The sequence below is a fragment of the Nomascus leucogenys genome, chromosome 1a (genome assembly GCF_006542625.1).
Source record: "Nomascus leucogenys isolate Asia chromosome 1a, Asia_NLE_v1, whole genome shotgun sequence".
NCBI lineage: Eukaryota > Metazoa > Chordata > Mammalia > Primates > Hylobatidae > Nomascus > Nomascus leucogenys.
The window spans coordinates 51,495,970-51,640,148 of NC_044381.1; the positions used below are offsets into that span (position 1 = coordinate 51,495,970).

Consider the following 144,179-nt stretch of genomic DNA (forward strand, 5'->3'; position numbering starts at 1 on the left):
CAGTTAAGCAGGTTCACAAGGGCACTGCTGTCTACTGCTCTATGTTTTGGAATTCCCTCTCTTTCCATTGGTTATCTCAACTACAGACATGACACATGGACAGAGTACAGGTACCATTATCACTCCTTGTATTAAGTGATAATTTCTGAATTCTTTAGAACCATTTGTATGTGCACATGTGTGTTTCCTAATGTCTCTCCTATAACCTATCTTGTCCTCTTGTGCATTCTCATTGGAGGGCATTGTTATGGGTGATGGATGGAGCACCATGGAAGACTTTATGATTTAAAGGATAAAAGGGTCACTGATGTCCACCTTAAAGAAGGACTTCCAATACTGGAGGTAGGGAAACCAGCTAGGTAGCTGTGGCAAAGGTCAAACCGAGAAATGATTAGGCTGGGGATGAATAAGATAGTGAGAGCAAAAATGAAAAGAAAAAGATGCATTATGGAAACATTGAGAAAGGGAAGATGGCAGGTCTTATGAATTTGGGTGTGAGAGAAAAAGGAAAAAAAAATCAACTGTGGCTCCAAGTTCTCTTCCATAAAGGATCAAGTTATCAAATAAACAGTGACAGCAACACTGGCAAAGGTATTTGTAACTGACTGTGTGGTTAACACAGCAACTTTCAAAGCTTTCAAGGCTTTTACATTCCCTCTCCTTTTTTAGAATTCATCCATTTATTATCTCTGATAACAAAGTCAATGCAAACTCAGAGAAGCTTATTCCTTACATTTACATGAGAAGCAGACCAAAACCCCCTCTTTGCACCATCAATCAGAGCAAACTAGCTTTTTCCACCCCACCCCGACCCTTTAGAGAGATTTAAACCATGAGACACAATCAAATGAACAGATGAGCTTCTCAATCAGTATCAGTATCTTAACTGCCACAGACACAACCAGCCATGGTGATGCATTATACATTTTTCGTGTTGTGTGTGTCTGCCTGGTTTGTCAGAACTCAAATTTCTTTTGCACTTAAACTGCTGTCATCCCAATAATGTTATTCATTGTTAGCAATGACTCCCTGTGCTATATCACAAACACAGGACATGATGCATACAGTTCCAGGAAGAAACTGGCAGGATAATATCTTCTTCTATCCTGTGAGCAATTACCTACTTTCCCTTTATTTTCTTTCATTTCTTTCCCTGTGAAACACAATGTGCACAGTTAACACACAGTTGTGCTGAGTTATGACACTTTGGATATTTTCATCTTAGGAATGTTAAATGCTGATACTCAACCTCATAAATCCAGTTCTGCTATCTCAAAGTGAGAAGAGAATGGGGAAGCAGTATATTTGTTTAGGAGTTATTATATTAAATTATATCATATTTTATAGCATAATTAATATTATATTTTCAATAAAGAATTATATTAATTGCTAAATGGAAACAAGATGTAACACCTCTCGCCTTAAATGAGGCATAAAACTACTAGGATTGACACAGTCCTAGACAAGAGTTCCCCTGACAAGGGGGAACAATGCTGTTCTCCCTCTCCAATAATTTTGCAACCACATAAAATATGACTTTCACTCTCTTAGAAGTACGAAGAAACAGTCTTTTATTTTCTTCACCTCTAGCTGTGAAGTCCAGTGATTCATCTAAATTATTGAGATAACACAAATGTGACATTTATTTGTGGCACATTTGTATCTATTGCACATATGTATCTATTGGGCAGAGTTTAAAAATTAAGATTTGCATATGCCTGTGACCTCCTATTCCTATGTTTTCCATACTTGATATGAAGCCTCAGGGCACCAGCTGGGGCAGTGCTCTGTTCTGTAATTTTCCACACATGCTCTCCTAGAAGTCCACTCTTGAAGTGGGATAGAAGTATCCAGAAGCCCATTTTGGCCTGTGGTCCAGTAAAGAAGGCTGCTACCTTGGATTATTATCATCCTGACACCCCCAATAGAAGGGTCAGGTAATGAATGATGGCAAAATAAGAGATGACAAGGCAACATAAGAATGATGCTACCAGAAACATTGTGGCAAAGATTTGATCCATACCAGTGTTTTTCAAACTTTACTGAGCATTAGACTCACCCAGAAAACTTTTCATAATGCAGATTCCTGGACCCCATCCCCAGAGTTTCTGATTCAATAGGTCTGATATGGGGTCCAAGAATTTGTTCTGACAATCTCTGAAGTATTGCTGATTCTGCCAGCCCTTGAACAGCACTTTGAATAGCACTGATCTGTACAATCCTGGATACCTGATTAGCAAGAAAAATGAGTCCCAAGGAAGGTAGACCCAGATCTTCCATTCTTTAAGGACAGGTATCAGGTGCAGAAAATCTTTTCCTGAGATCAACCAGTGCAAATGTGTGTGGGTGGTGATACATGCAGCTTCACGTTTCCAAAAGGAGAATGGTATCTAGTAGATTGCATCAATGGCCCAATTCTTCAGCCCTCTCTTTATCTACCTGTTTTACCATGTGATTTAGCAACTCCTCCTCCTAAAAGGATGAAGCACATTTCCCTACCCTTTGGCTTTGGGTTTGACCATGTGGCTTACCTTTACCAAACAAATGTTAGCAAGTGCATTGTGACCAAAGACTTGAAAAGCCCTGCATGACTGGCCTTCTCTCTTGTGCCTCTGCTACAACATGACCCTCTGACCCACTGGATCCAGCAAGAGGATGAGAGACTTGGGCAACAGGATCTAACTGCCCATGCTGAGCCCAGCTTATGTCAGCCAGTCTCCACCAGAATCCTAGACATCTGAATGAGTTTGGCCAAGAGCAACAGAGCCACCCAGCCAAGCTCAGCTTCATTGTCAACCCTCAATTGGACCTGCATATCTATAACAATAAATACTTGTGGTTTGAGGTACTGAGTTTGACATGGTTCTCATGCAGCATATTTCATGACAACAGCAAATCTATATGTAGTGTCCATCTGGTTGCCCTTGGTGGCTAGAATTTGGAGAATAGCTAGAGGCATCTACAGCCATGCGGAAGTGAATCTGAAGAGACTTGTGAGGCTGATAGGCTCCGTTCTTGTAGTTACACATCAGGAGGCTTTAGGAATTGAAAATCAGTTTGGGGGCAGTCCTAGGCCTGCTTCTGTGACTTTTAGATTGTAAAACTGAGGTTCACAGAAAATGAGTGGTCTTATCTATGGTAAAACAGTATTAACAACAGGCTGGAATCAGGTTTCCAGCTTTGAAACTTGAGCTTCACTTGCAGACTTTGTGGCTTTTCCTTTGCAGTTTGAAGTAAAATTTAAGCCTTTAAAAGAAAAAAACTGCCCAAGTAGCTACTGTGTGTGTTCCCACTCCCCTTACTTTCCTCAAAACCAAGAAACAATCACTATTAGGATTATCAACAGCTGAGGCCCATACTTTTAGGATACTAAATTATACATACAGTTGGTAGTAATTGTGATCAACAAGAACAAAAATAATTCCTTTCAAAGAAAACAAATAAATTATACCATCAGGTGAGTTGATTTGTTTATAAGCGATGAAACCATATGCAATATGTTTTGTTAATTTCTTTTTCTTTTCTTTTCTTTTATTTCTTTTTAACCAGCTTAATTCACTTCATTTTTCTTTTATAAAAACCCTGTGTTGTAGCCACAGCTGGAGCCTGGATCTTCTGCACCGAGACTCTGGTGTGGGTCTTGATAAGGTGGTCAGTGAATTCCTGATAGGGAGACTTGGTGAATACAGTCTCCTTCCAGAGGTCGGGCGTTAGGTAGCTGTAGGTCTTAGAGATGGTATCAAAGGTGGCCTTGGCAAAGTTGCCCAGGGCGGAGGTGCAGCCCCTGGCTGAGGGGTAGCAGTCATCGATACCAGCCATCAGCAGCAGCTTCTTGGGCACGGGGGCCAAGACGATGCCAGTGACCCTGGGCACACCAGCACAGAGCCACAGTGGCCTGTCACCTTGCAAGGGACAGCATGGGGCTTGCCGATCTTATTCCTCCAGTAGCCTCTGCGCACAGGAACAATGGAGAGCTTGGTTAGGTTGATGGCCCAGTGGATGGCCGGGGCCACCACCTTGGAGCACTTAACACCCAGACCAACGTGGCCATCGTAGTCCCCGATGGCAACAAACGCCTTGAACCTGGTGTGCTGGCCTGGGCAGATCTGCTTCTGCACCGGCATAATCTTCAAAACCTCATCCTTGAGAGAGGCCCCCAGGAAAACGTCAATGATCTCAGACTCTTTGATGGGCAGGGAGAAGAGACAAATCTCCTCCAGGGACTTGATCTTCATGTCCCAGTGAACAGGCAGCCCAGCTTGGTGATGGGCATCCACTCCTTGTCTCAGCCTTGCCTCCGCGAGCTCCGCGGCCCCGGCCCCAGCCCTGACCACGGCCACAACCCTGGCCCCGGATGCCACAAAGCATCTGCGGAAGCCACCGCGGTTCCCCATCCTAGGGCCCCCGGGGCACCTGCCCCGCCCACCCGCTGCACCTGCATCATCTGCCATTTTCTGTTTCTCAGAGAAAAAGCATTAACTTCTTTCTTATTTGCACTCTCTGTTTTTCCAAAACAATTTAAAATAAACTACTGTGTATTATTTTTATAAGAACAATTTTTTTAAAAACTGGGGGTTGGTTGGTTGGTTTTTGTTTCTGTTTTCCTTGAGAAGTGTGGAATAAAATGCTCCAGTTCTTTTAGGCTGACCTACGACCCATTTTCACGCCATTCAATAGCTGACTAATACAGCCTTCTCAGAAGGTCCTTAAACACGCAGGACTTAGTTGGCCATTAATTGACAATTTTTAGACACATTAATCTCCAAACATTAATGTAACTGAGATCATAAAAATGTCTGTTACCAATAGATGCAAGGTATAGTAGAAAGATCATGAATATAGAATTAGAAGGCCAAAAGCCTTCACTTAATAATAAGTAATTGTAGCTATCATTTTTAAGAATATACTCCAGAGGTGATACTGGGCAAAGCACTTTTTTTTTTTTTTTTTGAGACAGGGTCTCACTCTGTGATCCAGGCTGGAGTGCAGTGGCACAATCATAGCTTACTTCAGCCTCGAACACCTCAGCATCCTGAGTAGCTGGCACTAGAGGCATGTACCACCATGCCTTGCTAATTTTATTGTTTTATGGATGGTGGGGGGGCTCACTCTGTTGCCCAGGCTGGCCTTGACCTCCTGGCCTCAAGCAATCTTCCCAGTTTGGCCTCCCAAAGCACTGGGACTACAGGCATGAGCCACCACTCACAGCCAGCATTTTTCATGTATTATATAAAAACATATGTTTGCCCTCCCATTCACATTATATTTACACATTCCTTTGAGTATTATTATCTCCTTTCTACAAAGGCAAAAACAGAGATTAAACAATGCCCAAGATCACAAAAAGAATAAATGGCAGTTGATTCAAACCCAGGTCATTTCAACTCCTAAGCCTATACTACCGGGCTATGACTGCCTTGGATGATTCTGTATGGTGTGGATAAGCACATTTTGTGTCTCTACAGATATTTCCTCACCTGTAAACTCTGGACAATAACAGTTCCCATCTCAGGGAATTCTCGAGATGATCATATATGCAGAAGTGCTTTTTTTTTTTTTTTTTTTTTTTGAGATGGAGTCTGGCTCTGTCTCCCAGGCTGGAGTGCAGTGGCGCAATCTCAGCTCACTGCAAGCTCCGCCTCCCGGGTTCATGCCATTCTCCTGCCTCAGCCTCCCGAGTAGCTGGAACTACAGGCACCCGCCACCGTGCCCGGCTAATTCTTTTGTATTTTTAATAGAGACGGGGTTTCACTGTGTTAGCCAAGATGGTCTCGATCTCCTGACCTCGTGATCCACCCACCTCAGCCTCCCAAAGTGCTGGGATTAAAAGTGTGAGCCACCGCGCCCGGCCCAGAAGTGCTTTTTAAACTACAAAGTGTTAGACCATGTAAGGTTGGAGAATCAGTACTCTCCTATGATCTGTTCATCCTGTAGTGCAGGGCAGACAGTGTCAGTGCCACTGTGGACCCCTCACTAGGCTGACAAAAAAGTCTGGGGAAGACTGTTCAAAGGAGGACATCCAAAGCTGACCCCTGGCATCCCAGGTTATTTTCACAAAACTCTAAAAAGGTACAACAAGGAGGAACCTTGGTGACCACAGGCTAAGTCAACCTTCTTCTCTTCTCAGATTTTACACAGGAGGCAACAGACACCCTATAATTTAAGTGCTCAGCATCAGTTTATAACCCTAATTAGTAGTAAAACTAGAGGCAGCACCCCGGTGTCCAGCTACTACTACGCTTTCCATGACACAAGACCATCTCTTAACTCACTTCCACACAATTCTTGTTCAATTACCAGTTAGCATTGATTCGTGAGGTACCATATCCTGCTCTTACTCCATGGGGAAAAAAAAAAAAAAAAAAACCACTAACGTAGAAAGTAGAGCATCAAAGTGGAGTTCAATCTTCCAGAACTTCCTAGCATTTTTGAACCAAATAAAATAGGATTAGAATTAGAATTTGTTTTCTCTTTACATTTGTCTCTGTAGAGAAGAGTCTGCTTTTTATGTAGTCTGAATATAATACTTTTTTTCTCAATCATTAATACTTCTGGCTATTTCAAATCAACCCTCACAGTTATACTAGAGAACCAGGAAGAGAGTAATGCTTCAGGAGAAAACATAAGAAGTCTCAGGCAATTACCATTTTCTAATGCTCTGAGGCAATCTCAGCCAAGTACCCAGCCCACCTGCCCCCAGGGGGCTGTGAACAGCCCTAACATCCAGCTCAATTTATACTGTGCCAAACAGCTTTGGCACATCTGCGCTGAGAATGAGATCCAAGAGTCTCAGACAATATGCTCTCTTGAGCTCCACCGTATCCCACATTTTATTTTATTTATAAATGGACAAACGATTTATGGCTGTAGCGTGAAATTCAAAGGAGCTGTGCACTTGGCATTTATAGTAGGTCAGGCAGCGGCACACCGCCACAAACAATAACGCAGACAGGAAACAAAGGGTCAAGGTTGGGTAGAGGTTTTCAGGGTTTTTTCTATTATATACAGGATTAATAATAAACTCAGTGGGGCCTTCCCATAATGTATGCCCTGTTCAAAGTCAGCATGGACTGGTAATAATCTGCCCACCCTCAACTGTGGGAGGAAAAGAGCCATTAACAATAGATTTCAAATGAGGAAGTTTAACATAGTGAGGTTTCTAAAGTTAAAAAAAAAAAATTAAGGTGTATAACCTTCTTCTTCTTGCTTAAGGGTATTTTTTTCCTTAGTACCTTCTTCTGACATCTGCCCAAAGTTGTATAAGACTGAAAAATAAATGAAGTGATTCGTAGATTCAAGCCTACCTAGAGCTCTACTAAATAAAAAGTTACCCATACCCCAATGTGGGTTTAAAAAAAAAAATGCTGAACCTGGGGCCAGTTGATTGCTACACTAACCTTCTTGATAAATCTTAGCAAAAGAGCTAACAGTATTTTTAAGCAGACCTAATTTTTAGAGAAGTTCAGGTCACAGAAAAAATGAGTGGAAAGTACAGAAAGTTCCCATATATCACTTTCCCCCACACAAACACAACCTTCCTCTCTATCAACATCCCACACAAGAATGGTACATTTGTTACAACTGATGAACCTACATTGACCCATCATTATCATCTAAAGCCCGTAGTTCACATTAAGGCTCATTCTTGATATTGCACATTCTGTAAGTTTTGACAAATGTATAATGACATGTTTCCACCATTATAGTATCATACAGAATAGTTTCACTGCCCTAAAAATTCTCTGTGCTTCTCCTATTCATCTTTCTGTCCTGCCTATGCCCTGGAAACTACTGATCTTTTAAATAGTTTTAGCTTTTCCAGAATAGTTGGAACCATAGAGTATGTAGCCTTTTCAGATTGGCCTCTTTAACTTAGTGATATGCATTTAAGGTTCTTTTATGTCTTTTCATAGCTTGATAGCTCATATATTTTTAGCCCTGAATAATATTCCATTGTCTAGATGTATCACAGTGTATTTATCCATTCACCTATTGAAGGATATCTACTTTTCCTCTAAGTTTTGGCAATGATGAATAAAGCCGATAGAAACAACCATATGTAAGTTTTTCTGAGAACATAACTTTTCAGCTTATTTGGACAAATATCAAAAAGCAAGATTGCTGGTTCATATAGTAAGAAAATATTTAGTTTTGTCAGAAACTGCCAAACTATTTTCCAAAGTGGCTATATCATTTTGCATTTTTACCAGCAACGAATGAGAGTTCCTTTTGTTCCACATCCTCACCAGCATTTGGCATTGACATTGTTTGCGATTTGGGCCATTTTAACAGGCATAGTATTATCTAATTGTTTTAATTTATAGTTCCCTAATGACAGATGATGTGGAGCATCTTTTTATATACTTATTTGCCATCTATGTAACTATTTTAGTAAGATGTCTGTTCAGGTCTTTTGCTCATTTTTAATTTGGGTTGTTCATTTTCCTATTGTTGAGTTTTAAGAGTACTTTGCGTATTCTGGATAACCATTCTTTATCAGATATGTCTTTTGTAAGTATTTTCTCCTAGTCTGTGGCTTGTCTTCTCATTCTCTTGACAGTATTTTCTTGTATTTGAAGCAGTCATATCCCTTCACATTAGCAGGTTGAACAAAAGAACGGTTTCAGACAAGCTGCTTACTTTCCTTAGCCTCAGTTTACTTAGTCATAAAATGGGGCCAATAATAGTAGCTATATTAAAGGGGTTTGTGAAGAATAAAATAATCAAGCATATAAATGTTGGCTAATGATTGCAGAAGCAGCTGCAGCAGCAGGACCCTAGAAGCTGAAAGGAAGTGATGAAATCACTTTAGGAAAATCTATCCCACTCTTAGTACTCTGTACTGAAATCTCTCTTCAAGTGTCTGCTGTCACACAATACAATCAGTTCCATGGGAACGGGGACCATGTATATTTTGCTGTCTTTCCAGAGTCAAGGATAATATTTGGCTAAATAGTAAGCATTTAATAAGTGAGAGATGAGCTGGCACTCACTTGGCCTACGGGCTCAGAGAATGTCTTGCACCTCAGTGGGACTCATACAGCAGATAAAGATTGTTGACTACAGGTCCTCAAGGGTTCCTACCGTCATTCATTTAATGAATGGATCTATCTCACATCCCAGATTGCATATAAGAGATATCTGTAAAATATATTACCTCCTATGGGCACTCAAACTCCACTTCGAAAGTTATTCCTTGAGATTTTGATAAAGGACTTCATAGTCTGGACTAATGCTTGGGCTATTCCTAAACTTACAAGTGCCTGTTGCCATACATGAAGTCAGTGTGTGATCTCTGTTCGGAATATTTCAAACTTCAATGTCCGCATGCATCTGATACCTGCTCTCTCTGCTGGTATGGACCTGCTCCTTCTTTATTAAAACAAATAAGGGCCATAGAATAGAACTAAAATGAGGGACCACAGAAGCTTAAAATTTCAACTGAAGAGAAAGCCAGAGGAGAGGAATGTTCACTTCTGGGATTTTTTTCCAGAGCTACCAAAAATGGATTCATGCTGGGTAAAAAAAATGTAGGTGCTTCTCCTAGAAAGAGCTGACCAGGTAAGGATCTTTATACAGGATTTGTGTTAATATTCAATATAATCAGCCTAGATCATTTTTGGACCACTAACCCCAGTAATGTATACAACTTTTTACAACATACATACACACACACACACAAACACACACACACATACACACACACGCACACACACACACACACACTTTGCTCCAACGTCTACAAGATCTGAACATGAAGAGTGATCCCCTGTCTGTCAAGTCAGAACAAGCAGGTGTGAGTGAGCCACCTTTTTACCCTGGCCACAAAAGAAAGAACATAAACTAATAGCTTTAGGAGCAAAACCATGAAAGCTTGGGGCAATGTTTTTGATAGATGCCACATAGACTTAAGTATTTGTAACTATCAAAGCCTATGAGGCTTGATAGAGGGACTACAAGGTATTTCAAACTGTTCAGCAGTGTTTTGTGGGTCATTTGGTTCAAATAGATTTTCAAGCATATTTTAACATTTTAAACTGTGTTTAGAAAAAGGAGCTACTGATTTTAATATGTAATTATCAGATTACGTGACACTGAAAATCACTAAAATTTAACTTATGCTGCCAGTTTAATCCTTTTTTCTTATTTTTTACACGTATCAGAAGAAAGTCTCCTTTACTTGCTTTATACATTTTATGAACTTCTTATAAATGTGTAATTAATTGGAAAAGTTACAGGTCTAAACTCATCTTTTGAAAATTTGCTCAGGTAAATATCTAGTGCATCATGGGATACTCTGCTCAGTCGTGGACCGGAAACACTCATACATGTTCACTTGGCTCAAACACTTGGCATAGCTCAGTATTCACGTATTCAGTTATAACTGAACCAGTGACACACAGCATACTACAGACAACTTTGATGTTTACTATAAGTTGGGGGCTGAACTTCCTATTTTAAGTTAAGAAATACAAGCACTTGGCCTGGCACAGTGGCTCACGCCTATAATGCCAGCACTTTGGGAGGCCAAGACAGGCGGATCACCTGAGGTCAGGAGTTCGAGACCAGCCGGGCCAACATGGAGAAACCCCCATCTCTACTAAAAATACAAAAATTAGCCGGGCTTGGTGGCAGGCACCTGTAATCCCAGCTACTCGGGAGGCTGAGGCAAGAGAATCGCTTGAACCCAGGAGGGGGGGGTTGCACTGAGCTGAGATCGTGCTATTGCACTCCAGCCTGGGGGACAAGAGTGAGACTTTGTCTCAAAAAAAAAAGAAAGAAAGAAATGCAAGCACTTATTAGATGTGCTAATAAAACTAATAAGTGCAAGCACTTATTAGATGATTCAAATTTAAAACAAAACTTTCTCTATTACTCCCCTTTAAGTTTCTGAATCAGTTTAATTGAGGAATGTCCTGAGCAGAGAGACCATTACAACTATTTATCTGCATGAGTCATGAACTCCATGCCAAGGCAAACCAAACCAGATAGAAGTAGGCTCGATGCTGAGTAATGTTAAGGCTGTAATTGTCAGTCACAACCTCTGATTTCAAATTATGGTATTAATTAAAGTCGCTTTATTATTCTCGCGGGGTTGCTTTTTTTTTTTTTTTTTAGATGGAGTCTTGCCCTGTCACCTAGGCTGGAGTGTAGTGGCGTGATCTTGGCTCACTGCAGCCTCTGCCTCCAGGGTTCAAGTGATTCTCCTGCCTCAGCCCCCCGAGTAGCTGGGTTTACAGGCCCACACCACCATGCTTGGCTAATTTTTCATATTTTTATTAGAGACGGGGTTTCACCATGTTGGCCAGGCTGGTCTAGAACTCCTGACCTCAGGTGATCTACCCGCCTCGGCCTCCCAAAGTTCTGGGATTACAGGTGTGAGCCACCTCACCTGGCCATGGATTGGCTTTTTAATTGTTAATGTTTAAAACCTGACATTTAAAATATATTTATTGGCTGGGTGCAGTGGCTCACGCCTGTAATCCCAACACTTTGGGGGGCTGAGACAATGGGTTGCTTGAGCCCAGGAAGTTCGAGACCAGCTTGGGCAACATGGCAAGGTCCTGTTTCTACAAAAAATAAGAAAATTAGCCAAGCAGCATGGTGGCACACATCTATAGTCCCAGCTACTTGGGAGGCTGAGGTCGGAGGATTGCTTGAGCCAGAGAGGCAGAGGTTGCAGTAAGCCAAGATCATGTCACTGCTCTCCAGCCTGGGAGACAGAGCAAGACTCTGTCTTGAAAAAATAAAATAAAATAAATTTATAGAATTTAAGACAATTGTAAATAGTTTTTTAAAAAATTATATTTTAGAATTCTACACAGGAACTTATTTTTAGGGAAATATTTTTTGCTGCTAAAAAAAATTAAATCTATAGGGTGGTAGAAAAAGCAGTAACAGACTAGTTGGATCAAATCCTACTTCTACCATTTACTGTCTATGTAATATTAGACAAATTATTTAACCTCTCTTAAGTTTCTCTTTTGTGAAACTGAAATATCAACTACCTTGCAAATATAATAACCTTCCCATGTTGACACACCCATGTGGACATGCAGCCATGTTATTAGTACTGTTTGGTAAATGTGTAAAACAGCTCAAAATATCATGGATCATGCCTGTTTTAACAGATGTAGGCAGCCTCCTCTCCTTGCCCACCCCAGCTTCAGAATCTTTCAAAACGTAAAAAAAAAAAAAAAAAAAAAAAAAGTCAAATAAGGAAGAAAAACTCAGAATAGCCTCCAAACTTTTTACAGCAACACTCAATGCCTACAAAATGTTAGTGGAAACAATGACCCAATATACTGTATCTTTGATATAAACATATAAAAGCTTTGAAGATATGCCAAAGCATTAAAGACAGACAGAACTGTTGGTCACCATACTACCACTGTTAGTATGGTAGTGGTAGCCACTAGCTATATGTGGTCATTTAAAGTTTAATTAACTAGTTATTTAAAATCAAATTAATTTTACAATTCAGTTCCTTAGTCACACTAGGCACACTTAAAGTGTTTGAAAGCCACATATGGCTAGTAGTTACTGTACTGAACAGCACAGGTACAGAACACTTCTGTCATCACAAAAAGTTCTATTAAACAGTGCTCCACTACAGCATGAAAGAGCTCAAGTACAAAAAACACTTGAGAGCCCTTTATCCAGTTAGCCTGGAGATGAACCTAAAGAAAGAACTCAGGACTACAAAAATTATGGTTACAGAAGATAATGCAAATACAACTTGATGATATTAGAATAATAATATAATAATACAAAGATTAAAATGGGTGGGAGAAAGAAGAAGTCTAATTTTCTCTTTTTTTTTCTTTTTTTTCTTTTTTTTTTTGAGACAGAGTCTCACTCTGTTGCCCAGACTGGAGTGCAATGGCACAATCTTGGCTCACTGCAAGCTCCACCTCCTGGGTTCAAGCAATTCCCCTGCCTCAGCCTCCTGAGTAGCTGGGACTACAGGCGACCATCACCACGCCCAGCTAATTTTTTTGTATTTTTAGTAGAGACGGGGTTTCACCATGTTAGCCAGGATGGTCTCGATCTCTTGACCTCGTGATCTGCCCACTTGGCCTCCCAAAGTGCTGGGATTACAGGCGTGGGATTACATGTCGGCCTAATTTTCTTTCTTAAAGGCTGAATCAAAGTTGAAACACATAGCTAGAAAACCAAATTAAACCAAAGAAACCACTACCATCTCTTATAGGCTATCTATACTACTTTGATGAGTAACTTTAAAGGGATACTTCAGGAAGCCCTATATTTTGTTGAACAGAGATTTATCTAAATTCAGCAATTACCTCAATTTTATTTTATCTGCCTTTCTCACTGAAACACAATGCCAGTATGTCTAGAATTATATATAATAAATGTTAATGATAGTTATTTTGAGATACAGAATTTTGAGGGTTTTTTTTTAACTTTCTCTTGTAGTTTTGAGTTTTGACTGACATTTTTACAATGATTTTTTACAAAACAATCAAATTAGTATTTTAAAATAGATCCTTCAATAAAAATTTAAAAGAATATGGAGAAACAAAAAGTAAGATACATCAATAAATAAAATTACAAAATTGTAATCACTCATGGTAAGAAAAAAATATGTATGCATCTGGCTAAGGATTAGAATGCAACATTTAAAAAATGAAAAGAAGTCATTAATTTTTTTCTTCAAGTTCTTGGTATATTTTCAACAATATAATTTCATATGATTTGAATTGTTTTACCAGGAGCAGAGCTTTAATGAAATCAATCATTCATACTCTCACTGACATGAGAACTAAACTAATCACCTTGGCCTTATATTACAGATAGCCACCTAAGCATTTACGAGAGCTTGCTTAGGTTAAAGGAGTACAGTGTTTTTAAGTTTGGGGGTTAAACGGACAGATTCTGGAGTGTAGTTGCTCCTGGAATAGGTAGTCTTCTATGGAGGGGAGTTTTCAATGTCCTCCTTTTGCTAGTTGATACCACAACTGTAACAGCTCCAGATGTGGTGAAAGTGATGAGAAATCTCAAGGGAGCTGTCCACAGACCACCAGGCAGTTCCATGACATTTCGAACTATTTTCTAGATTCACCAACCAAGAGCATAAGGGTGTATGTGAACATGGAAAGGTAATTATCAGGATTCTGAAGATACGTTTGTGTGTATATGTATACTACATATATATGTTTATATATATTATATATATATATATATATAGTTTATTACTGAGAGAAGTTTTAGATATTTTGTTTCTTATCTGGCCAAACTTTTGTAGACTTTATGACCATCTATATAGTGTTTCAACACTATTCCCCCATTAAATCCCCTCCTTATGTTGTTTCCTAAGCCTAGAGTAAAGTGGCACTTCCTCCTTCTTAACATTCTCCAAGCCTACCCTAAATTCAAGGTCCAGGTCAATGCCACTTCATCCAGGAAGCCTTCCTTGTATCCCAGCTAGAGATAATCTTTAATCTCCCATATCACTGTAATTTCTTATATGTACATTATGACTGTTTCACACATGCCTCATCTTCCCTACTGGATCATAAGCAACCTAAAGGCAAGATTTAAGCCAGATTTACCTCTACATCTCTCTAATTCCATCTGGGGCCTAGGAGCGTGTTTTGAACATAAAGACACTGCATAAATGCAGGAAATGAGATATTTACAAACTATTTTCTAGGCACCATTAGCCTTGTGAAATATTCCTTCAAAAATGTGTTCCTTAGTCAAGTAAGTTTGATAAAAGCTATGTAATCTGTTCTTGATGATATTAAAATTACTGATAAGTCTAATAAGGACATTTATTTTATTCCATTGAACTATGCATTGGCCACAGAATCCTACTCTTTGTTTCTTTCTTTATCTTTTTATATACACCATGCAAAACTCTGTTGATGCTTCACTCATATTCCCTCAGCCCTCTTGGAGATCACCCGTGGATGCTTCCCTTACAAGCCAGTGGCTTCCTGTATCTCTCTGCCTGAAAGCATTATCTGGCCACTGGAGCATATTCCACCAGGAAGTCCCAGGAAGTTGATACCCTCTGGAGTAACCCATGAAAGGGAGTAACAACTCCCTCATGTCTCAGGACAATTCTGAGTTATGTTCTGCACAGTATCTCAAAGGATGTCAGTAGGATTGAGCAAAACAAAATAAAGTAAATAAGGCTAAAGATAACTTGTGTGTTAGAATGTTAAATAATGATGCTGCTAATAAAATTTAAGTAGCTGAAGATTGAACAGGAGTGTGGCTGGAAACGACCTAATTATATTTTCCTGAGGGTAAACGGACAATTCAGATTATATCAAAAAAAAATTTCTTATGCCAATACCTATCCATATATTACTTTTATCCCTTATCATTGCAAGTCTCTTATTTGTTTTAACCTACCTCTCTCCTAAAGGTAACAAGAATAGCTAGCATAAAACACAAGCAAATCAAATGAAATTATAATCAAACTTAATTTTATTAAGATTCTTTGAAAATTTTTCAACCCATCTAAATTTTTACAATTCTCGGGACTTTTAAAACCATGGAACACATTTCTAATCCCAGTTACTAGTTGTGTCATCTATCGAGACCCATCTTTTTTTTGGGTCAGAGTCTCGCTCTGTCGCCCAGGCTAGAGTGCAGTGGCACGATCTCGGCTCCTTGCAAGCTCCACCTCCGGGGTTCACACCATTCTCCTGCCTCGGCCTCCCGAGTAGCTGGGACTACAAGCGCCCACCACCATGCCTAGCTAATTTTTTGTATTTTTCAGTAGAGACAGGGTTTCACCATGTTAGCCAGGATGGTCTCGATCTCCTGACCTAAATACAGCACCTTCATCAGAAAACTTTCCTTGATCCACCCCCCACTTCAACCATATGTGATCTCCACCTTCTTTAAATCCTTATAACTCTTTATGCTGATGTGAATATGCTTAGCTTACTTTATGTCTCTTACTTAAATGTCTGCCAGTTGAGGTTAGGAACTTTGACATTTGCCATTGCATATGTTCTACAACGTCTGTTAGATAAGAGCTACCCAACAAGTATTTGTTGAAATTCTAAATCTTGGAAAGACCAATTAGCCTTTATAGAAGTTGAATAAGAAAAAAAAAGTTTTAATATATTCCTGCAGGCCTTTTCCTACTAATCTGGAGACAGAAATAATTGGAAATTTTAAATGAATATTTGTTTCTGTAATTAAGATAGCCCTATGAAAAATTCTAAAATGTGGCAAGCTTTTCTCCCTCTTTTCTGTATCTTCTCAACCCAGGTCCTCAATACCCCCAGATTTTCTTTGCTGTGTAAGATACCACATTATGCATCTTCCTTGGCTAAACAGGCCCTTAAGCTTCTAATATTTTCCTATTTCACTATTAAAACTGATCTGTCCTATATTCATTTCTTTTAGCATCCTGATTTATAATAGTGACAATGTCTCTTTTGCCAAGAAAAGTACGGGGAGGTTAATGTGTTAGCTAACTACAGTATCATTCTTCACTGATAATGTCCCTTATATAAAATATTTAAATCTTGTCCCTTATAAAGGTACTTAGACAAGATAATCAGGTACTGTGATTGTCCATATGGGAATATCTATACAGATAAATCTGTCCATGTACCTTAAAATCACACCAATTCAGGTATAACTATGGGTGGTCATACACATTATACACTGTCTAACTACAAACTGAATAGCACTCCCTGAGTTGTGCAGTGTACAACTTGCATAACCAAACTCAGTAGCCCTTCACCAATTGAGTAGCTGCTCCATTTTCCTGTGTGTTAAGAGGCCCTCCCCATACCGTTTTTCTCCAATCCCTGATTTCCAGTTCACTTAACTTCAACTCTAGAGAATTTAGTATGTATAAGTGCTTATATATACTAAATACTTGGTCAATTTGCATTTTTTCTGAAAGTAAGTGAATTCAAGAAGCCCATATTTGATATTCTGTAGAAAAAATAAAAGTGCAAAATTTTCCAACCCCAGATGCAATGGTATAATATGGATAAAAGACAGGTTTTCTGAAACTTCCTTTGAATAAAATTATTTTATTTATCTTAACTTAGCTAAAATCCTCTCATTTTTCTTCATGTATATACAGTTTACAAAGAAATGTTGATCTCTGAAATTTCTCCAAGGCCTTCTTTAGACCTTAATATCGTTTATTAGTATTTTCTAGAATAGTTACAACTATACCATTTGAAATCCTATTAGTGAGGGTGTCAGCAGTGCACTTGGCCTTTAAGAAGAACTTAATATTCAGCCTGATGAATGTGAATTTAGGAACTGAACTCATTTCTTGCGCACACAGGGTCTAAAACGTCTCACCACTATAGCTGTGCCCAGCTCGTCTTTAAGTAGGCAAAAAACTCCAACTAAAAATCTGCCTTCTCCTATTTCTCTCCCACCTAGATTTAATTCTCTACAACCTATCCGAGTTACAAATGAAAGTTTTAAATTCTAAGCACTGAAAGGTATTTGGATTCCAGCATGCTCTTTTCCAATGCATTGCGACCAAGGAATCCCATTTAATTCCAAGCCAGTGAAATAAAAAGCTACATTGATTAAAACTCTTGAGGTTCAGATCAACTTTTAAGGAGGCACTGAATCTTTTTAACATCTGCTTCCTTACCAGCAAAGGTAATACATCTTTAAATAATTTGTAAGTGTGTTAGAGCTGCCACACAGTTATTGAGAGCTCTCCTTTGGTAAATAGGGGCTGCAGGCTTCATATTTCAGACAGCTGTCACCCATTAAATATTTTAATATTGAGGGGAATTAACTTTCATATCAATAGCTATGATGAAAAAAATTATCTTTGTAGCCAGGACAGACGACGTCAGTGCATAGCTTGTCATTTTCTAATTCAGCTGCTTCCATTTGATTTGGAATTAGAACTAGACCTCAGAAACCGGAGCCACGGCATCCTCACACAAAAGCTGTTTCAAATTATGTGCAGCAAGTTTTTAAGCACATTAGCAACTAGAACAAGCTGTCCTCATGCTAACTGGCCTTGCTTTGTTCTTGATGGTGGAAAATCTCGCTTTAACTGCCCTCTAATTTGTTGCAGAACGCTACTGCACCAGCAGCTGCCTTGGCACAGGATTAAACACACAAAAAAACATTATTTTTCCACACAAATTATTAACAGTGCCAAAAGCCACAAAATCCTTTTTTGAAAAAAAAAAAATTCTTTTTTTCTCCTCAACCCCTTTATTTTCCCTCCCTTACAACACAACCTGCAATGAATTACACCTCAGTGGGGTCTTTTGAGATACCCCCTCCCCAACTTTCAATGTAAACATACAGAGAGGGTACCTCATTCTGTTTTTGATAAAACACAAAAGATTCAAAAATAGGGCAGAGGAAAACTTTCAACCACACATATAACTATGTCAATGAATGAGGACTCCTGAGGGGCTATACACAGAACTGTTGGGAAACCTACTTGCCTAGTACCTCGTACACTTGTTCACAAACTACAGGAGGAAATATGTAAAGTAAGCCTCCCTCTGTTCTAATCTTGGTCTGATTACAGCTATTTCTGTGAAGCAGTTAAACATCTTGCCAAAGGGAAGAATCTGCTTGATTGCTGCTTCAGAGGAGAATTTATTAATGAAGTCTGAAAATAATTGTTGAGAAGACAACTATGCCTTTCCTCATTGTCTTTCTCATTCAGCGGGCTTGCCACAGCTTTTTATTTACATTTGTTAGAGAATACCATGAGGACCTTTGAGGTCAATGCATACCTGTATTCTGACTCTGAGGAAGGCTTAAAAACAATACTTATTATTTTCAAACAAAAAAAATGGAAGAAAGTGGCTGTTTCCCCTTCTTTCAAACAAGACCACTGCCTTTTTTACTGAGAGGTAAGAGTAGTTTGGGGATCTAGGTATCACCGGATATCTCTTCATTGAGACCCCTGCTGTCTTCTCATTATCCCTTTTGAGAAGGAGTCTGACATCTGACTAGCAGAAATGAAATACATCAGGTGCCTTCAGTGCCATCTGGAAGAGAGGCTCTCCATGGAGTGAAGAGCAAAAACAGCCTGAGAGAGAAGTGAAGTTGATGACTTAGCACTCAAGAAGCACCTACACACAGCTTACTTCCTCACTAATTCTCAGTTCCCATCTCTCTCTTGGCAAAGATCGGCCTTGTAGTATTCTTGCACAAAGTTTGCTTCCTCTCACTAAGGAAATGTTAGGAATAGAATGGGGGAGGTGGTAGAGGTGGTCTGTACAAAGTTCTGCGCAGTTTTACTTTAAGGTTAAGAAACTGAAAGATAGGAATCCGAAAAAGTCTCCAAAAGAACTGGCCACCATGAAAATTTCCCGATCCAGGTTCAAAGCTACTTTCTGGCCTTCTCCTGCTCCCAGATGTTCCTCTCTCTTTAATTGTGCTGTCTTTTTGCATTCTTAATACTCACTCTCTTGATCAGTTATGTCGACTCTCAAAAATGGTCGGATGCAATGATTTGAAAAAAGCATGCATTCAAAGCTTCTTTTATTAAAAATTTCATTAAGGGATTTGCAACCTTCTCCTTTGCTTTCTGCTCCAGCTTCTCTCTGAGCTGCAAGTCAGAACATTCCCCCCAGAGGCATTCACTGAAAATTCATCACACATCATCAGTTATTAAGCACACGACTCTCTGGGATTCAGGAAATAAACAGCCAAGAATTCTGAGCCACCCGTTTGTACCTTAAATTCATGAGGTCAACAAAGTGTCTGAAATTTTGAATCAAATCAAAGTCTTCTAAATGTAAAGGATATAAAGAGAAAATTCACCATTTTACACAAATGCATTATAATGAGGATCTGTTTTCTGATTTTCTAGTCAACCACATATGCCAGGAAAAGGAAGAAACTGGGATTTTTCCTATTAATAAATGACCGTTTCAGTTCTATCCAGGTATATGTATGTTGCTTCTGAGTTACTTCTAATACATGTATTAAATAACAATTCTATATTTTTGTGTTTTCTAAATTTACATTCATGGAAGATAGTGTTTAGTGTTTATTAACTGTGTTTTTCTTATAAATTTTTTAGCTATGCTGTTTACCCACTAAAAAATGAGAGATAATATAAAATAGCTGGTGTTCATGTAAAGAAAGTCTTAAATTCCTACTGGCTTCTTCTTCCCCTATCTATGTCTTCCCCCATCACATTTTGTATATAATAGACATCACTTTATACCATAAATGTAAAAGACACCATAGTGCTGGGCATTTCTCTCCTTCCAGATACCATTTCACCTCACGATTCTCAGTCAGACTATAGAACCATGATTCTCAGAGTGTGGTCCCTAAACCAGCAACCTTAGTATCACTGGGGAACTTGCTAGAACTGCAGATTCTCAGACCCCAAGCTAGACCTTATGAATCAGAAACTCTGGGAGTGGGGCCCAGTGATCTGTGTTTTAAGAGGCTCTCCAGACGATCTTTGTGTTTGAGAATCTCTAATCCAACCAACATGCCCTCAGCATGCCCCACTGGCAGAGTAAGGCACTTTCACACTTTCCATTGCCATGTCTTCTGCTGGTCACTGGTTTCCTCAGCTCCCCACTGGGGAAACCCCACTTGGGTAAGTCTTCCAAAAGTTAGACCTCATATTCCAAAAAGATCCCTTCCTCTGTGCTCTCCATCAAAGTCTGTATCTCCATAGTAAGCTTTTCCAACCAGACGGAGAAATAATGTATCCCAAAGAAATAAATGCCCAATGGTAGCATTATGATTCCTACAACAGGCATATGGGAAGGGGGAAAATGTTATAAGGGACACCTCAGTGACTAACAAATCATATAAATAATCACAATATGGCTACATGGGAGGCCTCAGCAATTGTGATGGACCCAAGCGTACTAACTTTTGATGACAGACCACTTATACTTACTTAAACTCTCTGAAGATCAGTTTCCTCATCAACAAAACGGTGCTGAGAACATTTTCTTCATGGAATATTTGTGAGAATTAATGATTACTTCCCCCAAAAGCATCTAGAATTGTGCCTCGCACAGCAGAGTTGCTCGATAAGCAGAAAACCTATCAGTATAATGGAAAAAAGGCAACTTTGGAGTCAAGGTGACATGAGCTCTAGTTCCTGGGATGATTCTAGGGAAATTAAATGCCTTTCTGAGCCACAGTTTCCTACTCTGTTAAGTGGGGATAATACCAATTTCTACCATAATACTTATTGTACAAGGTTATCAAAAGGCTTGGATTAAACAACCCTAGACTATATAAATTATGTGACACGAAAATAGAAGCTCATCTTTTTCATTCCTATGCATGTAGGATGGGGAGGGAAAGTGATGAAGAGTAAAGACTATATATTTGGAACAAAACTGACCTGCATTATGACCTGGTTAGATTTTACTAGCTGTGAAGCCTTGGACAAGTTCTTTAATTACACTGAGCTCCAGCTTCAGTATTTAATGACACTGAAAAGTTATTCCTACCTTTCAAGGCTGTTGCAAGGTTTAAATGCAGTAATGAATGTGGGCAAAGAGATTAACATGGTGATTGGCTTAGAGTAGGCCTCCATATTAGTGGCTTTTGTTACTACTACCACTAATTATTATTATTATCATTGTTGTTATTAAATGGTGGCTATTTGTTGATGGGGCTGATCTATCAAAACCTAGAGGTAGTAGCTAGGTAGACAGTTATAAAAGACAGTTATAAAACCTTCTTTGTTCCCTATTCAGTTTCCATTTGAGAGAGCAAATTTTGTTGTCTGTATAAAGTACACATATAACGTTTAATAACTTTTATTCAAAACTCATAATTTTGCAGTGGCCTTCTCAAGGAACTTTCTCTTACCCTTTATAATACATAGAGGAACTAAAAGGTCAGAGAAGTTAAGCCACTTGCTTCTCTTTGTACCCACAAGCCCTGGCACAACAGACTAAGTTACCCTCTTTGGCCCTCTGCCTTTTAGAAATAAACCTTGTAGAAAAGGAGGAAAAAACTACACATGCTCCACTCGTAGGCCTACCTCTGCCCACCTCCAACTCACCTACCCCAAGTACACAAAAGGATCCAATTTAATAAATATTTTTTAAGTACCTGCTATGTGACCAATACTATTCTAGGCACTGATTAGAACAAGTATATGTGTTGGTTCAAATCTGAATTCTTATACCTGCCAGTCATCTTTCCTCACACTCAGAATATCCTGAAGTTGGTCAGCTGACACTGCCAAGTCTTTGTCAGTTGCCTCAGGTCGTGAATAACACTTAGGAACTTGATCTTAATTGTTCTTGTAGTGACCAGGTGACCAGGTCAGTGTCATCCGTCTGGGAGTTAGGTTAGTTTTCTTACCTATGGAGTTCTCCTATTCCTCAAAGATTAAGTCTGACTCTCAATTCTCCCACAAAGAATAATGTTTTTCTCTTAGGACCAAGAATCAGAATTTTCAGCATTATGAGTTTTTGTTACCAACTGAACGTCCAACCAAGACATCCAATTCTGCCACTGCATCCTCATTCAGTGGGTATACACGTATTTTATATCAACTCCCTCATTCTCGTCTTCGTTCCCAGACTCTATGTCTCCAGTTGCTATGGGAGGTTGGGAATAATTCAAGAATTAAAGTTTGGAATGAGGACAGCCCCAGAGACTGTTCTTCTCAAATAAAATTTAAGTCTGAGGTTTAAAACTCCATGGTTTACAGAGATCAGGCAGATAATGTAAATAGATAAATCAATTTATGTGTAACACAGTAGGGAGAGATGAGATCTGTGGTTAAATGGAGAAATCATGCAAATTCCAATTTAAAAAGAGAAACCTGGGCAGGCTACCAAGTCAGAGCCTCTGCATCCCTTTCAGGACAGGACGGAGGTTTCTCAGGCTTTGTAGGCCCAGCACTTAGCATAGTACCTGTACTTAGTAGGTGCCTGAATCAAGGAACGGATGAAATAGCAAAGAAGTGAGTGAATAAATGAACCAAAGTGGAAGAGCTGAAATACTCACCTTAGATTGTACCTTCACAATATAAGAGGCAGTAAACCTCACTCATTTGAACTTTCTCTGTTCCCCAAACTATCTCTGAGATCTTTCACACTTATAATAATCCTCAAATTCATTTGCCTAGGGGATTTTATTGTTATTAGTACTAATACACAGGTAATCAACAGATAGATAATATATATTAATATTATGTTTTCCTTTAAAACAATTCAGAGTACTGTATAATATATTTTAAAAGTTCAATATCAACTCCTCTAATGTAACCATAAGCCCCATAAAGTGAAAACAAAAGAGAAAATGAATGATCTTTGGAAGCCCACATAGCAGAAAAGTAGGAGCGGAAAACATATAAGTAACTTAGAGTCATGGGCTCACATTATGGATCAAGTTGTTTCAGTCCAAGTCATCTTCAGACTTCTGCAGACCTTCATTCTTCTCAGGCAGTGGGGATGGAGGAAGATAATGAGGACAAGGTTTGGCCATTAAGGATAAAGAGGTGTGAATATTTCAGGACTATCAAATTCTCTCTTATACTGCTGCTATACTAATCCTTCTGGTGGCAAACCAAGAAAAAGGGTATTATTTTGTATTCCACAAGGCGCTATTGTAGATTCAGTATCTGGAGACGGTGGCATGTGACTTCAGGGCCTTCTCCCAATCCTACAGGGACAGGTCAAATTACATGAAAGCTACCAGAATCCAAGTTCTTATGAGCCAATCCTATTCCTTAGCTGCATTTTCCTCTTTCTTTTCTTTCTCTGTTCTTCCAGTCTCATCTGCTGCCTGTCGCCTCCTGACTTGGGCTGCAGTAGAACAGCGTCACCAGTTCCTGAACTGTTGCCTTTCCCCTAGTTTACCACCCATTTCCATGTTGACGGCACTGAGCTCCCAGTGACTTGTCAATGATCTGATTTCAGGATTGCATTAGTTCCTATGGTTGCTGTTAAAAACGACAACAAACTTGGTGACCTAAAACACTAGAAAGGTATTCTCTCACAGTTCTGGATGCCAGAAGTCCAAAATCAGTATCACTGCGCCAAAATCAAGATGGTAGCAGGGACATGCTCCACCCAGAGGCTCTATCTAGGGGAGAAAACATTCCTTGCCTCTTCCAGCTTCTGATGGCTGCTGGCACTCATTAACTTGTGACTAAATTACTGCAATTTGCTTCCGTTGTCACATTGCCTCATTATCTTCCTCTTTTGTTGGTATAGTGTTTCTCTGTCTCTCTCTTATGAGGACACTTGTGATGGCATTTAGGGCCCACCAGATTATTCAAAATAATCCTTGCATCTCAGCCAGGCGCGATGACTCGTGCCTGTAATCCCAGCACTTTGGGAGGCCGAGGTGGGCGGATCACGAGGTCAGGAGATCAAGACCATCCTGGCTAACACGGTGAAACCCCGTCTCTACTAAAAATAGAAAACAAAATAGCTGGGCGTGGTGGCAGGCACCTGTAGTCCCAGCTACTCGGGAGGCTAAGGCAGGAGAATGGCATGAACCCAGGAGGCAGAGCTTGCAGTGAGCCAAGATTGCACCTCTGCACTTCAGCCTGGGCAACAGAGTGAGACTCCATCTCAAAAAAAAAAAACAAAAAACAAAAAAATCCTTGCATCTCAACATCCTTAACTTAATCACACCTGCGAAGACCCTTTTTCCAACTAAGCTATCATTTATAGCTTCCACAGTCTAGGAGGTGGATATCCTTTGGAGGGCCATTTTGTAGCCTACTACAAGGACCTTCTTACATAATCTGGTTCCATGAGCAGCCTCAACACCAAATCAAGAGTACTGTTCTCAGAAGAATTAGGGTGCTATTCTATTTGAATGCCTATAGCTAAATGCCACAGTTATCCCAGATGGCAAGTATATTAACCTAAGATGTTTCCAATTGCAAAGGTCTGTCTTGTTTAATACCTGTTTCTTCTTTGTCTATATTTTCACAGATGCTTAAAGCAATAGCAATCTGTATTCTTTCCTTACTTCAATAGTCCATACTTTTCCCATTCCCCTTTTCTGATCTGGCATCCAAAATAGGGCTGGGTAAGAAACTAACAAGAGTCTAATGGCTCATTCCCAAATCTGGCATTGTTACCACTCCTGAAGTCAGCCTCTATAACTCATAGAAGATACGATGTACCTGGCTGCCACCATTTTCCCTCTAAAGATTTAGGATGCCAGACGGGCCCAGATGGTCTCATATCACTCAAGAAAGCAAACTCCACTCAGCTTTTCTAGAGATGAAGACAGAGTGACTACTCTGCCTTCCATCCTGAGAAAGCCCTCTTAGGGAGACCCATGCTGTGTTCATGTTTGTTCAGGTGGCTTGATATTTGCCACAAGACATTCTTTCCCAAGCAGCCTCAAAAGACAACCTCCTACTTCTGTAAAATATGTGGATTGAGTTTCTTTGAATGAAAAGGCATAGCATATTCAACTCACTTAGAGGAACTCCTAAGCCTTCCAATGTGGGGAAATTTTGTGTTACCCAAACTAGGCAAAGGATGCCACTCAAGCATAACCAGGAAAGTGGTTTCCCACTTGAGTCCAACTATGATTTGGACTCTTTAGGGGATTGATTTATGCTTCCCTCAACCACAAAACTTAGGATAGAAGTTTCTTTTGCCAAGAAACAAAGAACATGTTCTGTATTCTTTATCAGTTCTCATAAGAGTTTTCCAATTCTCCTCATGCTGTGCTGAGAAAGAAAATAAAAATTATCCATGGCTTTGTAAAAATCTATTGCTTTTGGGAAATGTTCTTTTCTGACCAGTATGAAAATCTCAGTCTCAGACTAGAACAGAGGAAAATTAAAGTGACATGTTTTTCTAATCCTACGATTTTAAGAAACAATGAGACATTCATGCTGTAGAAATTGTTAAATTTGTTCAAAATTCAAAAATAGTCTTACAAAAGCCTACAACCCTTTACAGATGTGCTGGGACCCATACTTCAAAGAGTTTGTTAATGAAGGACTAAAATGCCCAAATCCTTTAAGTAAAAGGATGGAATTTTATTTACATACAGAATACCTCCCTTTTTTCTTTTTGGCAGTATTTCAGGCCAATATTATGTTGGAGATTGAGCCCAGCAAGCTATAAATGAAGCTGAGTATGCATGTGGTTAGCTGTCTGCTAAAGAGGCTCATCATGAAAACAACAAAGCTTATCCCCTTTGAAATGAGGGGACAACTGTTCTTTCTGCTGGTTCCACACTTGTCTCTGTATCAGGATAATAAAAAAGTATAGTCATGTGTCATTTAGCAATGAGGGTACATTCTGGGAAATGTGTTATGATAAAATTTTGTCCTCTTATGAACACCATAGAGTAGACTTACATAAACATAGAGGGTATAGCCTACAACACACCTTGGTTGTATGGTACAGCCTATTATTCCTAGGCTACAAACCTGTACAGCATGTTACTACACTGGATGGTATAGGCAACTATAACCCAATGATAAATATTTGTGTATCTAAACTTACCTAAACATAGAAAAGGTACAGTAAAGATACAGTAAAAAGATAAAAAAAAAGCTACACTTATACAGGGCACTTGCCATGAACCAAGCTTGCAGGACTGGAAGTTGCTCTGAGTGTGTCAACAAGTGAATAAATGTGAAGGGCTAGGTGAGTAAATATGAAATCTAGTAAATGTTACTGTACATTACTTTGGACTGTATAAACACTATACACTTAGGCTACACTATAAATTTATAAAGAAATATTTTTCTTTCTTCAATAATAAATTAATCTTAGTTGACTGTAACTCTTTTGCTTTATAACTTTTTAATTATTTTAACTTTTTGACTCTTTTGTAATAACACTTAGCTTAAAACACAAACATTGTACAGCTGTACAAAAATATTTTCTTTATATCCTCATTCTATAAGCTTTTTTCTGTTTTTAAAATGTGTAATTTTTTTTCTTTTTAAACTTTTTTGTTAAAGACAAAGACACAAACACAAACACTAACCTAAGTCCAAACTGGGTCAAGATCATCAATATCAGTGTTCCACCTCCACACTTTGTCCCACTGGAAGGTTTTCAGAGGAAATAATATGCATAGAGCTGTCATATCCTATAATAACAATGCCGTCTTATGGAATACTTCCTGAAGGACCTGCCTGAGGCTATTTTACAGTTAACTTTTTTTTAATAAGTAGAAGAAGTACACTCTAAACAAAAGCATAGTCTAGTAAATACATAAACCAGTAACATAGTCGTTTATTATCGTTGTCAAGTATTATGTACCATACATAACTGTAGGTGCTAATCTTTTATATAACTGGCAGTGTGGTAGATTTGTTTACACCACCATCACCACAAACACATAAGTAATGTGTTTTACTATGATATTTCAATGGCTTACAACATCACTATGCAATAAAATTTTCCAACTCCATTATAATCTTACGGGACCGCCGTTATATATGCAGTACATTGTTGACCAAAAATACCATTATGCAGCACATGACTGTAATCAAAAAGCCCAGAAATACTTGCCGTTAGGCCATTTGAGGAGCTATTGGGGAAAATTTTCCAAGTTTTCAAGAATTGGTCAGAACTTAAAACCTTTTCTTTGTTCTTTGGCTCTGACAAGATTGGAGTTCTGGCTTATTGGCTGATGGCTTTAATTTTGACCTCAGCTAAGCCTCGTTCAAACACTGCCTTTATTGTTTTCAGAGCACCCACTTTCCTTATATTTGAAAAAATGTGCGCACATGTGCATATGTATGTATTTCACTTCCGTTATTTTCCTTTGGGATATTGTGCTAAAAGGAAAGAGATGATCGCGTGACATTCGGGGAACGTTTGCTTCTTTGCTTCTAATTCTCCTGATACTCAACATTGTGCTATTTGTGCTCTACTAGAACTGAAGGCTTTTTAGCATTCTGCATACATCATACTGTATCCTCCTTATGACTTCAACTTCCCCCAACTACAACTCCTTACCTTAAAAAAATAATAATAATTCAAGATTCAGCTTAGATATTTCATCTTCCAGGAAGACCTGGAAAACCCTAATCCTAGCTCCCCCATTCACTGTCACAGACGGTTAGATTCCTCTTCTCTGTGCTACCATGGAAATCTCCATCACTCTAACCCCAAAGTTCCTGTACTATGTTATACCTGCATGTTGACTTGTTTGGCTTCCTCATTAAAGAGAATCATATCTCCAGTGCCTGGCAAAAAGTAGATAATAAATGCCCATTCTTAAGAATTTGTGAATGCCAAAAACTTAAGAATGATTTACCTTTGTCAGTTGCATGTCTTTGTAGTCCACTTAGTAAAAAAAAAAAAACACAAACAAACAAAAAAAAAAACTTCTTCTTCCTAGGCTAAGCCAGAGTCATGGGAAGAGAAATATTTCATCTCCAGTTACAGCCTGAGCTATTCCTACAGCTAAAATGCCCTGAATGTTGATTTCTACACACAGTGCCTCTGGCACTTCTGAAAGAAACATTGTTCTTAAAGAGACTGAAGGGATTTAGACTTTCAGTGAACCATGATGCAGGCTGCCTCGGCTGGACTGTTGAGTCTATTTGCCTGCCACCAGAGTCCAGTCCCCAGAATAAAGCAGATTAAAAGAAAATTAACCCTCATAATTGCTACCCAAACAGATTTTGTTGTCCACATGGGATTACACACAGGATGGCCAAGTTTCCCATAACCATAACCAATGGTCCTGAACTCCCCATCCTGGGCTTATGAGCACAAGTCAAGAATCCAAATCCCTTTTCTCTCAAGGGCTAATCCTTTTCAATGAGATGTTCACAGCCCTATGTTATTAATGTAGATTTAAAGAAAATAAAAAAATGAAAAAAAATCACATTCCCAAGGAATTCAAGGTTGCATGACTAAGAAGGGAACTCAAGATTTTCACGCATAACCGAAGGTCCTGCCAGGTGTAGAATGTGTGCACATCGCTTATACCAATGGACATCTTAGATAAAGGAGATCATCTGGATTTACATTTAATAAAATGATCTTTCAGGGTACTAAAGCTAAGGCATGAGAAGCTATCACTGAGCTTTCAAAAGCCTACAATGGCCTGATTTAAAATCAAATGAAAAATTTCATTTCAGATCAGATTGGTAAAAATCTGGATACAGACCAGAAGAAAAGTAGCAAAACTTAAACGTATGAGCAGAAGTACTTAATCATGAAGAGGAGGTCTGGAAGGAATGTTAAAAGTCATTTACCTCTGCCTATACCCTCCAGTCCAACTCACTTTAACTCCCTCCGAGAGGTGAATGTGTAGACCAGTGGCTCCCAGACAAGAACCACCCTCCTCTAGGTGGCGAGGCTCAGTTACTAAAACAGGTTCAAGAATCCACAAGAGCAGCAAATATTGGCTAGGGCTGATTAAACAGTCTGTCTTATACAAACACAAAATACTTTTGAACTATACTTAGATATTGACTATAAAGTGTTACTGGTTTCCTAGCAGTTTTTCTTCCTCAGTGGTTTCTCAAGAAACAGACACTAAAAAGCAACACCACACTCAAGGTTGGAGGCATGAGACAAATGATATGTGAATTTCCTTAAAGTTAATTTTTTATAGAAGAGTAAGATCCATCCATGTAAACATTTAGGGTATTAAAATATTAGAAATCACTGTCTTAAACATTTTTATCAACAATCCAGAAAACATTTGCACGTTCTCCATATTTAGTTTATTCCAAGGCTTAATTTTTCATGTGAGAAGGACTTCAAAAAGTCTATCTAGAAGCTGGAGGCCATTATCCTAAGTGAATTAATGCAGGAACAGAAAATCAAATGCTGCATGTTATCACTTACAAGTGAGAGCGAAACATGGAGTACACATGGCACAAAGAAGGGAATAACAGACACCAGGGCTTACTTGAGGGTGGAGGGTGGGTGGAGGGTGAGAACTGAAAAACTGCCTATCAAGTGTTATGTTGATTATCTGGGTAACAAAATTATCTCTACACCAACCCCGCCCCCAACATGCAGTTTACCCATCTAACAAACCTGCACATGTACTCTTTGAACCTAAAATAGAAGTCGGAAAGTAATAAAAAAAAAAAAAAAAGTCTATCTAGGCCGGGCGCAGTGGCTCACGCCTATAATCCCAGCACTTTGGGAGGCCAAGGCCGGCAGATCACGACATCAGGTGATCGAGACCATCCTGGCTAACACGATGAAACCCCGTCTCTACTAAAAATACAAAGAATTAGCCAAGCATGGTGGAGGGCACCTGTAGTCCCAGCTACTAGGGAGGCTGAGGCAGGAGAACGGCTTGAACCTGGCAGGTGGAGCTTGCAGTGAGCCGAGATGGCGCCACTGCACTCCAGCCTGGATGACAGAGCGAGACTCCATCTCAAAAAAAAAAAAAAAAAAAAAAGTCTGTCTAAATCCTTCCTGCCACAATCTTACCTGGTCCTAATTTATTATTCTTCCTTTCTGAAACTGCAGGATGATTACCAAAGCTCCTCATGTAGTCAATGACTATTAACTTAGCCTCTATTCCAAGCTCCTCTTCTTGAAGCTAAAAAACTCGAATCTGGCAGTTATATCTCCACATTTATATTGCTATTCTCCAAAACAGCACTGTCCAATGGAACCTTCTGAAGTGATGAAAATATTCTGTTTCTGTGTTGTCCAATAGAATAGCAGCTAGCCACGTGTGAATACTGAGCACTTAAATTATGGCCAGTGAGACTGAGGAATTGAATTTTGAATTTAAATTTAATTTAATAAATTAAATTTAAAATAAATTTAACTTTAATAAATTAAATTTAAAATAAATTTAACTTTAATTAATTTACATTCAAATTTAAATATAAACATATGGCTAGTGGCTATCATATTGGACAATGTAGCTCTGGACATTATCCATTTCCTAACCATCTTATTTAATTATAGTATCCCCCAAATGCTGAAAATAGCTCAATAAGAATGTAATTGATTTCATACACTGTATTATTTAATTTTGCACATAGCACCATGGTGCCAATGAGGCCAATGACTAAATTTAATTGCTGTGGGGACATATTAGCTTTACAAAAAAAGATAACTAAAATATAAACATAACCCAGCCTAATATAACAAGGCCTACATAAAAGAATGCAGCTCATAAAAAAGTTGTGTATGTTTTTGGAAAACAGTATATCCAAAGACCTCAGAAGTTCACCTTTCTAGGCAAAGACCTGCTTATTCCATGAATTGTATCTTAAATTATCTTAATTTGGTAACCCTCAGTATGTGATGTTTGATTCTTAGCTCCTTTTTTCTTATATACTTAAACAAAAACAGCAAATAATTTATTTGCTTGATACTGAGATTCTTTTTCCTGCTTTAAGATAATTTTTCTCAATGGGTACCCACTGAGTTGCCCAAAGACTGACCACTGTGGAGTTTCATTCAAATAATAAATATTCTTATATTGACACTGAAGCATTACAAATCATGTTGTCAACTAGGTATGAACCCATTTAACAGTAATCTAATTTAAACCATGTTTTTCCAGAAATGCAAAACAAATCTGTCTGTAAATTTGTATTAATAGAATTTACATCCAGCACTGTTCCAAGTGCTGAAAGACAACTATAAGATGATATAAGACCCAATCCCCAATCTGAAATAATTTATACATTTCACACAAATAATCGGGAAGATGAGGCGGTCTCTCTTGTTTATCTCTTTTTCATTGTTTAATTACTCTATATTCCCTCAATTTATATTGATGCATCTTGTGGAATCTCTAAGTTTGTGAGCCAAGTTTAATTGTGTGGTAATTAATACCTGATCTTCTTAGTACTTCCAGTTTACTGAAATTCTATTGGTAAAGCCTGCTATGATATATCTGTAAATTATTTCCAGCCTCACCTGAGGGCATTATTATTACTCAATTAAATAAGCTTGTAATTGATTTTGTACTGTTTTCCTTAACATAAAAGTTATTGTATTGAATAATAATCATAAAATATCTTTTAGATATAAATTTTGTAGACTAATAATAACTAACATTTCCCCAGCACTTTAAATTGTTCCAGTACTTTAAATAGTTCACAAGATCTCACTTGACTTCAAATTATCCCAAGTGCTCTCACTGTCAATTTGCACATTACAAAACTACAGCTTAGAGGTAAAGATAGCTGACTAGACACAGCCAGGAAACGCCTCTCCCACTGAGAGAAACCAAAATGTTGAGTAAACCATCACACTTCAAACAGATCTTTTGAGACAAAATGCTGAAAGTCAATAGGAAGGTGATGTAGACAGTGAGATCCAAGAGGGAGGAAGCTAGGAAGCCTGCATGACATCACCAAGCACCAGGACCAGCTCTTGGTCCTTAACAGGTACTAAGGAAGGGGAGAGTAAAAGAGCTCCAGGACGCAACACTCCTGCCACAGACCTCTGGGGTCCTAGCTACAAGAGATCCTATGACCTGAAAAGACATTTGAATTGGCACAGGGAACTGCTGGAGAATAGGCAGAGGCAGAGCTTGAACCTCCATGGAGCCCAGAAGGTTTAACATTCAGGGCAGCTGCGGCAAAATGCGATTATATGTGCCTGTCCCCAAGGCTCTCCATTTTGTTTTGAGTAACTCTATCCCCTGCTGATTGCCGGGCCAAGAGAAACCAGGGCTGCCTTTACACAGGTCTGGAGTGCATCTGATCTGTGTGCCCCCTTGTCAGCTGGCCCCTCCCAAGGCCCTGCCTGGCCACTCCTACAAGGGGGTGCACACAGCACAGCTTCCACTATGCCAAGTGTTTTGCCAGTGGCCTGGGAGCAATTCAGTGCCTCCAGCACAGGTGGTACTCAACCCCAAGGGGCCAGAGGGCAAAGTCAAAGGTCGATTCGAATCCCCCAGGGTTCAAGCACACTGCCCATGGGTATCAGCTGAGATGTATGACTTCAGCCTGAGCAGGGAAGGAGCCCCCACTCTGAGAACACTGAGAAGAGTGAGGTGTGGGTTTGTGTGCCAGCACAAAAGCTTGGTGTCCATCCCTCCACCAGACAGGTGCAGGAAGGGTATAGTCTGTTGGGCAGTGTAGCTGCTACCTGAGGGAGCCCTCTGGCCTTGACCAGCCCAGAGATCTGGGCCCAGAAGGTTTGGGACAAAACTAGCTGGTCAGGCCTACTCCTGGGACAGACAACAGAAGGAGTCCCAGCTCCGGGAGCCTGAGCTAGGTGGTCCCTATAACTGTATTCTGGGCAAAAACCAAGCTGTAGGTGCCACACCAGCTGCACACTCTTGGCCCCACCATCCTGCCCACCCTGTGGGCATCACCAGACCACCCACAGACATACTCCACAACCTCCTCTGACTCTGCCAAGCTCAGATGACCACAGAGTCCCTGGGGAGCTGCAAGTTTTCTGGTGGCCTAACCTTCAGCTCAGGCCTCCCTTAAGGGAGGGGAGAGTGCAGTCAACCAGAGGCCACTTGGGGTTCAGGAAATGCAGGCATAGAACCAGTGATTGGAGGCAGCTTCTCCAAGCACTGGGAACAAACTTGGTAAAGGGGTAATTCCTGCTGTCCCCATTTCCCACTCACCAGAGCATTGCTGTGAATGCACTGAAATACAAAGGACACAGGGTTAAAAGCCTATCTGCCAGCTCTTACTCTTAAGGGACATCTACTGGATCACAGCCTGAATTACACCACCAAGAAAAATAAATTCCTACAGCATGCACCGACTGTGAAACCCAATGCAGGAAACTAGCCACAACTAAGGAACCTGTACAGAGCCTTAACCCTCTGAAAGCACCCAGAAATGAAGCCAGTCAACTATACACAATATACACCACAGTCAAATCCTCGAGGGAAAAAATAATAGAAAAACAAAAACCCCATCCAAATGACAGCAACTTCAAAAAGATAAAGAAATGCCAGCCCCCTAAGATGAGAAGAAACCAGTACAAGAACTCTAGCAACTCAAAAAGTCAAAATGTTTCCTTACCTCCAAAAGATTACATTAGCTCCCCAGCACTGGATCCTAACCAGACTGAAATGTCTGAAATGGCAGACATTGACTTTAGAATCTGGATGACAAGGAAGCTCAATAAGACTCAAGAGAAAGTTCAAAACCCAATCCAAAAAAGTAAGTAAAATGATTCAAGGGTTAAAACACAGCATGGCCATTTAAGGAAGAAACAAAGTGAATTTCTGGAATTAAAAATTCACCACAATTTCAAAATACAGTTGTAAGCCTTAACAACTGACTAGATCAAGCTGAGGAAAAATTACAGAGCTCAAAAACTGATGCTTCAGATCAACCCGGTCAGCCAAAATAAAGAAAAAAGAATTTTTTAAATGAACAAAACCTCTGAGAAATATGTGATTATGTAAAGAAACTAAACCTACAACTCATTGGTATTCCTGAGAGAGGAGACAGAATAAGCAACCTGGAAAACATATTTGAGGATGCAGTCCATAAAACCTTCCTGAATCTTGCTAGAGAGGTAAGCATGCAAATTCAAGAAATTCGGAGAACCCCTGTGAGGTTAATTACTGTACAAAATGACCATCCCCAAGACATATAGTCATCAACATTCCAAAGTTGACACAAAAGAAAAAAATCTTAGTAGCTAGAGGAAAGGGTCAGATCAATTACAAAGAGAACTCCGTTAGGCTAACAGCAGACTTCTCAGCAGAAACCTCACAAACAGGTTGAGATCAGGGCCTATTTTTAGCATCCTTAAAGAAAAGAAATTCCAACCAAGAATTTCATATCCTGCCAAATTAAGCTTCATAAGCAAAGGAGAAATCAAATCCTTTCCAGACAAGCAAACAGTGAAAGAATCCATTACCTCTAGATCAGTCATACAAGAAATTCTTCGAGGGAGTTCTAAACATGAAAACAGAATTATACCTGTTACCACAAAAGCACACATAAGTACATAGTCCAAAGTCTGTAAAAGCAACTACACAAGACTATAAAGCAACCAGCTAACAACATCACAATAAGATCAAAACCTCATATATCAATATTAACCTTGAATGTAAACATTGTAAACACTCCATTTAAAAAGCACAGAGTGGGCTGGGTGCAGTGGCTCATGCCTATAATCTCAGCACTTTGGGAGGCCGACGCGGGTGGATCGTGAGGTCAGGAGTTCAAGACCAGTCTGGCCAAGATGGTGAAACCCCATCTCTACTAAAAATACAAAAAATTAGCTGGGCACAGTGGCAGGCACCTGTAATCCCAGCTAGTTGGGAGGCTGAGGCAGGAGAATCACTTGAACTCAGAGGGCAGAGGTTGCAGTGAGCCGAGATCGCACCACTGCACTCCAGCATGGGTGACAGAGTGAGACAACATCAAAAACAAAAACAAAAAAGTGCAGAGTGGCAAGGTGGATAACAAAATAATACCCAACCATCTGCTAACTTCAAGAGAACCATCTCACATGTAACAAAACTATAGGCTCAAAGTAAAGGAATGGAGAAAGAGCTATCACACAAATGGAACACAAAAAGAAGCAGGGGTTGCTATTCTTATATTACATAAAACAGACTTTAAACCAGCAACAGTATAAAAGGTCAAAGAAAGGCATTACATAACAATAAAGGGTTCAATTAAACGAGAAGACTTAACTATTTTACATATACATGCCCCCATCATTGAAGCACCAGATTCATAAAACAAGTACTTCTAGACCTATAAAAAGAAATAGCCACACAATAAGAGTGGGGGACTTCAACATCTCATTGATAACATCAGACAGATCATCAAGGCAGAAAATTAACAAAGACTTCCAGACTTAAATTCAAAACTTGACCAATTGGACCCAACAGATATCTACAGAATACTCCAACAAACAACCACAGAATATACATTCTTCTCATCTGTACATGTAACATAATCTGAGATTGACCAGATGCTCAGCCATAAAGCAAGTACCAATAAATTCAAAAAAACTGAAATTATACCAAGCATACTCTTGGACCACAGTGGAATAAAAATAGAAATCAATATCAAGAAGATCTCAAAACTACACAATTATATGGAAATAAAACAACTTGTTCCTGAATGACGTTTGGGTAAACACCAAAATTAAGGCAGAAATCAAAAAGTTCTTTTAAGTAAAAATGGAAACAGACACAACACACCAAATCTCTGGGATACAGCAAAACCATGTTTATGTGTCCAGAGTTGGTTCCTTCCAGTGGGTTCTTGGTCTCGCTGACTTCAAGAATGAAACCGCGGACCTTCGCAGTGAGTGTTACAGCTCTTAAAGGTGGCATAGACCCAAAGAGTGAGCAGCAGCAAGATTTATTGTGAAGAGCGAAAGAACAAAGCTTCCACAGCATGGAAGGGGACCTGAGTGGGTTGCCGCTGTTGGCTGGGGTGGCCAGCTTTTATTCCTTTATTTGTCCCCGCCCACGTCCTGCTGATTGGTCCATTTTACAGAGTGCTGATTGGTGCGTTTACAATCCTTTAGCTAGACACAGAGTGCTGATTGGTGCATTTTTACAGAGTGCTGATTGGTGCATTTACAATCCTTTAGCCAGACACAGAGTGCTGATTGGTGTATTTACAATCCTCTAGCTAGACACAGAGTGCTGACTGGTGCATTTATAATCCTTTAGCTAGACACAGAGTGCTGACTGGTGCATTTACAATGCTTTAGCCAGACAGAAAAGTTCTCCAAGTCCCCACTCAACCCAGGAAGTCTGGCTGGCTTCACCTCTCATTAAGAGGAGTTAATAGTGCTAAATGCCTACATCAATAAAGAAAGATCTCAAATTAACTATCTAACATAACACTTAGAAGAACTAGAAAAACAAGAACAAACTAACCCCAAAGCTAACAGAAGAAAAGAAAGAACTAAATCAGAACAGAACTGCATAAAATTGAGACCCTAATATCCATAAAAAAGACCAACAAAACTAAGTTAGTTCTGTGAAAGGATAAGCAATAGCAACAGCCTGCTAGCCAGATTAACAAAGAAAAAAAGGGAACTAAATAAGCACAATCAGAAACAACAAAGGTGACATCACAACCAATCCCACAGAAATACAGATCCCCAGAGACTATTATTAACACTTCTATGCATACAAACTGGAAAATGTAGAAGAAATGCATACATTCCTAGAAACACACAATCTCCCCAGATTGAATCAGGAAAAAATTGAAACCCTGAACAGACCAATATCAAGTTCCTAAATTGAATCAGTAATAAAAAACCAACCAACCAAAAAACCTTGGACAAGATGGATTCACAGCCGAATTCTACCAGACATACAAAGAAGAGCTGGTACCAATGCTAGTAAAACTATACAAAAACATCGAGGAAGAGGGACTCCTCCCTAACTCATCCTAGGAAGCCAGCATCATCCTGATGCAAAATCTGGCAAAGATACAATGGAAAAAGAAAACTACAGGCCAGTATCCCTAATGAACATAATTGCAAAAATCCTCAACAAAATACTAGCAAACCAAATCCAGCAGCAAATCAAAAAATTAATTCATCATGATCAAGTCGGTTTTATTCTTGTGATGTAAGAATGGTTCAACATATGCAAATCAATAAACGTGATTCACGACATAAACACAATTAAAAACAAGAACCATATGATGATCTCAATAAATGCAGAAAATGCTTTGCATAAAATCTAACATCTCTCTATGATAAAAACCCTCAAAAAACGTGGCATCAAAAGAACATACCTTAAAAGACGAAGAGCTATCTATGACAAATTCACAGGCAACATCATACTGCATGGGAAAGAGCTGGAACCATTTCCCTTAAGAACTGGAACAAGATGGGGATGCCCACTCTCATCACAGACACGGAGACCAATGGAACAGACTAGAGAACCCAGGAATAAAGCTGCACTCCTACAGTCATCTGATCTTTGACAAAGTCAACAGTAACAAGCAATGAGGAAATGGCCCCCTGTTCAATAAATGGTGTGAGGATAGTTGGCTAGCCATATGCAGAAGAATAAAACTGGACCCTTATCTTTCACCATATTAAAAAACTGACTCAAGATGGATTAAAAATTTAAATTTAAGACCTCAAACTATAAGAATCCTAGAAGAACACCTAGGAAACATTATTCTGGACATTGCTCTTGAGAAAGAATTTATGACTAAGTCCTCAAAAGCAATTGTAACAAAACCAAAAAATGACAAGTAGGACCTAATTAAACTAAAGAGCTGCTGCACAGCAAAAGAAAACTATCAACAGAGTAAACAGACTATCTACAGAATAGGAGAAAATATTTGCAAACTATGCATTCAATGAGGGTCTAATATCCAGAATCTATATGGAACTTAAACAAATCAACAAGCAAAAAAACAAATATCCCCATTAAAAAGTGGGCAAAAGACACAGACACTTCTCAAAACAAGACATACAAGCAGCCAAAACAAAAATATGAAAAAATACTCAACATCATTAATCATCAGAGAAATGCAAATCAAAACCACAATGAGATACCATCTCATACCAGTCAGAATGGCTATTATTAAAAAGTCAAAAAATAATAGATGTTGGTGAGGCTGCAGATGAAAGGGAACACTTATACACTGTTGGTTGGAATGTAAATTAGTTGAGCCACTGTGGAAAGCAGTTTGGAGATTTCTCAAAGAACTTAAAACAGAACTACCATTCGACCCAGAAATCTCATTCCAAAAGAAATCATTCTACCAAAAAGACACCTGCACTTGTATGTTCCTCACAGCACTATTCACAATAGCAAACACATAGAATCAATGTAGGCACCCATCAACGGTGGACTGAATGATGAAAATGGGGTACATATACACCATGTAATACTACACAAACATAAAAAGGAATGAAATCATGTCCTTTGCAGCAACATGGATGCAGCTGGAGGCCATTATCCTACGTAAATTAAATCAGAAACAGAAAATCAAATACTGCATGTTCTCACTTATAAGTGAGAGCTAACAAGGTGAAACCCCGTCTCTACTAAAAATACAAAAATTAGCTGGGCGTGGTGGCGGGTGCCTGTAGTCCCAGCTACTTGGGAGGCTGAGGCAGGAGAATGGCCTGAACCTGGGAGGTGGAGCTTGCAGTGAGCCGAGATCGCACCACTGCACTCCAGCCTGGGCAACAGAGCGAGACCCCATCTCAAAATAAATAAATAAATAAAAATAAAAATAAGTGAGAGCTAAACACTGGGTACTCATGGACATAAAGATGGGAACAATAGATACTGGGGACTACTGGAGAAGGGGAGGGAGGCAGAGGGGGTAAGTGTTGAAAGATTAACTATTGGGTACTATGCTAACTACCTGGATGATTGCATCATCTGTATCCCAAACCAGCATCATGCAATATACCCACGTAACAAACCCACACATGTAGTCCCTGAATCTAAAATAAAAGTTGAAAAACGTTGTATATAAATAAAAAAGATGTAAAGTGACTCTCCCAAGAGATTACATGTAAATTATGATCTAGAACAATGCTTCCATATTGTGTCGAGTGGATCTCAGTTTACCATAAAATAGGTGACCATGAATACTGTATACTCTTCTTATAATTACTAAAAGCACATTACCATATTTAAAGCTCTGAAAAGTCCTGGACTTAAAAAAAATTGTTTAAGTTTCTTAAGCCAACATTCTCCAAACTTATTTAGCTGCAGAATTTTTTATTTTTTAAAGTACCATTTACTGTCCTGCCAAATACCCTTTAAAAAATATTAAGCTAGGAATATGTCCTTAAAATATCAAAGATGATAGAAAAATTAGATGACTGAATAAATGTCTCAACTCCAACACACGGTGTGGAAGTCTACATGTAATCCCACTTTCTAAATGCCCTCCTTTCTAAATATCTTCAGCTGTTGTATTTGTGTTGTGCCTGTGGTAGAGGAAGAATGCTAAAATGTTGTTCCACTAATGCTTAACGAGAACTATTAAAAGTATGAATTTGTTTCTAAATATGAAGGCCAAGAATCTAAAATGAAATTACAATTATGTAAGTGGTATCTACCATCTTGAATACTGATCTGACAGATCCTCTCTACAAGACCACATTCTCAAAGCTCCAGGCATTCTTTGAGCCTAGAAGCTGAGCCTCCCAGGTGTTCCTAGAGGGTCTCTCGGATGCAAAGCCTTTGCTTCAAGCAGAACCAGTCAACACCTACACCTACTCACTTCCTCCAGGCATTCAGGCCTGGCACCTTCCTTGCCATGATTAACTTCCCAGGTCAGTCCTGTTAATGTCAGTCCTGTTTATGTTCATAAAAATAGCAAACTCAGACTACCTAAAGTCTTTGGATGATCTCAAGACATGCCACTTCCTAAGTCAGCCCTCTGCCAGGCACAGTGGCTCATGTCTGTAATCTCAACACTTTGGGAGGCAGAGGTGGGATGAATCGCTTCAGGCCAGGAGTTTGAGACCAGCCTGGGCAACATAGCGAGTTTTTTGTCTCTACAAATAACTAAAAAATTAGCCAGGTATGGAGGTGCATGCCTGTAGTCCCAGCTACTCGGGAGGCTGAGGCAGGAGGATCTGATGACCTATGATCTATGTGCTATGATTGCACCATTGCACTCCAAACTGGGCAACAGTGCAAGACGCTGTCTTTAAAACAAATAAACAAAAAAATCCTAAGTCAGCAATCTGGAAAAAAAGTGGCAAAGGAGCCACCAAATGACACATCCTTTCAAGAAAGGCTGTTGAAGCAAAGCAAGGCACAGGACAGTGAGGGTAGTGTAGAAGCTGGCGCAGAATGCTTGTACTTAAGGACAGGCATAACTTAAAGGGAGTGACTATAGCCTCCAATAAGAGAAGCACTCCAGCCTGGCTCTCCCCTGCTTCATCCCAATTTCAGCTTTTATCACTTCATGAGAACTGTACCATGGTAGAAGTAAGACCTTTGAATCTGCCAGTAATACTTCATCAGATCTGTCCTCTGCAGTCAGCTAGTGACTTCCTATATGTCACTTTCAGTTTGTGGCCCTTTTACCTTAGCTTAGTTGGCTCTGCATTTGCCTCTACTGCCCTCTCTTCCTGACAGACCTGTCTTGTCCTGGGCCTCAGTTTCTCAGCTTTTAGAAGCTTTAATCATTCTTTGAGGCCTGGCTCAGTCACAGTCAGAATTAGTCTTTCCCTCCTCCGTTTCCCTCCCCTGTCTCCACGAGCTCCATTCTTCTGTAGAGAGCAAAATTAAGGGCTGGGCCAGTTGTGTGGTAGCCCAGAGTAAAAATCTATAAGAGGGGGCTTTCATTGAAATAAAATGGTACCATGGTACCCACAAGCAATTCCATAAATAGCTGAAAATATATACATATAAATTGACCTTAAAAATATGAAAATCAGCTAGGCGTGGTGGTACACATCCGTAATCCCAGCTACTCAGGAGGTTGAGGCACAAGAATCACTTGAACCTGGGAGGCAGAGGTTGCAGTGAGCCAAGATTGTACCACTGCACTCCAGCCTGGGTGACAGAGCGAGACCCTGCCTCAAAAAAAAAAATAAAAAATAAAAATTGATCTTGCTCATCAAAGCTGAGGGTACACTTGAATAGAACATTAAAAATTCAGGCTGGTAATAATCTCTCCCCTGCTAAATAAATGCAGAATAAATATTTTTTAAATATTGTTTTTTAAGGATGTCAAATTATCTTTCCCAGCATCTCTGCCTGGTATGATCTGGGCCTGTTTTTGTTACAATCTAACTACAATACAGTTAGTTGCATATCTGCCTTTGTCACTTTTATATTTGTATTCCCCAGAAGTTAGCACAGTGCCTTGCATATGGTAGGTGTTCAATTAAACTATGTTAGATAAATTAATTGGTAGTCTTCCTTACACCCAACTACAGGCTATAGTTTAACAGAAATTGGGAAAGAAAGCTGAAAATTATCGCAATTACACCAAGCTGTTTACCTTAACTCTTCCAGGAAATCTGAAAAAGTAAACAAGCAAATTGAGAGAGATAAACCAGTTCCCTTTGTAAGGATAACTTGTGCCTGCCTAAGAGACACTGCTATGTGAAAGAAGGAAGGAGAGAGATGTTACTCAGCAGAGTTGATGAAAAGCACAGCTTTTCTCTTCCTCCTAAGTTGAACATTGACAAATGGTCTCATTATTTGTTTTATAATTTTCTAAACCATTACACACACTCACACCCAATGCCAAATACAAATAATTTCATTAATCCAGTTTTGAGATTTTCCACCAGACTCTTTATCTCCATTAATGCAGAGTAACTGAAAGTGAACAGTCAACATGGTAAATTAGACTAGAAGTAAATTCACCCATTTGGTTCTTTCCTCTGCCTTTCCTATGCTGTTTTCTGTTGACATCTCACCATCACCATAAGCATACACATACAAACACATACAGCACACTTGTGCATAGGTACCCCAAGTAAAATTATTACATGAAATAAATCACCTTCATTACACAGAAAATTATGTCCCATTTCTTAGGTTTCTTATGACATGTTCTGATTCAATCAGACTACCAGACCTAAATTCTGTACAAGCTCCATCATTTAATATCCATCTAACCTTTGGCAAGTCACATAACTTCTTCTTTGAGTCCCAGCTTTTCTTCTGGAAAACGGAGTTGATGATGTTCATCTTTCAGGCTTTTTGGAAGTGTTAACTTGGATAACATAAAAATACCTAGTGCAGTTGCAAAGACACAATGAGCACTCAGTTAAAGTGCCCCCTTTCTTACTGTCTAAATTTTCTCCTAAAAACTTGGGTCACATGGTCAATGAATTTCTTTTTTTTTTTTTTTTTTGAGATGTAGTCTCACTCTGTCACCCAGGCTGGAGTGCAGTGGCGCCATCTCAGCTCACTGTAAGCTCCGCCTCCCGGGTTCACACCATTCTCCTGCCTCAGCCTCCCGAATAGCTGGAACTACAGTGCCCGCCACCACGCCCAGCTAATTTTTTTGTATTTTTAGTAGAGACGGGGTTTCACCATGTTAGCCAGGATGGTCTCGATCTCCTGACCTTGTGATCCACCTGCCTCGGCCTTCCAAAGTGCTGGGATTACAGACGTGAGCCACCACGCCCAGCCAGTCAGTGAATTTCTAAAATAACCCACTATAAGTGTGAAATTGTTTGTATGTACTTAACCCCACTCCCATAGCATTCCTGCTAGCATACACTGGGACTCCGTGAAAATTAGACCTCCTATCTCCCAACCTTCTACCCTCACCAGTGTCCCACTGAATGCAGCCCTGCAGGCCTACAACTTGTGGAATGGGGCAGGACCTGAAAGCCTGAGTGTTTCTGCACTCTGAATCAGCATCTCGCCAAACCTTTGTCTTCACCTTATCTCCAATGAACATAAGGGTAGTTCTTCAAATCCAATTTCCCAGGAAAGTTGAGGCAAAAACTCCTGAGGATTCCAGAACTTGGAGTTGGTTTACAGCACAGGATGGATGATTTGTGATGCCACACTAAGTCAGGACTCAGAATATAAATAGCACCAACTGCAAATGAGAAATTTCCCTTCCACCCAGTTCTACTGATGCATATATAATGAGGTGACACTGGGCCTTGCAGTTAGGTTTCCTGAGTCACAATTTCCTCATCTACGAAATTGAGTTAATACCTGCCCTATTCCTTACCCTCACCAAACATTATGAGGTCCAAGTAAGTTGGTATGTGTGAACTTTAAATCAAGCCAATACGAGACAATTTATTATCAATTTCTGCCCCCCTAAATTCATCAGAATCACAGTAACAAACCAGCTGCTTAACAAACATAAAAGAAGCAAGCAAACAAAACATTGTGACTATTATCAAAATATTTAAGTGTTAACACCCAACTGAGGCATCATCTTTTCTGTAAGTCCATCCCTGATTCTCCACGCCATGTCACCCTCTCCTCAGATGAAATGAACTTGTTCCTCCTGATGTTGCCTCTGCATTTATAGCTACTTCTTTGTTGCACATACCTCAGAGAGTTATAGTTAGTTGTTTGCTTGTCTGTCACCCCTGCCAGACTGTGAGCTCATTGAGGGCTGGAGCCATATCTGTAACCTAACCCTGACCTGGCTCACTGCGTGGCACATAAATCCTACTGTAGGTATCTTCAGAGGTGAAAGGAATGAGGAGCATTCTGACCTGCATTCTTTTCTCAACTCTGCACCTCACTAATGTCATGACAGAGCTTGGACAAACTCCTTTTCTTCCATGAAATGAGGACATCAGAGTAAATCAAGTTTACAAACTCCTGCTCCACAGGCCCAATCTAGTCCTTCAGACATGGTTTTTGGCCTACATAGTTGATGGAGTTAAAAAGAAACCTCAATTAATTATGAACACTTAGAGAGCAGAAAATTTCATGTAAAACTTGAATTTTTAGCTTCTGTTTAAAAATGAGATTTCATAGCACTTGTTGTCACTCTCTATAGCAACAATGGATGGAGCTGGCTGGTACGTCCCCTCTGAGACAGGCTAGGAGCCGCCCAGTCCACCGCAGTTCTCTTGATCCAGTCACTCATTTCTATTACCTGCCTCTGTCCTTACATGCATTTCATTAGAGTTTCTAAATGTATTCTAGCTGTAATAATATCACTCTGGGTCTTTAGGAATCTTCTCCTAAACAGATAAACACACATATATTTTTTACCATGCAGACAGGAGGCTCTGAAGCCACCACTCCTATCGCACTACTCACTATCCTCACCCTGGGCTAAAGCCCCTTGCAATTAATGAAAGAAAGGAAAATACATCAAATAGAGGAAAAAACAGGAAGAAGGAGGAGGAGAGGGAGGCTTTAGCTACAAATAGTGCTACTAGAGGTATTATGATATCACGTGTGGAAAATTAGATAGTTATACAGTTCCAGATTTTCCATACAGCAAAGCAATCATCTTGTCTATGATCCTGGAAACACACATAATAGAGGATGTGAAAAACTGGAGGTTAATCATCAGAAATTATTATGGCTTTGGGTGCCACTCCCACTGCTGTTCTCTCCCTCCTGCTCCCCATAGCCCTCTTGCAAGGAGGTGCAACTAGCAATTTGAAATTTACACACCTTCACAGGAGAGATGCCCCACCTGCAGCATATCCATAACCTCCCAAGGCAAAGCTGCTATTACTTACAGTATAATCAGTAGCACAGCAGGTGCAGAGAGGAGGAGAGAGCTAGGTACATATTAGTAAGAAGCCTGATGAGTCCAACATACTGCTCTTCTCTAATAAGTATTTTCCCAGGAAATTTAAAATAGCACATATCGATGTGCATGGCATACATCTGCTAAACCCATGTGGTGTTTGATTGGACAGATCAACACCAACCTAGCCTGCATTTTCTCTCCAGCTTCCTTCATACTCTGGCTAGATCAGTTTGAGCACAGAGCCCAGCATAAACTCTGTCTTTAGAACGTTTGGCTGGTTTCTTACAAAACTACCCACATCCCTAAATTTCCAGGTTTTCCCCTTTCTCAAAAGCTTCAAGTTGATAACTGAAAGAAAAAATTGTATTCTTTTCCCATGCCATCATCTTTTTAGACTAGTATTCTTGTCTCATACCACAGTCTTTTAGTCTTGAGACTACTCCATCAGCTAATGAAGAGCAGAAAAGTCTTATTTTATAAATATTTTTATTAGCATTTATGCTTTGGAAGTAGAGAATTTTAGTAAGAAAAGTCAATAACAGGCCAGGCACAGTGGCTCACACCTGTAATCCCAGTTACTCGGGAGGTTGAGGCAGGAGAGTCACTTGAACCTGGGAGGCAGAGGTTGCAGTGAGCCAAGATCGTGCCACTGCACTCCAGCCTGGGCAACAGAGTGAGACCCTGACACACACACACCCACACAAACTCAATAACTAGCACAATTAAATTGCAAACTGTTCCACTCTTTCCCGAAATATCCAAAGCAATCTATCTAGGTGCAGCTTTCAGTCAGTTTCTCCATCTCATGAACATTGTTCTCAAAGGTGATAGGTCTAGAGAGAGATGATAATTACAGCAAATCCATTAGCTACATCTCAAAAAGACAGAGTACACTCAAAGTGTACACACTATTGACAATTTATCCACACCTTTTTCTTCTATATGAAGGATAACGCAGGCACACATCCACAGCGTTGGAGAGAAGCACAGGTTTGGAATCAAGAATTTTTAATTCTAGTCCTGGCTTCATTAGCTAGAATTGTGACCATCAGCAAACTCCATAACTTCTGTGGATTTTTCTTCAACTTCAAAATAAAACAGATGAAATAACCTCTAAAGTGGTGCTTCTAAAATTTTAAGATGCAAATGAATCACCTGAAGATCTTGTTAAAATACAAAGATTTAGAATGGACTTGACAACCTGCATTCCTAATGAATTCTCGGGTGATCCTGGTAACTGTCAGCCCCATGGACCATACTCTGACAGTAAAGTGCTGGAGCACTGCTCACAAACTTGGCTGTGCACTAGCATCACATGAGTAGTTTAAAAATACCAACACTTACGCATGCGCCTCTGTGCGTTTTCCACATGCTGGTTCCAAGAGCCTGGCCTTAGGTGTCTCGTGTCTGGGGGTGATCCCAGCTGTCGCTGCCGCCGCAATGGGCAAAACTGCGGACCCTCCAGGTTCGGGAGCCCGACCCGACCCAGTGCGGGCTTCAATCGCTGGAAGAAAAAACACAGCCATGGGCAGAACAAAAAGAAGCAGCTGAGGAAGCAACTGAAGAAACCCGAATGGCAGGTCAAGCACGAGGGTAACAGCCGCCTCATGCAGAACTATGAGAAGATAAATGTAAATGAAATTACAAGATTTTCAGATTTGTCCTTGTCCAAAAAAACATTGAAAGGTTTTCAAGAAGCTCAATACTGCTTGGTAACTGACATACAGAAGTAGACCATTGGATTGGCTTTGCAAGGTAAAAATGTACGTGGAGTGGCCAAAACTGGATCTGGCAAGACTTTGGCTTTCCTTGTTCCAGTGCTAGAAGCCTTATATCGTCTGCAATAGACCTCAACAGATGGGCTGGGGGTTCTCATAATATCACCTATGAAAGAACTGGCCTATCAGACCTTTGAGGTTCTCCAAAAGGTAGGAAAGAATCATGGCTTCTCAGCTGGTCTCATCATTGGTGGAAAGTATCTGAAACACAAAGCTGAGAGGATCAACAACATAAATATACTCGTGTGCACACCAGGTCGGCTTCTTCAACACATGGATGAAACAGTATATTTTCATGCTACCGCTCTCCAAATGTTAGTTCTTGATGAGGCATAGAGAATCTTGGATATGGGCTTTGCCGATACCGTGAATGCTATTATTGAAAATCTCCCCAAGAAACGTCAGACTTTACTTTTCTCAGCAACACAAACTATATCTGTAAAGGACCTGGCATGCCTGAGTTTGAAAAACCTGAGTATGTCTGGGTTCATGAAAAATGAAAATATAGCACCCCTGCCACCTTGGAACAGAACTACATAGTCTGTGAGCAGCGGCAAAAAATAAGTGTGCTGTATTCCTTTTTGAGAAGCCATCTGAAGAAGAAGAGAATTGTATTTTTTTTCCAGTTGCAAAGAGGTCCAACATCTGTACCGAGTGTTTTGCCAGCTACGTCCTGGTATTTCTATCCTTGCCCTCCATGGTCGACAGCAGCAAATGAGAAGAATGGAAGTCTATAATGAGTTTGTCCATAAGAGAGCTGCAGTACTCTTTGCTAGTGACGTTGCAGCCACGGGGCTGGATTTCCCGGCTGTGAATTGGGCTCTTCAGTTTGATTGTCCTGAGGATGCCAACACATATATTCACAGAGCAGGTAGAACTGCCAGGTAAAAAGGAGATGGTGAAGCTTTATTAAGTTTATCCATGGGTTCCTAGGCCTTGTCGTTGGAAATGCTTCCTTTGTTTTACTGGCAAGTTCTGGAGCTCTTGTGTCATTGTTAGAAATTCCTGTCTTGCTTACTGTACAGAAGTTTCTATGTTACTGTTAAAATTGCTCATGATTTTGATGTATTTAATATCTGCAAAGAGACTGAGTATGATGGACAGCCCTGAGAAAGAATGAGTATTTTTGAATTGAGATGATCAATAATAAACATATTTCCTATTAAAAAAATACCAACACCTAGGCTCCACACCAGAGTCTGATTTAATGACTATAAGCTGTGTTTGAGCATGGGGTGCTTTTAAAGCTCCTCAGGTGGTTCTAGTGTAGAGCAATGTTTGAGGAACCCTGTCCTATTCCTTAAAATTCTAAAATGATGACCTTTATTTTTCAGTCACATTACATTCGTAGAGTGAAATTCCTTGTTATCTATTATCTCCTGACAACCCAGAGAGCTAGCAGGGCAAACACTACTAACTTCGATTTACAAAAGAGATAACCAAGCACCCAAGAGTCAGGAGAATTGCCTAATGACATACAGTTAATGGAGGACCTTCTGCTACTAGAACAACTAGAACACAGCATTCCTGATAAACAACCTGTGTTTTCTTCAGATTGCTTTGCACTGGCTATACAAACTAATAATGACAAAGAGAAAAAATGATAGTAGTTTTTCTGCCCCAAATTCCACTAAAAATAATATGAATGGCAATGTAACAGAGAAATACATGCAACTAGTTAAACAATTAAATGTGTAATTGGTGAAGGAGCTACTTGGCTGCTGTGGGTGATACTAACAAGCAGAATAAGGTTGCTAAGGGTATGTCAGCAGGACCAGCCATTAGACATCAAGTGAGCACAGCTAGATGGATTAATGCAGTACTAGGAATACAACAAAATGTACTGGGGAAGTGCCATAACAAATCATGGGCAAGAGACCAGAGAGTCTTCCATTTGATAAAACTAAGAATTCATTGGAACTTGTTGAGATAGCCATCCCACTTCTAAACACTGCAAAACCTACACACAGAAACAAAACAAACTTAAAAGTTCTGGCTTTGGAACTAAGGCAAATGGTGGGAATTAATAAACAGCCAAGTAAACAGGAGGTAGAAGAGAAGAAACTGGTATTTTTTAATGCCTACTATGGGCCAGCCGGTTGTATGAATTATCTGGCCTTACTCTTATTTGTAAGGTAAGCTTTATTATTCCCATTTTACAAATCAGAAGGTGAGTCATAGAGTTTGTCTTTTACACCAACTTACATTTGAATGTCAGAGGTGGGTTTAAGCCTAGATCTGTCTGTTTCCAAACCTTTCACGTCCTTTCTTCTATCCAAACTAATTCCTGTAACTAAATCAAATATTTTCGGGTAAACTACTGTTCTTCCCCAAATCTTCATCTTGTCTATGTAGCAGGGACAAAATACTATTATAATGTCATAACTTGTTGATCCTGTTATTCCACGAAACAATAAAAACACTATTTATAGATTTAGCCAAAACAAAATCAAAAACAAAAAAATTCCCATTGATCTTCTGGCCTTTTGGCTTTGCAAAAGTGAAGCCCAAATCCTTTTCAACAGACACTGAGAAATTGCACCCTAAAGGTCAGATGTGGCCTACCAACATGTTTCATTTGAAATATACAATATCAACCCTCACAGTGTTTTTTAAATTTTGAATTTATAAAACAGTCACCTCATAGAAATGGGAATTCCTGTTGTCTCTCCAAATAGTAGGAAGAGTTGGGAATGCCCCACTCATGCTCTCTTGTGGTGTCAATAGCTAAAGCTGAGTCCCAGGTTCTCTGTAGGTGAAGCATCTGTTATGCACTTACCATGGTCTCCATCTTTCCCTATTTATTATATATGCCAGATGATAAATGTCATCACACTTAAGCTAAATATTTCCTCAAATTTTTCCTATCAGAGGTTGTGTTAAAAAATACACCCAAGAAGTCCAACCATTTATTTCAAAAAAAGATTGAAGACAGCATACTTTTTCTTATACCAAGCCCACATCAAATATATATATATATATATATATATATATATATATATATATTTTTTTTTTGCGATGGAGTCTCACTCTGTCACCCAGGCTGGAGTGCAGTGGCACGATCTTGGCTCACTGCAAGCTCCGCCTCCCGGGTTCATGCCTTTCTCCCGCCTCAGCCTCCTGAGTAGCTGGGACTACAGGCACCTGCCACCATGCCCAGCTAATTTTTTTTTTTTTTTTGTATTTTTAGTAGAGACAGGGTTTCACTGTGTTAGCCAGGATGGTCTCGATTTCCTGACCTCATGATCCGCCTGCCTTGGCCTCCCAAAGTGCTGGGATTACAGGCGTGAGCCACCATGCCTGGCCCATCACCCATTTATATTTACCAGATTATAAAGATATCTGAATTTATAAATCCTGCTTTTCAGGAATGGGTGAGCTGAGAAAACCAGATGCTAAACTCTTCTATCTAATAACATAAAAGGCCTTCTTAAATAGAGGTAGAGTTTCATCTGAAAAGGAGGTTATAGGTTTACTGCAACATGGACCACAGCCTGGAGATAAAGAGAAAGTGTTTTGTTATTCTTTTTTCTTTGCAGTTAGCCCAAGAGAAAGTTGGGGTGTCAGGTCTCTGAATAAAGGAAACCTGATCAAAGGTTCTCACTCCTGTTGTGGAGGTAAACACTGCCACTGGGTTGGAACAGAGAAGAAGCAAAAACAGTAAACATCATCCCGTAAAAGAATATGGCGTCTGAACTCTAGGAGTTATAATAGGAAAATTCATATTTAAAATATTTTTCTGTGTTGTAATTTCCTGAATTACCTGCAGCTCTTTAGTAGAGTTTGCAAAGTGTTTGCATTTAATCATAAGTATGCCACAGAGAGTCAGATGAGGGGCTTGTTTTCACATTTGGAACAAAGTTGCAAGGGAGTGTGGAAGCAGCCTGGAGAAGCTGCCACAAGACTCCCAAATCCATCCCCCAAGATTAGATTTGGAAAACAGAATGTGTTCCTTGGGGATTTCCAGATACAAGAGGGATGAGAACCTGAAGACAAGTCTTCCTGTGGTTATGCTGAATGTGACAGTGGGGAGACCTACTATTACTATTCAGATACAAAAGGGGCCTGTGGGCCCTGATACCCGGAGGACCTGGGGATGCTTGGTTTACTAACAAACACAGTGGCAGTGAAACCTGATCTGTGCCATAGTTTCTATCTCTACAGGATGCCTCCAGAGCTGTTTATATGTAAAAATAATAATAAATAAAAGAATTATTAAAATAATGAATGATATTATATGTGTGTCATTAATAGTATATGTCTTCTTGATAGGTTTTAAGGTTTTTCCAGGCATGTAGCCAAGACAAATCCAAAAACTGGAAGGAAAATCAGTGTTTAATGGAATAAAAGTGTGACTAGTGTTTCAAATTAATGTTTGAACCTGTATAGACTGTGATGCCTTTATCTTTGCTCCCTATATATCTAGTACACAAATTCTTCACACATAGTAGGAGCTAAACAATTGTTCATTTAAACTGAAAAAATAAAATAAAAATTATTATGAGTATCTGAGAACTATCTTAGTTCTCAGACAATAAGAGAATTAGTATGTGAGAACTAAGATAGTTGTTCATAAAACTATATTCAGAAAAATTCTGGCTTTCTAGAAAGACGTGTCATGGGAATTCTGAGAGATGTCTGCAGTAATTCACAATTATTACTAACAGGATGTAGGTGCTGACAGGTAAGTAAGTCAAGTCAGCTTCATCAGCTAAGAAATCAGCATTGGTGCTAGACACTTCTTTATCTCATGCAATCCTCAATAACCCTACAATGTGAATATTATTCAATTTATGAATTATTACATGGTAAAGACCTTTGTGGCCCTCCTGTATTTTTGAAAATATAAATGTATTTGCAATGCCAAGAGCAAATCACAGAAAAAGGTACTAATGGCAAAAAACAGCTATTCATGACCTATTACTAAAGAAATCAAAAGATCTGTTCCTCACACTTGCTTGCTCTTTTGGAACATTCATACTGGCCAGAGCAATAATTATTGATAAATGAGCTTCAAAATTATTCTTTGGCACAACAGATCAGTAATAACATCTGTGTAAATGTAATATCACAACATAAACACTCGAAGCCACATGGAAGAAAATAATGCAGTTTGGTTTGGTTTCATTTAGGGGAGCTTATTACATATTTTTTGAACAAGCCATTCTCTCTATAAAACTCAGCTAGCAAATCTGCCTTGCCTATTATCATTGTGAGAATAATGTAGCAAACAGATGGAGGGTTTCATACAATTTGTTGAACTAAATTTAACAGGTTTGGCTGTGAGTGTTAACTTATTTTTATATTCTATTTGTGCTGTGTTTGTAATAGATGCACACACATGAATAAAAACAGAAAATCTGTACACCTAGTACAGCTGGTTTGATAATGTTTTTATTATAGCACCACATACTTCTAATTATAAGGCTTTATATTTGGGCCACCAAGAAATTCTGGCTGCAGAGCTGCTTATGTGGCATTCACATAACAAAAAATATAAATACTATAGAAACATTTGAACCCCTTTTCCACCTATGGCACCATATGTGAAAGGGACTAGGACCATAGTCATTAAATTAATAATAACCTACTAAATAAGTGAACAATCGAAGAGCACACTACAACTCTTAATAGGGGGCATTCATTTGGCTTACAGGTCCAAGTAGGACTGCATCGGTGACAGATGAAACATGGAACACTATGTCAAAAACATGAGTCAAGAAAATTGAGTGCCATTAAATGTTAAATGGTAGCAAGAATCCTCAAACTTCAACTCAACTTTATGATGTGAATTCTATGTTAAGGAAGCTCTCATTTTATCAACACAAGGAACCAATTGGAACATAATTAAGAAACCATTTTTAAGCAATATCCTCCTAAAATTACTTATTAACTCATGTTACCCTGTGATCGTATTTCCCATTCATTGAAATGGCAGGATGGAAGCTATAAAAGTAATGTATGTGATGGTAAAGAGAAGTAAAGAGTGCGAGTCATCAGGAACCTCTCCTCTACACCCAAAAATAAGCTGGACACATAGGAGACACATATAAACACAGTCACATACACACCAAAGAAGATCCAAGTGGGGGAAAAAAATAGCAAGGTGCAGGTCCACATTCAGAATTTTACATTCTCCAGGGATACAATAATATAATATACATGAAACTGGCTTAAGAAAAAGCCTTGTAAATTTATTTGAATTAAACAGACCTTTATTTAGGTAGACTGTACTCGCCAATAAATTGCAACATATTTTGAATTTGCACCTCTGATGTTTGAAAAAACATCTATAATTAGGAAACAAGGCCTGAGCCCTTCTGCCCTCAATTAAAGTCCCTGCTCTCCTTGTCAAGGCTTCACAGTCCCTCTTTCTCTTATGCTTGACAGAGCAAAGGGAGGTGAGTCACTGATTTTAATCTCACTAGTCTTTCCCAAGGTGCCAGCCTTAGCAAGACTTTTATTATTGAAGAGGAATATGACACAGTCTCATTCATCTGGCAGGTCCTCTTAAGCTATTTTTGTTTGAATATTAATAGTATCGAAACAAAGTTAAAGTAATGGTATGGATCAGACATGGACCACCCAGAGACTATGTTCTTTAAAGCTGATCACACTTTCTAAAGCAAACCAGTATCTGTTACAAAGTAAGAAAAGTGGTTTTTACATAATAATCATAGATATATAATGATATAGGAAAATGAGATAGAAAACAACATATAGACTGAAAATAAAACAAAGTGAAAAATTTGCTTGACAAAGTCACTGTTGTTCCTGTAGCAAAAAAACCTAGTCCATTCCACTGAGTTTGTCTCTGGACTGTAGGAATTTACCCTTCAGTCAATCAATACTCAGTAACCTCTCTCTATGGGGTGCAAAACTCCCAAAACATTATTTTTAAAGTGTTTAAGTCCCTTTTAATTACATTAATAATAAATGGCACTTTTTGTTTATTCATCGTCTTTGTATTCAGAGATCCAGGATTCTTTGCCGAAATTCTCAAATTCAACTACTTTATTATTAACTCTCAATGATTGTTTTGTTTAAATTCTCTAAGAGTATGTACCATTACAAGTATTTTATATTTTTAAAGTTCCCTTCTAATGCTCATCATCACTGGCCATCAGAGAAATGCAATCAAAACCACAATGAGATACTATCTCACACCAGTTAGAATGGAGATCATTAAAAAGTCAGGAAACAACAGGTGCTGGAGAGGATGTGGAGAAATAGGAACACTTTTACACTGTTGGTAGGACTGTAAACTCGTTCAACTATTGTGGAAGACAGTGTGGCGATTCCTCAGGGATCTAGAACTAGAAATACCATTTGACCCAGCCATCCCATTACTGGGTATATATACCCAAAGGATTATAAATCATGTTGCTATAAAGACACATGCACACATATGTTTATTGCGGCACTATTCACAATAGCAAAGACTTGGAACCAACCCAAATGTCCACAATGATAGACTGGATTAAGAAAATGTGGCACATATACACCATGGAATACTATGCAGCCATAAAAAATGATGAGTTCATGTCCTTTGTAGGGACACAGAGGAAGCTGAAAACCATCATTCTCAGCAAACTATCGCAAGGACAAAAAACCAAACACCACATGTTCTCACTCATAGGTGGGAATTGAACAATGAGAACACTTGGACACAGGAAGGGGAACATCACACACCGGGGCCTGTCCTGGGGTGGGGGAAGGGGGGAGGGATAGCATTAGGAGACATACCTAATGTTAAATGATGAGTTACTGGGTGCAGCACACCAACATGGCACATGTATACATATGTAACAAACCTGCACATTGTGCACATGTACCCTAGAACTTAAAGTATAATAAAAATATATGTATAAAAAAATAAAATTCCCTTCTAAAAAAATCCCTTCTGGCAATAATCTTTCTTTCAATTACTGTTAGCATTAAATGTTTTTTAAAGCCATAATTGCCCATATTCTTCATCTTTCTTTGTATCTCTGGATTCTATTTTTCTCCCCACTTCTTACTAAGAATCTTTATGAGGGATATTTTTTCTGTTTTAAGTCCTCTGAATTACTTTAATTGCTCAATTTTCTCAACTATTCTTTTTTTTTTTTTGAGACAGGGTCTTGCTCTATTGCCCAGGCTGGAGTGCAGCGGTGTGATCTCAGCTCATGCAACCGCCACCTCCTGGGCTCAAAGGATCCTCCAACCTCAGCCTCCCAAACAGCTGGAACTATAGGCATGTGCCACCACTCCTGGCTAATTTTTGCTTTTTTTTTTTTTTTTTTTTTTTTTGTAGAGATAGGATTTCACCACATTGCCCAGGCTGGTCTAGGACTCCCGGACTCAAGGGATCTAACTGCCCCTCAGCCTCCCAAAGTGCTGGGATTACAGGCATGAGCCACCCCACCTGCCCTAAACTATTCTTTATTGCCTTCATTCTCTGATTCTATCTTCTTACTTTAAAGAATACCTTTAAGTGTTTATTTCCCAATTTGTGCCTACCCCTATATTAGGCTCTGTGAGAAAAAAAAAAAGAAGCAGAACCCAGTGTTTCTGCCTTTTAAAAGCTTACTACTAAGGACAAATATTTGGAACCCTTTGAAATTTTTATTTCTTGCTGAAGACATAAGACATCCATACAAACAACAGCAAAGGGTTTGTCATCAAGTTCATATGTAGTATACATTGAGCTGGTTACAGATGTTTCTAGAAAGAAAACACATAACTTCTTCTCAACCTCTCTTGAGATTCATATTTCTAAGTGTCACCTAGATAAACCATAGATGGGTCAAATTCAGAATGTTTAAAATCAGTATCAGCATTTCTACAAACTCCTGTCATTGCTCCAGTTTTCTACACCTGAATTAGTAACTATTTTAATTCACCAGTTCAGTCTCCAATAAGTTGTCCTTAAGGATGTATCCTCATTCTCCATATCTAGAATGAGGTCTGGTTGATGCAAGCTTCTACATACCTCTCAACTCTGTTCCTACTGCCTCCCTTCTCTTCCCATTGCCATTGCCTTAGTGAAAGTGAACCATCTTACCTCACATGGAGCACTGCTCATTCCTCTTCCTGCCTATCCACAAGCAGAAAGATCTTTCTAAAACATACATTGCAACAGAAAACAGCCCACTGATGGTTCCCTGTGGCCTACAGGATAAAGTACAAATCCCCCTTTTCAATCCCTAGAGCCTGTCCCCAGTTTAATCACAGCCTTCCTTTCCAACCTTGTTCTAGCCTCCATTCATGTGCACCCTACATTTCAGCTTCTCATCATTCCCTGCACATCTCAGGCTTCTTCACAACTCCAAACTTCTACTCACTCTGTTCCCTTCAAGAATGCCCTTCTCTCATCAAGAATCCCCTGAATCACAATGCCTCTTACAGGACCCAGCTCCAGTGAGAAACTTTTTACAAATCATTCAACTACAATTAGTCTTCCCCTGCTTGTCTTCCAAAGCACTGTATCCATGTCTCTAGCACAGTGTTTTTCACATATAGTTCACATATATTTAAATAATTTATACCTTCTTCCAAACTCTTCAAATATATAAATTTGGACATTCATCTTTAGTCAGCAGTATCTAATACTATGTCTGGCATAATAGCTAGCCAACAAATTTTGAATGAATAAACGGACAAATTATAGATGGCATTAAGAGAGAATGTGGAATTTCAAGATTTGCCTGAAGAAATAAAACATTTAGTCTGTTGAGGAGTCCACAAATACTCAGACCTCATCAGAATGAATCCCATTACAAAAATGGTTTATCTAAAGTTTTTTTAGATGAGAAAATAATTTTCCTTCTCTAAATGCAGTCCGTCTAATAGCAGGTCTTCAGAACTATAAAGATCTGATGGATAAGAAGAAGAGAACTGAAATCTTCACAGGTCATTGGGTCTATTATCAAGTAGGAGTTGTCTTTCAAATGCCTCATCTATGCCCATCAACTGCAAGAAGAGGACATTATAATTCTCTAACTCCCACCACAATGAAAACGAATGTAATACTCAGGAATTCCAAGGAGCTTAGAGAGACAAGAAGAAGGTGAGTACATGGAATTTTTCTCATTTTCCTGTGAATTCAGAGTATACTCTTTTACTCATTAATTTACTTCTGAGCTATTGTGCACCATCTCTATTTCACCTCAGCTCTTTCAGACACACAAATCTGGAGAAAGGGTTTGGAGGGGGAATATTTCATATTTAGTCAAAGCAACGAATATTTTGAGGTGGCTGTAGACATCTGTTGTGACGATTTTAACTGGAGTTATCTTGTGCAAAGGCAACAAATGTTTTCTCCCTGGAAAGGTTTGCTCTTGGCCACCGAGTTTCCACTTCCAAAGCAGATTTGGAGACTTGGGCAAGATTTGTATCTCTCCCATCTCAAATTTCTGATTTTATCTAAATCAATGATTCTCAAAGTATGGTCTGGGAACCTCTGGGGATCTGTGAGACTATCAGAAGGCATGTCAAGTCAAAACTACTTTCCTATGAGTAAGAGGATGCATGTACCTTTGAGTTTTCCAGAGTGATATTGCAACAGATTGAATGCAGTGGTAGATGTGAGGCTCCAACTGTCTTTCTGACAGACATTAGAGATTTGTAGAAATATAAATAATGCCATTTTTCTCACTAAATATTTTTGTCTTAGAAAATAATTATTTTCATTAAAAATATGCTATTTATGAAAGCATTTAATAGGTTTTAATGTATTCATAAGTAATTTTTAAGTTTGTTAGGTTTAATTTCTAATATTATTAATATCAATAGATACAAACTACATAAACACGACCTCTTTTTGGTCCTTAACAATTTTTAAGACTGGTAAAAAGTCTTCATATATTTTTTAGAACGATTGATATAAAACTTGGGCTAAACAAAAGTAAAATTGGCAATTTTCAATTCCCAAGCCAAATTATTCAAATTACTCTTAAAACACTTATTTCCAGCAGAGCTTTCTAAAATACCTAATTTCAGCATCTGACTCTTTCATTAACTTGTTGGGTAACTTCAGCCATGTCAATTAGCTGTTTGAGAATCGTGTTTTTGGAATCATCTGTAAAATGAGAATAACAATAATAGCTTATTGGACATTACTAAGTGACCGACATTGTTCCCAGTGCTTCATATGTATTAATTGCTTAATCCTCATAACCACCCTATGAAAAAAGTGCTTACTATATTATCCCAACTTTGCAGAGAACAAAATAATTGAAGCATAGAAAGATAAAGTAATGGGTCCCCTAGTCAGATATCTAATAAGCATTAGAACTAGGATTTGAACCCATGCAATATGAGTTCAATGGGTTCATTATATATACTGCCTCTTAGACCCCTTTAGCTGTAAATGGCTATAAAGAGACAGTGTCTCAAAGAATGCATGTCATATACAATGAGTGCTGATCTCCAGGCTTTCATCTTTAACTTTGTAAAACCTGCCTCCCCTGCCTCTTTACCTTTTCGCTTTGCCTTATGTCTCTTCTTGTAAGCTCTTTCTCTAATATTATTTTCCAAATATGATCCTTTAGAAACATACAAAAAAAGATAATCATGTTACTCTCAGTGTTTATGACAAATTTCTCTATTTGTAAAATTCTGAAAGGACCAAATTAAATATTCCTATGGTCTGTGACCCATAGGCTGTCAGTATGCGAACTCCGATACAATGGAACCAAATCAATTTCATTTCATATGATTTTATAGTACCACATATCATGTGATATTAAACCAAAAATGTGGAGGTAATTATGCAATTATTAAAAAAGAGTAGCAATACAACTACTACCAGTTCATAGAATGAAGCTACTTGAACAGACAGGAACTATCTGGAGAACATATTATCTGAAATATTGACTCAGAAAACCTGTGAAAAAGCTGAATGAGAAAGAACCTGAGAAAAAGCAAGGGGAACAATGGAAGGAGGAAGAAAAAGCAAATCATGTCATTCCCTGACTCAAAACACTGCAGTGAGTTCCAAATTCAGTTAGAATAAAATCCGACTCTTAATCACTGTCTACAAGACCTTACACGGTCTTCCCGCATACCACTCTTACCTGTGATCTCTACACTCTGGTCAGGCAGGCTTCCTTTCTCTTTCTTCGACATACTAAACCCTACTTGAGGGTCTTTAAATTGTGGTTGCCTAAGCCTCAGATATCTCTTTTCCCAAATCTTCAGCTCAAAGTCACTTCCTTTAAGAGGTCTTCCTTAGCCGTCTAATGTAATTAGCACAGTCAACCCCACTCCCTGCATTATAATACTCCGTTTTATTATTTTAAGGCCTATCTAGACTAGCTGTAAAGTATCTTTATCTATTGATTTACTTGTTTATTTTTCTGTGTCCTGCTAAATGCTATACAGGTAACAGGGAACTTGCCCGCTCTGTTCCCAATAGTGCCTGGCATCTAAACACACTTAATACGTGTTTTTGAATGAATGCTGAATAAATGAAGGACTCTGAAATATGTGCTGATTATGCATAACCATGGAGTCATCGGTTCTTATATATATGGAGCCACTGCAGAAAAATATTTTTCATCCTTCTGGGGATAATTTCTTTCCCCTCATTGTCCAAAGGAAGGAAGCTTAATGCAGTCAAGATTCCCCGAAATGTATGAATAATTAGCCAGAGAGATGAGATATTGAGAGATAAGTTCTAACAGATACTCTGACTAAACTCTGTTGAGAGCTTCTAGATGCATTATTGATTATGCATGCATTCAGCCTCTTGCTGTTTGCACACCAGCATTTGCACCAATGAATAAACTCTGGGAGGATCTTTCTGAAACTATCTGAACAGAAGTCATTTATTACAGCAATTAAAAATAAATAAATATGGTCATGAGGGTACTGCAAAATAATGATATTTATTTAGTGCAGTCCTTAAGGAGTTATATTAAACTTTGTATTCTTGAGATGACCCTTAGATTTAACACATTAGATCATATCAGGCCATATTTTATTAGAAATCGATGTTTCTTTTGCATGTCAGTGCACAGTAGATAATTTGAATAAAAATATATTGGCTAAAGAAACAGTGAACTAATAACAGCTTTTGATCTGGGAAATTTGCCAATCTTGATGGCATCAAATATGCATTGTATATTAAGAAAAGTTATTATCCCTCTCTATTTAACGTCTTTATTAAGAACTTTCCCACACAATCTGAGGAGATATCTGAACAAAGAAGTACAATATTAAAACATCTTCTCCACTCTTAAACTCACAAATAGAACTCCTACCCTATGGGATTAACTTATTGTTCTGGTCATTTGATGATGCATGACATCCTTTGAAAGTAAATGTGTTTTCAATAACTCTACAGGGTGTTAGTCCCAGAGCTTATTCTTCCAGAATGTACTTTTTGAAAATATAATCTTCAAGAAACCATTGTGGGATCATAGTATTCTATGGTGTATATGTATCACAGTCTCTATGTTCTTTAAGCCTCTGAAATCCAGCACTTTCCAAATCTTCACTGAGCCTCCAAAGCTCATTTTTGTCTGCTAGATCTGTTCTTTAACCTTTATAACAATTTGTAGAAGTGAAATATGGCCAACAAATGTCAATAAAGAACAAGGAAATGATCACTCCATTATACAGAAAAGCCTATAGAGAAAGAGTGTGTGTGTGTATATATAGACATATATATAATATACATATATGTGTACATATATGTATACATAGTATATATAATATACATGTAGATGTATATACAGTGTATATACAATACTGTAATATATTATTTATAGCTATATGTATATATATTACAGTATACTTATGTGCATATATACATATACATATGTATACATAATACACACTGTGTATATATACACACCATTATACACAGTATATCTATAGATATATACACACATATAGAGATATACTGTCTATATATAGTAGACTATATATATACTATGTATGCTATATAAATATATATAGTATACTATATATACTATGTACACTATATAAATATATATAGCATATATAAATATATGGCATATAAATATATATAGCATACATAGTATGTACATAGTATACTATATATAGACAGTATGCTATATACATATAGTATATATACTTTTTGTGTGTATATATCTATATATAGATACACTGTATATAATAGTCTGTCTATATATTCAGTGTTGCTATATATGCTGTGTATATATATACTATGTATACCATATATTTACATATATACTGTGTATATATAGTATACTATCTGTAGATACATTGTATACTCTCTCTATATACTGTGTGTGTGTATGTGTATATATATGTATATATATATATATATATATAGTGCCTAAACAGTTGTATTAGTCAGGGTTCCCCAGAGAAACAGAACAAATAGGATGTGTGTGTGTGTTTGTGTGTGTGTTTGTGTGTGTGTGTGTGTGTGTGTGTGTAGAGAGATCTTAAGGAATTTTCTCATATGATTATAGGAGCTGGCAAGTCCAAAATCTGAACAGTAGGATGGAGACACAAGGAAGAGTTAATGTTGTAGTCTCAAGTCAAAAGGTAATCTGGAGGCAGAATTATTTCTTCTTTGGACCTAAAGCCTTTCTCTTAAGGCCTTCAACTTACTAGATGAGTCCCACCCACACTGCAGAAGGTAATATGCTTTACTTACTTATTTAAATGTCACTTATATCTAAAAAATACTTTCACAGCAACATCTAGACTGGTGTTTGACCAAAAACTGGGGACCATGGCCTAGCCAAGTTGACATAAAATTAACCACCACAACAGTTAATATTATTCCAGCTTTACAGATAAAGAAATAGGCTTCGTAAGGCTTATTTAACCAAAGTTGCCATCCACCACATGTTGGAGCACACACTAGAAGGTAGATCCTTTTGCTTCTCATCATAAGCACATTCCACTAGCCGCAATGCATGTTTGTTACTGTATTGCAGAAGATTTTAATTTTTGTGAGAGTAAGTTTTACATTCCCTCCAATAAGAGACCCAAAATCCAGGCTGTTATTTAGCTCTGACTTGACAGCCAAAGACCTACACCTGCCCAATGTCAAGAGCACAGAACTTGTGCTCAGGAGGTGACTACTGACACATATAATGTGAGCCTTTCAGGGTAAACTAAGACATGAAGTCTGGAATGTCACTCAAGGGAGTACTTCAGAATTCACAAAACTACTTCCTTTCAACATGAATTTCCAAAATTCAAAAGTATTTTTGAGTGCACAGAACCAGATACCACAGAACATAAAGTTTTATATCAAAAATTAAGTTTGATGAGAAAGACAATGTCAAGAGAATAAGAAGATAAACCACAGACTGGGAGAAAATATTTGCAAAGGACATATCTGGCAAGGAAATGTTATCCAAAATATATAAAGAACTCTTAAAACTCATCCATAATAAAATGGAATAAACCAATTAAAAATGGTCAAAAGACCTGAACAAACACTTCGCTAAAGATATATGAAAGCAAATAAAGCATATGAAAAAACACTCAACATTTTGGTGTACATTATATGGGTTTTGGTGTGTGTGTGTGTGTGTGTAGACTGATAAATAACAAAATAGTAGTCAGCCTTCAAAAAGAAGGAAATTCTGCCATTTGCAACAACATGAATGAATCTGGAGGACATTAAGCTAAGTGAAATAAGGCAGACACGGAAAAGCAAATACTGCAGGATCTCAATTATATGTGAAATCTAACAAAGTCAAATTCACAGAAGCAGGGAGCAGAGTGGTAGTTACCATAGACTGGGGGTGAGGAAAATGTAGACAAGTTCATCAAACGGTACAAAGCAACAGTTATGCAGGATGAATAAGTTTTGTAAATCTAATGTGAAGCGTGGTGACTATACTGCATTGAATACTTGAAACTTGCTAAGAGAGTAGATCTCACCAAAAAAAAAAAAAAAAAACTATGTGATGTGATAAGTGTTAATTAGTAGTAATCATTTCACAATGTATACGTATATCAAAACATAGTGTTACACACCTTACATATATACAATTTTTATTTGTAAATTATGTATTTTACAAATTTCTATTTGCAAATTGTATCTCCCAATAAAGCTGAAAAAATAAAGTGTAAAAAAGAAAAAATAAAAATAAAATGTAACAAAGAAAGAAAAGACATGGAGGAAACTTAAATGCATATTTCTAGGTGAAAGAAGCCAATCTGAAAATGCTATGTACTGTGTGATTACAACTCTGTGACATTCTGTGAGGACAGATCAGAGTATCCATATGATACTATAATTGTGGATACACGTCATTATATACTTGCCAAAACCCATAGAATGGACATCAAGAACGAACTCTAGTGTAAATGACAGATTTTAAGTGATAATGATGTATCAATGTAGAATTCATTGTAATAATGAATTACATCATGTGCCCCAGTGGTGCTGATAGTGAAGGAGGTTGTGAGGATGCAATGGAACTCTCTATACTTTCTGCTCAATTTTGCTGTGAACCTAAAACTGCTATAAAAATAGACTATAATTAAATGACAAAAAAAACTTCAGTTTTGAGAATAAAAAGTAAGAATAAAAGTGTAGACTAAGAGACTACAAAGTAGAGAAGTGTGTAAAAGAATACCTTCAAATAGTGATCTGTGGTGAGTTGTTGCAGGAAGCTTGTTCCTATAAATCAGGATATCTGGCTTCTAATCTCAGCTCTGCACATTAAAAAATCTGGTTCCGCTCCCATATGTAAAGAGCCTGGATTCTCCCACACTTACATGAGTTTTACCTCCAGGAGCCCCACCAGGTGCTCATTGTGAACAGAAAATAAATTCCTTTGTGCACCTGGCAGGGTGAGAGGGAAAGTTACCATTTGACATACAACTAGAACATAGGGCTCTGTTTAAGAAAGACCTGTCCTCAAAAGGAAATACTTAACAGACCTAGGTGAAGGGCAATTACACAACTCAGCCCACACTAGACTTCCTGTCTCACATAAAGGGTTAAAAAAAAGGCTAAGAAATTCTTCTGAAGGTCAGAGCCCAGGGACTCAGGCCCACTAGAAAATGGATATGTAATCATAAAATTACACACTACTTTCCCTCTACAATGCCTTACCACCACATCAGCAGGGTTCCAGTATAATAACTGTGAATTATAACTAAGAGAGCAGCGATTGTTCATTTAAGAGGCACCTTAAAACAACAATATCAAAATATTCCTACCATTCAGTAGTCTATTTAATGGGTATGAGGAGACCTCAAGCACAATTTGGACTCAAATATTGCATCCTTAAAATATTATTTGGCTAAAGCTAATGTAAAATATGAGAAACTATCTCCCTAAACAACATCTTTAGACAATATTCTGAATTAGCTCCCAGTGCTGACAGTTTTAGTGCCGCTTGGACATTTTTCTTGATGGCCTAAAGCAAGAAGTTGCAAACATGGTACGTAAACAAAAAATTGACTGAAAAATTATCCCATTGTATGAACTTCAACATTTTGTAAACATGTTAAAGAGGCTCGACATAACAAAAACAAACAAACAAAAAACCTTCATAAGTAAATGTTTATCCTCTTTGTCTAAAAGAGAGATCATTTTGGTTAACATGCAAGGCACCCTCTACTTCATCTCCCTATTTGGGGCATTAATAATTCTGGCTTTCTTACTGAAGTAAAATATACATACCAAAACTTATTATTTTGGCCATTTTAAAGTGTACAGTTCAGTGGTGTTAAGTCTAATACATTAACATTGTTGTAAAACCATCACCACCATCTGCATCCCAGACATTTTTTTCTTCATCTTCTCAATGGAATTTTTTCATATTCCCAACTGAATCTATACTTATTAAGCAATAATTCCCCATTCCTTGTACACCCAAACCTGGCAACCAACATTATGCTTTGTCTCTACAATTTGACTACTCTAGGTACCTCATATAAGTAGAATTGTATGATATTTCTGTTTCTGTATCTGGCTTATTTCATTCGGCACAATTTCTTCAAGATTTGTTGATATTGTAGCATGTGTCAGAACTTTATTCCTAAGGCTGAGTAATGTTCGCTAGTATTTATATACCCCCTTTTGTTAATCCATTTGCCGTGGATGGACGTTTGGGTTATTTCTACCTTCTGGTTATTGTGAAATGCTGCTATAAACATTGATGTGCTAGTAATAGTTTGAGTTCCTGCTTTCAATTCTTTGGTGGTATATACCTATCTAGAAGTGGAATTGCTGGATCATATGGTAATTTGATTTTTAAATTTTTGAGGAACTGCCAAATAGTTTTTCACACCAGCTTCACTATTTTACATTCCCACCAGCAATGCACAAGTGTTCCAGTTTCTCCACATCCTCATTAACACTTGTTGCTTATTTTTTTGGATAATATACATTATAATGGATGTGAAATGATATCTTATTGTGGTTTTGAATTAAATTTCCCTAAAGATTAGTGATGTGGAGCATCTTGTGCATTTGTGTATGTTCTTTGAAGAAATATCCATTCAAATCTTTTGCCCATTTTTGAATCATCTTGTTTGTATCTTTTGTTGTCAAGTTTTGGAAGTTCTTTATATATTCTCGATATTAATCTTCTATCAGTATGTATGATCTACAAACATTTTCTTGCAATCCATGAGTTGCCTTTTCACTCTATTGATAGTGTCCTTTGATGCACAAAATATTTTTATTTTGATGAAGTCTATGTATTCTTTTATTGCCTGTGCTTTTGGTGTCTTTGATCCAACAAATCATTGCCAAACCGAAGTCAAAAAACTTTTCCTTTATGCTTTTTCTTCTAAGACCTTTATAGTTTTAAGTCTTATGTTTAGGCCTTTGATCCAGTTTGAGTTGGTTTATGTATATAGTATGCATAAGGGCCCAACGTCACTATATATGGATACACTGTACTCAGCTTTCTCAACACCATTTGTTGAAAAGATTGTCCTTCCACATGGTCTTGGCACCATGGTTGAAAATCATTTGAACAAGGGTTTATTTCTGGGCTCTCTATTCTGTTCTTTTTATTTATATGTCTGATATCTGTCTTCCTTTTTTTTTTTTTTTTTTTTTTTGAGACAGAGTCTCACTCTGTCACCCAGGCTGGAATGCAGTAGCACAATCTTGGCTCACTGCAACCTCCACTTCCTGGGTTCAAGTGATTCTTCTGCCTCAGCCTCCTGAGTAGCTGAGACTAGAGGCATATGTCACCATGCCCAGCTAATTTTTGCATTTTTAGTAGAGAAAGAGTTTCACCATATTGGCCAGGCTGGTCTCAAACTCCTGACCTCAAGTGATCTGCCCACCCTGGCCTCCCAAACTGCTGGGATTACATATATATCTGTCTTTATGCCACACTGTGTACCACGCTGTTTTGATTGCTGTAGCCTTAAAGTAAGTTTTGAAATCAGGAAGCATGAGTCCAACTTTATTCTTCTTATTCCAGATTGTTTAGGCAATTTGGACTTTCTTAACACTCCTTATAAATGTTAGGATACGTTTTTCGATTTCTGCAAAAAACATCATTAGAATATAAGGATTGCATTGAACCTGCAAATTGCTTTGGAAAGTATTGCCATCTTAACAATATTAAATGTTGTAATCCGGCCGGGCGCCGTGGCTCACGCCTGTAATCCCAGCACTTTGGGAGGCCAAGGCAGGTGGATCATGAGGTCAAGAGATTGAGACCATCCTGACCAACATGGTGAAACCCCGTCTCAATTAAAAATACAAAAAGTAGCTGGGCGTGGTGGCGCACGCCTGTAGTCCCAGCTACTTGAGAGGCTGAGGGAGGAGACTTACTTGAACCCAGGAGGCAGAGGTTGCAGCGAGCCAAGATCGCACCACTGCACTCCAGCCTGGCAACAGAGTGAGACTCTGTTTCAAAAAAAACAAAAGGAAAACTGCATGTCCTGCACATGTACTCTGGAACTTAAAATAAATACATAAGTACATAAATAAAATTTAAAAAAATAAAAAAAATCTTAATTGTATGTGGGTAGGTCCCTTTGATTGAAAGTGAGATAGAAGGAAGGGCACAGTGGCTCACACCTGTAATCCCAGCACTTTGGGAGGCCGAGGTGGGTGGATCACGAGGTCAGGAGATCGAGACCATCCTGGTTAACAAGGTGAAACCCCGTCTCTACTAAAAATACAAAAAGAAATTAGCCAGGCGTGGTGGCAGCGGATGCCTGTAGTCCCAGCTACTCGGGAGGCTGAGGCAGGAGAATGGCTTGAACCTGGGAGGCAGAGGTTGCGGTGAGCCGAGATCGCGCCACTACACTCTAGCCTGGGCGACAGAGAGAGACTCCGTCTCAAAAAAAAAAAAAAAAAAGAAAGTGAGATAGAAATAATTTTTTAAAACTTACTATTCAAAATTTGCAAAACTAAATAAGAGTAAAAAGAATTTACATTTTGTCCCTGGATTGATATAAGACAAAAACATTGTGCGGGAAAGCTGGAGTTGAGGATGAACGAGATTCTGAGAATAAAAATCCCTGGTACATAGCCAAAATTTCAGAATCAACTTCAGATTTTCAAGGGCTATAAAGCAGGTAACCTCAAGCCACCATCTCCAACAGATAAAAGGAACCAGGTAATATCTGTGTTCCAGGGAGGAAGAATAGAAAATTGGCTGAGTTCTATCACTGACAAAACTTAGTGGCAAGGAGGGATCGGGAAGGTGGGAGGCTGGAGGGATCCCCAGCTTGGGGGGTGGGGAGGGGCTGTGCTTCAGTCTCCCCCTCCCACTGCCCCTCTCCCACCCACTGCCCCTCTCCCTCCCACTGCCCCTCTCCCTCCCACTGCCCCTCCCCAACAAAGGAGCCCTTTTTGATGTGAAGGCCCCAGCTCTGTGACTAGGCCTGGGCCCCAGTCCCTAGTCTCCACGGGGATGCCCAGAGCTCAGTTGCTTGAAAGCAACACACACCTATTCACATGGAGAATCTTCCCTTTCCTCTAAAATTACTTAGTGCCTCATCGCTAAATGCCCCCAGCTCCACACCATGGGTGTTGGATATCTTCCTCACCTTGGTGTTTGCCCTGGAGCTCTTCTTCCTATTACTCCCCTACTTCTCTTACCTCCATTGTGACAACCCACCCTCACCATTGCCTGGGAAGAGAAAGGTAAGGAGCCCTCAGTCCGGACCCACAGAGCTTGATTCTCTCCTTTCTTTTTATTATTAGTTCCACTTTTCCAAATCCAGTGGAGAGATTTCTGCAATGGGAAGTCTCAGGAGAGACCAGAACATCATCCTTCCAGGGAGAGGCAGGGCAGCCAGGGGTTGGTAGGGGTAGATCGTGTACTGGGATTTCCATGCCAAGCTCTCAGTCCATCTGTGAGGGACCGCAGGAGGCATCAAGGCAAAATCAAACCAGTGGGCTTAGCGGCCAGGACTGGTCATGAGACGGGGGAGGTCTCTGGTCATGAGACAGGGGAGGTCTCTGTCCGAGGCCAGGCCCTGAGCCCTGGCTCATCAGCCCCTTCCTGGGGCAGGTGGCTCGGGGCCCAGCCTCCTCTGTGTGGGGTGATATGGGGCCTGTGCTGGGCCCCCGAGGGCCTCCCACCGGGGCCCAGCATCTCCTCTGGTCTCCTGGGAAGCAGAATCCTACCTGACAGCTCAGTGGTGCCTGCGGGCCTGAGGTTGGGCATTCCTGGAGCAGAGGAACAGGGACTGATGGCGTCCACGGTGGACCTCATATTGAAAATCCCTGTGTGTGTGTGTGTGTGTGTGTGTGTGTTATTTTTATTTTATTTTATTTTTTGAGACGGAGTCTTGCTCTGTCACGCAGGCTGCAGTGAAATGGAGCGATATCGGCTCACTGCAACCTTTGCTTCCCGAGTTCAAGCTATTCTCCTATCTTAGCGTCCTGAGTAGCTGGGGATTGCAGGTGCCCGCCACCACGCCTGGCTAATTTTTGTATTTTTAGTAGAGACGGAGTTTCACCATGGCCAGGCTGGTCTCAAACTCCTGACCTCAGGTGATCCACCTGCCTCAGCCTCCCAAAGTGCTCAGATAATAGGCGTGAGCCACCATGCCCGACTCCCTCTTCCTGTTTTTCTAAGAAGAAAAGCAGTTTATCATCCATTTAAACATGAGTGGGAGGAAGTACACAGAGCTGCCTGAGCAAGACGGAGATAGCCATGTGGTTCGTGAGTGCGGCATGCTGCGGCTGGGCTAGGGGCGGAGATGGACAGCCGGTCCTAGCTCATCGCCATTTCTTGTCTCCCAGTGTCATCTTGTCTCCCAGCATCATCTTGTCTCCCCATGTCATCGTGCCTCCCAGTGTCCAGTAGGGTGGAGGGGGAGGCCCAGAGGCAGGATGAAAAACCACAGTCTGAGAGGTAAGGCTCTGCCAGGGCACACTAGAGTTAATTTGATCTCATCTGTCCCGGAGGGAACTGACTCTGAAGAACTCAGTAGAAGAAGCCTGAGGTTGGGGCTCCTAGGAAGGAAATCAGAACCCCGGGTCCTTCTCAGATTCCATGCCGGAATGAAGCCATGGTGGGCCAGGGACTGAGCGTTACCCAGCAGGGGGCAGTGTGTGTGTCCTGGGAAGACCAATGCCTGCCTGGATGCGGAGTGGGGTGAGGGGGCCTCCCGCTCCCTGGGAACAGCTATTCAACTCTGCTAAGGCTGATTCCTCTTTGAGACCACCCCAGTCCTTTCTCCCCACAGGGCAATTGTGAGGACTGTTGGGGTGGAGGGTCCATGTGTGGAAGCCCTTTGTGAATGACAAAGCCCTGCCCTCCATGCCTTGCTATTACCGTTGGGGCCATGTGGCTTTGGACATAGATGGGTGGGTTCCAGGGCCTAATTCCCCAAGGTCTTCCCTAAAGAAACATCCACTCAGCCTCCTGTGAGATCCCAGGCCCCTCCCTCACTGCCCTAACCCAGTCTCCTGATTTCCAGCTTGTAGAGAGTGCCCAAGAGGCCTGGAGGAGACTTGGGACCTGCTTTCACAACTGCAGAGGTGAGGCACTTCCCCTTCCCTGCATCCTTCCTACCAGGGCTGAGATGCGACCCCAGGGCCATAGGCAGCCTGGAGCTGACCTGGAATGGGGAGACCAGGGGGACAGAGGATGGGAGTAAAACCCTGGGGCGAGGGGTAGCAGGAGAATTGGGCAGTCAGCGTGTGAGGAGGTGGAGGGGCTGTGGCCCGAGCGCCTACTCTGCCCTCCGAACCCACCTGCTCCTGGCTGCAGCTTGTGCCTCCTGTCTCCTGCAGCCTCCTGGGGCCACACCTTGACAAAGGTGACTTTGGTCAGCTCTCTGGTCCAGACCTCCCAGGTGAGGTGGGCAAAAGAGCACCTGATGGAGCCTCCCAGTCCTCTCATGAGCCTATGGAAGATGCTGCTCCCACTCTCTACCCGTTAGCTTCCCCGGATCCTCAAACCAAGCATCCTCAGGATCTGGCCTCCACCCCATCACCAGGCCCAATGACCACCTCAGTCTCCTCCCTAAGTGCCTCCCAGCCACCAGAACTTTCCCTTCTCCTAGAACGCCTCTCACCCGAGCCACCTGCACTTTTCCCTCACCCACCACACACCCTGATCCTCTGGCCTGCTCTCTGCCTCCTCCAAAAGGCTTCACTGCTCCTCCCCTGAGGAACTCCACTCTGATAACTCCATCTCACTGTGACTCAGTGGCACTTCCACTGGGCACCATCCCTCAAAGCTTGTCTCCATGTGAGGATTTGGCGGCTTCTGTCCCAGCCATCTCAGGCCTTGGCGGCTCAGTCAAGTTTCTGCCTTCTCCTGGTGGCAGGAGACTACCAGAACCTGGTGCGTCTTCAATTCATCAGTCCAGCAAGATCATCTTTCCCGCCACCCACCAGAGACCTGTCAGATGGAAGCTGGTAGCCCGTTTTTGCTCAGCTCTGATGGCCAGAATGTCGTGGGGATACAAGTCACAGAAAGAGCCAAGGTCAACATTTGGGAAGAAAAAGAAAATGATGAATCATTCACAAACCAAATGACCCCAGAAAAGCACTTAAATTCTTTGGGGAATTTGGTTAAACCATTGGATGCTGAGCAGGGCACCACAACCCCAAAACCCTTCTGGAACAAGGGAGAGAACTTGAAAGAGCTGCCCAGTCCTCAGAAGTTCTCAGATCCTAGGCTCTTGCAGGAAAGTTTTCAGAAGAATTATAGCCAGTTTTTCTGGGGCCTCCCCTTTCTGCACAGCAAATCCCTGGTGGCTAATGCCTGGGTCACTGACTGGTCTTGCACTTTACAGTCTCCTCCTTTTTTCAATCAAATTTCCAATGTCTGCCCAATTCAAAGGGAGACAACAATGTCCCCACTGCTTTTCCAGGCTCAGCCCCCGTCCCATCTGGGGCCCGAGTCCCAACCCTTTATTTCATCCACACCCCAATTCTGGCCCACACCTATGGCTCAGGCCAAGGCTCAGGCCCATCTTCAATCCTCTTTCCCAGTCCTATCTCCTGCTTTTCCATCCCCAATTAAGAACACTGGAGTAGCTTGCCCTGCATCACAGAATAAAGTGCAAGCTCTCTCCCTACCTGAAACTCAGCACCCTGAATGGCCTTTGTTGAGGAAACAACTAGAAGGTGGGTTGGCTTTACCCTCTAGGGTCTAAAAATCTCAGAACGTCTTTGGTGTCTCCACTCCTAATCCTCCCCAGGAAAGCTTGACATCCATTCTGCCTGAGAACTTTCCAGTCAGTCTTGAACTCCGGAGACAATTGGAGCAACACATGGGGCAACCTGGAAGGATCCAAGAGTCTCTGGATCTGATGCAGCTTCGGGATGAATCGCCAGGGACAAGTCAGGCCAAGGGCAAACCCAGGCCCTGGCAGTCCTCCACGTCCACAGGCAAAAGCAGCAAGGAGGCACAGAAGGTGAAGTTGCAGCAAGGAGGCACAGAAGGTGAAGTTCCAGCTAGAGAGGGACCCGTGCCCACATCTGGGGCAAATTCTGGGTGAGACCCCGCAAAATCTATTCAGGGGCATGGAAAGCTTCCCAGGGAACGTTCTGGGGGCGACCTCTGAGGAGTCAGAAAGGAACTTGAGGAAGCCCTTGAGGAGTAACTCAGGAAGTGATTTATTAAGATGCACAGAGAGGAATCATATAGAAAACATCCTGAAAGCCCACATGGGCAGGAAGTTAGGCCAGACCAACGAGGGCTTGATCCCCGTGAGTGTGCGTCGATCCTGGCTTGCTGTCAACCAGGCTTTTCCTGTGTCCAACACCCACGTGAAAACCAGCAATCTAGCACCCCCAAAAAGTGGGAAAGCCTGTGTGAACACAGTCTAGGTGCTCTCCTTCCTTGAGCTGTGTACTCAGCAGGTGCTGGGAGCCCATATTGTGAGGTTTTGGGCCAAACACAGGTGGAGTCTACCCCTCAGGGTCCTCAAGCCCATTCAGTGCTTTAAACTGGAAAAGATTTCATCCTTGTGCAGTACACAGCTTGTCGGTCCCTCCTCAGCCACCTGTGAATCTGGGTCTGGTTCAAAAGTTGAGGTGGCCACGTTCCTTAGAGAGCCACCAATGGCAAGTCTGAGAAAGCAGGTGCTGACCAAAGCATCTGTTCATGTGCCAGAGAGTCTTCAGGCCTCCTCACCTGCATGTAAGCAGTTCCAGAGGGCCCCACAAGGGATCCCATCTAGGAATGATCATGGGTCCTTGAAGGCTCCTACAGCTGGACAGAAGGGCAGGTGGCCATCTAAGCCCCTCATATACAGCCTCACAGGCAGCACCCAGCAGAGCAGGAGCTTAGGAGCCCAATCTTCAAGGGCTGGAGAGACCAGGGAGGCAGTGCCACAACCCAGAGTCCCCTTGGCAACCCGTATGATGGCAAACCTCCAAGCCACAAGTGAGGATGTCCATGGTTTCGAGGCTCCGGGGCCAGCAAAAGCTCTCTACTCCCTAGAATGTCTGTCTCCCAAGACCCAAGAAAGCTGTGCCTTATGGAGGAGGTTGTTCATGAATTTGAGCCTGGAATGGCCACGAAGTCAGAGACCCAGCCTGATGTTTCTGCCACTGTTGTGCTCCTTCCAGATGGGCAAGCATCTGTTCTGCCCCATGCTTCAGAGAATTTGGCTTCTCAAGTGCCCCAGGGCCATCTCCAGAGCATGCCTACTGGGAACATGCGGGCTTCCCAGGAGCTATGTGACCTCATGGCAGCCAGAAGGAGCAACCTGGGGCACAAGGAGCGCAGGAACCCAAACTGTCAAGGCTCATGCAAGAGCCAAACCCAATGTTTCCCCCTACTCACAAGAGTGAGAACTCTAGGAAGCCCAACTTAGAAAAACATGAAGAAATGTTTCAAGGATTGAGGACTCCTCAACTTACCCCGGGCAGGAAGAGAGAAGACACCCATCAGAATGAAGGCGTCCAGCTACCGCCATCAAAGAAACAGCCTCCTTCAATAAGCCACTTTGGAGAAAACATCAAGCAATTTTTTCAGAGGGTTTTTTCAAAGAAAGAAAGGAAGTCAGCACCGGTCACTGCTGAGAGCCAAAAAACAGTAAAAAACTGATCATGCATGTACAGCAGCAGTGCTGAAGCTCAGGAGCTCATGACAGCAGTTGGACAGATGCTGGAGGAGAAAATGTCACTTCGCCATGTGCGCCATGCCTCGAAGGTAAGTGAGCAAAAACAAGCCCCAGTCTGTGGGTTTCCCTGCAACCACAGGCACCTCTCCTACTCAGAACACAGCAGAATGCTGAGCTATGCAGCCAGCAGTCAACAAGCCACTATCAAGAGCCAGAGTTGTCCCAACAGAGACAGGCAAATCAGAGATCAGCAGCCCTTGAAAAGTGTCCGGTGCAACAACGAGCAATGCGGCCCGTGACATCCCCAACTCTTGCTCCCCAAGAAAGCTGTATCCCCAGTCAGTCCCCCTCAGCATCAGTCGAAGACACCCAGTGCCTCCAGCCACCATCACCACTGTCCAAGGCACTGTCTTCTTCCAGGAGGTATCTAATTTGTTCGGTCACAAATTCTTTTTTAGCCTTCCCAGAGAAAAACAAGTCTCCAAGAAAAAATTCACTCTAAGTAGAGAAAAAGTATTTTCTCTTATGTTAGTACACAGAACATTTAATATTCCACAATATATATGGTTTTTTATTCATAAGAGGGTGATGGCTTTTATTTGTGGCATGCTTGGTGTGGGCTTGGTTTCTAGAAGTGACAGGACATGGAGGGATGCTGACAGTGGTGCTGTAAGCACACTTTCATCCTGAGTTCCTTCACTGAACCTTACGTTTCTGTAATACTGTCTTTACGCAAACAACAAAAAAATCTAAAAACAAGATGAGAAAAATCTATGAAGATCCCACTCTGAAATAAGGTTCAACCCATCTTTCCACTACTTACTGTCTACCTCAAACTTTATGCAGCTGTAGGGAGAAGGTTTGCAGAGATGTCACAGGGCTGAACATCTCCATGCAGGCTCCAGGAAGTGCCACAGCCAAGTAGCTTCATGTGTCACAAAACAGTGGAAGTTTGGGTGGGAGAGTGCTGGACCCTGAGTTCAGAAGTGGGAGAAGTCTTGACCCTGGGTATCCTGGTGGAGAATAGATAATATCTGCCCCCGGGAAGCCCCTTCTCTCCCTGAGAAAGGCTGGGATGGAGATGGGCCCTCTTAGCTCAACCAACATGCGAAGCACAGAGTCCCCATCCCACTGCCTCTCCCTTTCTCGCACTCTGGAGTGGCGGTGGGGACAGACCTTCCAGCTCTGTGCATGTGTAGGTGGGGGGTGGGGGGCTGGGGGGCGGCCTTCATGGAGGCTGCTGAGGGTGGTGAACTCCCCTGCCCCAGATGAGTGAATGACCCGGCTGGGAGGTCAGACCCAGCAAGGGCTGTGGGGGTATCAGGTGGAGTGGGCTCCAGGTGTACTCTCAATGCACTGGGCAGGTCTCAGGCCAGGCTCCCTGGACCCCGCCTGGGTGATGTGGTCACTCCCTGGGGGACTGCTGTCAGGCCCCAGCCACCCACCCTGGGCAGCACCATCCCATCGCAGGACTGGACTTTCTGAGTCCTGAGACAGGACAGTACTGCCCAGGCCTAACAGACTGGGAGGACCTGTTAAGTCCTCCATCCCTAGACCAGCCTCCCACACAGCACGGACAGTCTCTTACATTTACCTTCAGGGCACTGACTGATCCTTCTCACTCTAAGGCAACCAAGGCAGAGCTGAGGACCTGTGCCAGGGTGGGAGCCAGTCCCCTCCCTAAATAGGCCTGAGGGAAGCACCATCCCTGTCCCAATCTGCCACAAGTTTCAGCCCAGGAGACACATAGGGAAGGGAGGACGGGGCCTCCCTGCTGGCTGACACTGGAAAAGCTGGACCTGGGAGAAGAGGGAGTGCAGGGCTGGCCGAGGATGCTCCAGGCCCATGGAGAGCTCGGGCTGCACCATGGGGCTGTCCCTCCTGGGCTGGATATTGTGCCCTCTGCAGGATCTGAGAAAGTCCAGTCCTGAGATGGGACACCACTGCCCAGGGTGGGTGGCCGGGGCCCACCAGCAGTCCCCCAGGGAGTGACCACATCACTCAGCCAGGGTCCAGGGAGCTTGGGCCAAGACCTGCCCAGTGCACTGAGGGTACACCTGGAGCCCACCCCACCTGACACCCCCACAGCACTGACAGGGTCTGACCTCCCAGCATGCATCTGCCTCTCCCTGCACCCCAGCTGCCCACCCTGCCTGTTCCCTGGCTTCCTCCATCCTGTGCAGCCCATAGACTGTGACCATCTCACTGGCCACTCTGGCCTTTCCTTTGCCTTTCTCCTGTCAAAATCTCTGAGCACGATCTCCCAGGTTCATCCAAACACCTGCTTTGTCCACTTTTGACTGGGCCTTTGGGCACCACTGGCCCATCCGAGCTGTCCACAGGGCCTTCGATAATGTGTATTGCACCTGACATCTCCCAGCAGTGCTCAGCCGCCCCCGCATGAGGTCCCTGCTGACCAGATCCCAGACATCAGGTCCTCCCTGACCACACCCTCACTGATTAGAACCCCATGACCACGCCCTACTAACCAGGCCCCCGCTGCCAGGCCCGCAATGACCAGGACCCTACTGACCAGGACCTTACAGACCAGGGCCTCACTGACCATGTCCTCACTGACCAGGTCCTTACTGACAAGGCCTCATTGATCAGGTTCCACTGATCATGACCCCATTGCCTGGCCCCACAGATGAGGCCCCACTGACCAGGCCTCCAGGGAACAGGCTGCCACTTACCAGGCCCCTATTCAGCAGGCCCCAGGTGACCAGATGCCCCTGACTATGACCCTAGTGAGTAGGCCCCACTGAATGGGCACCCACTGCTCAGATCCCCACTGACCAGGTCACCCTATTTTATTGATATCATAATTAACAATCTTTTTTTTTCTTTTTGGACGCAGTCTTGCTCTGTCACCCAGGCTGAAGTGCAGTGGCGCAATCTTGGCTCATTGCAAGCTCCGCCTCCCAGGTTCATGCCATTCTCCTGCCTCAGCCTCCCAAGTAGCTGGGCCTACACGTGCCTGCCACCACGCCCAGCTAATTTTTTGTATTTTTAGTAGAGACAGGGTTTCACTATGTTAGCCAGGATGGTCTCTATCTCCTGACCTCATGATCCACCTGCCTCAGCCTCCCAAAGTGCTGGGATTACAGGAGTGAGCCACCACATCCAGCCTATAATTGTTCTATTTTATTATTAGTCAGTGTTGTTAATCTCTTACTGAGAGGTGACAGTGTGCTGGCAGCCCTCGCAGCCGTCACTCACTCTTGGCACCTCCTCGGCCTCGATGCCCACTCTGGCCATGCTTGAGGAGCCCTTCAGCCCACCACTGCACTTTGGGAGCCCCTCTCTGGGCTGGCCAAGGCTGGAGCTGGCTCCCTCAGCTTGCGGGGAGGTGTGGAGGGAGAGGCATGGGTGGGAATCGGGGCTGTGTGCGGCACTTGCAGGCCAGCGCAAGTTCCAGGTGGGCATGGGTTCGTTGGCCTTGCACTTGGAGCAGCCAGTTGGTGCCACCAACCCCAGGCAGTCAGGGGCTTAGCACCTGGGCCAGCAGCTGCAGAGGGTGTGCCGGGTCCCCCAGCAGTGCCGGCCCGCCAGCACTGCACTCGAATTCTCGCCGGGCCTCAGCTGCCTCCCTGTAGGGCAGGGCTCAGGACCTGCAGCCTGCCATGCCCAAGCCTCTCCCCACCGCCATGGGCTCCTGTGCAGCCCGAGTATCCCCAACAAGCACCGCCCCCTGCTTCGCAGCGCCTGGTCCCATCGACCGCCCAAGGGCTGAGGAATGTGGGCGCATGGTGCGGGACTGCCAGGCAGCTCTGCCTGTGGCCCCAATGCAGGATCCACTGGGTGAAGCCAACTGGGCTCCTGAGTCTAGCAGGGACTTGGAGAACCTTTATGTCTAGCTAAGGGATTGTAGATATACCAATCAGCACTCTGTGTCTAGCTTAAGGTTTGTAAATGCACCAATCAGCACTCCGTATCTAGCTAATCTGGTGGGGACTTGGAGAACCTTTATGTCTAGCTAAGGGATTGTAAATACACTAATCAGCACTCTGTGTCCAGCTCAAGGTTTGTAAACATGCCAATCAGCACTCTGTCAAAACGGACCCATCAGCTCTCTGTAAAACGGACCAATCAGCTCTCTGTAAACTGGACCAATCAGCAGGATGTGGGTGGGGCCAGATAAGGGAATAAAAGCAGGCTGCTCGAGCCAACAGTGGCAACCCACTCGGGTCCCCTTCCACACTGTGGAAGCTTTGTTCTTTCACTCTTTGCAATAAATCTTGCTGCTGCTCACTCTTTGGGTCCACACTGCCTTTATGAGCTGTAACACTCACTGTGAAGGTCTGCAGCTTCACTCCTGAGGCCAGCAAGACCATGAACCCACCAGGAGGAATGAACAACTCCAGACAGGAGGAACGAACAACTCCAGACAGGAGGAACGAACAACTCCAGACGCGCTGCCTTAAGAGCTGTAACACTCACCACAAAGGTCTGCAGCTTCACTCCTGAAGCCAGTGAGACCATGAGTCCACCAGAAGGAAGAAACTCTGAATACGTCTGAATATCAGAAGGAACAAACTCTGGACACATCACCTTTAAGAACTGTAACACTCACCGTGAGGGTCCGCAGCTTCATTCTTGAAGTCAGTGATACCAAGAACCCACCAATTCCAGACACATTACTGTGCCTACAAGTTAAACTTTATGATAGGTATATATGTATAGGAAAAACAGAACATGTACAGTTCAGTACTTTCTACAGTTTCAGGCATCCTACTGGGGGTCTTGGAACGTATCCCGCATAGATAAGTGGTAAGCTACTGTATAATTAAATGTCTATATGATATCTATACTCAAATGTTGAAACAGTTCTTCAAATTTGGCATGTCCAGAATTCAACACGTAGTCTTCTTTCTTCCTGTCAAACTTGGCCCCCATCCAGTGTTACCCACCCAAGTCCATCTATCTGCTCATGCCTTGATCCTTGAAATTACTTTGGACATTGTTCTTTCTCTCACACCTTAATACCTTTCTTTCTCTCCCACCTTGACATTACTTAACCAATCATTAAGTCTTGTCTATTTTACCCTTCCTCACTCTCCAAGACCATGATTAATTATCATGGCATTTTCCCTCCTCTTCATAGTTCTTGTGTAATTTTACATTTATTTGTGTGATTATTTTATTAATACCTGAATCGAATACACATCTGTTCTCGGATCACCAAATACCCCAGCAAATGTTTGTCACATAGAATGATTCAATGTATATTCTTAAACGAATGAATGTTCTCACAGGTAAAATTCATTGAATAAGATACTTTAGACTTTTTAAAAAATATATTAAATCCTGAATATTGATTCCCCCCCAAAAAAAATAAAGTGAAAGTCCAAAGGATTTCTCAGGTCTTGTCTTATTTATCTGATCTGTGTGTTTCCAAAAGGCTACCATAAACAGCAAAGAAAACACTCTCTCATCATGGATGGGGAAAAGTAACACAGGAAAAAGTGTGGGTGGAAACTCTCAAGGGAGGTCTAGGGGACACTTATGCTGATGGTGAAGGTACAGAGCTGGATGTATTCACAGGGGAAAAACAAAAGATGACAACATGAAACCATGGCCCTTAGAGAATTCAAAAAGGGCTTATTAAAATATGAACTGAGTTTGAGAGTAAACCAAGCAAATCTATCCACTGAGGAAGAGAGCAACTTTCTAGAATTTTGAACAGGGATGAGCAAAAAATAGAACAACCCAAAAGACTTACTACAAGAGCAGCAAGAAGGCAGGCACCTGTTTCAAGAAAGCCCAAATAAAGGGTTCCCCATATTTAGAGCCATAAAAAACTAGATTGGCAGACTTTCAAAAGATCAAAAACTTGGCAGGATGGGAGAAGGAGGATTTGCCAGATTAATATACCAACCACTGACAAGAAATCTGTCTATGTTAATTAAGCATATTTATATACATGTATGGTAAGAGTTCCTGTCCCATATATCACACAATCTAAGGACAGCTGGGAGAGGAGAATATAACAGTCTTACCATATTCTGTAATATAGTGACATCTGGATAATGTAGTAATATCCAATATGAGTATTTCATTGCTACCCCACTAAATGTTAAACCATAAACAGCATCTTCCTTTCTTTTCAAGAGCTATCAGCTGAAAAGACCTGAAGATATAGCAAACATAGATGTTAACACACGAAAGAAGATCAATTAAAGAAGACTGAATACTCCTCATGGGCAAAGAATATAAAGTTAAGATTTTTTTTTCCTTTTTTGAAAAGTAATGTATGGAGAGAAATCTAAAAATTAAAAAACAAAAATTAAAAGCATAATTTAAAAAATCTAGAATTCAACCATGCAGCCATAAAAAAGAATGAAATCATGTCTTTTGCAGCAACATGGATGGAGCTGAAGGCCATCATCCTAACTGAATTAACTCAGAAACACAAAATCAAATACTATATGTTCTCACTTATAAGTGAGAGATAAACAATGAGTGCACATGGACATAAAGATGGAAATCACAGACACTGGGGGCTCCAAAGGGGGAAGGAGAAAGGGGGAAAAGGGTTGAAAACTTACCTATTGGGAACAACATTCACTACTTGGGTGATGTGTATACTAGCAGCCCAAACCTGACCATTACACAACATATCCATGCAAAAAATTTGCACATATACTCCCTTGAATCCATAACAAAATTCTTAAAATTCAATCAGAAGTTTAAAAAGTAAAGCTTAGGAAATCTTCCAGGATGTGGAATGAGAGAGAATGAAAGAAAAAGAGAGAAGGGAGAGTGAGAGAGAAAGAAAGAAAAGCAGAGAGAGAATCAACCTAAGAAGTAAAATATCTAATTAACAGAAATTCCAGTAAGAACAGAGAAAAGAAAGGGAAGATTACTATTAAAGCAATAAAAGAAAATTTCCCAGAGCTTGAGAGACAGAAACTTTAAAATGATCCAAGAAATATCAACAGAAAATCCGTGCTTAAAGACATTTTTGTGAAATTTCAAAGCAAAATGATAGAGAAATCCTACATCTCAGAAAGAGAATAAACAAAATACAGAATCTACAAAGGAACAAGAAAGTCATGCTCTTTCAAGTTTTTCATTAGAAGTGGTAAAAACTAGGAGATGGTTGTGCAAGATTTTTTAAGTACTGAAGGAAGATATTCTGATCCTGGAATTCTATATCCAGACAAATTTTTGGTAAACATAGAAGGAAAATAATCTATTTTCTGACACTCGAAACCTCAGAAAATTTACTTATATTCTGCAAAAGATGGTAAAGCTATCCCCCAGCAAAACAATGGTAAAAATCAAGAAAAGATGTAAGATACAAAGCACTGTGCAACAAACCAAAATATGCATGAAAAGAAATCCCAGGATGACAGCCTGCAAAGCAATCTGTGCAAATTATAACCAAAGTCATTTAAATCCAGGATAACTTTATGAAAAAAATGGAATATATTTATTAAAGAAACTAATGAGCCATAAAATATTATAGGTATTGTAAAGTAAGTACGTATTTCTGCTCAAAAAAGCAAGAGGGCAATAATAATGTCCAGGAAAAAAAAAAACTTTCAAAAAAGCAATGGCCTAATATAAAAGTAAAATAAAATCTAACTTTGGAACAGTTGATGAAGTCTGAAAGAGATCTCTTTTTTATTAATTTTTTTCATACTGAGTGATGATATTGGAACTGTATAGAATGAACACATATTGGCTCTCCAGTGTAATATTTACATAATAAAGGGGCAATATGTGCAATGGTCAAGGGAATTGTGATAGAATGCAAAGATGACAATCTACTTTCCTCTAAAAGCACACCACAACAATGTAACTTTATAACCATTCATAACAAGAATGCAGTCTACTTCCTTTCTTTTTGAATCTAGGCTAATTTTGTGAGTCCTTTTGACCCAAGGAATGCAGCCAAAGTAGCAGTGTGCCATTCATTTCCAAGCCCAGGTCTCAAGAGGCCTGGCCCGCTTCTGCTCTCTTTCTTCAAACCCTGACAGTAGCCTTGTGAACAGACCAAAGTAGCATGCTAGGTGATAAGACACACATGGCCAATTCTCCTGCTTAACCCCAACTAACGTCCACCTACCTTCCAGAAGCAGAACTGCCCAGCTTCACACAGATGCTGGAATGGGCACAGCCAAGACCTGAACAACTGCCCAGTTAAGGCCAGCCCAAATTTTTGGCCCATGGAATTATGAAGTAAAGAAATGGTTGCTGTCGGCAGGGCGCTGTGGCTCATGCCTGTGATCCTAGCACTTTGGGAAGCCAACGCAAGGCCAGGAGTTTGAGACCAGCTGACCAACATGGTGAAACCCCATCTCTACTAAAACTTAAAAAAAAAAAACTAGCCGGGCGTGGTGACACACGCCTGTAATCCCAGCTACTCAGAAGGCTGAGGCAGGAAAATCGCTTGAACCTGGGAGGTGGAGGTGGCACTGAGCTGAGATCACGCCATTGCACTCCATTCTGGGCAACAGAGGGAGACTCTATCTCAAAAAAAAAAAAAAAGAAAAGAAAAAGAAAAGAAAAGAAAATTTACCAGACTTAGTTTTTGAAAAACACTATATTTTTGACCTAAAGTGCAGTTGGCTCGGGCAGTCTTTGTGTCCCTTACTTTTATAAAAAAGAAAAGTTATTAAAGTCATGTGTAAATAGGTAACAGAACTAATATAATAAAAGAAATTTCATTGTTTCACCTTTTTCCATCCTAGCCTCTCTGCAGAGGCAACCTATATGTTTCTTGTTATATCTCTAAGTAAACATGTATAGACCAAAAATTCTTGAGTTTTTACCTTTAAAATTTATTTGTACATGTATTCTTCCTAGTGTGACAGATAACAGATGATAGGAGGATTGAGCTCCTTTACTGCATTTCCCACCTTTATTTCTCCCCATCTTCCTAATTTTTTGATAATACTATTACGATTTCTCATTTGTTTCCTTTATAAATACATACATTTTCATATAACCTCTATTTCTTATTTTTTAATTTTAGACCATATCTCTTGACTCCCTACTTTATGTTAAACTCCCACTCTTTTTTCCACCTGTCCTTTCCTCTTTTGCCTCCCAGCTTCTGATAGATGCATTTTCATAAGACTGTTAACATTTTAATTTCATTCTATAACTACAATTAAGTCATCTATGCCTTGTGGGTAATTTTAGATGTTGAAAATTGATAAGTACCATTCAAATTTTCCAATTTTAAATAATAGTTAATATTTATTGAGTACTTACAGTGTGCCAGGCACCATTCATTTCTGTACATGCAATAACTCAAATTTCTTTACATATATATCTACATGTATTAATCTTCAAACAACACAATGAGGTAGATAGTATATTTTACTTATGCTACTGCACCCAGCCTAAGTCCAGTAAATTTTCATAATCTTCATAACCTAAAGAAATATAAGTATTAGTAAACTATTTAAATATTTGCTTACAGGGAATTTAGAAAACTAAAATATTGGGGCCTAAGTGGGGTACATTTTATGCCAAAAAGAAAAGAAAAGAGAAGACCCTTTCTCCTCTGCCTCATGCTTACCTTACCTTGCCCTCATTTCCTAAAACCCGTGCAGTCTTTCTCCTCCTATTGGTCTCCCCTACATACCACAGATGTTACTGTCTCCCACATTCATGCTCTGCAGTACAATGAAAAGAGCATCAACTTGGAATAAGACATCGAGTTTAAATAGCTTTGCTACTCGTGCTCTGTGTGGCTATATGCTCAAGCTAACTTCTCTTAATGCAAAAGTAACACCTCCCTCTCTGGCTATCTTTCAGGATTAAATAAATAAAATACTATACTAGGATGCACATATATATGGATGGACTATCTTGAACATAGAAATTATTCAATAAATAGACATTCCCAGGTTGGAGAAAGACAATAGAGAGAGTATAGTAACACAACCAGAACAAAAATTGCTAGAATTCCATCTACTACCTTCTCTATTACCTTCTGTAATCCTAAACCCCTCTCAATCCAAGAACCAAGGGAAACTCCAGAACACTTCTTCTGTAGTCACTGGCAAAACTAACCACAGGTATCTGCAAATCTTCCCCAAAGTTCATGGACAGCTTTATCTCTTTAAAAAAGCTCACATTTAAGGATAAAATGGGTTCATCTTTTTATACAATATTTTGGAAGTATTCATAAGAAGGATAAAAAGTACTAAGAGATATAATATTTATTCTAAAATAGGATCATTGGCAGATGTCTCATTCTAGTGCAGTAAAATAAATGGACAATAATCTCAAATGTAAGACCAGAGAAAACATTACTTGCTCAGCCTTTTAGAATGCTGATTGACTGCTTAAGAACAGTCACTCAGATCTATAAAAACAGGGGTCCTTAAGGAATTGCGGTTTCAAAATGCCTTAAAGAAATGCTAAAAGGAGTCCTTCGAGTTGAAATGAAAGAATAGTAACAACATGAAAACATACGAAAGTACAAAATTATCTGTAAAGGTAAAAATATAGACCAGGTACAGTGGCTCATGTGTAAAATCCCAGCACTTTGAGAGGCTGAGGCAGGAGAATTGCTTCAGGCTAGGACTTCAAGATCAGCCTGAGCAACAAAGCAAGATCTGGTCTCCACAAAAAAAAATTTAAAAATCATCTGGGCCACATAATGTGTACCAATAGTCCTAGCTACTCAGGAGGCTGAGGCAGAAGGATTGCTTGAGCCTAGGAGCTGGAGGCTGGAGTGAGCTGTGATTACATCATTATACTCCAGCCTGAACAACAGAGCAGACCTTGTCTCAAAAGAAAAAAAAAAAAAAAAAAGGTAAGAATATAGTCAAATTCAGAATACCCTAATATTTTAAGGGTGGTGCCTAAATCACTTTTAACTTTAGGATAAAGGTTAAAAGACAAAAACATTAAAATAACTACAGCTACAAAAATTTGTTAAGCAATACACAGTATAAAAAGATGTAAATTGGGCCAGGTGCCATGGCTCATGCCTGTAATCCCAGCACTTTGGGAGGCTGAGGTTGGTGGATCATGAGGTCAGGAGATTGAGACCATCCTGGCTAACCTGGTGAAACCCCATCTCTACTAAAAATACAAAAAACTAGCCGGGCATGGTGGCGGGTGCCTGTAGTCCCAGCTACTCAGGAGGCTGAGGCAGAAGAATGGCATGAGCCTGGGAGGCGGAGCTTGCAATGAGCCAAGATTGCGCCACTGCACTCCAGCCTGGGCGACAGAGCAAGACTCCATCAAAAAAAAAAAAAAAAAAAGATTGTAAATTGTGATATCAATAATATAAAATGCAGGGAAAGAAAAAGTTAGTGTACAGATTTCATATGCAGTTGAAGTTGTTATCAGCTTAAAATAGACTGTTAAAACTATGAGTTGTTTTATGTACAATTCATGGTAACCACAAAGAAAATATCTATAGTAGGTACACTAAAAGCAAAGAGAAAGATATCAAATCATAACACTATAAAAAAACTGTCAAATCACAAAAGAAAACAGCAAGACAGGAAGAAAGCCACAAAGAATCTACAAAATAGTCAGAAAACAACAAAATGGCAAAGGCAGGTCTTTACCTATTGATAATTACTTTAAATGTAAATCAATTAAATTCTCCAATTAAAAGACATAAAATGACTGAATGGTTAAAAAAAATGAAAAGATCCAACTAATGAGAGTCTACAAGAGATTCACATTAGTATTAATGATATGCATAGGATAAAAGTGAAGAAATGGGAAAAATGCAAATGGTAACCAAAAGAGAGCCAGGTTAACTATACTTAATATCACGCAAAATAAACTTTAAGTCAAAAACTGGCACAAGAGACAAAGAGGGTCATTATACAATGATAAAGGGGTCAATTCATCAAGAAGATGTAACAATAATAAACATACATGCACCCAACATCAAACCACCTAGGTAAATAAAGCAAATATTAATAAAACTGAAGGGATACATAGGCAGGAATACAATAATAGTAGGAAACTTCAATATCCCACTTTCAACGATGGATTGCCCAAGCAAAAAAATCAATAAGGAAACAGCAGACTTGAACACTACAGACTAAATGATCCTAAACGATATATGTTAAACATTCCATCCAACAACAACAGAATACACATTCTTTTCAAGCATACATGAGTCATTCTCCAGGATAGGTTATATGTTAGCCCACAAAACAATTCTTAACACATTTAAGAAAACTGAAATCATATCAAGTATCTTTCCCAACCACAATGGTATGCAATTTAGAAATCAATAACATAGTAAAATTGGAAAATTTCACAAAATGTGAAAATTAAACAAACTTCTAAACAACCAATAGATCAAATGAAAAATCAAAAAGAGAAATAAGGAAAAATATCTTGAAACAAATGAAAATGGAAACACAAGATACCAAACTTAGGAGATCCAGCAAAAACAGTTCTAAGAGGGAAATTTATAATAATAAGTGTCTACATTGAGAAAACAGAGATATCTCAAATAAACAGCCTAACTATACTCTCCAGGTAATAAGAAGACGAAAAAACTGAGCCCAAAGTTAACAGAATGAAGGAAATAATAAAAGAAAAGAGCAGAAATAGAGACTAGAAAAATAGAAAAGATTAATGAAACTAAGACTTGATTTTTTTTGAAAATACAAACAAAATTGACACAACCTCTAGCTAAACTAAGATAAAAGAGAAAGGACTCAAAATTATAAATGAAAGAGGAGGTCAGGCACAGTGGCTCATGCCTGTAATCCCAGCACTTTGGGAGGCCAAGAGGGGCAGATCACTTGAGGTCAGCAGTTTGAGACCAAACTGACCAACATGGGAAAACCCTGTCTCTACTAAAAATACAAAAAAAAGTAGCCAGGCATGGTAGTGCCCACCTGTAATCTCAGCTACTCCAGTGGCTGAGGCAGGAGAACCTCTTGAACCCAGGAGGCAGAGGTTGCAGTGAGCCAAGATCATGCCAAGGCACTCCAGCCTGGGTGACAAGAGTGAGACTCCATCTTAAATAAATAAATAAAGAGGAGGCATTGTAACTGACATACAGAAATAAAAAAGAGGATAACAGACTACTAAAACAATTATATGCCAATAAAGTGGATAATTTAGAAGAAATGAATAAATTCATAGAAACATACAACTTACTGCCGGGCACGGTGGCTCATGCCTGTAATCCCAGCACTTTGGGAGGCCGAGGTGGGCAGATCACAAGGTCAGGAGATCAAGACCATCCTGGCTAACACAGTGAAACCCCATCTCTGCTAAAAATACAAAAAGTTAGCCAGGCGTGGTGGCACGCGCCTGTAGTCCCAGCTACTGGGGAGGCTGAGGCAGGAGAAGGGCATGAACCCGGAAGGCAGAGCTTGCAGTGAGCCGAGATCGTGCCACTGCACTCCAGCCTGGGTGACAGAACGAGACTCCATTTCAAAAAAAAAAAGAAAAGAAAAGAAACATACAACTTACCAAGGCTGAATAACAAAGAAATAGAAAATCTGAACAGACCAATAACAAGTAAGGAGACTGAATCAATAAAAAATACGTCCCAACAATGAAAAGTCTAGGGCCTGATGGCTTCACAACTGAATTCAAGCAAACATTTAAAGAATAATTGACACCAATATTTCTCAATCTCTTCCAAAAACTGAGTAATAGGGAATACTTCCAAACTCATTTTATGAGGCCTGCATTAGCCTGACACCAGAGCCAGACAAAGACACTACAAGAATAGACAAATACCGGCCAATTTCCTTCATGAACTCAGATGCAAAAGTCTTTAACAAAATACTAGCAAGTTAAATTCAGCAGCACAATTAAAGGATCGTATATTATGATCGAGTGGAGTTTATCCTTGGGATACAAAGATGGTTCAACATACACAAATTAATAAATGTGATATACCACAATAATAACATGACCATCTCAATAGATGCAGAAAAGACATTTAACAAAATCCAAAATCTTTTTATGAAAAAAACTCACAACAAATTAGGTATAGAAAGAAGGTACTTCAACATAATAAAGGTCATATATGACAAATCCACAACTAATATCATGCTCCACAGTGAAAAGCTCAAAGCTTTTCCTCTAAGATCAGGAAAAAGACAAGGATCCCACCTGCTCTCAACACTCTTATTCAACATAGTACTAAAAGTACTAATGAGAAAATCAGACAAGGAAAAGAAATAAAAGGAATTCTAACTTGGAAAAGAAGAAGTAAAATGGTCTCTGTTTGCAGATGACATAACCTTATATACAGAAAACCCTAAAGACTCCACACAAAAACTGTTAGAAATAATAAATGCAGTAAGATACAAAGTTAGCATACAAAAATCAGTTGCATTTCTATACACTAAAAATAAACCATCCCAAAAAGAAATTAAGAAAATATCCCATTTTTATATTATGATATATCCCAATATATCACATTTATTAATAGCATCAAAAAATAAAACACTTAGGAATAAATATAACCAAGGAGGTGAAAGATCTATACATTGAAAACTATAAGACATTCATTAAAGAAATTGAAGAAGAAAAATAAATGGAAAGTTATCCATGTTCATGGATTGAAAGAATCAATATTGTTAAAATGTCCATATTATCTAAAGTGATCCACAGATTCAATGCAATCCCTATCAAAATCCCAATGGCATTTTTCACAGAAATAGAAAAAAAAATCCCAAAATTGATATGAAATCACAAAAGACCCAGAATCAACAAAGCCATCTTAAGCAAGAAAAGGAAAGCTAGAGGTATCACACTGATTTCAAAATATATTAAAAATCTGTACTGATCAAAATGGTATGGTGCTGTCATAAATACAGACATACAGTCTCATGAAACGAAATAGTGAGCCCAGAAATAAATACACACATTTACAGTCAATTGATTGTCAACAAAGATGCCATGATGACAAAATGGAGAAAGAACAGTATCTTCAACAAATGGTGCTGGGAAAACTGAATATCCACACGCAGAAGAATGAAATTGGACCCTTATCTCACATCATATGCAAAACTCAATTAAAAATGGATTACAGACTCAAACATTAGACCTGAAACTGTAAAACCACTAGAAGAAAACTTATGTAAAAATATTTTGACACTGGTCTTGGCATTGATTCTTTTGATATGACCCCAAAAGCACGGGCAACTAAAGCAAAAATAGGCAAATGAGATTGCATCAATTGCACAGCAAAGGTAATAATCAGCAGAATGAAGAGATGACCTATAAAATGGGAAAAAATACTTGGAAACCACACATTTGATAAGAGGTTAATATCACAAATACATAAAGAATTCAAATAACTCAGTAGCAAGAAAACAGCTTGATTTTAAAATGAGCAAAGGGCCTGAATAGACATTTCTCAAAAGAAGACATACAAATGGTCAATAGGTATATAAAAAATGCTCATCATCACCAGTCAACAGAGAAATGCAAATGAATACCACAGTGAGGTGTCACCTCACATCTAAGGTGATAATACCCATTAGAATGGGTATTATCAAAAATATAAAAGATGACAAGTGTTGGCAAGGATGTAAAGAAAAAGAAGCCCTTATACACTATTGATGATAATGTAAATTGGTATAGCCCTTATGGAAAACAGTATAGGGACTCCTCAAAATACTACAAATAGAACTACCATAGGATCCAGCAATCTTGCTTCTGGGTATACATCCAAAGGAAATGAAATCAGTACATCAAAGAGATATCTATACTCCATGTTTATTGCAGCATTATTCACAATGGCCAAGATATGGAAACTATCCAAGTGTCTGTAGATGGGTGAATAAAGAAAATATATATACAAACAACAAAATATTATTCCACCTTTAAAAACTGTGCCATCTGCAACAACATGAATGAATCTGGAGAGCACTGTACTAAGTGAAATAAGCCAAGCACAGAAAGACAAATACTGCATGATCTCACTTACAGGTGGAATCTAACAAAGTTGAACTCATAGAAACAGAGGGTAGAATACTGGTTGCCAGACTTGGGGGTTGGGGAAATAGAGAGAAATTGGTCAAAGGGTACAAAGTATCAAGTATGCAGGATGTGTTAAGTTCTAGAAATCTAATGTACAGTATGGTGACTACAGTCAATAATACTGTATTAAACAGTTTAAATTTTCTAAGAGAGTAGATCTTAATGTTCTCACCACACATACACAAAATAACTATGTGAGGTGATAGATATGTTAATTAGCTTGATAGGGTTAATCATTTCACAATGTAGATATAATCAAAACATTACATTGCATTCCTTAAGTACATACAATTTTTCTTTGTCAGTTATTCCTCAAAACAGCTAGAAAAATGTTTAAGATAAATAAATCAATTTTTTAAAATAACAAACCCTTGGGCTACATGCATCAAAAAATGTGAAAAAAATAAAAAGTAAGACTCTTTTAAAATCCAAAAAGCAATGATGAATGAAATGCATAAGTTTCATTTTATCAGCATTACTCAAATATTTGAACTTAAATGTGAATGGAGGAGGCAGAGAATCCACAATAGTGAATTAGCTCAGGAGACCCACTCCTCAGCAAAAAAAACAACTTAACTAGTGAAAATTCTAAAAAGTAATTCCTGAAAGTTTCTGCAAATTGTCCCAGGGGCATAAGCAACAGAAAAATATTCATTTAAGAAAATATACTAAATCTCAGTAAGAACTGCAAGAGTCTGTTGGGTTTGAGCCAGGATTCACTCCATTATGTGCACTCTCCCCTAGCTTCCGGTCTAGGGCTACAGTTCCATCCCATGCAGGCTGCTAGTGTTTCTCATATCCCTTAGCCCCATGTTTCAGAAATTCTTCTTTGGCTGGTACAGTCAAGAGGAGCAGGTCCCTTTCCCAACTAGCCCCTACTCTTAGGGTGGAAGCTCTACCCCAGGACCAGGAGCAAGAGGCCAAGAAAACTGGGGCCTCAATCACCACACCACAGCTCACTCATAAAATGGAGATTCTATGCAAAAATAACAGTGGTTGCCACCTCCCCTCGCACTCAGATATGGTAGCGGGGAAAGGGTCACTGTGGACAAGCAAGTCCCTGTCCTTATACCTAGTGCAGCAGCTCAGGGGTTCTGACAATGTACAAAGGCAGACAATAGGGGCAAAATGCTCTACAACTCTGCTTGATGGGACTGAGTTATTTAGAACAAAGAATGGAGAACTATATGCCTAAGGGTGTGGCTGTGTTACAATAAGACTTTATTTACAAACACAGATGATGTTAGAATTAAAACCAGATATTCAAATGAAAATTTGTACATGAAAGTTTACAGCAACACTATTCACAATAGCCAAAAGAAGGAAACAACCCAATGTCCAACAACTGATGAATGAGTAAACAAGATATGGTATATCATACAATGGAATATTATTTGGCAAAAAAAAATGAAGTACCAATATGTGCTACAACAGGTATTAAACTGGAAAATTGTACCAAATCAAAGAAGCCAGTCATCACAAAATGCTACAAATTATATGATTCCACTTATATACATGAAATGCCCAGAATAAGCAAATCTATAGAGACAGAAAGTAGATTAATGGTAGCTTAAGGATGATGGGGAGGAGATGAGGGAATGTAGAGTGACTGCTAATAAGTACAGAATTTCTTTAGGGAAAATAATTCGAAAATATTCTAAAATTATACTTAGGTGATTGTTATACAGCCCTGTGAATATGCTAAAAAAAAACCCTCACTGAATTGTATACTTTAAATGGGTTAATGTTATGGTATATGAATTATATCTCAATAAATATATTTTTACAAAAAGAATTTATACTGACCTAAGTCATATTCCAATAGTTACTTTTTAAACGATCTGCAATGTCATTTTCTTATAACATGTTTCTTCTAGAAGTGGAATATATACCATCTTTATTTAACGTATGAGTCTGTTTACCAGAGTTTTGAAAAGGCTAAATAGATTAAAGGAAAAAGATGTGAATGGGGCAGGGTAAGAAAAGGTTAAAGCAGAAAGTAGATTCTCTTCCTAGTAAAAGCCTGCAAAATCTCACCCATCCTCACTCCCACTGCTCCTACCATGGCCTTGGCTAATCTTGGGCCCCACAAACAGAAATTCATTCCAGCCAGTTAAAAAGTATGAAACTGTACAAAGGTAATCAGACCCTCAGATGTTAGTACACTTATGTCTCTATGCACCTGATTATCCTGACAGACTGACCTCTCCCAACATTCCAGGAGCCCTTTGTCTGCCCCCAGAAGGTCATCTGTCTTCTGTAAAATGCTTAGGTATACTATTTTCCAAAGGTCGGTTGGATGTGGTTTCTCTGTGATCACTCCAGCCTACGAATATAAAAATTCTATAGGAAAACCAAACTTGTCAATTTATGGATATTGACAATCACATACTTTTTAAAGTATTTATTTACAATTTTTTACATTAAACATAGGGTTTCTATGTAGAATGTTAAACACATGTGCCCTATTTGTTTTGAGTATGTCATAGAAGCGACTTTTTGTTTAAGTATATTTCATCAAGGAATATTTCTTTTTTTTTCTTTTTTTTTTTAAGATGGGGTCTCACTCTGTCATCCAGGCTGGAGTGTAGTGGTGAGATCTCAGCTCACTGCAACCTCCGCCTCCCAGGTTCAAGCGATTCTCATGCCTCAGCCTCCGGAGTAGCTGGGACCACAGGCATGCACCACCATGCCTGGCTAATTTTCGTATTTTTAGTAGAGATAGGGTTTCACCATGTTGGCCAGGCTGGTCTCGAACTCCTGACCTCAGGTGACCCACCCACCTTGGCCTCCCAAAGTGGGATTACAGGCATGAGCCACCATGCCCGGCCTCATCAAAAAATATTTCAATATTCCAGTTCTATATTTAAATAAGATTTTCTGTGACCATATTTTTTTAACTACTTGAACTTACATTACCTAAAAAACAGTTTGGCAAGAGCCCTCAATAACCAAGTAAATTTTCAAGAACTTGGATTAGGTTTGTAAACAGGAAGGCATATTTTATCATGGGCAAAAATCTCTTAATATAGGAAGACTGGTTTTGGTTTCTTATGTCAAGCTCTCCATCTCTGAATAGATTCCAAACTTCACTAAGTATATATTTTTTTCATTCTTCCTATTTGTTTTTACATCTCTTAAAAGATACATATGATCTTAAGGCTTAAAGAGACAAGAGAAGGGTTGAAAATAACCTTTAATGAAAACTTGTAAAGTAGGTACGCCAAAGAAGGGAAAAAATGAAGTCCTGTCTAGACCCAGTCAGCTTTGCTTGACCTAGTTATAGTTAAATGAAATATCAATGGGAAATTCAAGGTAAGCAAAGGAGCCAAAGTTCTGCAGGAGGTGGCTCAGATGACTCGAGAAGAATGACATCTGATCCCTCTAAAGAAAACACATTTCTCATGGCTGTCAGCATACTACAAGGAAGAGAGGAGAATAAGCTAAAGCATAAATATTACTATTCCTAAAGGATGTCCTTCAAGAAAGGAAGGCTTTGTCTTGGCTGTGCTTATATAAATCTTTAAAATATTTGACCAAAAAATTTTACGTAAATGTAAGTCACAGCCAGTGAAGTAGAAACAAGTTAACTGTGTCCGAACACAAACTCCAGGCAACCACAGAAAAAAATATCATGTTCTCATGGACCTTCCATAGTAAATAAATAATGAAGATGACATGCTAAGATCGTACAACATCAGTCAGGCTTCAAATGTGACTTAGTTAATAGGCTGACTAAATGGGAACCCAAGAATGTGTTGGAAAGAGCTGCTACAAGAAGGGTTAGTACAGATTTGTTTAGAAAAACAAATCAAGCACTTCTAGTGAGTAGAATTAAATATTCTCAACTGGATACAGCAAATGAAGCTATGGAGTATACTGATGCCATCAGTTTTTTATTAATGGTTTTCCCCTAAAAAAGGAAAGGATTCAGGTAGATGTTAGAAACAATCACCTCACCTCAGCTCAGTGGGAAGATAGCAAAAATAAGCTCTTACCCAAAACCCAGTCATGTGAAGATCTTACATATGTGGTTCACCTCACCAAGCATTCCTACTTACTAGAGAAATAGAGAATATTTCTTGGGGCACCCATAGCTTATTTCCTTTACGGAAAATTAAAAAATTGACAGCAATGCAAGTCTCAGTAAATAGCAGTATTTCCAAACATCTGGGATTATGTAAATTATGTGTCTCTAAGAAATAGTAAATAAAGCAATGAAAGTATATTAAAATAGTCTGCATTTGGCATCATTCTATGGTCAACCATTCTTTAAAATGAACTGTCTCTCTGTCATTCTTCTTCTCCATCCTTCTCTCGCTCTCTCTCTATATATATATATACATATGTATATTTACTTATATGTACACACGTATACATACACATATGCATGTATATGTATATATACATACATATATACATATGTGTGTACACATGTATATTTATGTATTTGAGATATATATGCCTTTGGTGTATCACAAAATTTATCTAAGAAATAAGGTGACAACAGTAATTCCACATTTACTTAAAGTCTTTCCCCTCAAGATATTTATATCAATTCTTAAAATATCTCTTTAAGAGAACCATGAAGTCAAACACTTTGCAAGAGTAAACTGGCCAGGCCTCATCAAATATAACTGCAGCTCAATTAAAAATAATACCTCATTTCACTGACTATTAGCTCAGACTGTTCACATAGGATCTCAAGTCTTACACAGTAATTCCTAGGAGTCCCTCAGGTGTGTTTTACAGGAGTTTATGAACAGTCCTCCCTATTACCAAGTGGGTTCCACCATGCTCTTTCCATTCTAACCCCTTTCAATGATGTCTGCAGCTGGAGAAATAACATGAGGCATTTATTAAATTCAGTACAGCAGCAGCTCAATATAACTATGTCTATGGTTGTGGAAAGGTATAGCCTCCTGTTGCTTGCAAAGCTGCCCACAAAACCTTAAGACAAAAACGATACTAATTCTCCCCAGAAACCTCAATGCTCTGACACAGCCTTGCCATTTATGCAGAAGTGGGAAGGCTGTGCTTCTTCCCCACCTTCTGACACCATTTACCACAAGAGGATTAAAGTAGTGAAGTATGTGCCCATGCATCTCACAGAACCACTAAGAGAAGGGCTTCCTCAGCTTTCACATATATTCTCTTCTCTTTGAGATGCTCAAATAAATATTGATGTGGCCAGACCCAGAGGTTAATTTGAAAAAGCAGACTTGTGCTATAATCCTCATTCCCTCATTCCCTACTCCCATCTCAAGTATATACTTCTCCAGCCTCCTCTAGCCAAGAAAACAAACAAACAAAATGGGAACTCTCATGCAAATTGGTTCATCTAAATAATCTCCTGGCAGTCTGCCCCACCAGTTCATTAGACATCTCCCAGATAAATCTGATTCCCTACTTCAATTAATTTAAAGACCCCGTTACACAAGGAAACTGGAAATTAAGCAAATCCCACCTGAGACCATCTGGTCTCTGATACAGAGAAGTCCAAACCTGAAGCAACTGTAGGCTAAAGGGTGAATAGAAAATAATTCTATGAAGAACCATCAATACTAGAAGGATTCCCGGGTTGGGGATACAGATGGTGATCCCTGACCAAAAAGACAATGAGAGGGCAGTTGTTGGGGACATCTTAACACTGGTAGCTGTAGGAAGGAGGCAAAGGCCTTTTCTTTGCTGGCAAAGGATGCTGAGCCCAAAGAAGATAAGCATGTGGCATGTTTTCCATCTGTCAATCTGTCATCATAAACCAGATAATATTGTGACAGAATCTGAAAATGATATGGGAAGAGAAGAGGGTAATAGGGAGTATAAATATACATCAGTCACCAAAATTACTGTTTTCATAAACGATATATATCAGGGGCTTTTAGAATTGTCCTGGAAACAAAGTAAGTAGGAAACAAAATTCTGAGAGGTGTAAAATCAAGTCTAACAACATAGTCTTATAGAGCTGGCATACCCTTTAGAATTCTGATTATGTCATTTTTTTAAAAGGCAGGGGCAGGGAGAGAAGTACCACATTTTAGTCCCTTGCAGACCATGCCTAATAAGCTTAACTGAGTTAAGCCCAACAAGGCCTCTGATATAACATAGAAGGACGGTTCGTTTCCTCCCACAGAAGGAAGCAAGGAAAATCTTTCTCCCACTGCCATCTGTTTTTTCTGGCTGAAAGCTCTCATATGAAGGGCTTAGACACCCTGGGTATTCTGGGATAAAAGCTCTGGAGAACCCACCAGAAGACCTGGCAGAGTCTAGAAAAGGGAAATTTCAAGAATAATAAGTAAAATTCTCCTTTGTAACAAGAAAGAAAGGTCACATGTCTGCTCTTCAAAACCGTGTTCTTGGTTAAAGCACCATAAGGTCAGGAAGCATGTAAGTCAATCAGTAATCTTTTTGCTTAAACCAATTCAAATTGTATTTCTGTCCCCTTGCAACCAAAAGAGTTCTGACAAATAACACTGCACAAGAAAGAAGAAATTAAGAATGATGAAAAATGCAATGGGTGCCCAGAAAGTAAACCAACCAGCTAATCAGCTGAGATTAATTTTATGACATGATTTTAAATTCATTTCAGAAAATTAGTAAACAGGAACACAGGGATGACAAATCAGAAAAATAGGGTCACATAGGTTTTCTTCTGTGGCATCTGAGGTGAAATTACAACCTAGAAATCCTGTAGCCAACCATTCTCCCTAGCCATTATGTATTAACAATTAGTCCTGATTCAAGAAGGAAAAAAACGGAGCGGCTGATTATGGGCATTTGCTCCCTTGACACGAAATATTTGAAACAGCCCACTGGTCCCTATTTTTAGATTAAAAACCAATCACTGGAAAAGCCCATAACCAGTTCAGTAATGAGCCCATGGCCGTTTATTTATAGTTAACTGTAGCTGATTCATGAGCTGCAACTCAATGTCTGGTAAGTGCTGTGTGACTCCTGGACTTCATCAACTTGTTTACGTGTGGCCAAGACTTGTTCCCGGACCATGTATATATGCAGCCACACTGCCTAGTATGTAGGTTTAGAGAAAGAAGAAAGAAATATATATTCAGTAACATATGATCTGACTACATTTTATGAATCTGTCCAATCACATTTGGCTTTCCCATAACTTACTTAGACCATCCACCCAAATTTACTGCAGTATGCATGCAAAACTAGCAGAGCAGGCAAGATGGTAATGAGAGCCTAAGAGAGACACATGCATTTTCATATATATTAATAGTTCATATGGAGAAAAAAACTGAAGGATAAAAGAGGCATCAAATATTGCCAGAATGACAGATGAAATGCTGAGATGATGAAATACTGAAATTACAGTCCTTTGAAGTAGGCTCCGGGTAAACTAACTACATAGCACATGGCAAGAAATGTGTGACAACAGTTGTGAAGGAATTTGTCTTGATTAATGCTCCCATGTGAAAAGATAAATCTTACTAAGGAGGTTCTGGAAGTTCAATGAATGGAAGCCAAATAGTCACGTTGCCACTGTAGTTCAGAAAGAGATTTAATCCTAATACCAACCTTACATTTGCATCATCGACAAGCCTTACCTGTAATGCCTTAGGAAAGGTGCATTGTGTATTCACCTTCTTTCCATGTTTGCTATGACTGTTCTGAGTGTTGCTCATTCCATTCCTGAAGTTAAAGCTTACAAATGCATGTGTTTGATAATGTGTTTGATGTCTATTAGCTTTTATAATGTGTCTATTACTATGATCAACTATAAAAAGTCATTTTTAGAAAATACGGTGAGAAGGAGAGAAAAAGTGGTTCTAGAATGATATCAATAGATTAACAGTATATCTAACAGCAAAAAGGCTGGCATTAGCTGCAAACTGAAGAAAATTATATTTAACATTTCTATTGAATAATGTACATAACAGCTAGTATTCCATCATAATTAGACTGCTGTGGTCAAGAGATAAAGGATAATACTCTACTATGAGGCCAGGTCTCCTAAAATTAGGTTAGTTTGGACAACCTTTAAGTCACTGGGCAAGTTTCTTCTACTGAAAAAAGAAAGAAAATTAAAAACACAATCTCCTTTCTTAGTGCCTTATCATGGTCAGTAAAACCACGGATGGCAATAAATAGCTTTCCTTTGTATACAAATTTATAGTTCGCAAAATTGATTCTCATTATGTTTGATCCTCTCTTTTCGTCTCATTTTGCAGAAATCTGAATTTGGAGAGGTTGAGTCATTTGTCCAGAATTATACATCTCATAAATGTGGGAGCTAAGGTTAAAACTGGCCTTTCCCATGTAATATTATTTAAAGACAGAAAGAAGAGGAATTGCCTGCTATATGTTATATAGCATTATAGAGAGTTCTTAGATCAGATAATTATGATAACCTTATGAGATAAAAATCATTTATTCTCATTCAGAGATGATAACGCTGAAGCGTCAAGCATTATAAAACTTACCAAAAGTCTCACAGCTATTTAAATGCTGGGCAAGGATGAAAACCTAGTTGTGTCTGATACCAAAACCAGATTTTTTCCATGACAAGCAAAGTCATACTTGTATGACATGTACAACTTTTACTATGCAGTGACAGACAAGAGCAAAATTAAGGAGAATACTGACTTTCTTTTCAGAAAATTACTCCATCAGCAAGTACTTATTAAGTGTCAGTTAAATACTTAGCAATGCACTCAGCATTATGGGAGAAATGGAAAAAGTATGAAACAGCCTGCCTTTTCCCAGTGAGATTTCAATACTGTTAGAACAACTTTAAAAATGCCAAAAATATACGTATTATTATACAATAATATTAAGGAATACTCAGTACAAACAAAGTAGGGGAAAGGTATTAGTAAAAGCTATCACTCTATTTCACTGGGAAAGAGGATGAGGGCAAGAGGAAAACAACAAAAATATTATGGGCTGGGTAGGTGTGCTATACCAGCAGTATTTAATGTAGGATGGATGATGTTGATCCATGATCTGGCTTAATATGGAGCAGTGTTTAATCCAAAATTTTACTCAGTTACTAGTTGAACTCCGGATTAATTTCCCATACCCCTCCTTGTGTTATCTTTCTCATTGTAATTGAGAAGGAGAGGGTCAAATAGTCAACACTGGTGTAAGTAAAAAGGCACTATATCTAGAAGTGGAGTTTACTGGGGTAAATGTCTAATATATCATTATAAAATTCATGCCATCACTAAACATCATCTATTTTTATTAACCCATTTTTTGTTTACTCTTCCCTTAAATATATTTACTGAGTGCCTACTGCATGCCAGGGGCATCAGACTAGGCACTGTGGACACAGTGGTGACCAAGAGAGCCATTGACCTCACCAAGATCATCTAGAGCAATGCACATACTTCACGAGAATTAAGCCATATAATCTAGGAAGAAAAAGTCAGAATTGGGGATCAGAAGATCTGAGGTTAGTCCCTGATTCACTATTTGCATGACTTTGAGCAATCATATGAGACTCTGAGGCTCAATGTCCTCATCCGTGAAATAAGAATAAAATAATACCTGTTCACATGTTTTGTACAAGGAAAACCAAAAAAAGCATTTGAGAGCAATTTCAAACACTAAAAGTCTATACAAATGAGATGAATTATTACTTTTACATTATGTAACCGGTCTCATAATTCTGGCTCCTCCTTCATATGGGAAGTCATATGTATGTACCACTTATTCTCAGAAATACATGCTCCTGCCTGAGTGAGAACGCAGTTTACTCTACATATGAATAGTGGCTGCCTTTTGGTTGTTTACTCCTCTTCCATTAGCCCCACCCATACTTCATGTCAATTAAACTGCTATTAGTACTTGCTCCTGTGTGTGTGGGGTGGGAGGGGTGTATATATATATATATATATATATATATATATATATACTTTCTTTGCACACAGCTTTTATATTTTCAAAAACTCTTACCTTCCTTGAAGATCACAACTCAGAGGACCTCATAAATCAGGAGTCAATGGAAGCCTCCCTCACTCCAAAATATTCCAAGATTCTTATTTGAGCTAGTCAGTTCCCATAATACCTGAGCCCTATCTCAGCTGTTTGGCATGAATACTCCTGCCACAATACTACTCTAGACCCAATGAGAAACCTGGCAGCAGTAGCCTAACAGTATGCCCCACAGCAAGAGTAAAATGAATTCACTCCCTCTGGCTGGCAGAGTGATAGCCAGGCACTCCCAAGGTACCCTCCAGTGAAAGCCTATCCTAAGTGCTATTCCCTAAGAGAAGCTCTATCTTGTTTCTCAAGGAGTGTGGAGCCTGTTTGCCTGACCCATTCTCCCTTATGGTCTCCCTTATCAGCCCTTATAATGCAACCCACTCAGAAATCCTTTATCTCAGCATCTTCAAAATTGTATCTCCCTTTCCTCTTTGCAGGAACTGAAGCTGGTGGATCTTATAAAATGCTCCAGATTAGCCTCATTCCTTTTTAGATTCTATATCCAGTGCTCAGACCCCTTCTCTGGGGGCTCCATTTTTGCACTCATTTTGTCCCATATTCATCCTGACTTTCCTCTAGTGCTGCCTTCTCCTGGCTCATGGCCTCTTCTCTCCCAGCAAGACAAGCCACATGACTGCAGTGTTTCCAACCTTTTGCCGGAAGCCAGTACTGACAGTTGCAGAGTAGGAGGAGGTGTGACTCACTCTTTTGAGGATTGGTTGCCACACATGTCAAAGCCCCAACACATTTTCATGCAACATTTTCATGCAAGAGACAAGGATAAGCTTTAGGACTCAGCCAACTCAAGTTATTTTTTCCTGAAATGTGATGCCAACTAACATCTGCCTCATTTGATTATCTTCATTTGCTTAACTAACTCTCTCCAAGGTTAGGATCTTTATCTAGGGTGATGTAATTTTACCTTGGTGTCTGAAGCCTTGAGTGTAAAACACAGAATCACTGCCTTCAGGTAAACCTCACAAAATATCATGGTGTAGAAAGATGATCTAAGATCTGATACTCTTAAAACCCAGATTAAAGTCCCAGATCTGTTGCATGACAATTGTGGGAACTTGGTTGATCCCTTTAATTTTTCTAGCCTCACTGAAAATGGAGGGAGGAATTTTATCAGTTGATTATTGATAATCAGCTGATATTCTAATATTATTTTCTGTTTTTTACTGAAGATAACTGTGGAGTTTAACAGATGAGTATAAATAGAATTATTTTCATTTTAGGCCCAAAGTGCCCTTTTTCCTAATAAGTTACAGAATAACTTTTTTTTTTCAGTTCCTTAGCATATCTCCATAAAACCTCTAATCATTCAATCAACAAATTATTAAGTGATGGTATCAGGTGCAGGACATATGAGAAGGAACAAAACAAACATGGTCTCTGACTTCGTAATATTTATAATCTAGCAGGGAGACAGAGCCTTAGAGGAAAATAACTAAACAAAACAGGTTTTCGCTCTCATTTATCAGTGTATATTAAGAGGTATGCAGAATACCGAAGATGGTATGCAACAATAACTATTTTTGATTTGAGAATCATTGAATGAATGAATGAGAATGAATGAATGAAATTTGCATCACAGAATCTCCCTCATTGTTCCAGGGTGCAAGAATAATTGTAAGGCAGAAGTGAACAATCTAGTTCTCACTGCACTTAGCACTCTTGTAAGAAATGGAATTAGGTACACAAACATTTATCTTGAAAAGTGACCTAATCTGATCATTACAAAATGAACTTTTGCACAAAAAGAAAGAACAGATAAAATGTCACAAGATATGATGTCCAGGTGTACAGAACATTTTGTGAGGAAGAAGAATAAAGACCTAAATTGGCAGATGTGTACATGAGTGGAAGTGAGTACCAGGGGAGGAAATGAATACATCTCACAGGTGGAAAAGATACTTACATTGCTTATAGCACTCACGAGATTCAAGCTCCCAGTGATATAATACTCTGGAAACATATAGTCTCAACTGGTTTGCATGAATATAATCCATCTTCTACATCCGCAGGACTCTAGCCAACCATAGAGGTATAATAATAGTATTCTGGTTTAAAAAAATAGTGGACAAATGTTTACATAAATTTATTTATTGGATTTGTGAACACATGGGAGAAAATATTTTGAATTTGGTTCCAAGGTCAACGTTGTTTTAGATCATTTCTATAGTAAGTTTTCCACAACATTTGTAGCACATAATAATAAGATCCATTTTGGCACATTCTTAGGATTTTCTGTCCAAAGAGGCAAAGTCATTTTCGATAGCTCTTGGTATAAATCATGCATGGTCAGTGTAAATCAAGTACATTTTATAAATGAGCATAATCAGTTATAATTTTTGCAGCAACTTGCTCATTTGAACAGAGACATAGAACATCTTCTGAGGTCTTAGGTTTATTAAAAAATGAAATGATTTTTAAAACCATGAAAGAAATTTGATTTCCTTTATGAAAAGGTATATTTTCCAAGTCCCTATGTACTCTCTAATCATATGCTCTTGAGAATATTCTAAGAATTTTATATTTAGAGCTCTTTACTTAAATCATCATCACATTTTAATCTCATTGTGTCCATGGTACTACTAGGTGCTAAAGTATTCATAGAAAGTGAATAATACTCAGAACTAGATCTTAAAGCATTTATGGTCTGCAGATTTTACTGACTTGTAATAGCCATTTGAATTCTCAGTATAGCTGACAATTTTTTTAAATCAAGAAATTGTAGCATAAAAGTGTATTTAATAAAAGGGCAGTCATTTCCAATAAGGCAGCTCTCAGAGGATGAATGGAAAAGCTTGACATTTGGCTTATGATCAAGTAATTGGATCTTATCCTGATACTTTCATTAGAAAAGAAAGGCATTTGATGTTTCCCTTCAGGACTGAGTTCCAACTAAAACAGCTGCCCCCTTAACTGTCACCACCACTATCACCACAGTTTTCCCAGTAACAAATATTTATCAAGCACAGCTTATGTGAGTGGTATGGATTGGTGAAAATAGCATGGATTTTAAAACTGGGTAGATAAAAATAATAAAGCATTACTATGGGTTAAAAACTCTTCTAAGTGCTATACTCATATTAACAAATATAATCCTCTCAAAAAGCCTATGAAATAAGAAATTTGATGCAAAAAGTTACACACCTTGCCCTCACTGTATGATAATAAAATTGAAATTGAGAGAAGTCAGCTAACTTGCTCAAAATCAAAAGTCACGTCAAAGGTGATGGTAGAACTGGGATTTAGACCCAGAATTCTCCAATTAAAACATCCAGGCTCTTAATCACTGAGTTAGGCTACCTTAATGTGAAATTTGATAAAGGAAACTGTTATCAACTCTTAATTCCTCTGTCTTTTATTTATTTGTTTGTTTGTCTCCTTGTTTTTAGGGAAGGTTGCAAAAACAGCCATAAAATGCTTTATAGAGGAAAAACTGAGCCTTTTTTCCTCCAGCTTTATTGGGGTATAATCGTCAAAAACAATTGTATGTATTTAAGGTGTACAACATAACGTTTTGATATAGGTATACATTGTGAGATAATTACCACAGTGGAGCTAATTAACATATCTATAACTATAGTCACCATTCTTTACATTAGATCTCCATAACTTATTCATCCTGTATAAACTTTTCACCCTTTGACCAACATCTCCCCATTTCCCCCACCTTCCAGTCCCTGGTAACCACCCTTCTACTCTGTTCCTTTGAGCTCAACTTTTTAAGATTCCAGATACAAGTGAGGTTATGCAGGATTTGTCGTTCTGTGCCTGGTTTATCTCACTTAACATAATGTCTTCCAGGTTCATCCATGTTGTCAAAATTGACAGGATTTCCTTCTTTTTTTTAAGGCTGAATAACATTCTGGGGTGTGTGTGTGGGTGTGTGTGTGTGTGTGTGTATGTCTGTGTAGTCACATTTTCTTTATCCACTCATCCATCAATGGACACTTAGGGTGTTTCTATATTTTGGCTATTGTGAGTAATGCTACAATGAACATGGGAGTGCAGATACTTCTTGGAGATACTGATTTCATTCTCTTTGGATATATACCCACAAATGGGATGGCTGGATCACTTGGTAGTTCTATTTTTAATTTTTTGAGGAATCGCCATACTATTTTCCATAGTGGATATACCAATTTACATTCTCATCAAAAGTGTGTAAGAATTCAACAATAAAAAATTTCAACAATGAGACTTGGAGTGGGAAGACTTTCTAGGCAGAAGGAACAGAATTTATGAGGGCCTAGAGGTATGCTCAAACATGCTCAAACAACAGAGCATATTTGAGAGATGATAGACAATTAACAATGGATGGATTGCAATAAACTATAAGAAAACGAATACTTAAATTTCATTTATAATAACATCAAAAAGAATAAAATATTTACAAACACATTTAAGAAAATAAGTATAGGCCGGGCGTGGTGGCTCACGCTTGTAATCCCAGCACTTTGGGAGGCCGAGGCAGGCGGATCACGAGGTCAGGAGATCGAGACCACGGTGAAACTCCGTCGCTACTAAAAATACAAAAAATTAGCCGGGCCTGGTGGCGGGCGCCTGTAGTCCCAGCTACTCGGAGATGCTGAGGCAGGAGAATGGCGTGAACCCGGGAGGTGGAGCTTGCAGTGAGCCGAGATTGCGCCACTGCACTCCAGCCTGGGCAACAGAGCAAGACCCCGTCTCAAAAAAAAAAAAAAGAAAAGAAGTATAAAATTTACACTCCAAAAACTACATAACATTGCTAAAAGAAATTAAAGAAGATCTAAATAATAAGAAAAAATACCACATTAATGGATCAGAAGACTTCACATTTTTAAGATGGCAATGTTCACTAAATCTATAGATTCAATGCAATCTCATCAGAATCTCAGCTGACGGAAATTGACAAATTGATTCTAAAATTCATCTGCAATTGCAAGGGGCTAGAATAGCCAAAACTAAACAGAAGAACCAAGTAGAACTCTTACTTGCCAGTTTCAAGACTTACTAACAAAGCAACTATAATCAAGACACACTGGCACTGGCATAAGAACAGACATATAGATCAATGGAATAGAACTGAAAGTACAGAAATAAAGCTTTACATTTATGGTCAACTGATTTTCAACAATAGTACCAAGACTATTCAATGAGAAAAGGACAGTCTTTTCAATAGTTTTTTTTCTCTGTGGTACTGAGACAACTGGTTAGCCACATGCGAAAGAATGAAGTTGAGCCCTTACTTCACATCATATTTAAAAATTAACTCAAAATGGATCAAATAATGTCAGAGCTAAAACTATAAAACTCTTAGATGAAAAGATAGGGGTAAATCTTTACAACCTTGGTTTAGCAAACGATTCTCAGAACACCAAAAACTTGAGCAACAAAAGAAAAACTAAATAAAATGGACTTCATAACAATTTAAAACTTCTGTGCTTTAAAGCACACCATCAGGAGAGTGAAAAGGCAACCCACATAACAGGAGAAAATACAGTTGATTCTCATTATTCACAGTAATTATGTTCTATAAAGTCACTGCAAACACTGACTTATCAAATACTGAATTGTTTTCCCTGGCGGAAATACAGGATTAGGTTCCTGTGTGCATCTGGTCACATTTTTGTTTAACTAGTCCATACATATAAGCTTGTTTCATGTGTGTTTCTGTTTAAAGACACTTTATTGAATATATATTGTTGATTCATTAACATTGAACCCATGGCCAACAGCACTATAGCTCACACCCAAATGAAGCTTATCTAACACATGTATTTTCTCCAAAAGTAACATCACAGCCTCTGTGTGCTTTGGAACACTAGACAGCAGTTTTGTGCTCCACTTGAGAGCTATTTTAAACAGCAAAATGATCAATAAAGAGCACAAAAATATGAAAAATATAACACTAAATAGATTGAAAAGGGGAAATTTGTTTACAGGAAGAATGCTGGGAATAAGAAGGTAGAGCATTGACTTGTTCCACCTCAGCTGAAAACTTATCAGAGGACTCAAACTTTTTGCCAATCTGCACATCTACATGTCCTTGAATGCTCACAAAACTGCCACCAGTACTGATTTGAAAGTTACAAATACATTTAATGAGTAGGTAAATTTGCAAATATGGAATCCACAAATAATAAGAATTAATTGTACTTGCAAATCACATATCTCATAAAAATATATATGTAACAAAATATATAAAAAAACTATTTAGAATTCAGCAATAAAAAAACTCAACTTAAAAATGAGCAAAGGATGAGAATAAACATTCCTCCAAGGAAGATATTCAAATGATGAATAATCACATGAAAGACACTCAACATCAATAGCCACCAGGAAAATGAAAATCAAAACCACAATGAGATACTACTTCACACCCACCAGGATGGCTAGAATCAAAAAGTCAGATAATAACAAGTGTTGTCAAGAATTAGAGAATTTGGAAGCTCCATACGCTGCTGGTGGGAATGAAAAATGGCATAATCACTTTGGAAAACAGCCTGCCAGGTCCTCACACAATTACATAGTTACCACATAGCTACTATATGACCCAGCAATTCCACTTCTAGGTATATACCCAAGATTTTTTAAAAATATGTTCACATATAAACTTGTACACAAATTTTTATAGCAGCATTATTCATAATTCCTAAAAGGTGGAAAGAACTGAAATATCTGAATATATAAAATTCAATATATTTAGACAATAGAATATTATTTGGCCATATAAAGTACTGATACATGCTACAACATGGATAAATCTTGAAAACATTATGCTAAGTAAAAGAAACTAGTCACAAAAGACCAGATATTATGTAATTCTATATAATAATATTAAAGTCCAGAACAGAGCGATCTACAGAGATAGAAAGTAGAGACCAGGTGTGGTGGCTCACACTTGTAATCCCAGCACTCTGGAAGGCCAAGGCGGGTGGATCACCTGAGGTCAGGAGTTTGAGACCAGCCTGGCCAACATGGTGAAACCCCTTCTCTACTAAAAATACAAACATTAGCCAAACGTGGCGGCACACACCTGTAATCCCAGCTATTCAGGAGACTGAGGCAGGAAAATCACTTGAACTCGGGCACCGGAGATTGCAGTGAGCCAAGATCATGCCACTGCACTCTAGACTAGGCAACAGTCAAAAAAAGAAAGTTCATGTTTGCTTAGGTCTGGGGATAAGGGGGTTAATGAGATTAGAGGATGACAGCTAAAGGGCATGGGGTTTTTGAGGTGATGAAAATGTTCTAAAATTGACTGCTGTTGGTTTCACATATCTGCAGATATACTAAAACTACGGAATTCTACACATTAAATGGGTGAATTATATAGTACGTTAATTATATCTCAATAAATCTATTTCTTTAAAAAGAATGCATGGAGCATAGAATTTAATAATGGCCACTCAGATAATGGTGAGGAATTGAAGTAGATGTATCATGAGGCAAGAGAAGGCAAAAAGGACAAGCCAAAAATCTTGTTTCTCTCCATATCAAGTTATCTCACTCATCTTTTCTCTGGTTAACTAGGTCAAAGAAAATTTTCTGTTTACAGAAACACTTGCCTAAGTGATATAAAATTGAACATTGTGTTTTATCACAACTGATTCCAAGGAACTGAAGTTGATAAATGACCATGAACTCTGAATGACCCTGAGATGCCAGACCCTTCTAAACTAATGAAAGACTCTTTCCTGACCAATGAATAACAGGATTTATTTGAATCAGCCATATACAGACCAAAGAACTCTTCTATTCTACCCAGAGTACTAGTTTTCAATTTTTAATCAACACAGCCATCATGAGACCCCCTTTACAACACATTTCCCACTCCGTGTCCACTCAGTGAATTTCTTGACTAGTATGTGTTCCCTGCCTGACAAAAAAATAGACTCAGCTTTATCTCTTAAAGTTCCTTTGATGTTTGTTTTATTCTTTGATACTCCTTACCCATGTTCTTGGTCCCCCTCTCCTCTCACTTCTTATTCCATTTTGCCTCTTTTTTCAAAGCTTCATTCTTTCCTTCCCTCCTACCTATACTCCATTCCTAGATTTCCCAAACAAGGGATCTCAGGACTGCTACCATCACAAACCATAGCTGTCTTTCTTTTGACCTTTAAAAGAGTCTGCATTCATCACCTTCATCTACTCAGCCCTATTCATATCCATCCCCATGTATGGAATGCCCTTCTACTTCCCCTTACTATCTTCACCTGTTGAAATCCACCTTGTCCTTTGAGACTCACCTTAAATTGCCTAACAAAGTTTTGCCTGACAAAGAAGACTTTCAAAAATGGCCTCAGCAAAAAGTGATCCCTGGATTTTCTGTACTCTTCAAATCTTCGCTAATAATTTCCTCATGTCATTTGTCACTTTACATCTGGAGTTTCAGATATTCATATTATTCTAGTAATTTTCCTATAAGACAGCAAGCTCTTTGAGAGTCAGAGTATTTATGAGCACAAGGTACATTGTACATAGCCATTCCAGAGGAAACACTGGCTAAGTTAGGCCTTCAGCCTTCGGGCTCTTCAACTTTTTGCAAAATGGCTCTACTTTTCCTTATAGTATAAAAATAACTGACGTACCTATAATGCTATATCTTTAAAGACATGGGTTTTTTGTTGTTGTTGTTTTGTTGGTTTTGTTTGTTTGAGATGGAGTCTTGCTCTGTCGCCCAGGCTAGAGGGCAGTGGTGCAATCTCGGCTCACTGCAACCTCTGCCTCCCGGGTTCAAGTAATTCTCCCGCCTCAGACTCCCGAGTAGCTGGGATTACAGGCGCATACCACGATGCCCAGCTAATTTTTTTTGTATTTTTTTAATAGAGATGAGGTTTCACCATGTTGGCCGGGCTGGTCTTGAACTCCTGACCTTGTGATCCGTGCACCTTGGACTCCCAAAGTGCTGGGATTACAGGCATGAGCCACCACTCCTGGCTGACAAGTTTTAATGTATTTTCTCATTTAGTCCTCAGAGGAATTCTGAGGGTTATTTTTATTAGCTCTGTTCTACAAATCAAAGAAATTAGAGAGCTAAGAGGCCTGATGAATGTCAAACAATGGTAAGTAGTTAATCCAGTCTGTAAATCCCAGTCACTGCTTCTTGCTAATGGTATCATCAATAAAAACAAGGAGTACTCACTTTCTAATGTGGCAGGCAAAGCCAAGTGGTCAGTATTTCTTCTACATTGTGCTCCAGAATTAGACAATATAAGGTCTTTAGTATCTTGAATTTCCTTCTCTATCAACAAGCCATACTCTGAAATCTTGTTGGCTGAGACCAACTCATCATTCCTCTAGCTGACATTTAATGTCTACATAATTCTAATGATTTGTCTGATCTATTAATGCTGGATCCCATCTCAATGACACAGAATGCTGAGAACTAATAAGATATAGGAGGTAACTTCTCAGAACAAACATCTCTATTTTAGGGGCAAAGGTCATAGTGCCAGGCTGACACCTCCTTGATAATGCCCCATCTTATAATCATGCAAAGAAACGAACTAGGAAGACATTGTGAAACACTGTAATAACAAAACAGGTTTTCCTCTGATTATAAAAGTGTATTCAAAATGTATAATTTTCATGAATTCAGCCAGGATTCATGAAATCAACAACTCTGAGATTCTTAGCCCAGACAGGCCTTCACCTTCTTATAAATTGATCTAGGACTCTAAAGGAATGCATGTTTCTATAAATGGGGCCCTGACAAGAACAATATCTCGCATTAAATAATCCTATTCTCTTCAATTAGACTTTAAGTCTCCTGTGGTTAAGGACCACAGTTTGTCAATCTATATGTCTCCTTACCATCTTACTCCCCTGTATAGACAATGCCTAGTAAATGTTCCTTACCTTGAATTAAATTAATTCAAAGAGATAAATTGCTAGAGGAGACAATTCAACATTTAATACAGAAATGATAATGTGTTTAGCAAGAAGTTAGGTCCAAATAGTCCTTCATATTAGAAAGGGAAGATCTGATTCTTGTTCTGGGTCCCCTCAACTATTCCTGTCTATTTTGTAAGTAGCAGATCAATAGTAAATCTCTTTTTCACATATGGGCAAACAGAAGTACGTAACTTAATTTCAAAAAACTTCATGAAGAATTAGATTTACTAGATATTAGAAGATTATATATCCTGTAGATGGTACATTTAGATTCCTCATTCAATTTCTGTCCAAAAGGTTTTTAAATAAGAACTATCCATATATACTGAAAAAAAAATGCTGTGTTGTTCCGTCTTGGATTTTTTTGAATTATTTAATTTACTAAACAATGAAATACCCTAATGTTTTAAGCCAAACACTCTTCTTAGGCTCCCAACTGTTTTCAGAAATAACTTTTTCCTTGTTAATTTCCAAATCTTGGCTGTATTTCCTGCTAATTTCAAACATATGTCATATACGAAATATGTTATTTTTCCAAACCTAATTTTGGCAAGAGGGAATTTGGAACTGGCATAGAAAGATCTGGGGACAAACAAACAGGACAGCTTGAAGCTGCTACAACTCAATAACAATTTTATCTTTTTCATCCGTCTCCAGGTCCACAAAGGCAAGGGAAATAACAAGGGGTGAGTGGGCTATGATAAAAATTTCAATGTGAGAAAAAACACACCCTGAAGTTTTATGTCTTATCCTATAACTTGATTTCCAAAAAGAATCTGTCACAAATACTAATGATACTAATGATAAAAATATAAGATGTGAAGTGAACCTAAAACCCTGATAACTAGGGTTATATAACCCTAATATTATCATTCTAGTTTCCTGAGACTTATAGTCAAAAGAAATAAACGGGTAAAGCAATGTAAAAAATCCTTCTTAACTTTCAAAAGATTCTCTATATTGGTAACATTTCAATATAGATTCTCTATGCTGAAAACATAAATGCTTTTTATTTTCCTCAGAAACATTCAGACTCATGGTATAGGTAAGTAGGAAGAAAAGCTAACGCAATAAAAAGAAATCGGGTGTAGAGGCATAAAATAGGGTTCTAGTCCCGTTCCATCCTTTCCTAAAATAGTGTATTGATTGTAGAAATGACTATAATTATTCACCCCTCCGTATATCAGCAACCTTTCAAATGTTACTTTGCAGTTCATCCCATTAAGAGATGGAGTCTATTTCATGAACCCTTGCAACCTGCTTAGCCAAAAAAATGTGAAGGAAGTGGCATTTTGTCAGTTCCAAGCCTAGGCCTCAAGGTGTGTGGTGCATTTTCTGTGTTCACTTGTTCTCTCTTATTCACTCTCTCTCTTTCTTCCCCACTCTCCACTGCCTTCATCACAAGAACATGCCTGGGCTAGCCTGCTGGAGGATGAGACACATGGAACAGAGGTGAGTCAGTCTGGTGTCCCAGGCAAAGCTCCAGACAAATAAAGTGTAGCCAAGATCAGCAGTCACCTAGCCAATTCACAGCTGACCAGAGAAACGTGAGTGAGCTTTGCCAAACTCAGTCCAAGTCAGCAGAAACCACCCAGTTGAATTATAGGTTCAGCTGTTCTAAGCTTCTGGTTATTGTTCCAAGCATATCAATTATTTAAAAAAAAAATAATAGCTTACTGATACCTAGGATAGGTTATGTATGAGCAAGTACAGATGATCCTCAACTTACAGTGGTGTTACATCCCAATAAACCTACTATAAGCTGAAAATACTGTAAATCAAAAATGCACTTAATACACCTAACCTACCAAACATCATAGCTTAGCCTAGCCTCTCTTAAAAATGCTCAGAACACTGCCATTAGCCTACATTTGGGCAAAATTATCTAACACAAAGCCTTTTTTATAATAAATTATTGAATATCTCATGTAATTTATTGAATATTATACTGAAAGCGAAAAACAGAATGGTTGTATGGGTACTTGAAGTACAGTTTCTACTAAATGTGAATTGCTTTTGTACCTTCATAAATTTTAAAAATCATGAGTCAAACCACCATAAGTCAACCAATGATAGGTTTATCAGGATGTAACCTCATCATAAGTTGAGAAGCATCTGTGTATTTAAGAAATGTATCTATGTAAGTTACTACTAAGAAGTAAATCTAAGTTTTAGGCAAGTATTAAACTAAAAATCTACAAATGGCTCACTGCTTTTAAAGATGCATGTTTCATCTATCAGAATTAAATATTAAATTTAGGCCCAAATGCAAGAACTGGCTCAGTTACAACTCAGCAGATGGCACCTATTCAAGCACCAAGAAGAGCTTGATTCACAGATTTGAAAAAGTTTAAAAACTCAAACAATAAAATTATTTTCGTTTGTCACTGATTTTTAAATGAAGAGATTATTTTAGCAAATTAATTGTTCAATTCAATTTTGAAAAAACTTGCTTTCACTTAGACTCACTTTTAAATTTCCCTTAAGATTAGTTTAGCTTATGGGAGATTCTAGTTTTAAATGGCATCTGGCTGGCTGCCGCTCCCTTATCCTAAAATACCTATACGGACCCAGAAAAAGAGATTAAAAACAGCAATGCTAAAAACTGACTAACTATTGTCTAAATCTGGAAGGAATTTCCTTTAACTATTAAAGCAATGGAGCTGAAATGAGCAAAGAAGGCAATGGCTGATCCATGCATCACTCTGAAAATGAAGATGGCCTAGTTGAAGGCTACAGAATTGTCTTTTTCACCCATTCTCTATCCCTTTGGCTTGGAGAGACATGCTTATATCCGATCAGAAAAAAAATAAGTGGTCATTTCTCAACTGAATGGAAGGTGATGTGAGATAGCCATAATACTTAATATTTCTCCTCCTCTGACTCTTCAACATCTTTTTATATCCTCCAAGTCCCCAAAAATAAAAAGACAGAGTAGTCAAAGAGTACATGAGGATCAGAATTCATATAATGTATCCTAGGTAGAATGATTCCATAATTTTATAAGGTAAGGAAAACACACTAGGAAAGCCTTTAAAAGTTTATTTTAGGAGACCCATCTATGCCCCCTTAACTCAGACTGCCAAAGAATTAGACTTGGGGCTAAAAAGTGATACTACCATTGTTTAGCTAGAAGAATCAACTTGGTAAATGCCTGTAAATATTAATGACTAGAATTTATGCTGAGAACTAAGTACATCTACCTACCTTTCAGCTAGAAATGGGCTCCATACATTCTCAAGCAGACAACAGAAGAAACTATCTTCACATACACATGTTGGCAAGTAATAGGTCAAAGATAGCTCTTATCTTTCAAGAAGACATAAAGAAAATAATTATCAAAATAGAGCCAATGGGCTGGGCATGGTGGTTCATGCCTGTAATCCCACCACTTTGGGAAGCCAAGGTGGGTGGATCACCTGAGGTCAGGAGTTCAAGACCAGCCTGCCCAACATTGCAAAACCCCATATCTACTAAAAAACTACGAAAATTAGCTGGGCTTGATGGCGGGAGCCCATCATCCTAGCTACTCAGGAGGCTGAGGCAGGGAGAGTGGCTTGAACCTGGGAGGCAGGGGTTGCAGTGTGCCAAGATAGTGCCACTGCACTCCAGTCTGGGTGACAGAGCAAGACTCCATCTCAAAAAAAAAAAAATTAGAGCCAGTGGACTTCCACTACTGGAAACTAAAGTAGTTATACTTTTCCCTATTTCTCTTGCTAAGTACAATTTAAAAGCCCTGGGTGTTTTCTATTAAACAAATATAAGAGGACTCTTTTATTAGTATTTTGTGTAGAGACAGGGTCTCACTGTATTGCCCAGGCTGGTCTCAAATTCTTAAGCTCAAGCGATCCTCCTGCCTCGGCTTCCCAAAATGCTGAGATTACAGCCACTACACCCAACCTTTTCTCTATTCTCTAAGAAATGGAGAAAAGAAGACAGACTAGTTAGACACCTTAAGACCCAAGGAAAAAGACAAGTGGTGGTGAGTTCCCTTTGTTTTCCTGTTGCTTCATATATCCTGAGTTTGCAGCTGAAGAAACTGAAAACCAGAAAATGCCAAAGGGTGCCTGCCAAAAAAAAGCCTCCCACAAAACCTACTCTCTCTAGTTAAAGAGAAAAGGGGTAGCCTTGCAAGACAGAAAGTGTATATAATAATATGCTTCACTACAGCCAAACACAACATGCCAGACAGCAGAAAAAACTCAAATTAAATGAAAACAAAAAATGCCTAATACACACCAACACCAAGATGACATGATAGGATTATTTCACAAAAAATTGAAAATGCCATCATAAAAATACTTCAGCAAGTAACTACAAATGCACTTGAAGCAAATAAAAGAATTGAGAGTCTCAGCAAATAAACAGAAAATCTCAGCAAAGATATAAAAGATATAAAGAACCATCAAGTAGAAATATTAGAACTGAAAAATACAATAACCAAAACAAAAAACTCAGTGTATGGGTACAACATTAGAATGCAAGTAACACAGGAAAGAAGCAGTGAACTTGAAAACAGTACAATAGAAATTACCCAAACTGAACAACAGACAAAATAGACTGAAAAAAAAAAAGTGAACAGAGCCTCGGGGATTTGTGGGACTATTAAAAAAAAATCTAATATTTGCTTGATAAAAGTCCCAGAGAAGAGGAGGAAAAAGGTGAGGGTGAAAAAGTACTTACAGACATAATAGCTAAAACTTCCCAAATTTGGCAAAAGACACAAATTTATAGACTTAAGAAGGTGAGCAAATCTCAGAGTAAATAAAAAAGAAATCCATGTCAAGACCAGGCGCAGTGGCTCACACACATAATCCCAGAACTTTGGGAGACTGAGGCAGGAGAATCACTTGAGCCCAGGAGTGCAAGACCAGCCAAGGCAACACAATGAGACTCTGCCTCTACAAAAAATAAAAGAAAAATCAGCCAAACGAGGTGACGTGCCCCTGTGGTCCCAGCTACTCATGGGGCTGAGGTGGGAGGATCACTTGAGCCCGGGAGGTAGAGGCTGCAGTGAGCAGTAACTGTGCCACTGCACTCCAGCGAGGGCAGCAGAGCAAGACACTGTCTCAAAGAAAAGAAATCCATATCAAGGCCGTAAGCAATGGCTCACGCCTGTAATCCCAGCACTTTAGGAGGCCGAGATGGGCAGATCACAAGATCAGGAGATCGAGACCATCCTGGCTAACATGGTGAAACCCCCGTCTCTACTAAAAATACAAAAAAAAAAAAAAAATTGGCCAGTCGTGGTGGCGGGCGCCTGTAGTCCCAGCTACTCGGGATGTTGAGGCAGGAGAATGGCATGAACCTGGGAGGCAGAGCTTGCAGTGAGCCGAGATTGCACCCCTGCACTCCAGCCTGGGCGACAGAGCGAGACTACATCTAAAAAGAAAGAAAGAGAGAGAGAGAGAGAGAGAAAGAAAAGAAATCCATATCAAGACAAATTATAGACAAAAACTTCTTGAAAAGTTAAAAACAAAGGAAAAATATTCAAAGCAACTAAAGAAATGACACTTTACCTTTACAGGAAAAACAAATCCAAGATAGTTAATTCCTCATCAGAACTCACGAAGACCAGAAGCAAGTGGTATGACATTTTTCAAATGTTGAAATAAAATACTTCTGAAAGCAGAATATTATATTCAGTGAAAATATCCTTCAAGAGTGACAGGAGAATCAATACATTCTCAGATGAAGGAAAACTAAGAGAATCTGTTGCCAGCAGATCTATCCTTAACAAAAGACAATGACTAAAGAAGTTCTCTAAACAGAAATCAAATGACAAAAGTAGGAATCATGGAATACCTGGAAGGAAAAAAGAAAAGAGTAAGCAACAACGTGGGTAAATACAATTGACTTTCCTTCTTCTCTTGAGTCTTCTAAACTGAGTTTGATAGTTGAAAAAAAATTTATAGGTCAGGTGCAATGGCTCATGCCCGTAATCCTAGCACTTTGGGAGGCTGAGGCAGGTGGATAGCTTGAGCTCAGGAGTTTGAGACCAGCCTGGGCAACATGGCAAAACCCCATCTCTACAAAAAGTACAAAAAATTAGCCAGGCATGGTGGTGCAAGGCTGTAGTCCCAGCTACTAGGGAGGCAAAGGTGGGAAGATCGCTTTAGCTTGGGAGGTTGAGGTTGCAGTAAGCCGAAATCATGCCACAGCACTCTAGCCTGGGTGAGAAAGTGAGAACCTGTCTCAAAAAATAAAATTAAATAAAATAAAATAAAATTTAATTTAATTTATAACATTGTCTCGTATAGCAAGAATATAAAATTGCATATACAATTGTTAGGTACCTGGAATTAATTGCCTTACATATATTAAAACTCGTTACATATATTAAAACTCATTACATACATTAAAACTTACATATATTAAAACTCACATATAAAACTCTATAAAACAACTCTATGACATAGATACTATTATTATCTTCATTTTGCAGGTAAGGCAAGGAAAATTCAAGTAACCTAAGTGAGGGCAGGAATCGAGATTTGCTCCCAGACAAACTGATTCCAGAGACCCATAGTCTCAACATACACAGTCTCTTTCATAACTGGTACATGAAATAAATATTTACTTACAATGCACACACACATACACAAGTTAATAAACTGTAAAAGTCTTAGCATTACAAAGAATGTTTAATGAAAATTTTAGATACAGGATTAAAGGAAAGTTTAACAATTGGTTTCTTTCCTCTAGCTTCACTGATGCCTATGACTAACTCAAAGAATAGTTAGGAATATATCTACAATGGTTCTATGATAAATAAGAATTACTAGCCAAGGATTTGTACTAGACCAAGACTTGTACCTCATCATTAAAATTCTTTAAATTATTTATCAAGAAATGAGGAATATATATTGATAAGATGCAGCTGCACAAAGGAAAGGTGTTTCTCCTGTATCCCTGAAGAGGCTACTTGATACGCTATGTAAAAGTTGAAGGGATCCAGAGGCTGACGGACTCCCTAATTTGAGATGGTCTATCCACCTAGCTTCATCTCTCATCACCATGCATGTATTAAGTGTGAAGTAATTGACAAATTCAAATCTTGCTTGGAAATCACAAAACCTCTTCTGTGTTGTTACTGTGCATGCTATTTTCTTCTCCATCTGTATCTATTCCTAATGCTAAATTAACTGAAAGCTGAGTGAAGCCTATTGCGTTTTGTGAGTTTGGTTGTTGTTCCAAACCCAAGACCACTGCTGCAGAATGGGCATTACACAGAAAATATCAACTGATTTCTTATAAACCTGAAATAATCAATTAGAAGGTATAATGGAGAATAACATCCTTTAACGCAAACAAAAGTATAAAACAATGCTAGCAAGCAATGTACATCAATATTTAATGATGACAAAGGTGAAGTGAGATAAGCATTTTCTAACTCTTCTTTGGCAGGCTCACATCTTATAATTCCAACACTTTGGGAAGCTGAGGCAGGAGGATCCTTTTGAGTCCAGGAGTTTGAGACCAGCCTGGGCAACATAGGGAGACCTCATCGCTACAAACAAACAAAAAAAATTTTTTAATTAGCAGGGTGTGGTGGCATGTGCCTGTGGTCCCAGCTCCTGGGGAGGCTGAGGTAGGTGGATCACTGGAGCCCAAGTCAAGGCTATAGTGAGCCATGATCATGACACTGTGCTCCAGCATGGATGACAGAGCAAGATCCTGTCTCAAAATAAAACAAAGCAAAACAAAACAAAACAAAAAAAGAAAAGGGAAAGAAATCTACTATAATACACTCTTTCTGGAAAAAAACTTTTGATATTTATTTAAAACAACATTTAACATGTTCCTGTCTTTTTGACCATTCACTTCATTGGCAAGAATGTATCTTAATGAAATAATCAGGGTCTAGAAAAATATTTATTGCCAAAACTACTCGTCATAGTATTATAACAAAAAAATTTGAGATACATAAATATAGCTTACTATTAATGACCATTAAGAATAATATTTTGAAAAAAAATGGCTTAAGGTTAGATTCAGGACAAAAAGCTAAAAGAAAAAATAAGAATCCAGACATGTATGCAGACATGAATCCAATTGTGTGACACACACACACCATACACACACACACACACACACACATACACACACACAGGAAGGAAATGCACTGAAATATTAACCATGTTCTTTCAGAGAGGCGGAATTATGGTTAATCTTTGTTTTCTTTGTACACCACTAAAATTTAATCTCCATGAAAGCAAAAAGTACATCTGTCTTGTTCACTGCTATATTTTGAGCATGTCTCATATATAATAAGTGCTAAATAAATACATCTTAATTAATGAACATTCTTATTTTTCCCATTTTCTAAAATGAGTATTTATTTTCTAATGGGACAAATTTCATCATCATTTAAAAGTGTGTGCATGTGTATAATCTATACTTGAATAAATTCTATCCATTCATTTGTAAATAGGATAATTTCTGGATATGGGAATTTAGACATAATATAATTCTAATCCAAAAGATTTTGCTCCTGAATTCAAACCTGTGCACCTAGAATATCAGATTTTTATTCATTATTTGCTTAGCTCAACAAAGACTATTTAGCAAGTATGTCTATTTCCTGAATCTTTTTGACTTTACATTTTGCCCATTACTCTTCATTTGCACACCAAAAATACAGTTAGATAGATATATAAGTAAATAGATAATGTAACTCAGAGAAATAAACTTGGGCACTTATTAACGAAATGTTTTCACAGAGATAAAGATTTTTTGTTTTATAAACAAACATTTAAACATTTAAAGTATATTTAAAATGACATTCTATGTGATTATCAGGATTACTGTATTAGACTGTTCTTGCCTTGCTATAAAGAAATACCTGACAATCAACTCATCTGACAAAGGGTTAATATTCAGAATCTACAATGAACTCAAACAAATTTACAAGAAAACAACAAAAAACCCCATCAAAAAGTGGGCGAAGGATATGAACAGACACTTCTCAAAAGAAGACATTTATGCAGCCAAAAGACACATGAAAAAATGCTCATCATCACTGGCCATCAGAGAAATGCAAATAAAAACCACAATGAGATACCATCTCACACCAGTTAGAATGACGATCATTAAAAAGTCAGGAAACAACAGGTGCTGGAGACGATGTGGAGAAATAGGAACACTTTTACACTGTTGGTGGGACTGTAAACTAGTTCAACCATTGTGGAAGTCAGTGTGGCGATTCCTCAGGGATCTAGAACTAGAAATACCATTTGACCCAGCCATCCCATTACTGGGTATGTACCCAAAGGATTATACATCATGCTGCTATAAAGACACATGCCCATGTATGTTTATTGTGGCACTATTCACGATGGCAAAGACTTGGAACCAACCCAAATGTCCAACAACAATAGACTGGATTAAGAAAATGTGGCACATATACACCATGGAATACTATGCAGCCATAAAAAATGATGAGTTCATGTCCTTTGTGGGGACATGGATGAAGCTGGAAACCATCATTCTCAGTAAACTATCACAAGGACAAAAAACCAAACACTGCATGTTCTCACTCATAGGTGAGAATTGAACAATGAGAACACATGGACACAGGAAGGGGAACATCTCACACTGGGGCCTGTTGTGGGGTGGGGGGAGGGGGGAGGGGGGAGGGATAGCATTAGGAGATATATCTAACATTAAACGACGAGTTAATGGGTGCAGCACACCAATATGGCACATGTATACATATGTAACTAACCTGCACATTGTGCACATGTACCCTAAAACTTAAAGTATAATAAAAAAAAAAGAAAGAAATACCTGAGACTGGGTAATTCATAAAGAAAAGAGGTTTAATTAATTCGTGGTTCTGCAGGTTTTTCAGGAAGCATGGGGCTGGCATCTGCTCAGCTTCTGGGGAAGCCTCAGGAAGCTTACAGTCATGGCAAAAGACAAAGAGGGAGCAGGCGGGTCACAAGGCCAGAGCAGGAGCATGAGAGGAAAAAGTTGTGTGTGTGGTGAGCCAGGGGGAAGGAGGGTGCCTGCCACACTTTTAAATGACCCAATCTCATGAGAACTCACTATCACAAAGATAGCACCAAGCCATGAGGGATATGCCCCTGTGATTCAAACACCTCCCAGCAGGCCCCACCTTCAACACTGGAGATTATAATTCAACATGAGATTTGGGCAGGGACAAATATGCAAACTATATCAATTACATAAAAATAAGAAGACTCTCAATCAAAATTTTATTCACTGATACATGTGATCCTCCAGGAGAAATATGAGGTCCAAACAACAGATATTGACAAAACTCTCTGATTGCAATGGTGGAAGCTAAACTAGTGTAAGCACAAAGGATATTTAATGATTTGCTGAATCAGGAAACCATAGATACATACAGCTTTTAGCACAGCGAGATCAACGGGCTCACACAATACTATAAGGGATGTTTTTCTCTCCATTTCATCATTCTTACTCTACCTAGCTACAATCTACACACAGGCTATCATCACATGATAGTCAAGATGGCTACCAGCAAACCAACTACACCTTTCCAGCTTGAAATCTCCAGCTTAATATTTCCAGAAACAGAATTTCCCTCTCTAAGTCCACATGGAATACTCTGCTCAACTCTATGGAATAATCTGCTTGGCCCTTACTCAATGTTGGTCAAACTCAAGGTTAAGAGCACAGTCCTCCAGACTACCAAGTCTATCAAGACACCAACTGCAATGAGTCTGCCAAAGTGCAAAGTGAGAAGAAACAGTTCCTACAACACTGATTTCACTTAGACACCAGCTACAAGTTTGGGGGTTCCCAGGACCGCCCTCACTTTAGACCAGCTGGCTACAAATTTGGTAGATCCCATGATCAGCCTCAGGTTCAATAATTTGTTACAACAACTCACATGACTCTGGAAAGTATTATACTTATGATTACATTCTTATTACAATAAAAGGATACAAGTAAGAACCAACCAACAGAAAAGATGCACAGGGTGAAGTCTGGGAGGGCTCCAGATATGAAGCTTCCATCATCCTTAGAGGTGCATTACCCCAGGAGCACTAATATATGAAAAAACCCAAACTATGTGTCCTAAGTTTTTATTGGGGTTTCATGATGTAGGCCCGATTGAGTAAATAATTATCCACATAGTTTAATTTAATTTCCAGCCCTCCACACTCTCCAGATGTCAGTCTGACATCACATGGTCTGAAAGACCTACAGAAGTCACCTTGTTAACATAAACTACCAGTTGTGGTCCCAGGTGCCCACCATGAATTACAAAGAAAATCTTAGCAGGAAATGCAAAGGATTAGAAGTTACCTCCCAGGAACTGGAATCAAAGGCCAGCCAGACCTCTGTCTGAGCTGAGGCCAAGTTCTTTATTACACAGCCCTACTTGCCCATCCCTAAAATAATCAATCATTAAGGCTTGGTTAATCAAATAATTTGATTGGCCAAACTGAATCATGTTTATATCTCAGTGGTGAAAATACAGGCTGCTAAAGAGGAAGTTCCTGGAAGGAGCCATAAGAAGAAAGCTAGAACAATATACATGAAGGACAGACACAACCTGCAGCCACAGTTGTCCACAATTGGTCATAAATATTACCTCATTACCTAATAATATTCATACTTTAAAAAATAATGGGAGTCTTAGAGGAAGTAGGAAAAAATTATTCTAAACATCCCAGGACTAGAAACTAATCAAACAGAAATCCTTCTAAGTAAAACATTAAACATGCATATAAGAAAGCTATTTGAAGAGTATGGTTTCAATACATATTTGTTTTGTTTTGTTATGGTTGTTGTTTTTTGAGACAGAGTCTCCCTCTGTTGCCTAGGATGGAGTATAGTGGCACGATCTCGGCTCACTGCAACCTCTGCCTCCCAGGTTCAAGTGATTCTCCCACCTCAGCCTCCCGAATAGCTGGGATTAAAGGCACCCGCCACCACGCCCAGCTAATTTTGGTTTTTTTAGTAGAGATGGAGTTTCACTATGTTAGCTAGGCTGGTCTCAAACTCCTGACCTCAAGTGACCACCCACCTCAGCATCCCGAAGTGCTGGGATTACAGACGTGAGACTGCGCCCAGCTCATATTTGTTTGTAGCATAAACTTTAAATCAGGAATACATTTTTTCTTTTCTTCTTTGCTTTGAACCATAATGCCTAAAAAATACACTGTTTTTGTCAAAGAAAAACATCATTCTAAGCCTCAGTTTTCTTATTCACAAAATGAGGTTATTATCTACCATATAGGGCTTTTAAGAAGATTAAAGAAAATGTTTGCAAAGTACCAGTAATAACGTCTAACATCTGATAGTGTCAAACTGATAACTGTTGCTGCTGCTGCTGCTCCCAATAAAATGCCACAGTTCATATACAGGAAGCAAGATAACCAAATCTAAATGATCGTTACCTGGGAGAAGCAGAACTCAGAAGAATCACTTTTTAGTACTTCAGAATGACATCACTGCTAGTCCATAAAGGAAAGACATTTCACTTGGGAAACAAATGTTCTGACATCAGTCTCTTTTCCAACACTTTTTGTGCTGAACAACCATGCTCTGTGGGCCTCAACTATTTCATTTGTAAGGTACAAATAATTACAGTACCTTCTTTACTATCCTACAGAATTCTTCATGTGAATTGTTGAGAAAGCATTATGTTAAAAGAGTACCATTACTAGTTTTATAATTATCTTTTACTTTGTCCCTACAAAGAAATGTTACGCAATTAAGTAAAATATGCAACTCTCAATGCTTGTATAATTGTTGTATTGAGATAAAGGTTATTATCTTTACCACTCCCCAAACATATAAAGCACCTTACCATATTAAAAAAGCATAAAATGCTAAAGTTATATCTAGTAATATATGTTGTGTCAAGGGTTACAATTTATGACTACTATAAAGGAAAAGATAGATAGCTGTAAACTTGTATATTTAGCCAAATTAATAGCAGAACTAACCAATGCCAATACTTTCAACTGGAATATTGACAGTAGCACAGTATGATGGAATTATGAATACCATTTTATGAATACCCAAAGTCCAAGTTCCTTGGGAACAAATTTTTCAGGCCACATAAGGTATATTTAGTTTTGTTATATTAAGGATCATATGATTTAAACAGTCACTTTTAGCCTGAATGTGTTAACAGAATGTCTAATTCATGACCAAAGAATAATCTAGTCCCTGAGAGAAGCTTCCTCATTAATAATAGCATCTTCCCTTTTCCAACTGAAAATGTCAAAAGGTTATGCTGATATAATTTTCCACATGTCCTGAGAGTCACAGTACTTCAAAGACATTGCTTCAGAGCCAGACTCCCAGCCTGGACATTTTCAAGCCATCTTTGACTCCTCCATCCCCTCAAGCCCTCCCATTCAATCATTTAATACGTCTCTTGAATTTTTCCTTAAACTACCCCCCACATTTGTTTCTTTATGTCCATTTGCTCTGCCACCATCACAGTCCAAGTCACCACCTTTGGCCAAAACTCCATTGTCTCCTCCAGTTTCTTCTCCCTTCAGTCCAGTCTAAAAGTCCCTACCAATATATCTCCCTAAAATACTATTTACATCCTGCCACATCCTTACCCAAGAGTAATCCAGGCAATCATTTGATTCCACAGGAGAAGCTTTTAAAAATCACTGATGCCTAAGCTGTACCTGAAGAGGTTCTGATTTAATTCATCTGGGCTCCAGCCCAGATGAATTAATTTTTCTTTAAAAGCTCCTCAGGTGCTTCTAATGTGCAGCGAGGTTTGCGAACCTGTGGCAAATCTCTGTTGCCTATGAAGTCAGGTTAGAATTCCTGTAGCAGACCCCACAAGTCCTCTGCCCAGATTCCTTCCCATCCCCACTTTGACCTTTCTGTGTGTCCATCCTTTGGCATCAGTGTGTTTTGCTTCTAATGGCCCACAGCACCTGATACTTTCTCCTGAGCTACTTTATCCCTGCTCTTGAGAGAAAACAGGAACGACCTGGAAGTTTACATGCCCTGGAATAGCCCTAAAGTGGAAGCATGAATACGTGGCTCCCTTGCGTGGGTCTGCACATACTCTGAGGTGCCATTTATACTTGAGAACTCCCTGGCAGGATCAGGCTGAGACTGAGATTTTGCCTAAACATACACACACTCTTACTTGGCTTCTTCCCTTTCCCTCTACTCCCTTATAAATCTCTTCTGGAAGCACTTACTTAAGAAATCACTTGCTCACAAATACGCACCACAGGATCTGCTTATGAAGAATCCAAACTAATACAACACCTTTATCAAAACAGTGCATGGTCCCACCAAGTTTTCTACAATTATCCATCATCCACCAGAAGAACTAGTTTTCTAATGCACTGTGCTTATTTCACACTACTGTTTTAGCCTATTTCCCCTAATCCAAGATGCCTCTTCCCTGCCTCTGAGACCATCAATACTTCCTTTCAAAAATAAGCTCTACCGCATGAATAGCTCAAGGCCATGCCCATGATAGGTCCTGAAGAATCATGGATTGCATTGGTGACTCATCCTCTATGAAACTTACCAACAACTCTAGCACATATAATGCTGTCTTCTCTAACTTCTTCCATATTTCATGTCAAATCCACATTCATTCATTGTTTCATTCAACCAGTATTTGTGTGATTACTATGTACCAGGAACTGTGTTCATCCTGGGGAATTAAATGATGAGCGAGGATATTTCTGCCCACATGGAGCTTATAGTCAAGGGTACAGGATTTAGCAAATAATTATTCAAATATATACTATTTTATAACAATGAAAACCTAAGGAGAGACATACGATGTTATGAAAGAACATAAGAGTTGTATATGTCCTTATCTAGGACTCCTCTGAATAAATAATGAAGAAATGGTGACCTAAAATTACAGTCCTGTCCTCTATGTTAGGGTTTTTCCTTGGACCTTCCCCTGCCAAAACTGTGTACAAATTATGTGTGACTGTGTATTATTCTTTCAATAGATTATCAGGGGTCTATGACCCCAAATTTTGTACAATGCCAATCTTGTAGATAAACAATGCCTTGTTTATTCATTGTCTCCTCTATGTGCCTTGTTTGTGGGTCCCTGTTTATAGAAATGTTAGCATTTTTCTCTCGTATCTGATACCATTTAGCATAATTCAGGCACACTCTTATCACTTAACAAATATTTGTTTTCCTCCCTGTGTTCAGCCCCTTTCCAAAGAACTCAGACCCTCAAAAGCAAATAGAAAAGTGTCTTTATTTTCCTATTGAATTACAGCCCATTTTGAGTAGTTGTGGGTGGGGTGAAAATGATTATCTTGCTTTTGTTTGGGTACCAGGAAAACAAGAGCAACAAAACAGGATTTGCATGTTAAAACTTGCTTCTGTTAGACTAGTGCCAAGCGATTGTCACTACATTGCTTCTCAGTTCTTTTTCTTCAGGGAATTAACACTTTTATTCTAAGAACTCCCTGCTGCTTCCCCCTTCCCCAAACTCTATCTACCCTAAAAAGACCGTATCAGGTAAAAGCAAAAAACATTCATTTCATACACAAAAAGATGAAAGCTGATTATTTAATCAATTATATTGATCAATTTTTTAGAAAAACAAAATGGAATTTAAATTTCGTTTCAAATGCCAGTAGAAAACATTTGTGACTATACATACACTGAAAATTGTTTTCATATGTGTATACACTAAAAAATAGGCATTTATAGATGCTAGAAATATGCTTTCAATACGTATATTTATAAATGCATTTATGGTGTTACATATAGATAACTGTATATGTAAGCTATAATTTCTCATTCACATTAATAAATATGCAAAGAGAAGTTAATTAAAAAAATTATAACAGGTTCCAATATATTCCTAAAGCACTGTTAAAAATGTAACAATTTCGGGAGGGATAGCATTAGGAGATATACCTATGCTAAATGACAAGTTAATGGGTGCAGCACACTAACATGGCACATGTATACATATGTAACAAACCTGCACGTTGTGCACGTGTACCCTAAGACTTAAAGTATAATAATAATAAAACTCAAAAAAAAAAAGATATGCAAATGCAACAGAAACAAGCTCTCCAAGTCTTTGGCCCTGTAGCTACTCAGTAAATGTTTTTTAAAAAAGTCGTACTAAGAAACAACTTGGCCTCAGGCTTAGCATGTTTCTGAGCAATTTTTATTACGCAAAATACAAAAAAAAAAATCTTTTAAATAGCTTTACATGTAACATTATTTAACATAATGCAGCTTTTCACAAATACCCATAAATATTTTAAATTTCTTTACAATGTAATATTATATACCTTTCAACAAGAACCTGCAAGTAGCTTATTTAAGGGTCCAAAAATTTTGAATTAGGGCTATTTATTATTTTAGAAGTTAGCACATTTGACTAAGATGGGCCCTGCAAAGTGAAGAGGGGAATTTGGTTGGGATAAGGCCTGAACAGCATCCTGGGTCTCCCTGATTCAGGCAGGAAAAAAAAAAAAAAAATGTAACAGTTTCAACAAATTGTACCTGAATCTCAGGTCTTAAAATACAATGAAGTGAAATAATGCTGTGAAATGTGCAAAACATAGAAAGCACAGAAAAATATTAAAACAATGGAATACAATAATTAAATTGAATAATCAAAGGACAAAAAAAGGCTTTAAGTTGATTGCACATACCCGTCAAAGATCTAAAGAAAGAAAAAGACTTATATAATTCCATATTCTCATTTTATGCTTTTCTTGAATATCAAGCCCACTAAATTTCAAAGACATGTTGTTAATGGAATATCCTGAACAGATGACACTTTTATTCTAACGGATACAAACATCAATATTTAGATAGACTGCTACTCTTGAATGGTCCAGGAAAAAATGCCAGATTTAATTTTTTTCCCCATAGGTTACCAGACCTTGTTCCCCTGTACTCCTGCTTAGCACTTCCATCATATGTGTGAGATAAAGGGAAAGAAAGTTAGATATAAATAATATTGGCATTTAATAACCAAACAGGAATAAAGTCTGATAGAGTAGGATGAAATCCAAAGTTCATTCTCAAAGCAAAATTTGATTTATAGTTTTTTACTGATAGTGTCCCCTTCTTGTTAGCATGTGTGATTGAATGTATGCTAAATACTTATATATTAGAAACTAAGTCTCAAAGATAACGTCAAGAAGAAAGTACGAAGTACAGAATTACCTTCCCATTCAGGGAATGATGACAAGGAATGAGGGAGTCTATACTAATACAGCCATCTATTGCTTCTACTTTTGGGGACCTTTTGGCCTAAATCAGTGGTTCTTAACATTTTTTATACTCCCAGAAACATCATACTGTCATGGAAATATGGGATTCTCCATGTTTACCCTACCCTCTTTTCTGCTGTTTCAATGCAAGTAAATGAAATATTATTTTAATGTAATGCTAGCTTTGACTGAGCTCTCATTTTTAAAATAATTTATTCTTAAACATCAGTATTTTAATTATTAATGGCAAATTATCTGCTACACAGTTCATGAGTGATGAAGACTGATCAATATGTTAACAGTCCAAAGGGGACAATTCCTGGCATTAAACAATTAACAACTAACTTGCCTGTTCTAACAAAAAGGCTATAAAGTATCTTGTATGATATCACAGAAGTGATAGAATACATAGTCGCCATTTAGTCTCCTATTTGAGAACTCTTCTCTCTGGAGCTCTTCTCTTTTAATACATGTGAGAACAGGTATTAAAACATTATCATAATTCTTATTTCCTCCCTACTGACAGTTTTAGCCATGGTGAGGGAAATGAAGTTGATGGTAATCACAGTAGAAAGGAGACAGGTTGACTAATAATAAGAGGAAGGAAGTTTCATATATGTATTGTATAAGCAATATGATTGTGGATGTGTGCTATAGACGAAACCATGTCTAGAGGCCAGAAAAATGGCAGTTTCACTGTCCCTCAAGAAAGTTCACTGGGCTGTCACTGACCAGAAAAGATTCACTAAATTAGTGAAACACTTAGGGATAGACCCTAAGTGTTTACTTCACTTCATTGTCAGCCCAGTGCTTGCATTGTTCACATAGGATTTACACGTGGGTTGCAAATGAAACAACCCAAGAATTTGTTATTAACAATAAATTTTTTAATTGGCATATTAAATCCCCACTCCCTACCCCTACTCCCAAGCCAAGGCATTCCTCCAGTGAATACCATTAAGCCTTTTGTAGAATTGTAAACTTGGAGAGATTTTTAAAGGAGAGATGGATGGAACGCCAGGTGGGATTTAGCCAGAGCTGTCACAGCTCTGGTTGTTACCCCTCATAATCCATCTTGCTGAATCAAAAAGCAAACTGAACAAACAGCTTAGGCAGTTTGTTTGAAGATACACTCCTGTCTTTCTAGGAGGGATTAAGTCATGGCTACGGTTTGTTTGAAAAATGATTATCCACATGAAAATTATTAAATTCATGTGGCATCTATTTGAGTCAAAATGTTTTATAACTTTTCATCTCTGGATCACAGTGATAGTAATGCTATAGTTTTTATACTGAAACAAACCCTCTCCATAGTCTTTCAAAACATTGTCATATTTTTTGCATTTGCCACAATAATACAGGAGATGTTGACTTTTAAACAGTAAGGATTCAGGCTCTGCCTTTAAAGAAGTATAAGATGTGGAGAAAAGGGGATTATTTTTAGCATTTATTCCAAACACTGGGCTTCATGAAAGCCCACTTGGCCTGCTGCAATAGGGGAGAAAGATTAGGTAGCTGAGAGCTTGAATAAGAAGGGAAGGATAAAGCCAACCCTGTGATACAGTTCAGAAGTAAAATGTTTTCCCATAGAATGGAGTGATGGTAAATTTTCATTGGGTCAATGGATCTAAATCTTGGAACACAATATCTCTTTATATACCTAAGCATTCTGCCTCCTTTGTATCATGAAATACTGAATTTTTCATACTCAGAGTACTTTTGGCCTTCAAGTAACTCTTGCATCAAGATGATGGGAGGGAGGTTATTCAACAAACACTAAATGGTTGCTACATGTCAAGTACCATAGTTGGTCTTGGATTAACAGGATTAATAAAAATGCTGCCCCTGTCTTCTTGAGCTCTCAGTCTAGTAAGGCAGACAGAGGGTAAACAGTAGATTACTAAGCACTGTGACAAAGACCATATAGAAGGATAATCATTAGGTTAAACAAATAAGCAGAACTCCATAGGATGCAGGGGGAAAATTTTTCATGTGTCCCCCTCACAGACCCTTCATAAACAATCTGGAGACTTTATTTTTCTCTTGCCCTGTGAAGGAAATACTAGGTGATGGAAGGTCCCAGACTGTTCTTAAACATTCTTCTTTTAAGTCATTCATAGTGCCAAGAATAATCTAGCTCAGTAATTAAAACGTCCTGTACAATGTATCCATCAAAACACCCACTTCACTTTAAGTTAAAATGTCTTCCTTCTGCCAGATTGATAGTGCTTTTAAGCAGGGAGACCTAGAGTGGACGAGGAGAGGATACAACCTTTTCCTCCATTTGCCCACCTTGCAATTTCTTACCCATCCAATCCCATCTCCACACACAAAGCTGCCTCTGCTTTCATCCAGGACTGAGTCAGGCAAAGAGAGGAGAAGGAAGCACCAGGAAATGTCTTAACTTGATTGACACTATTGAAATCCAAACACAATGGATTCTTTCTCTCACAAAGAGTTTTAATTTATTTATTCCACAAATATTAATGGAACAATAATCACTTTCTAGGCACTGTTCTAAACACAGGAGGCACGTATTAAGAAAATCAAAGTTCCTGATTGCATGGAGTTTATAATCTAGTGGGGGCTATAAGTAAACATACTGTATATAGTATATAGTACATAAATAACTATATATATGTTATACATACATAAAACTATATATGACATATTATATTTAAAATATGTTAGACAGTGACAAGTACTATGGAGAAATATTAAACCTGATAAGAGAGATAGGAAGTGTGAAAAGGTAGGTGCTATTTTACTTTAGGTGGTCAGGAAAGCTTTCTCTGATAAGGTGATTCTTGCATAGAAATCTGAACAAAATGGAAGGATCTAGCCAGGCAGATATCATGGTAAAGAGCATGCTAGCCTCAAGGAATAATGACTGCAAGGGCCCTGAGGTAAGCAAATGTTTGGTACTTTAAAAGAATAGCAAGAAGGCCAGTAGTGAGACTACAGTAGAATAAGTAAAGGAAAGATTCTGGAAATGGGTCTACAGAAATAGAGAGACGTTAGATCATACAGAAGGTACTCAAAGGCTATTGGGCTTTTTTCTGAGTTGAAAAAGAAGCTTCTGAAAGTTTTGAGCAGAGAAGTGGCATAATACAATATATATTTGAAAAAGATCACTCTGGCTTCAAGGTGGAGAACAGACCCAAAGGCAAGCATGGAACCAGGAGGACAATTAAGATGCTACTACAAGAATTCAGGCAAGAGATGATGGTGGCTTGATCCTCTACAACAGATGAGAAGGAAATAGAATTGGACAGATCCTGGATATATTATAAAGAATTTGATGATGGACCAATTACAGAGTATAAGAATAAGAAAGAAGTCAAAGCTGACTCCAGAGTTTCTGGCCTGAGAAACTCAAATGTTGCCATTTACTGAGACGGGGAAAATGTGAGAGGATAAGGTTTGATTTTAAAAAGAAACAAACACAAGGTTTTGGTTTTGTACATATTAAGTTTAGCTTCCTATTTGACATCTAAAATGAATATAGAAATAGACTGTTTGATATACAAAGTTGGAGTTCAGTTCAGAGACATCCAGCCTCATCAACATATATTAATATATAGTATTTAAAAATATGAAAAGGCAAGTATGTGAATGGAGAAATGTCAGGCCAAAAATCTGAAAAAGAATAGTTGATATTGCATGTAAAATATCTGCAGTTATTAGGAAGAAATATAAGATAATCAATGAATCAAATATCAACTTCAATTAAAGATTATTTAATTTAAAAACATATAAATGTGAAAAGTATATAAAGTTTTATATCTGATTCTAATATTAACCATAAATCTTGGAAAGTAAAATGGTAGACGGTCACTTAAACAATTATCAAAAACACTTTCCAATTAAAGGGAAAATGTTTTAAATAAATGCTTAAAATACACCCTCAGAGTTGCTCATAGTTGAACCTTGAAATCAGTTGCTATTATTGTCATTAAAGATGTAAAGTCACTAAGATGTTTTATAGACAGTTTCATATCACATAATTCATTTTCATCATTATACTTTAAAAAGCATAATAATATAATTATCTCTTGAGATATCATATTAGGATTTTGCTTCTCTTGGTAGTGATAACACAATATAAATATCTACAAATGTGAAATTAGAGATTTTACTCCTGTTGTTATGTTCTAAGAGGATACATTCAGATTCAACTGTCAAATAAAGCTCTATCATCCATGCTTTCATGTTGCATGATTACTGCCACTAGTATACCCCAAGTGAGCGAAAGAATTAATATCAGTCTATCAAACATCACAAGTGTTCCCTGTTTTAAGAAGAATAAGAGCTAGATTTCTCACTGCTGGAAAAAGAGAGAAGAGGGGGAGAGAAAGAAAACTAAAATGAACACTGTGGTGTTGGATATTTGGTAAGAATTTAAGGTATGGGTATGAACTCATAGTTTTCAATGTATATAGATAGGTACAGAAATAAATATGATATAGATACATATTATATATAAACAGATAGATAAATCTGTACACTGAGAAAACATGGGAGCATCGATACCCCAGTAGCAATGAACACACTTAGTATCCACACACTGGCTTCTAAATATCATTCTCCAGCAAATAGAACTAGGGTATCTTGGAGAAATGGCGAATTCTAGGATTTGTGCAGGAAAAATACAAGATGGCCCGAACACATATTGCTGGATAGCAAAGTAACAAAATATTCAAACGATGATGGAGATATGTCAAAAGGACCCAGATATCAGTTTGAAGGGGGTCCCACTATTCATACCTATGACAATATGAACATCAAAATAAATAATGATAGCAACAGATTACAATTAACTAAATAAAAATGAAATCCTTGAGTTCATATGAATATAAATGAATGAATCAATGAAAAGTTTGATGAATAACAAAATATTTATACAGTCTCAAAGTATACAAAACAGTAATTACAAAAAAGAAGAGACAACTTTACAATGTTAAAGTCTAGCAGACAACACTTAACAAGCAATTAAACTGAAAAACATCAGAAATAGAATTATAAACCATGTATCACCTGACAGTATAAAATGAGAAGTCAGACTAACTGGTATGCTATTTATACCAAAGGCATATATCCTGAAACTAAACATGAAGAAATATTAGACAAACATAAATTGAAAGATATATTTAAAATATTAATAGCTGGCTTGTAATATTTAACATATAATGAAAGTAAATCACCAACTGAGTCTGTTCAAGATTGAGGGAGACTACTTTTCATTACATAACTTTTCAGTGTTTTTTTCTTTTACCATGTGCATTTATTTCCTATTCAAACTATATATTTTTTTAAATAAATAATAATACATGTTTTTTAAATGTGAAGTCTGACACTGAAATTTCATTTCTAGGCATATACTCTAGAGAAGCACTTGAAAATATGCACAATCAAGCATATAGAAGGATGTTCGTGGCAGCATTGTTAATAATAAAAAATAGGAAATAAATATTCAACAATCAAAAAAATATGAACTATTCATCTAAAGAAATACTACACAGCAGTTAAAAAGCATGAAGTATATCTATATGGACTATTATACATAGAATGACAAGCTATTTGTTGAATCCGAGAACCATGCTGCAGAGTAACATGCATAATGTGATCTCTTTTTATGTAAAATGAATAAATAAACTATAAATATTCTAGGTCAATGCACAGCACAGAATGCAATGCACACCACACTGAAAATCGTAATAATAAAGAGGGCCGGGCGCGGTGGCTCACGCCTGTAATCCCAGCACTTTGGGAGGCCGAGGTGGGCAGATCACGAGGTCAGGAGATCAAGACCGTCCTGGCTAACACGGTGAAACCCCGTCTCTACTAAAAATACAAAAAATTTGCCGAGCGTGGTGGCGGGCGCCAGTAGTCCCAGCTACTCGGGAGGCTGAGGCAGAAGAATGGTGTGAACCCGGGAGGCGGAGCTTGCAGTGAGCCGAGATCGCGCCACTGCACTCCAGCCTGGGCGACTGAGCGAGACTCCGTCTCAAAAAATAAAATAAAACAAAATAAATAAATAAATAAATAAAGAGTTTACCTCCTAGAAAGGGATGATCAGTGGAGGTGTTTAGACTTATGGAGATTGTTTTATTTTTTAAAACTCAGATAATATAATGATGCATTACTTACATGAGAAAAAATAATTAAAAGAAAATAACACCTGTCCTAAGAAACTGATTTCAGGAATATATGGACAATGAGAACTCTAGTATTTCTCAGGCATGCTTTCCCATCCAACTACCCTGATCTTCCAGGAGTTATACCACTACTTCATGTAGTTTTGGGGGCATTCAACCCAGTGCCCTTCTTATCCTAGAGATAAGTCCACAACCCAATCTGGCCCATCAACATTTCTAGCCATATGGCTACATTTTTTGTTTCAGGGATTAGCAAATACTCAATACAAGGCCATCACATCATTGTTTTCCATTTAAGCTACATTGGTTTGGAATTTTATCAACTTGCATCCAAAAAAGTTCTAACAAATCCAGGGAGACATACACTTCAACAGGTATTTTCAATAGAATAAGCCAAGTGAACGTCAGAGAAACACTATGGGAAGTGATATATTAGACTGTTGGCCAGGCGAGGTGGCTCACGCCTGTAATCCCAGCACTTTGGGAGGCTGAAGTGGGCGGATCACAAGGTCAGGAGATTGAAACCATCCTGGCCAACATGGTGAAACCCCATCTCTACTAAAAATACAAACATAGCTGGGCGTGGCGGAGTGTGCCTGTAATCCCAGCTACTTGGAAGGCTGAGGCCAGAGAATTGCTTGAACCCGGAAGGGAGAGGTTGCAGTGAGCCAAGATAGCGTCACTGCACTCTAGCCTAGCAACAGAGCTAGACTCCGTCTCAAAAAAACAACAACAAAAACTGTTATAAATTAAAGATGCGTACTGTAAAGTCTAAAACAACTACTACAACCACTGAAGAAAGTTATTGCTAATAAGCCTCCCAAAAGGAGAAAAATGATATCATAGAAGATTCAGAATGCACAACACCAAGAATGAACCCAAATGTAGATTATACACTCTGGATGATAATAATGTGTCAGTGTAGTTCCATGAAATGTACCATTCTGGTGGAGGATGTTGATAACAGGAGAGGCTGTGCATGTGTGAGGGCAGAGGATGTATGGAAAATCTCTGTACCTTCCATACAATTTTGCTGTGAACCTATAAAGTAGATTGAAACCCAACTATATCAATAATCACACTATATCTAAATGGTCTGCATTAGTTTTCTACTGCTGCCATAATAAATTACCATAAACTTAGTGGCTTAAAGCAACACAAATTTATTATATTACAGTTCTGTATGTCAGAAGTCTGGTACTGGTCTTACTAGGCTAAAAGCAAGGTGAGAACACAATTCTTTTTTGGAGACTCTATAAGAGAATCTGTTTCCTTGCTCGTTCAGGTTGTTAGTAGAATTCATTGTCTGATGTTTCCATTTACCTGCTATCTGTCAGGCTGCTTGAGCTTCTAGAGACTGCCTCCTGCCTTAGGTCACGGTCCCCTACCTCCATCTTCAAGACGAGCAAGAGAAATTCAGAGACTCTCTCACAGTTTAAACTGCTCCTGCCTCTTCTGTCTTCACATCTCTCTAAAGTTTTGGATTTTAGGGCTCATATCATTAGATAGGGCCCATATGGATAATTCAGAATCTTCTCTATTTTAAGATCTACTGATAAGCAACCTTAATTCCATCTGAAAATTTAATTCCCTTATGCCATGTAAAGTAACATATTCTTAAGTTCCAGATATTGGGACATGGACATCTTTAGGGGGCTAGCAATGTGCCTATCATGATCTAATCACTCATTAAAAGTCAGAAATTGTCAGCTGGATTAAAAAGTAAGACCTAACTATATTATGCCTGAAAGGAAACCACTTTAAATATAAAGAAATTAATTGTATGCAATAAAAGAATAGGAAAAGATAAACTATCTTGATCAAAAGAAAGCTGGACATAGGGGAGTGATGTCAGCAAAATGGCAGACTAGAGAATTCTGAGAAGTTGACCTTCCTCAGATACACAAAGAAACCTGGCAAACACAATCAGAATCAACCTTGTCAAAACTCTGGAAGATGGCCAAAGGTTTACTGCAGCCAAACAAAGGCTAACAAGGAGAAAAACCACTAAAACACTGTACAAAGCATTGAAGCATTTTAATTTACCATTGCTCCACCTCACTCCCACCCCAGTGGCAGCCTTGAAGATATCAGACCCTGTACAGAGTGTGGGTACCTGGTTCCAGAGGAAAAAGCAGAGCAAACCTTGTTCTAAGTAGTTCAGTTTGTCTGTTTTGATCTGTCTGGGAAGTCCCTGAAGAACTGATCCAAGGGGCTCGCCTTTGTTTCACCTAACTCAGAACTTTCTCAGAGCAGAGAAGTAGCTACACAAAGGACTTTCCTCAAAAGCACAAAAGAGCAAATGAACAAGCCACTGTCAAAGGGCCAAAGATTAACCATTGGGGAAAACAATAGACACACCAAACACTTTGCATACAAGTTTCTTTGCATGCACATGTTTTCATTTCTCTTGATATATACCTAGGAGTGGATTTGCTGTGTTATATGCCAACATTTTGAGGAACTGCCTGTTTTCCAAAGCAGCTGCACCATTTTACATTCCCACTCTCAGTGTATGAGGCTTCCAGTTTCTCCAAATTATCTGAAACACTTTTTTATTCCAGCCATCCTAGTAGGTGTGAAGTGGTTATCTCATAGTGATTTTTATTTGTATTTCTCTGATCAGACTAATGATGTCGAACATCTTTTCATATAATCCTTTACTCTTAATGGCATTTTGGGAAGGAGTGTAGATAAACAAGTATATTTGATCTACATTATTTAGGTGGAAACATGAAAACTCCTTTTAAATGTGTGATAGAAAACATTTCTTTTAAATATTTGAAAACATTTATATGAAAATCTCAAGGTTTCAGCAACATGTACAATTTCTACTCATATTTTTTTCAACTTATAGTTACTATGTGATTAACGGACTGCAATATTGTGCACTGAATTTGCTCTATAAGATTGCTTCTTGTGTGGACTGTGGGTAGGAATTCAAATGACTCCTTGGGGTTGACTTAAAGTCAAAGGAGAACTGATTGCCAAAGCCACTAAAGCTCAATGTGTTTGTCACCAATGCTGTGTACATCTGTTGTACATAAGTGTGTTCCTCATGTGATAAGTATCAAAGGAATGTGACAGCATTGACATATGGCACATGGCACATCTTCTAAGAGATGGATGGCAAGATGTTTAAATGGACTTTTGCACTTTAATCACAGTATAAAAGATGGGATGTATCATCCATACCAAATGATAATTGTGAAAGTTAAGTGGTGGGTACATGGGGAGTTATATTGTTCTACCTGCTCTTGTGCATGTTTAACCATCCCTTCAATGAAAGGATTTAAGAAATAAAACATGTTCAGTGCCTCATGAAGAGAAGGAAGCAGCAATAAGCATAACTGGTGCTTTGTCTACTTTGCTAAATAAGTTCTTTCTCCTCCACCAGGTTTTCATCTTCCAAAAATGTGTTAACTCCTTTTGGTGTACCCTCTTGCATTCTTCTTATCCTCAAGCACTTCTTCTCTTTAAATCCTTTAAGTTTTATTGCAATATAGTACACATACCACAAAATTCACCCATTTAAAGCATATACTGTGTACCTATTACAAGGCAAGAATGGATCAGTCCATCAAGACTAGAGTTTAGCTACCACTCAATAGAGACATTTCAGGAAGTATAATTCCTCTGAAGATAGAAACCTTGCAAGGTGATAGAAACGATGGTTCACACCTGTAATTCTGGCACTTTGAGAGGCCGAGGCAGGCGTTATCACCTGAGGTCAGGAGTTCAAAAGCAGCCTGGCCAACAAGGAGAAACCTCATCTATACTGAAAACACAAAACTTAGCCAGGTGTGGTGGTGCACACCTGTAATCCCAGCTACTCAGGAGCCTGAGTTGGGAAAATCACGTGAACCCAGGAGGCGGAGGTTGCAGTAAGCCAGGATCGCACCACTGTACTCCAGCCTGGGCAACAGAGCAAGACTCTGTCTCAAAAAAAATGAAGAAACCTTGGAAGGAAACAAAGGAGAGATGGATATAGTTTTTTGAAGAATTTTTTATGGAACGTTTCCATCCAGTGGATTCTAGTTTCTCTGAATGGTGAGGCCAGCACATCTGCTGAGCAAGTGGAGATGGCCTAAACTTGAGAAAAGTGCAGAAGGTTTGAAATACATGGGTGAGAAAGTGGACTAAGGAAAAATGACCAAAGCTTCATTAGTATTGTTCTCAGTTAGTAAGCACAGGATAAGTATTTTTTGGATGAATGAGTGAATTATTTCCAGGTAGTGCTAAGGCTGACCATGCATTTATCATGGTGACAGTAGACTTCATTGTGAGATTTAATCCAACAGTGATTGGTCATTTAAGGGAAGACATTTATGGAAAAGGCAGAGAGATGGAATTTTGTCAGACAGTAAGGATTAAAGGGAATTGGATATGGCATATTTCAAGTAGGGCTTGTTAAATATTGGTTATAGGATAGACCATAAAACCTGCACTGAAGAAGGAGGAAATTAAGTCAAAAAACTTGGTAGACAGATAAGTAGAAATATAATAACCCAGTGTGAAAATTTGACAGATTGAGGGTCTAGGCTGGAAGGATAGTAGGATGAGGTCAAAGGGTGGAATGTTAGACTGTATTATTACAGATTTAGAGGTGGTTGTGATGAGGCCGGCCATGGTGGCTCATGCCTATAATCCCAGCACTTTGAGAGGCATGGCAGGCGGATCACTTGAGGTCAGGAGTTCAAGACCAGCCTGGCCAACATGGTGAAAGGTTATCTCTACAAAAAAAAAAAAAAAACAGCCGAGCATCATGGCATGTGCCTTTAATCCTCAGCTATGCAGGAGGCTGAGGCAGGAGAATCACTTGAACCTGGTAGGCAGAGGTTGCAGTGAGCCAAGAACGTGCCACTGCACACCAGCCCAGGCAACTGAGCAAGACTCCGCCTCCAAAAAAAGAGGTGTTTCTGATGATAACTTTTAGATGTTTCTGATGATAGCTTCTGGGTGTGGCAGTAACTGAAATAGAATGGAGGTAAAGGACCTTAGGGTGGATCTTAGGATGGAATGACAAAGGAATTAGGAGGCCAGGTTATTGGCAGTCTATCCACATGGATATTTGAGTCCTCCATGGATTCTCCACATCCACAATTTCTTTGCCCTGGGTTTCATCCCAATTTTGTAGTTAAGGCCTTCACAGAATCTGAATTATTTCTGCAATCCTAAGATTCAGGCACTGCAGCGTCAGTGGCATAAGCATGGACAGGAAAAGAGAAGGATGGTGAGGGAGCTGTCGTGGACATCTGTTTTGTTTTGTTATGCTTTGTTGCGTTTTGTTTTTGTTTTGACACCAAGCATTCACAAATTTTTCTGGAGAACCTACCTCAAGTGCCTTCTAGAAAACTCACTTCATTTATTAGTCCCAGTCTGTATAAGTGGAATTGCCTTCTCTTCAGGCCCCTAATATTTTAAGGGTGCATATATGCACACTCTTAGAAATAAGGAGCATTCTGTAAAGATTCATAGTAAGCCCCCAAATATCTGTAACCCTCATGCTTAGTCCAGGACTAACCTCTGGACCATGAGCTGCAGGTGTTCTAGACAATATCTATTATATTCCACTAAGCCCATGAAGATCATGGGTGACACCTCCATCCTGATAGGTGCACCGTATACACTAAGGGAAGATCTTGCATGTTGCCATCAACATGGCTAGAAAGAAGACACAAAGATCACCTTCCCTAAAGAGAGGGATGCCATGTTGACAACAGCCCTGCAGATACTGTTTTAGTCCTTAAAGAACAGCCCCATGTACACTTCTGCCAAAATGGCATCTGTAACCTGTGCAGCATCCTGGTAAACCTCAAGGGGGTAGTGCCTAGATCTAGATTGAGAAAGGGTCATGAAATGGGCATGATGGGGCATAATCCTCTTTCCACCAACATGGTCATGCTTTCCTAGCTTCACTTTTTTTTTTACTTTCTCATTCATTCTAAGGCATCTTTTCCTTACTCTCAGCTATATTTTACCCTAGGAGGTAGGTGGTTACCTGGTCAACATTCCTGCCACAGACAGCTAGGTGAACTTTTTGCTCTGTAAAAATGTCATCAATCCAGGCAGCATGGAAAAATACACAGGGAGGGGAACTACTTCTCCAAAGTGACTTATTAGTAGAAAGACCTCCATGTTGAGGTCAAAATATGCATCCCTAAATCATGAGTATGCCCTGCTTGTCAAATTCTTAAGCAGCATCCACAGTGTTCCTAACACCCTACCCCAACCAGCAATATCCCAAACACTACCACCAACCTAGAAGATACTGTGGTCTGTGACAACTTTTTTTAAACAGTGCTTAAACCAATATTTCTGAAAAATATACCTGTCCTTCACCCTGTCTTCAGATATGGAAGGGCTGCCTTCTTTACTGCTCTAAAGGACATGAAGCAGTGAATGGGGAGGAAGGTGCAGGCTGCCATACAGTATCAGTAAGTCTCAAGCAAAGAGGTAGGAAAGACCTCATCTCCTCAGACTTCATCAGGGAGAGAGGGGGCTTTTGGAGGCACATGATACTCATTCCTCCACAAGAGCTCCAGGGGGTTGGGCACATTTTAAAAGTCAAAGTAGGGAGTCAGTAAGAGTTGAGCTAACCCCTGCCTTTCCCTAACCACTAGCTTCGGTTACCCAAAACCTATACCCCACAACACAATACACAGAAAAGACATCCTTCTTATTAGAACATTTATTGGGGAGAATCAAGATTCTCAACAAGGAGTCAATTATTTTGCGAGGGGAAATTTTCCTCCCTGGAAATGCTTCGGAAGCATTTTCTGTCCAGTTAGTGAAGGCACATCACTGAACACAGTGCTTTTAGCACTGGTTGGGATGGCTGGACACACCAGGCTGACCTGACGCCGGCAGGTGGGGTTTGAATGTGGCACGGGCTTCCTGTGGGGCATGGATTGGGGATGGCTTTGACCCAGTATCTTCCCCTTAAATGCCTCAACTTTCTGGGGCTGTCTGTCCTTGTCTATGATCTGTCTAATCCTTGTAGGATAATTCTGGCCAACAAAGATAGCTTGTCGGCTGCAAGATTTGGTAGATGTCACTTTGCAGGAGGGAGCCATGTAGTTGCAGGGATAGCCCTGGACAGGCTCTGCTCTGACATGCACTTCTGAGTTGTGCTGAGCTTTCCCAAGCCCCACTGGGAAGGAAAGGGGCTCTTGGGGACAGGTGATATCTATCCCATGCCTATGCCCCAGCTTCTCTTCTAGGAACTCCCTAGTGTCTTTCATAATTTTCTGAGCTTCAATAGTCCCAGTAAAGGCAGCTCTTGTAACTCGACCAATATTCTGCACAGATGATGACAGGGAGCTACCCTTTTCCTGGGAACTTTCTTGTTCTTCATATGATATGCTAGGTTTATTAAACCGCTGCAAAAAGGTCTTCATCCATTTTCTGAAAAGGTTTTCAGGAGGAGGCTGTGTTTTCAAGGTTGGGGAAGATTTGCTCCCAAGCACCTCCCCTGATGTCTTGTTATGAACAGGGTGGCTCTTTCTCCTGGGTTGGGATATCCCCAACCCTGCAGCCCCTCCACCAAGCTCTCCTCCATTGGGTCTTAGAAGGCTCACTCTCTTTGTAGCTGGTGAAAAATTCTTAACCTGGCATTTCTGTAAGACATGCATAGGGACCCTGGGCTCCTGCTGCTGTGCCACACGGATTCCTCTGTCCTCCAAGTGGACATGCAGCACCTGGGAAGTTCCCATGTCCTGACTCGAGATGCCCTGGGAATTGGTCAGTAAGTCCTTGGAAGTCAAGTTATCTAAGGCAAAAGACATGTCAGTGAAATGGCTCTGAGGTTGGCTATGCTTCCTCTGGACCAACTTTAACTGGCTCAACATCTGGTTTTTAAGGTATGATGATTTAGGATCTTGAGGAACTGATATTCTTGGTGGGAAGATTTCAGTTTCATTGGAAGTGCTTGCTTTCACATTTGTCAGTGAGCAGCTTCCTGACTTGCTGCTTGTCAAGTTGTTCCTAGTTTGTGATTGAAGAGCACAGATCTCCTCTTCCTTAAACATCTCTTTCAACCCACTGGTGACAGGAAAGGTCTTTCTACTGCCCTGAAGCCTGTCTACATTATTAAAGGAACTCTTTCTCTTATCCCATGACTCACAGCCAGCTCCAGCTTCCATTATGGGCCGCTCTACACTGCATCTACTGGCCAGTGCAGTCTGTTTCTGACTGACTTTGTCTACGATGCTGTGTGGCGGGGGCAGAAAAGTCTGTCTGCCATCCTCAGTTGTCCGGACACTTTCTGTAAGATCATTGTCAGTATCAGAGAATTCTCTTCTCAGGGTTCCCTGCTTTTCTTGGTCGACAGGTGAAGTGACAAGGTGAGAATGACTGAGGATAGGGAATGAGCTTGTTGATTCTAATTTTTCGCTTTGAAAATCTGTAGTGCCTCTCCTAAGGGATGTGGAGGCCCCATCTTTGGAATCTGTCTCTATAAGATCATGGTCAGTATCAGAAAATTGACTTCTCAGGGCCCCCTGACCTTCTTGGCCGACAGGTGAGGAGACAGGGTGAGGACGATCGAGGACAGGGACTGAGCTTATTGTTCCCAACTTTTCTCCTTGAGAAGTGCTTCGTCTACGAGACTTAGAGACCCCATCTTTGGAATCTCCCCGAGGAATGAAGGTGGCTGAGGAGGGAAGGTCGAAATGGGAAAAGGAAGTGGAAAGATCCTCTTTCGATTTGAAGATTTCTATGGATTCAAGGACCTTGCGGGGAAGGCCCCACAGCATCCTCATACAGAAAGATTTAATATGGGCTTCCAACATCTTTTGTTTGTTGGAACTAAGGAAGGAAATCTCCTGGGAAGTATCAATGCGGTGGTCCTCACTCACCAATGCTGCCAAATTTCGATGTTTTATTTGGCTGTGGGATTTCCTAGCAAGAGACACGGTCTGCTTGACTGAATGCCATGAACTACGCACAGTCCCAGGCACTCGATTCTCACTGATTTCCTCAAATTTCTTGCTCAAATGTACTGTCAGGGCATTTTCCAGTTGTTTCTGACCTAGGCTGTCCCCTGAATGATTCCCTGACAGATGCATCATATGAGTTTCTAGGTCTCTCTCAGAGTTAGATCTCAGATCCTCGTCTGAAGATGTCTCCGGATCATGCAACAAGTGATCTTTTGGGGCAATCTCCTGGCTGTATCTCTGATAATTCCCCACATTCTCCAGGGAAAGCATATTTGAGCTCCTCTCGTGGAAGTTTCTAGGGGTGCTTGATCCGAATTTCTTTAGAACATTGTGCCTCTGACCCTCAACCGAAGAGATATTTAATGGTCCATGATTACTCTCTGACACAAATAGCTCTGAAATTTTGCTCTGAGGACGTAGCAATGACAGAGACTCATGGATTCTGCGGGGCAGGCCCCATCTGCGTTGGATGAGCCTCTTTCGAATGTGTTGCTCTAGTTTCTTCCTTACCTCAGAGCTGAGTGGAAAATCTCCAGGAAGGATGGAGATGGGAACATGGACCTTGAAGGACTTTCTGACCAATACAGGATTGGGAGCTGGAGGACAAAAGTCTTCCTGGGATTTTTGAACCACAGAGGGTAAACCCCACACACTTTCCTGCACTTTCTGCAACACGTTCCACTCCAGATTATTAATTTCAGATGGCATAAGAGACTGTGCCTCATTCTGGGGTCTATGAAAACACACTCCACACACCCTAATCAGGAATAGAGGACTAGGTAGTAGGGCTTGGAATGGAGATTGATGTTGAGCCTGGGACTTCACCTGAGTGAGATGTGGGGACTGACCTTGGGGCAGGGTTTGAGGCAAAGGTAGAGGTTGGGTACTAGGCAAGGACAGAGGCTGGGGAGGGGGAAGCACTGGGGATTCATGGGATATAGATGTATTTGTAATGCCATTGAAGAATACAAACATGGAGGAACGGCCATGTTGGACAAGAACAGTAGGATGCAGAGACTCGCTGTGCAGAGATGGGAGACCCCAGAAGAGCTGGACATATTTTTGCTCTAAATGGTCTTCAAAGCACTTAGAGTGTGGAGGCTGCTGATGGATGTGCTGCTGATCTCGTTTGCCTTTACTGGCCCAAAAAGGAAAGGATTCTGCCAAGCCATGCTTAACAGCACTTGAGGCTAACATTTTCCATGAAGAATTTAGTTGGTAATTTGGCCTAAGTTGTTTTGGGAATGATCCTGGTTTCTTTCCATTTTCTTTCCACATCAGGAAATCACTCTTTTTTTTGACTTGTCTCTCCAGGAGTGCCAGAATGTCATGGCTGAGAAATGAGATGTTAACAGGCTCTATGAGGTTGTCCACAGAGTGCCCCCCTAAAAAGGCCTCAGAAGAATGAAGGGTAAGAAGCTCCTCCATGAAATCAGATGGTACAAAATTGGAGGAAAAACAGTCCTTGGCATGAGGCTGCCACCAGGAGTATTCTGAAGATGCAGGGCATGAATGGTCAATGCCTTTGATTGTTGGGGCAGAGGTGGATGACTCACCAGAGTCACCTAGAGATAACATCTCCGGAAAACTCTTCAAGACGGTGAGACTTGATTTAGACTGAGTCCCAGTGCAATCTTCCGTTGGTAAAGCAGATGGGATTGGTGGTTCGTGATGATGAGCACATGAATCAGTGGGATTCACGGCCTGGGAAATATCTTGGCATAGGATGGAGTCAAATGAAAAGATGGTGTTCAGAGACAAACTGGACTCAGTTTGGAGGCTGGGCTCCCCTCTCTCAATGTGATGTGGTGGGAGAAGGGGAAAGGGAAGCTGTTGGGGTGGGGAATGGTCTACGGAGAACTTGGAATCCAAGAGAGAAACAGGCTGTGGTGGCAGAGGGTCCCTCAGTGGTGAGGGTGAAAATAAGTCAGCTAAGGTGGTGATCAGGTCAGGTGAGAGAATTAAGGGGGGTGGTGGAGAGGGCTTAGGCCCAGGGGACAATATTAGGTCTTCTGGAGGAGTTGCTGAGGGGGTGGAAGCCAAAGTGAACGATGACTCAGTCGCAGAAGCTGAAGAAGCCAAAGGGGACACAGAGGGAGCAGCATCTTTCAGGGACTCCCAAGACAGCAGTCGCTGGATATCAGCAGTTGCTCTGTTACACACCTGACAGACGGGGTCTGGGCATAACAGTCGACGAAAGTAGGTGGTATCATGATGCTGGCCCAGGGGACTGCAGGAAACAGGAGGTCCAAAGCTGCAGCCAGGACCAGAACAAGGAAAGGAGGTCTGTTAGCCCGGCAGGGGTGGGGGCCCCCTAAAGCCTGCTGCCCACATCACATTGCCCCCCACCCATGACCTCACCATATATGAGGTCATATGACCTCACAATAGCCTCTCCCCAACACATTCATTCACATACCCGTTCCTATGGCTACCCACTCCCACAACTACAGCAGGCTACAAGGAATCCCTGAAATGAATAGAACATACTAAAGAAAAAGGAGGGGGGTGGGAACAGGACACAAAGGGAAAGATTAATCACCTTTTCAGAATAGAAAGCAGCTTCCTTTCCTCTTCCACATCTCTCTGGGAACTTTTCCAGTCTAGGAAACCAGAACAGTATGTTATATGCAATGAAGGTAGAGGCACAGGGCTCATACAGAAGTCACTCTGTGGAAGACCCTTGGGATATTAAACTCTAAGAGCCCCAAGAATCAGTAGAAAAGGGCAAATAGTCATTGGTAATATTCACAAGTTCACATGTGCGTGTGGCATCATTAGTAAAGTCCTTTCACATACATTACCCCATGTGATGC

General features: G+C 39.4%; 2 protein-coding genes, 1 long non-coding RNA gene and 2 pseudogenes across 4 annotated transcripts in view; 2 read left to right on the plus strand and 3 right to left on the minus strand.

The window, feature by feature from the left end:
- Positions 1 to 3,555: 3,555 nt before the first annotated feature.
- Positions 3,556 to 4,451, minus strand: LOC100590298 (annotated as a pseudogene).
- A 41,972-nt stretch (positions 4,452 to 46,423) lies between these two features.
- On the plus strand, positions 46,424 to 47,715 carry LOC100589962 (annotated as a pseudogene).
- A 19,942-nt stretch (positions 47,716 to 67,657) lies between these two features.
- LOC100589625 (putative spermatogenesis-associated protein 31C2) lies at positions 67,658 to 73,685 on the plus strand. The gene is given in 9 exon segments (XM_030815140.1): positions 67,658 to 67,861; positions 69,023 to 69,080; positions 69,649 to 69,709; positions 69,965 to 70,281; positions 70,284 to 70,469; positions 70,472 to 71,598; positions 71,633 to 72,602; positions 72,605 to 72,949; positions 72,952 to 73,685. Coding segments are annotated over 9 exon segments (3,987 nt in total). The 5' UTR covers positions 67,658 to 67,672.
- A 28,946-nt stretch (positions 73,686 to 102,631) lies between these two features.
- LOC115835663 lies at positions 102,632 to 115,432 on the minus strand. Its single transcript, XR_004030696.1, has 3 exons — positions 115,422 to 115,432; positions 104,070 to 104,078; positions 102,632 to 102,748 (listed from the first exon to the last, which is right to left on the minus strand). It is a non-coding gene; the product is annotated as an uncharacterized LOC115835663 (long non-coding RNA).
- A 23,665-nt stretch (positions 115,433 to 139,097) lies between these two features.
- The window catches only part of LOC100589287 (spermatogenesis-associated protein 31D1), a 6,492-nt gene continuing 1,410 nt past the window's right edge, over positions 139,098 to 144,179 (minus strand). For both annotated transcript variants that reach the window (XM_030815142.1, XM_030815141.1), the window contains exons 3-4: positions 143,906 to 143,966; positions 139,098 to 143,617 (exon numbers count right to left, since the gene is read on the minus strand). In XM_030815142.1, coding sequence (XP_030671002.1) covers positions 139,153 to 143,617; positions 143,906 to 143,966 — 4,526 coding nt within the window. In that variant the 3' untranslated portion in view covers positions 139,098 to 139,152. The remainder of the gene's footprint in view (positions 143,618 to 143,905; positions 143,967 to 144,179) is intronic.